This window comes from Pogonomyrmex barbatus, unplaced genomic scaffold (assembly GCF_055798465.1).
Source record: "Pogonomyrmex barbatus isolate J1 unplaced genomic scaffold, ASM5579846v1 scaffold2, whole genome shotgun sequence".
In the NCBI taxonomy this organism is placed as follows: domain Eukaryota; kingdom Metazoa; phylum Arthropoda; class Insecta; order Hymenoptera; family Formicidae; genus Pogonomyrmex; species Pogonomyrmex barbatus.
Window position 1 is genome coordinate 21499595 of NW_028297116.1, and position 107407 is coordinate 21607001.

Consider the following 107407-nt stretch of genomic DNA (forward strand, 5'->3'; position numbering starts at 1 on the left):
TTAATTTTTAAAAAGGAATAGGATAGTGTTTTTTAAATATCCATTCAAGGAAAGATATATTGCTGAAATATTTATAAATTTGGCCAGATACAAATTTTAAAATAATTTCGTTGGGTCATTAAAATATTTTTTTAAGATGTTCAAATTTGTTATTAGATTTTTCAAAATTTTTATAATATTATTATATATAACTTACAGAATAATTTTAATGGCCCAAGAAATTATTTTCAAATTTGAATCTGATTAAATTTTTAGACACTTTAGTAAAAGCGTTCTTTCCATGTTCCAATGTTCGAGATGGTTCCTACCTGGAACTCGTACGATGAGATACGTATGACAGAGGACCGTATCGTCACGGTCCCTTACGTCGCGTCTCACGTAAAGCTCGCGTTCGGAGAGACAAGCGCGAGCCGAGGAACGAATCGCGAGCGAGCGAGCGTACGGCGCTCGCACCGTCCCGTCGCCGGTGCGCCGAAATGCTTAATTAGCACGAGTGGAGCCTCGGAGGCTCTTCGGCGACGCGACCAATTGGCGAGCTGCGAACGAGCGGCGGCTCCGCCCACCATGAGAACCCCGTTGCCCTTTTCCTCGTGACTACCGGCCACAGTCCGTACGCGAACGTTCACGGAGCGTTGTCTCGCTCGCATCGGCTCCGTGCGGTTTTCGTGCGCGTACAACGGCTCGCTTTTGCCTCGCGGTTCTTCGAATGTTCAGCGCGCGAATGTTCCACCGTTAAAATTCCTCGGAGGAAATTTCTCAGATCGCTTCGAGATTGTTCCCCTCGTTCTCGTTCGGGAACCAATCTCCTCGGAGCGGAGAAAACCGATTCATTCGCGGAGAGCTGATCCGCGTGCCGATCGCGTCGCGTCGTTTGCGGCGTTCAAATCGGTCGCCGGAAACATGTAAGACGAGACGAGGAACGATCGAAGTCGGAGAGAACTTTCGTCTGTCTTTCGAGCACGCGTCTCTTTCGGTACCGCGAAAAAAGGGTCGACGCGCGAGGTGTCGATCCGCTTCGGGCGCTGCTCGCTCCGGGATCGCTCGATCCTCAGCTTCGTCCCTCTTTCTCTTTCTCACGCGTGCGCGTGCGCGCGCGCGCGCGATCCGACGCACGTTCGACGGCTGGATCTCAAGTCCGACGTTCGCACGTCAAAATACATATCGCTCGCGTTCGCGGAAAGAAAAAAAACGTGATGCGAAACACGGAACGTCGTCGGCGACGCATGTAAGAATGCGAGGCTGAGAAGGGAAAGAGCCACGAACACGCGCGCCCGCGCCACGTAAATCTCTCCTCTCCTTCGCGACTTCGCTTCCAACGGAGGAGATTCGACTTCGGGGATTCACGGCGGCCGAGTTCAAAGGGAGATAGGCAGCGTCCACACGGAATCGCCGCACGCAACGCACGCTCGTCATGTCAATGAGTTATCTGCTCGTGTCCTTGCTGATCGTCGCGTGGCAAAGCGGCGCGCAAGCCAACTGGTGGTGAGTCAGAATTGTAAAGTATCTTTTCTCTAGTTCAACAAACCGAAATGCGGCGAGTCTTCGAGGCCCATATCTAACCCGGCTTACTCGGACGAAGATATGCGACGTGGTTACTAAGCTGGGCTTATTAAGACCAATCCAAGAGCTTAAGTCGCGATAACGCGAAATTTTCTAGGTATTTCAAGTTAATTCTGAGTCCTTAGATCCAAGTCCAATACCAATAAAATCGACAAAATCATTCTAAACTTTGTTTTATTACAATATATGCTAGACATAAAGAAATTATGGAAATTATACTATTATTATTATAATACTTCTCCCTAATGGCACATGATTAAATTCTGTTTGGCGTCAAACGTCTGACTATCTGAATTTGGTCAATTTTGCGTGAGAATTGCCCTTTATCTCGCGATGAAAACAGCGGTGGATAAGAAATATAATGTAGAAAAGACGGCAATGACATCCAAAAATTGTCTTAATTATTCTGACATTTAAATGTCTTTTAGATTTTTGTCTTGCTTTCAAAAGGATACGTAGAAAAAAAATTAGTCATCAAGGCTATACATTTTTATATATAACAATATTATAATCTTCTTAGAAAAATGTTGATACAAGTATAAATATTCTCTTAACAACAATATTATAATTTTCATATAAAAGATTGTTAATCTTGAGCAAAAATAATACTTGCATCAGTATAAATTCAATCAAATCGAGACTACAATTTTTAAGGTATAATAAAAATTTTGCTTATATGAAGAATATTTTTTTTAATTTAAAACTAATTTTTCCTACACACAGAAAGAACAATTTTGCTGAAATATCTAAAAATTTAACCGGATACAGATCTGAAAATAATTTTGTTCGGTCATCAAACTTATCGTACAGAACGCTTAAACATGAAGAAGATTGATGCAAGAGAAAAATTGATGCAAAAGTTTGATGCCATTGCAAAAGTCTTTTATATTTTAGCAACAGTTTAATAATTCTTTTAATTAGTTTAATTCTTCAAAACGCGTTCTTCTTGTGTAAGTTATGTTTGTGTGCTAGAGTTTAAAATTTATTGATTATTGTTGGAAACACATGTGTTCCCACGTAAATCTTTAATACTTTCACTAGCGAGAACGCCTATTGACGCCTTCAGTTTTTTATAGAAGCAAAAGCCGGGGGCACCCAAAGACTCTTTATTCATGTTACGTTCTAGATAGAGTATGCTCGCAATCTTTGAATAATAATCTATTCTATTGTGAGAATAAAATAATCTATTCTATTGTGAGAACTAAAATAATATAAAAATATTTAAAACATCTGCAAGGAAATGACCATAAAGCCAGACACATCATTCGTAATTTTATTACATTATACTGTTATTATTTTTTTTTATCTTATTTATATCATCTCTTCATATTTGATCATTTTTTTATTTATTATTACTTGCGTTGAATAAAATTATAGTATAGTTTAATAAAATTATATATTTTTTTATTATTAACTTTATTATGAATTATGTTATAATTCATGTCGAAGATTGCATTTTTCTGAAGTCTAATTTAAGATTGAAGATCCTTATATGAAGATCCCTTCTCAGATAGTAGCCTATCACGACGCGTTGAAGAGAAAATTTCAAAAATTGATAGCACCCGTCGAACTCCAGGAAGATATCATTATTACTTATCAAAATTAAGAACAAGTTCATTCAGATTTATAATATCATTAGTCCGCAATTGCGCGAGCACATGATCAGGGAATGCATTCTCCTGCAAGCATCATCTCTATCTACGGTAATTTCCTCCGGGAGACGAAGGCAAACTTGTCTCTTCCCCGCCTCCTCTCCTCTCTCTCTCTCTCTCTCTCTCTCTCCCGCGCTTTGCCGCGACCGACCGACAAATGCGTTCCCCGTTGCAGACAAATGTCCAACGCGAATTCCGGACAGACAATTATTTTTATTGACATGATGATCGCGTTACCCAGTACTCGCGAAAAACCTGGCGCTGCAGATGCATCACGCGAGGAGGAGAATCCGTGTCCGCGGGGAACGCGGCTTTCTTCGCTGATTATTCGAACGAAAGCATATCCTCGAGATGCTTCCCGCGCGCGCGGGGATCCAAAGTGGCACGGATCTAAAGTAGCGAATTATTACACGAGTATTATGTTGAACGCCACTCGACGGCGGCTTCAAGGACACGTATCGGAAACCGCAACTGTACAACTCTCGCAATCACGAAATATTTGCTTTACGTTCGACCGCCGGTCCTTCTGGGAGGAAATACCTCGGCGATTTGTTGGGCCCGTAAATAAAGGAGAGATGATTTCGACGGAAACACGACGTAATCACATAAATCCCCGCGCATTAAATCCCAGATTGACCGCGTGATTATCGATAAATTTCTCCCTTAAATTAATAAAAGAAAATATAAATAAAATTTATAGCTTTCTCATTCCAAAGTTTACTTAAAGATCTCATTCGACATCAGCGTGAGAATGAAAATCAGACGTCGGTATTCTTCTTCAATCGTCACTTACATTTAAACATTTATCTCATTTACCTTCCACCCTTTAATTCGCCAAATTATCAGAATGTTTATTTCCCGCCATTGGCGCCGAAAAGAGGATTCCAAATCGCGAGGCGGAGCGTTTAAACGGAGCGTGCGGTCAAGAGTACGGATGATGGCTGGTGTCGAAAACGGGCATGGTTTCGGCGTAAATTTGAGGAGTGTTCATCGACGCGCCGGCCACAGTCGTCGATAGTCACGAATCCATAATGGACGAATAATCCCCTTCGATCGGCCGAGCCGCCTCAAGCGAGATCGGAGGAAGCCCCGGCGGTAATGGCTATGTGAGCAGCGTGGTATAGGTAGCGACAACGTGCCCCTACAATCTTAAATGAGGAAGAGAGCGGTCGAATCCTTTATGGTCGAGCATGATTTTCTACCCAGATATTTCATTTCCGACAAACCCGTTCCCCCGGGCGATTAATCGCCCGCTATCGGCGCGCGTGGCGAATCCGTCGATTAGGGTCACCGATACGCCGATATTGGAAAGTATCGACCATCTATTTCGCTTTTAACGTCGATTGTACGGCGTAATGATATTTAATACACTCTGGTGAACGATCCCCGATACCGAGCCGCAGATCTTCCTTGTATCTTGAAAATCTGATAAGTGATTCAAGTTTCTTCTCAAATTACTACACTGGGAAGAAACGATTTTTTTTTTTTTTTTCAGAAGCTTTATAACTCTATAATGTTCATCTCTACCGCTGTAGATTAACTTCAATCTTGGTTTTTAACTTAATTTTTATCTCTTTTTAGTTCTACATTGATTGAAATGAACATTTATTATCTGTGAAATCCTGATAGGTAAATTTGAAGATCAAATTGATATTTAACATTAAAAATCCATAATATATGTGTGAAACAAATTTTTCTAATTCAATTGTTATCATTTTTAATTCTTATTCTTAAGATACTACTTAATGATATTGAGAGTTTTTGTTAACACGTGTCGTGGCATTGATATCGCTCTGTCGAGAAACGTGAGTGATAAAAATGTCGAATTTTTCTTAGTCAATTAATTTTAAAAATAAAATTTTAAAGGAAGAGAATAAACGAATCGATATTAATATGTTAATATAATTTAATCGATTTTCTATTTTTATATATTATTTTTCTATTTATGTGTTATTTATTTATTTATGTGTTATTTTTTTATATCTTTTTCTGTTCTACATCTATATAATATATTTTTCATTTTTCATTTCTCCTCGCGATATCGTTATGCTAGTTTTTACTTCATTTAAATCAGAAATACACTCGTGATTACCCGTTTAGTCAGCTATATCGATGACCGCGTCATGTCGATCGTCCTTGTCTAGCCAGAAAATACTATGTCTTACCTATCGGCGATCATTAAAGAGTAGCCTATGTCGACTAAATTGAAGAATATCCCCAGAGAGCGGACTTGACTCTTATCCGATCGTGAAAACTAACGACGCGTACGAGTAACGACGCGCGCGGAATATGCATTGACGAGATCAATCGACTGAAATCATCATTATCGATCGCTCTTTAGATATCACAATTACAGTCATATCCCACAATTATCATCTACCTAATATGACTACTATACAAAATATAACTACTATATATATGTATATACATATACATATATAAAGTATTTTCTGTAATTCAATCATTTAGAATATCTCTGTTGTTTTTAATAATATGAAAAAATATCAAAGGGAAAAAATGGTTCGTGTTGAAGAGACAAATATTATGATAGGCAGCATTTTTTTAATGCCTATTATTTTATCTCATTATCATATGTATATATAAAATATTATATTTAAAAATAAATTTCAGCGCAGGTTAAGAAACTCGCGTTACTTTCCTCTTCGTCGGCGCGGCGTGTATTTATTTTTCTTTTTCTTTCCTAAATAGTCATCAAAGCTTTGATTTCAACGTGGTTGATTTCACGTCATCATTATAGATGTCCATTGTGAACCAGGGGACCGTATCTCGAAGCGAGTCATGAATTTTCGAAGCTTCCGATTCTCGCTACGGGAATGCGAGGCCCCCTCGTCATCGTACGCCGCATTAATTCAAGGGTGCCTCGAGCATGACTATACCGTGGTTTTAATGAGGTTTAACGAGCACCTCCTTTCTTATTTTCAGCTTTTGTTTTGCCATTTCGAGCGGGCGCCCGATTTATCGATCTCTCGCGCGCTTTTGCCTCCGCGTCCATAGAATCTAACGTGCTTCGGAATTAGACGCGCACCCTCGAGTTATTCCTCTCGACTTATCCGACGAAGGGAGAAGTGAGGAGATTTATCGTCCCTTCTCTGTCCTCGCGACTAAATTTGTCGACAAAAATCTAGATATACTAGATAGTGTTTGCGACATTCTTAATTGTATTGTAATAAATCCCATTTTAAATTAACTTTATCGCAATAAACTCTGCGTCGAGTATTTGAAGAAACGAAATTGATTATGTTGTATGAATAAGAAGTAGAAAAAAGCCTCTTATGCTTCTTAAATTTTATGAAAACTTGAAACATGTATAGAAAAACATGTCAGAATTAAGAAGTTTTATTAGTTTTCACATATTAAAATATAAGTATTAGGATTTCAAGCGACGTTCAAATGACAAACATTAGTCTGCCTGAAGATAGTTAACTCGAGAACAGTCACCTGGGGTGTTTTCTACATCCCAGCATCAAAAAAATAAAATTCACAACACAGCTACTTAATGTCCTTCTTCCGTTTGTTTATTATTTTATTGGTTTCTCCTTAATTTTTCAAAAAATGTTGATTAAATCTATATCCGTAATGTCCTTAGATATTAATAAATCCGTAATGTCCTTAGATATTAATTATAGAACAATCAATAATTTACAATAGGTAATGAATAACAATGACTTTTAATTGGGTGTAAAAAACACCCCAGATGACCGTTTACGCAAAAAAAATGAGGTGACTGTTTTCGGGTTAAATAATTCATATAATACTAATCATACATATTAAACATGAAATATAAAGTTTGATAAAATTACACAATATCGAATGGCATTTTCTCGTACGTTGACTGGCCGAAAAATAGAGAAATATCAAGATTCTCGCGGGCAAATACAAATCTAGATACCTAGAATCTATCACTCGGTGATTGACAAAAATGTCTTGGCGAATCAGGACGCTCGCTCTCGACGGACGAAGACGAGTGCCGAAACAAAGACTGCGCCGCTGTCTTTTGAAATGTCACGATCTTCATAAAGAAATAGAAAGAACACGGCCATAAAGGAACACGCGGTGGAGCACGAGGGTGAAGAAGGAACCCGGGTGACGGAAAGCGAGAGACTCGGGCGAGGGAGTGCGCAGCCGCGCCGCCGGGGCAGATTTAATAAAAGCGTCTTTATTGCCAAACGCGAATCTCCGGTCGGGTGCGTTATAGTTGCACACGCGCATCGTCTTTACGACGAGCGATTAAAATTGGTATTAACACTCTAACGTTACTCCGCAATAATCCCGGCCCCGTCGCTGTCGGCAGGCCGCCGGTGCCATTACCGCTCCTCCTCCTAAAACGACCCCCGCACCGACGGTCAGGTCGGACCCGAATGACGATTTTGTGCTTTATTTCTCGGCATTCACCCGCGCTTTTATCGGACGGACATCCGCCGACGGTGGCCGCCATCGAGCGATCGTCGCATAAATTCGCCTATAGCAAGTTTTCTTCTCGTTTTAACGCGCGATCGTGACGTTCCCGTACAATCAATACGAACGAAATGCTCGCAACTTGCAATCGAGGAGAGAAACATGATTTATATTAAAATAATAATAATAATAATAATAATAACAGGTGTAAAATATGAAATAAATGCTTTCTTGCAAATTTATACGTCTTTGATTTTGATCAAATAAAGATAAATAAATTTCCGAATGATGCCTTACATGCAAAATTAGTAAAAAATAATTATTATTTATGACGACAACTAATAAAATTCAAAATTAATAAATAGCATGCACGGTGATGGATCAAATTAGCTGAACAAGCCTTTGTCTCATATCAGCGCTAAAGTCAACGCCGCACCTTTTTAGTTTGCATCGGCATTAGTTTTATCTCAAACAAGATCTAGAATCTTTGTGAAAACACCTGGCTAATAAAAGAGATAATCAGCGAACTCTCGGCACCAATTACTAGTTTGCAGCATAATACACGTGCTTCGCTTTTCGCAAGTCGCTAAAATATGCCGCAAAGTCGCATACGATTACATTTTTCTTACACCTTTCGATTCGATCTCGTCGACAATTTTCTACTCATATACAGCCAAATACATCTCTTGAACATTCCACATACTAAAATCATGCGAATTTTCTTGTATCTTTCCCCCTGGCGAATATTCCGCAGTTCTCGCGAACAAACATATATTATAATAATTTTTAAAAACACGGTAAAACACCATAAAATCGTTCGTCCATTATGTCCCATAAAATACATGTTCGACAAGAATCAAAGGTGTTTCTGGAAAAAAAAGCTATTTGTAGAAGCGATAATTTTTTTTTTTTTTCCAAGGAAAATCCATTCTAAGAATCCATTCTACTTTACGCGGAGACAAAGGGTCACGCCGGTGCGTCGTATCGCGGAGCGTCGGGACGCCGCTCTCGTTGGAGACGCCGAAGTTGCCTGCCGGAGTTCGATGACGAGATTAAGGGCGTACGATCTCGTCGTTATGTGTTTCGCCCGCGATGTAATAGAGGCGCTTTATAGGAACGACGGTCGCGTCGCGGCCAATACGACGCGCGCGTCACGTCGTACTTCAGTTACTGCTACTCCCGGTCCTCGTATCATTCTTTTTTTTTATAAGACCCATATAAAAAGTACCGTAATATATGACCTAGCCGTCTCGTAAAAATAAACGGCATCGCCACCGATAACGTGTTCCCCTTCGGCGCGACGTGTCATCCCCTTCGCGAGAGCCACCCCCCCGAAATCCGGTGGCGGCTACTACGCTACTACGTTACGCCGGGACGGCCGAAGGGATAAATCGGGATTACCGGCGTGTTTCGTTAATTCGATTCGTTCGGGATTCGTGCCTATAAAAATCCGTTCCGCTGGAATCCGTCTTCTCGCATTCGAACGCGCGGCGACCGAACGCTCGCGTTGCGCAAGACGAATTTTTCTGCGATCGAGGGGCACCGCCGAATATCTTTGTGGCGCGTTAATAATAACCTCGCGGTGCGTTGGGAGCCTGAGAGGATCATCGGACGGCACGACACGGCACACCGGAGGCTTCGGTAGCGCCCGGCAAAAACCTAATAGCATCCTGTTTTGTTTAGTATTTTTCGTTTTACGTCGAGAACGTGCGAGCGAGAGCGAGAGAGCGAGAGAGAGAAGGAGAGGGGGAGAGGGGCTGAGAAGAGAAAGAGTGAAGTTGCACCTTGCCTGACCCCTCGTCCTGCCGACCATCATCTCTTCCTCTCGCTCGAAGAATCTCCGACAAAGGAGACCGCCGCGAGCTTTGGTAGCATGCCTTCGGGACTCCTTCGGCAATGTTTCCCTGGAGCCTGAGATATATTGTCATAACGAAGAGGCCTCTGGGTTAGGCTACGAGGATACTTCTCTTTCAACCCTCCGCCTCTTCTCTCTTTTTCCGCGTTCCACTCCGAATTTCTTTCTTTCTCTCTTTTGTATTCGTCCACTTTTCAATTTTCCAGAACAATTTCATTACACAAATTTCTGTTCTTCTCTTTCCCTGGAGAGACGCACGATCAGTTCTGATACGCTAATTATCTACCGTAGCGCCATACCATTCGGTATCAGATTGTTACGAAGATTGACAAATGGTTTTCGGGAGAAAGTATAGAAATAATAATAAATTCAACCTATTTAAAATGTATTTTGGAAAATGCCGGCGCACGTATGAGGTACAAAGGAGAAAGAGCGTGAAAAATGTGCGAAGACCGTACAAGGACGTTATTATGGCGAATTCCTTTATCCCCGCCGTCAAAAGTACTTGCCAGCTAAACAATCAGTGTTTTGTAACTGCAGGAGTACGCCGAGGGGGAGAACATTCGGCGATTTTTGTTTTTACACAATAACGGCCGTTTCTCCCGGCCGGTGTGCAATTTTTTTTTTTTTTTTTCCTTACAGGCTGTACGCGGCCGGTTCGTTATTTGCACTCGCTTTTGCGATCGCGCGCTCATTGTTCCCCGTATGCCGCTAACATTTTTTCGCGGCGCGTAATTAACCGCGCAAATGTTCATATTCATCAAGGAACAATAACCTTGTTAGCTCGCGGTCGACCCGCGGTACCATAGAATGTACAGTGCCCGGAAGGCACGGCGCGATTGACGTATTGGATTGATAAATATCGGAAATGTCGAGCGTTTCAATGGTCGCCACGTACAACCCCTGTTCCTATGCGCGGCCGCGTATTCGGGCGAAATTTCAGGTGGATTTTTTCTCGCCCGCGCGTATCGGCGCGATCGCGACGTTTAATAATCAAAATCGCGGACGGCGTTTCCCGAAATATTGGAAAAGTGTCAGATACGCTCGATACGCGCACCTCGCGCCGTGCTGCAGACTATAGATAGACTATCGGCGACGCACACTTGTTGAACGCGTGGTTTATCTTGGCCTATAGATCACTTAGAGTCTAACGAGTCTTCCCCAGTGAATCTTCCCTTGTTCGCCGCATTCGTCTCCTTGCTCGTAGCGCGCGGAGGCGCGCTCGCGATTAGCGTTTACAACCAAACCGCGTAATACCACGCAACTATTTACGTTTCAATTATTTTTTTTAGAATTTATTTATGAAATATGATATTTATTTCATACTAACATTTTATTTGAAATTAAATAGCAGCTATACGGAATATTTTTTTTTCGCGACACATACTTAAAAAAGTGACAGTTAAGGAAAATTACTAAAATTCGAAGGGTATAATGAAAAGTAATTGTTGAAATATTGATTTGTTTCAAAACAGTGGAATTAAATTTTTATATATATATATATATTGATTTTTTTATCTTCATTTTTTATATTGATAATTTTTAACTTCATTAAAAATTAGATAAAATTATGTTTTTCGATGAAAAGATATACGTTACATGAAAATTTTCTATTGTTTGATTAAATATTTATATTTTTTAGACTTGTAAAAGCGGACTTTCCCGAAGTTGTTCGCAATTGTGCACTATCTACATCGTTTGCTATTGAAACTTACGAAACGAATATTTGTCGATTATCTTCACTTCAGAGAATTTCTCGGATCGATACTCTCACGGGTGCAAACTTTCGAAATTCGCGACACGACTGAAGAATCTGATTTCAAGACTCCTCGCATTTCTTATGCATCTTTAGTCCCCGCAATTTGAAAAGTGCATCACGATAACGTATGTACAAAATTACATACAAATAGAAAGAGCATGGCGGCGACAATGATTTGACTCCGTAGGCAGTAGTCCCGACGAGAGCTACTCTCTCTTTCTCTCTTTCTCTATTTCTCTCTCTCTCTCTCTCTCTCTCTCTCTCTCTGTCTCTCTGTTCCTGTATTATTCAAGTCGCCATTATTGGACCCCTTGGTTCGGCTGTGCGACACGCTCTCTCGCCCCCGCGGGACGACGCAATTGCATCTGCTCGGAATGAGAGTGGGCGAGAGGGGTGGGTCCACTACTCGCCGCAGCCGTGCCGAAGGAGAGTACTGTGGGCGTTTAACCCCTCGATGTGAACTTCGGATCTAGTTACTTAAGTTCGGTGCTCGTGCAAATAAAAGGAGGAGCGTAATTTATGGCCGGCAAGATATCGGGATGTAGGGCCGCAGAAGGGGGGAGAAGAGCAGCAGAGGGGGAGGAAGATTGGGTGGACAAGAGGGAGAGGGGGGAGGGTAGCTGGAGGATGGAATAAAAATGAAACGCGCGCGGAATCATTGATCCGGATAGGACAGGATAAGATGGGATAGGAAAGAAAGAGATGGAAATGAGAGAAGATAACAAAATGGGCCGGCATATTCGGACTATTCTTTTAGGCATGAAATATTATTATAATGATTCTGCCTCGTGAATCTAAGAAGCAGAAGAATGAATTTAGAAAATTCTATTTCTTAAGAGAAAATAGATCTCGCAGATACACGCTTTTAAAATAAATTCAGTAAGTACGAAATTTGATAGGATAAAAATATATATAAATAATGTTGATCTTCGATATTGAGTTTAATGATTCTTCTGTTAAAACATGCAAATTCATATCAAATTCAATATAAAATTACAGTTTCTGTATTTATAATATAAAGGATCTGTTATTTTATTGCAGTAAAGCAAATAAATATTATATAATATTATATAAATATTTTACGAGTTTTAATTAACTTAATTTGTTTCTCCAAATAGAGCAATTAAAATTATTTTAAAATTAATAATCTCAATTTACCTTGTCTTCTCTCTCTCTCTCACTCTCTCTCTCTCTCTCTCTCTCTCTCTCTCTCTCTCTCTCTCTCTCTCTCTCTTTCTCTCTCTCTCGCTGCTTTTGAAGTACATTTACAACATTTTGCTAAATTGGATAAACACACTTTTAATAATAAATCTAAATAATAACCGATAGAGTTAAATACGTTAGTAAATTATGAATAATAAGGTAATTTCTCTTTTTCATAAGTTAATAAGCGATAATTTCAGCGATAAATTAACGGGATCTTATCTGGAAACTTTATGCTGAATACGAAACTCTTTAGAAACACGGTGCAAACTTTTCTTCACGCGATTGCGGGGTCAGTACTCCAGACACGCCGCCTCATATCGCGTCCGAATTAACATTTATCCGATGCGTTCTGTCTTAACGAGAGCACGCAAATCATGTACGTAATTGTGGTAGCTCGCAGGAAGGGCGGGTGGGCGGGAGGGAGCGAGGGCGGAAGGGAGGGAGGGAGGGAGGGAGGGAGAGAAAATCGTTGAGAATCGCAATCCCGTGGCCTGACATAAATTAGTCGTGGCTTAAATCCCGGTCTAATCCATCATAAATAACTCCGTGCAGATGCGTGTACATGCGTGCGCATGGGGATTCCGTCCCCTAAATTATTTCGAAAAGATCGCGGCCCACGTGCTGCATCGTGTCGGACGCGTATATACGCACGCAGTATATATCCGACTAGTGCTTAACCACCTGCCAAATATACGAGACATTTTTTAATCTGCATTGACGATTTATTCCCGCGGATCGAGCGGCTCGATGGTCCGGTGGGGTCCGGTGAGGGAATCTCGCAAAATAAAAAAAAAAAAAGAAATCAAATTATTTTCTCTACGCATTTCTTCTCAGTTCAGATATCTTTAAAGATAAATAATTCGAATTACTCGAGTAAGGCTGGCGCCAATAATGTAAAGTAATTGACGATCGACAGCCGGATGATTAAGCACTTAACTTTCTCGTGTGCGAACTCGACTTCGTGATTAATGTTTTCGACGCATATGTGAAAAAAAATTAAAATTATTAATTAAATTCCATATCGCATCGAGTATTCTCAGAGAGTTAGGAATCTGAAAGTTAAAAAAAAAATTGCGTACTGGATGAACGCACGTACATCTGACATCGTACGAAGTCTAATTGTCAATAATAAATATTAAGTAGCCCTATCCGAACTCCGTCTCGAAGTCATAGTCATGTTGTGCAATACCGTTATGGTATCCCGAACCCTAAATCTTTAATATTAATGGACAAGTTAGTAGACACCCTCTTTCCCCGAGTTGCAATGATGTCGATGATGGGCGCTAGTGCTTGCTAGGAATGGTGCGTACACCCCGTGTGTTCGCGCATGTATACGTGCGTATCGAATGGGAGCAGGTGAACAGAGGCGAATATGTCTCTCTAGGGTATCCATGGTCGTCTCGCGTTTCAACACATTCTTGTGTCAAATTCGGAGACGAGATACCGCCGAGATGCCGCCCGGAGAAATGACGAGAAACGAACAAGCGTTGCATGAGACAAAGAACGAAAATTTAAGAAAAAAACGTGAGAATAAGTGAAAGGTGAACGTTTGTAATACATATATATATATATATATATATATATATATATATATATATAAAAGAAAATTAGCGCAATCCGCGAGTTTCTCTTAATTAACTTTGTTAAACTATCCGCAGCCTGAGTGCGCCGGTGAAAGATTTCTTTCGCTTCGTTTCGCCGTTTCATCGTTTGCAATTGCTTATCGGACGTGCGTAACCAGATCGATAATTACGTGTTACTTAATTACTCCGTTCCTGCCTTTGGTGCATCAAGTCGCGGGGTAGTCGAAATGCGAGATCAATTAATTATACCTGACTTGCGCGCGCTGTCGTGGCATTTCTCCGTTCGGTAATAACATCTCGTAATGCCCGTAGCTATTAAAACTCTTTCTCTCTCTCTCTCTTTCTCTCTCTCTCTCTCTCTCTCTTTCTTTCTTTCCTCGAGCGAGGAGGCAATCGCGCAAACTCCATTAAGGCGTGCGCCGCACGGTCCATCGTGTCCCCTGTTACACGTCACTACCGTGCCGGACTTTAATCGGTCACAAAATTTATATTAAAACATCTGTCGGGTACCGTTCTCTTATAAAAGCTCGTAAACCCCCGCGCGCAAGAAGCAACGATTACTAAAACAAAGTTTTTGCATCTGCCGCGATAGGTAATTATTGTTAGGTAGCCGAGAAGGATCGCCGCGGTATTTCGTAGCGCGTTAATGAGAAGTAATTTGCTGTTTTAGTACTGCGCGAAGTATTTAACGGCAGCCCGATAATCTGAAATTACAAAAAGGAGCTTGAAAAACCCGAAAGGTCCGTTGTCGTCTTTCGGCTGTGCCACAATGTGCAATTAAAAATTAATTTCCTCATTACTTTATTATTTATTAATGGATGAAAAATTATTTGTTTGTTTTACAACAAGTCTAAAAAATCTAATCAAATCTTGTCTTTTAATCGCAGAACAATTTCGATGGTGTAATATAAAATATGAATTTTTTTTATTGGTTTTATTAATCGTTCAAAATGTCGATTATAAGTAATATTAATAAAATTCTCTCCTGCATCATGTAAATTATTTCTATTAGTTTTCAAAAACAAAGGAAAGCTTCCTGATTAAAGAAAAAATATATATCTTTATTATTTTAACAAATTATCCTATTTGCTGTTAGATTTTTTTTACTTTATTAACGCGAATAAATACGATTGTGTTGTTACTCGTTATATATATGAGATACATAAGAGAGACTATTATCTCGTTATTGGAAATCTATTCTAATTTCTAAAAGATCAATCTCCATTCCTTTAGATAAGTAAAGGTGTAATCTGCACCGGGCTCAGGCCCGGCTAGAGCGATCATGCTCTACGGCTGCTTCTAATCTAGCCTCGAACGGATAGAGGAAACGTGAAGAAATGAAAAGAAAAGCACAGAAGGAAGCGGGAACAAAAAACAAACAGCTCCCGTCCGGTTTTCCTGCCGCTCGTACTACGCGATCCTTCCTCTCTGTCGTTGCTGTCGGCATTTTCCGTGGTATCGGTATGAAGAGAAAAAAAATGAGGGGGACGAAGAAAGGGACGAGGACGAATCGTGATAACTGGGGCGTAATGCGCGCCATGGATATAGATGGTGGTGGGGTGGGAGGGGGGAGGGGGGGACGCGAAATGGAGAGCCCTCTCGATTTGCCAGTGGCTCGATCTTCCCGGTCGATCTTTTGTCAGGAGCAAGTTTCTCGTAGAAAAGGGGCACCACGATAGAGGCGGCGGGTATAAGAGGCGGGAGGTACACGGGACGCGTAGAGAGAAGAGAAGAGCAGCAAAGGCAGGGGCAGTCGGCGGGGGTGGGAAAAAATGGCGAATCTCGCTAACAAGCTTTCGAGGAAACTTGTGGGGAAACAAGCTCGAGGCTGGTTTCGTAGCTCAAGTGTACTCGACCGGAGAAAGCTGAGCGTGCACACGCGTGTACTCTCTTCCTTTTTTTTATTTCTCTCATCCTCTCTCTCTCTCTCTCTCTCTCTCTCTCTCTCTCTCTCTCTCTCTCCCCCTCTCTTTCTTTCCTTTTTCTCTCTATTCTCTTTTCCCACTTCTTTTCCGGAATCGTCGTCCCTTGCTCCCTTCGCGAGCTCTCTCGCCTTCTCTCTCTCTCTCTCTCTCTCTCTCTCTCTCTCTCTCTCTCTCTCTCTCTCTCTCTCTCTCTGTTTTGCGTAACACGCACGCTACATCGACGCTCAAGCGTGCTCGAGCGCTCCACCCTTTTGCACACCGCGATATTCTCTCGAAAATCCAACCCTTTTTCAGCTCGGTCGACCAATGGGCGACTCCCGCTCCCGTTACATCCGCCAGTGCCTACATGACCTTTTTCATTATTCGTCATTCGACCGGTTCAAAATTTCGTTCTTCGTTTCCCTTTGCGTGTCCTCTCGCGCGAACAATCTCTTCGGACTACTTTCGGTACGCTCGCGCAGATGTTCTCCAGAACGACAGATCCGCTCTCCGCTCCGTTCGGCTGCCTCTCTTGGCTTCCTAGCCGCCGTTGCTTTTATCCTCCTCCTCGTCTAGCCACAATATTCTCGCTGATATCACGGCGCTCTTTCAATTCCGACCGAATTTGCCGGAGTGCTGCCAGTTCTCGAGCGCCGTTGTCGTATACAATATCACGTTCGCAGTTCTTAAAGGATCCAAATATTCCATAAAATTTCTATATAACGTATCCGTATTTGAATTTTAGATTTATCTCTCTTTTTTTTCATTTAATTCTTCGTTTGCTTTTCTTCCTATTGTTGTCTCTATTTATCGAGTAAAAATACGACGCTCTCGATAAGAATAATAGGGGAGGCATAATAATTAAATTCAAAGGAAAAAAACATATACTGACTGCCTAAATGACGGGTCGGCTTTCAACTCGACGAGAAATGTCCTCGTTACGAAGGGGCACAATGCGCGTGCGAGTAAATACGCGAGCGTAACGCAACGCTTCTCGGTCCTTCGGCCCTTTTCTCTCCGCCCTCCTCGTCGGAGACATTTTCAGTTCCGAGTGTTGACTCGCAACGAATCCCCCGGTGACGCTTTATTACTTATTTGGCCGGAAAGAGTCACGTGAGAAGGCGAGGTTTTTTTCGCCGAAACGAACGCGCGACGGTAACGCGGAACGCGCCACCCCCGCCGGTCGACTTCACACGCGTAACCGAGCGTGGCCGGTAGCGATGCGCGTGCATATAGATGAGACCGGAACTAGGTGTGTAAACAAACAGACAAACAAGCCGCATTCAACGTCCCGCGGATTGTTCCGTGAATTTTGCAGCAGTCATATTCATTTCTGAGATTGGCTTCTTCCAGCTTAGCATGCGCTCGCTCGCTCGCTCGCTCGCCCGCCCGTTCGCTCCGCCAAGAGCGGAGCCGGAAGGAGGGAGGAACGATTCCATCTATCGGAGACGCGGAGGGAAGAGACACCGAAATGAAACCCGGAGCGAGAGGACGCGCGGCGAAACAACGGGGGGGGGGGGGCGGCCGCTGAAAGAGAAGAGATAGAACGAAAGTGAACGTCCGGGGATCGATCGATTCGTCTTGCCAGGAAAAGACCCGCGCGATCTCGCCACGTCGTTGCGAGTTTTGCCTACAATCCCATATGGAAAAACCGCTTGCCGATAACATCTTGCCGCGGCAGTCCGCAAAATTGTATCTGTCGGAAGATCGATCGCGGAACCGCCTCGTCTCACGTTCGAATAGGATAAGAACTTGCGGATTCGCTCGAGACGATACGCGGCGTGACGTTAAGAAGATGCAATATTAATAGAAAGAAGATTGTGTAAAACGACGAGACTTTGTTTGACACACACGTACTTTTGATCTAGCTGTCCGATCTGTCTCGGAAAAACTCGCGATCTCACGAATTCTCCATTGTCCTGCTTGCAAATATCACGGGAGTTGTTTACCGCGGCAAAATTTACGGTCCCCGTTACGGAGAGACGCTCTACAATTTCGTCTCGAAAATTTTAACGCGCTATCGCACAATCGAACGGACAAAGTACGTATTATCTCGTTGTTACGTAAAGACTTGCCGCGAGAAAAATTCAGATAGACGCTTTACGACTTTTCTTGGAATCCCGCTCGTCCATTTATCTCCGATATCTTCCGCTGTGTCCCAAACACTTTTAATGGGGACCCATTTATAAAGCTTTTATCATATCTCTCGTATGCAATCTTAATTTCATTTCTCTTGAAATTGTTTCCCGCGCCTTTGAATATTTTCTTCGGGCGGTTAGGCAATCTCCGCGCGTTATCGCGGACGGTCGGTGAACGACCGCGCGGGGAAGGGGTGCGGGAAGGGGTTAAAAAAATATCGTTAGATAATGTAACAACGCGTTTTACAAGCGCGCTTCGTAATACGGGATATCGTCGAATCTTACGAAAATTAATAAGTGAAGGGGGGCCAATTATCCCGCGGTAACCGGTTGCGTGCCACCTTAATTTGGCGGCGCGGCACCCCGTACCAGAGAGAGAGAGAGAGCGCGGTGCACATTAAGGCAACATTAAATCGCGGCTATTTTCGGAAGGTAAGTCCCTCTCTCTTTCCCTCTCTCTTTCCCTCTCCTGTCCCCTTGAGCGTGATGCGCTCCTCTTGGAACGCCGCGACGTTCCGACGCAGAAAGGGGATCGCGCGGAAAGGCATTTGCGACATTTCATGAACACGAAATCAATTTTAATCCTCGTCGAATGGTCGCGCTCCCGTTTATTTATAAACTCTGTAGGAATATCTTCGAGATTGCGTTGGATTTTGTTTTATCTTTTATCGGAGAGGTATCCATGAAGAGGAATTAGAATCCTCCGATCCTCCGTATTTTATGAGAAAATAAAAAACAAATACAATTTCTTATCGCAAGATAATTTCATGGATATTCTTTCCATGTTCCATGCATTAGTTCTCGCTTCTCTCGCCAGAAATTATTTGAATCCGCCGCGTCTTCGCGATCTCGCATTTCTTTCCCTTTTCTTCCTTCCTTCCACGAAACGCACACGGGCGCCAGTCACTCGCGGCCGGCCGATCGCCTCGACCGGAAAATTTAATTAAACTCACGTGTGGTTGTAAATTATCGCGCTATCGACAGGGATGTCAGGTGGGACCCGTCGCACGGTGAGGGCGCGGGGCGAGGGCGTGGGCTCGAGGGGGAGGAGGATGCGAACGGCCGAAGGAAAGGGAGCGGCAGGGATCGCGCCGGTGTGGTATAGTAATACATTTCGTGTTGTGGTCGCTGTTAGCACCGTTAAACTAGTCTTTACTGTTCCGCCTCGGCCTTTGAACGTCGCCGACTACTCGACCGCGGCAGCAGCCGTGAGCAATAAAACGCGTTCACCATAAAATGCCGCGTCTCCACCGGAGCTGCGTGACCTCGGCTGCTGCCTCCCCCTCCTGCCGCCGCACAAAATACGTTGTTCTTGCTGTACGGCCGAGTCACGCTTGGTCTACGGGTTTCGTGCGACACGTTTAGTCGCGCGTGCGAAACCCACTGATAAAATTATGACTCCGTCAACACAGCCCCAGATTTAGGACGGGACTTGCGACCGCCTGAAATCCGAGTTTCGCCTAGCATCGCGTGAGGAATTCCCGCTATCGAGAGCATTCTGTCCGGAACCAATGTTAAATCTTGAATAACGATAAAGATTTTAGAAAGAGCTAAATGGAGAACTAATACGCTCTCAAAAAGACATTATTAAAGGGCGCACGACTCTTTTCTCGTGAATCGTGATAAGTGATTGAAAACTTGTGTCTGAAGTAAGATGTAGAATTAAATTTCAATGATTTCTATTCTTATTTATATAATATTCCCTCTCACGATTCATATTTTTAAATAATCTCTAACTTAAAATAATATATTTAACAAATGTTTATTTTCAATTTATTTCGATTCACATAAAAAGATTCCTTCATGAGATTTATGTCTTAATTTTTAATGGTATCGATAGCGCTTTAACGGTATTTGGATAAAAGTATTTTTTTTTTTTATTCCTCAGATTTACGTTTCTCACGCTAAGAGTTATTCGAAGCTCTCCGTTACAAACCGATCCTTGGACGAGAGCAATCGAGCTATATACGATCGATCGATACGATAAGTCCTTGAGAAGCATATGAAGGGCCGCGATTGTTCAAAGGATATCGATAGTATTTGCGAAGGAATGCTTTACGTCGTTTTGAGTACATCCATATGTCGCGACACAATGTGTTCGAGTTCAGTTATCCCAAGTCTACGATATTTTTCACGTTTGAATCGTTCGTTTTACTTATTTTTATATCTCGTAGCAAAAGGCGCATGCAGCCAAAAATCTCTCTTTTACTAGATGTGAAAAAAATTACATAAGTCGAAATCGATAACCTAAATCTTTATTGTGTGTCGAAAGAATAACTTGTGCTCATAAAGTAGGCCGTTCGGTAGTGCATAAGCGATTATGAATTACGATATAAAAAATATGGACCACACCCGCGCTTTCGCTGTGCGCACGAAATAACACGATGCAAATTCAAACACGATGCGATTTTGCGTGCGCTTTTCTTTGTATAATAAAAATGAGCTCCCCTTATCGCGCTCACGCTAATTGTCGCTGCATAAAATGCCGCAGTGAAAGCGACGATGTTGCAAAAAATTTGCAGGTAAAACGACGCAATGCAATTCGATTCTCGAGGGATAAAACCTCGTCTTCATGGGCGATACATTTTTTCGGACTATGAGCCACCGAAGAGGAACGAACTCGCCTCTGTACAGCGCCTGCAATTCCGCTTTTAAAAAGAAAGGAAAGGAAAAAGGCGCATGCGGTATATACATCCGGCTGTGTTGCATCCGTTTCTCGCATCCTCCCTGTCTCGTCCGAAGCTGACCGTCTAAGATAACGTACGGCGTGCTTCCGAAAAATCCCGTCTTTGAAGTGACGCGGCCAAAGCGCGAGGGTATTCGCGCTCAGAGACCGCGTGACGCTGCCATACGTTTACGCATCTCGAAGCAAGGATTTTTATTTCGAGAACGTATATCTATTGCGCCTTGCGTTTTAGACTCTGCGCACGACGAAGGAAATATTAGGAACGGGAATGAATATTAAATTTTTTTTGGAAATTCGGAATAAAGATTAAACGTAACGCACAATAAAGACACAACTAAGATATAGCTATATCTTATATTTATTTGTGTCCATTGTGCGTTATGTTTAATCTTTATTCCGCATTTTCATTTCCAAAATTTATTCCCATTTCTAATATTTCCTGCCTAGAGCCTCAGGTAAAATACAAGCAATGACAACGCATGTGACGATCAGAATGTGAGATTATCGCGTTTATGCGTTTTCAATCATAAATTTAAATGGAAATTTGATGAAAGAGATCATCTTTTGTCGCAAATTTTTATATTTATTATAATTTTGTCTCCAACGAAACTTCTGCCAAGTCTGTGCGCGTGATAACTCGAATTATGCTATTTTCTTCTTTTCTCTTTTTTTAAAAATTGCGAATGGAGTACTCTGGATGCTCTGATTATTAAGTTATTACATTAAAAAGATTTTTCTTTTCCATTATTGGAATTAAATACGGTATAACGACATCTTGTTTCATTCTCTCTTTCTCTTTCTCGCTCGCTTGTTCGCGAAACGGAACAAGAAATTACAATGCCTCGATCTCTCGACTCTGCGGGTCCAGATTGGCCAGATTCTCGGGTCATGGAGCACGCGAGACAATGGCTTAATAAGCGGAAAATCCATACGTAAGGGAAGAACGAGGGTGGATGAAGGGAGGAGGCTGGTTTAGAGGGTAAACACCGGGGTAATTGGGAGAAAGCATAAAGAATTTTCTACTAAATTGAGCCGCTTCCGTTGAAATGGAATTTCTCCCGGTGGCTCCTACCTCCCCGACGCGACGACGTAGCCGCAATGAAAGTTTTCCAATAAGAAACGAAAGAGCTAATCAGACTTTCTCATGTTGTACCAGCTCGGGAGGGATTCAATGGACCGTGTATCTGTGTTTACGTCTCGGCCGAAAGTCTCTCCTTCTCTCTCTCTTCTTCTCTCACTGCCGTCTTCCGTTTGTTCCGCACCCACACTTTTCTTCTCTCTGTTTTTTTAGTTCCGGATTTCCTGGTTCGATCTCTGCTGCGCACTTCTTTTTACTATCCTCATTTTATTAATGTATTCCTGTCAGCCGGAAAGCAGGCTGGAAAAATATTTCAATCGTTTGTTTGCAACGCGAAGGGGGACCCGTAGAAAACGTTATTTTTTTCACTCGAAAAGTGCAAATTACGTAATCGTTCAAAGTTTATTCACTTACTGTAAACGTCACAAGATACGAAAATATAAACAGAAAGAAAATAAATAAAAAGGACATTGAAATGCAGAAAATCGAAACTGTGCCGTACGACAAGCCAGAAAAGATCTTTGTTTATCGAAGAAAGATCGATTTCGAATTTGTCGTTGGGATTCGTATCTAGGACATCTTCCAAATGGCATACATCGCTCTTTCATACGATATTTGATCTAACGATGCGTGTTCATCACACGCCTTACGGCAAGATCTCGCGATGCTCCTCTGTACGTGCGATTTCGCCCGCTATTCGTAGGACCATTCAATCTCGAAGTCCTCACCTCGGCCTCAGAACCCCTTTGAACCTCGAGTCGTCGCACGTGTACGTGATTTACGATATTATATTATTCCACTTTACGTTTACATTTTATTCGAGTAATACGACGGGGATTTATCGAGCGCGGCTGTACTCGCAAAAGTTATCCTCACGGTCGTCCCGCGATTATTCTCAGCGTATTTGTGTGTGTTTTCGCTTTGATCCCACTCCGGCGGACGGACGAAAAACTGGCACGTCGAAAGTACGACCTGACCCGCGGTTTCGTGCTTGCGTGGAGATTATCCGCGAGCATCTTTCGGCAATTCGAACAATTCCGAGTTCGAGTGATATAGAATATTCATGAGTGGATCTTCCTCTGTCGCTGAAGCTCCCGTCATTCGGACCTTCGTGCAAAAAGCCAGACTTTATCGGGGTTTGCGAAAGAAACTCTGTTTACTAGCAGTTTTTTTTTTTATTTGTTTGTCATTATTTGTCGATACGCGATATTTTTTTAAGTCAAGTGGCTAAAGTGATCCCCTAAAGTATGTCTTGTCCCTTAAGTCTTGTGTCTACGATGTTGGAAATTAGTCCGAGATTTCGGATGGAAAGAGAATCATTGATCAATCGCGTTGGTTAATTGGTCGAATTTATTCAAATACACAATTGATCAATTCTCTCTTTGTCCGAAATCTCGGGTCGATTTTTAGCAGCTCGAAGAGACCCGGAGTTATTACGATTTCCCACGCGAAAAGGCTTCGATAAGTGAGCTCGGACTCGACGTATCGAACACGCGCGGCCTGTGTAAGTCCCATAAGACAATAATGGGTCCCGGTACCGACGAAATGGTTTCGAAGATTTGAGGACGACGCGCGATGAGAGACCGCGTACCATAAAGCGCGCCGCCACAGGCGAGCCCAGCCTGCGAGATAATTGTCTTCTTAGCGAAGGCATACACGCGCATATACCGCGAGCAAAGAGAGAGAGAAAGAGAGAGAGAGAGAGAGAGAGAGAGAGAAAGAGAGAGAGAGACGTGAGGTATGAATGGTGGTCTCACATACGGCGACTCACGCGGGACAAAATAAATACTGTGTCGGCCGCTGTATACGTTGTGTCTCACGTCGGGGCCGTGTATACACGGCGGATCGAGAGTGCCAAAGCCATCCACTCGATCTTTCACTTCTCGACAGAGCGATCTCGATAAAAATATATTTCGTTTGCAAAAAGAGGAAAAGAATTATATTCCGCTCGCGGAAAAGCGCGTATAACAGCTCCTCCTTCGAGGAACGTCTAAATGATTGTACATTATTTATATGATTTGTGATTTATATGATTTGTGATTTATCACATCTTTCATCACACGCATAAGATGTGTATAATCTCATGAGTTTAATGATTTTAGCTCGATTCAATTTTGGTTAATTCAATTTTCTTAATCGTGATCGTCGGAGCGCGAATAATATCCGAAATGAAGAATTGGAAATGAAGAATCCGCTTGGAATCAAAAGTTACAATTACAAAAATGATGTAATGATGTAGATTCGAGAAGCTTTCGTTATTTTAAATCAATTTCGATAGTTTCAATCATCGATACATCATTCGGAATGAAACATTTTTCCAATAATTGATCCTTTCGTCGTGCATCAATATCGAAATATCCAGCCCTGTCATTTGTTTTCCATCTTCATTTCACTCGACTTTTCTCTTTTTCTCCTCTTCCTTCATCTCTTACTTCTCATCTCTCGCTCCCCGTCTTTCCCCGCGGACGAGTGGGCGGCGAGCGGCAATTAGCGTACTCGCGTGATCAAAGCGGTAGGACGCGCGCGACAAGAATTAACGACCACCAACAAGACGACGACGACGACGACTCTTTTCTCGCGCACGCGATGAATCGCGGCGCCCTCGATGCCTCTCGACACCTACACGGCCGATGATTCGCGCGTGGACGCGCGAATACCGGAGGTTACATACCGCCGTTCGTGATCGCTCCTCTGACGCAACCCGAGATCGACGTGCCGACGTCGTCGCGCGTATCAAAAATAGCCGGCGAGTACGCGCGAGATGAGCGGTGAAATCGCACGTACGGGCGGAAGTGCCCTCGTCGTTCGCAATTACGAAAACACGAAATTAAGAGAAACCCGAGAAAAGACACTTTCGAAGATGACCGGCTGGTCGGAAAAAATTCCTGTACAAAAAACACTTATTCTTATATCAAGAGTATTCTCATATATGTAAGCAAAAATACATTACAATCTTCTTGGAAAAATTTTAACATTGATGCAAGTGTAGATATATCTCATATATTTTAGTAAGTATCGAGAGTAATATTTTTTAAGAGATTATAATATTCTTGCTTATATGAGAATATTTTTCTTAAGTTACGACTAATTTTTTTTCTGTGTACGTACGTTATATATATATATATATATATATATATATATATATATAATAAGAGATGCATAGTAGATTGAGATTGACTGGTAAAATCATCTAGCAGATTACCGTAAATTGTGAAAAATATTATCATTAAAAACTCATCAAACATTACAAACCAGACAGTATAGAAATAGATAATTTATGAAAATCGAAAACATACGGAAAGAACAATTTTATTGAAGTATTTAAAAAATTAGACAGATACATTTCTGAAAATTTGTTGAAAATAATTTTGTTGATCAAAAGACAATTATAAAAGATATTCAAATTGGTCGGTAGAATATAAAAAATTTTTGGAGTATCATTATGTTCAAGCATTTTATATAATTATTTTGATCGCACAAACAAAATTATTTTCAAATTTTTATCCAGCAAAATGTTTAAATATTATTTTTTCTATCTAAAGAATTGTTACTTACAAATGTATGGAGGCATGAGATAAGGATGATACAGTCGGCGTGTAAAAAGCAAGAAAATAGAAAATAGATCGCAATCGAATTGATTGCACGAGTTTATGTCAAATTGATACTTATGATAGATACTTATAGAGGCGTACTCGACTATTTTCGGACACGGTTAGAGAGAGGTACGTAGAGATGGGTTATTTATGGAGGATTGCCAACATTTTCTTCTTCTTTGCTTTGAAATGAAGGCTTCTATGTAAAGCGCTTTACGAGAATGCTTTGATTTATTTTCAGTCGCCTGCAGCGTCTATCATACGGACGCTGCAGATCAAGCGTGCGTGGCGCCTCATCACATGTGACGGTACTCTGGTTTCCCAAGCGTTAATTACTCGCTTACAGCGCTCGTTACAGCGTTTTCCTCGCGTCAACGTTCCTCTTCCTTTTGCGAAACAACGCGTCGCACGTTTTCGCAAAGTCGTACGTCTTCCCGAAAAGAAAGACTTATGACTGAAATCAGAAGAGAGGGAGAGGGAGAGGGGAGAGAGAGAGAGAGAGAGAGAGAGAGAGAGAGAGAGAGAGAGAGAGAGAGAGAGAGAGAGAGAGAGAGAGAGCGTCTCCCAGGGCCCATAATTAAAAGGAAAGACGCAAAATTATTTTTCACTTTTAAATTGTGGCGTGTCAGGCGAGTTGAACGTCCACAAAAGCGACGTTACGCTTCGATCGTTTCTCGAATCGACCGATCGTTGAAAATGTTGGCTCTGCGGTCGCGATTCTTTTCACCGACAAATCCGAATGATTCCGCCATTCACCGGCTCAATTGATCATATAATCGCGTGTCACGTAACATATCCCATTAAGTTTCGACAATAGTTGGATGTACGCGGGTACATCTCCCACTTCCTTTCCGCCCTCCCCTCCCATCTCGCCTGAGCATCCTGAAATGCAAATCGCATGGTGCGGCGCAATATGCTAATGCAACCATCGTGGTATCCGACAACATTTGTCTAACCGAGCGTTAAGATCCTGCCAGGGCACTCGCCGGCTCCTTGTTTCACGCGTGAACGACCCTTAACCCGGCGCAACGAAAGCCTGAACCAACATGGGGGAGGGCTGTTTTCGCACTACGGCTATGACGGTATCCGTATTGAGTCGGAGAACGTAAGCCAGATTGATGTACCGCGTGCAAGAGAGATTTATCGAAACGATATTTATCGGTGATGACGTCTGACGGATTTTTCAATAAATAATGTAGCGAACGGTGATGCAAAACTTGTTTTATTTTCGGAATCCAGGTGCCAGGCGCGCGCTTCTTCTTCTCCCATATTTTCTATATTTTCTGAAAATTAATTCTCAAATGTCTTAAAAGTGATTTTATATTATTTTATAGTAAAATAGAGAAATTTAAAAATATTTTTTTTTATTTTTCGATATATTTTATTTGCGTGGTGTCTCCAAGTGATTGGAGACATCGATTTATATCGCTCGGATATATCTCGGGGATTAATCCCGAAAGCTTAAAAAAAACTACAATAAAGCAGGTATGAAAAAATATGTGACTCATATTTTAAGCTTTTCTACATGTCCGAGGCTCATCAAGAACAGGGACCGTTGCCAACGTTTCCTTGTCACGAACTTCGAAGCAGTTTGCCTGGCGGAAGCAATCTCTTACTGACACACTGCACGCTCGCACATTTGTTTACGCGAATCAAGACGCGAAAGGAGGGCGGATAAATAACGAGCACTTTTGCGAAATGAATGTTCTCGTGTTGCTGTGTATTTCGTGATTGATTAAGAACGATTAGTGTCAGCTAATAGCGAAAATTTTCACTTCTATCGCGAACAGTCACGGTGCCAATTACGACGAACTCGCGGCACATTTGTGTTAATTACATTTTATCATTGACAAAATTAATTGCTATATTTTTATCTAACCGAGCGATAAAAAAGAAATAAATAAAAGTTGTATTCGAATTATCGAATACAAAACTCAATTTGTAACGAAAACGTTAGGGACTGTGGTCTCAAACGCACAGTCGCTACATTTGTTAACCACCCTAATTACTGTCCCCCCCTAGTACGCCCGGGGGTGCCGTAGGCCTGTCTCCTTCCGTCGACCCCCGTCCCAATCAGCTATGACGTACTTTCCCAACGATCCGCGGAGGTCAAGTCAATCCGTTGACGCGATCGAAAAATTACTGCGGGCAAATATCCTCGGGCGAATATATACGTATGCCGCGCCGTGCCGCGCCGCGCCATTTCCCCTCGCCGGTCGCCGTTACGCAACGAAGGGTGAGATCGAGGAGTAAACGTGCGTGCGGGGGTGCAACGAGAGAGACTCTCCTTTCGGTAATCGATACTAATTAGAATGAGGCGAAGTTTCGGACCGTGTGCCGACGTTCGCTTCAACGATACACCCGTTCACCACCTCTTCCCTACCCCCCCCTCCCCTCACCCTCCCGTCCCTCTTCCGGGAGGGGGTTAATATCGACGAGACGTACCTACGACGCATTGTAGGCTTTCGTAGAATTTATCCGGCCATTATATCGGCGGCTGTGAGTGTTCCCGACATAAATGGGCCCTATCACTGTCACACAGACAAAGCGCAGCCCCGACGTGGTTATGACGGCAACGCGATACCCGCTTTCGGGGTAATAATATAATAATCGCAGTTGTTTTGCCGTCGTCGTTGAACCCCGCGGGATCGTCTCTCCTCCTCGTCTCGTTCTTGTCTCTAAGCTCTCTTTCCGCCCCGGGCATGAATAGGAGACGGGAGAAAACCGCACGACGGTTCTCCTCCGCGGCAGGATACATCGGGCGAGCCTGAATATGGATTTCATTCTTTCATATCGGCGCTTTGTGCAATTATTTTGCTCTCCCCCCCTTCCCCTTTCCTATCCCCGTTGCCCTTTTATCGCTCCTTTTATCGTCCTTCTTTGTACGAGCGTTTTTCCTCTCCTCGCCAATATGAGCTTTATTTCTCTCTATTTGGAATAATTTTTTTATATATATTTTGATGCAAATATCAAAATCAAAACAATCATCTTTCGCTTGAGAGAGCGATGATAAAAAAAAACCGTTCGATGAGAGTTTTATTTACTTTTTTTTTTTAAGGTATGTACAATACTCTCAATACTCTGCAGTGATACATGGACTTTCAATCAAAAGAATCTGTGAAAGTTTTCAAATATTTTGACGATTTGAATGATAGAATTTTTGAAAAATTTAACGATAAAATTTTAAAAAATTTAAAAATAAAACGATTTATAGCATAAACTGAACACAAAAATACCATACTGTTATTAAATCTATTAGAATTTTCGAGGATATTCGATGCATTGAAAAAGGTCTTCGATGTTTCGGTCAATATGAGCCAATTCTTGCGGGGACAAAAGATTACAAGTGGAAAGCGATGGTCTCCCCATCGTTTTTTTCCCCGGCTGTTACGTCCTTGACCGCTTTAACCGATCAGCCGATATCGATTGCGCCTACCGCAAAACTGTACCGATTGCTCGAACAATCAACCGCTTCCGCCAACGACGATGTCGGTTATCGTCGCTCGTTTAGATTGTCTCGGAATGGCATCTCCGGAAACTGAAGAGAATAGCGCAATCAAAACGAGATAAAATCGAAGACACATCCTCCGAAGCGTCTGAATTGAAGGAGCAAAGAGTTAAAGCCGATGGTTATCAGAGTATCAACGTATTCGGTCTTCAATTTAAAAGGGCATCAAAGTGGCTTGATTTATTAGCCGCTTATTACATTTATCTAACCCTGCAACATATTTTCGTCTCGAGATATTTTCATTTACCTTTCAATACCCCCTCGCCCTATTTAAGACAGAGACCAATCGACAAGAGGGAGCCTATCAGATATCTTCGATGTCTCCTTTCGCAAAATATAGCGCTCGCTTTATCCTGACGAATCGCAATATCGGACGACTGTTTCGATCGGTAGGTGCTCTAGTCGGGAAAATCTCTCTCGACTGTTTGACGAGAAGCTCATCCTCATCGTAAACACGATTTCTCGCGATGCGGCCGCGGGAGACGCCCCGCGAGAGGCGTCCCGCTGTTGCTTCTGGTTGCCTCGTCGTCGAGATCGAACGCGTCTGTTAGGAATGTTTCGATCTCACCTCGCATAAGCGGCAGTAATCCCTACGACAAGGAGCACCCGGCGACATTTCACGAGTACACAAGATAACACATCGAAACGACGGGGAAGATGGGGAGGGGGGAAGGGGGAGGGGAGTGGACTCGCGACCCGGTTGAGTATCCGTAAAACGCGCTCTCGGAAGGGCCGTAAACCGTACCCAAACAAACTTGAAATAGCTGGCCGACTCCGACGAGCTGCGCCTTGACGAGTCTTGCTGACTGCTGATGCCGGCACCGTCTGTATTCTCGGCCGCAAATAAATAATAAACATTACACGCACGGTCGCCAGCCCCTGCGAGAGCTGCACCCTGGGCGTATCATCGGCTCTTTTACGACTGACGGATGCTTCGGAAAACGGCCGGCGGATGAGAATGAAAGTAACCGGTTGCTGAATAAAGTGATTACAACCGTGTTCCGTGATATTTTTCTGGAAGGCTTATTCCTGTCACGATACTCCGCTATAATCTGCTTTGCAAGGATTATACTAGTTCTTCATCCAAAATTAATAAGTAATCTAATTTAATAAGAAAAAAATATATTTTATTCTAATATTATTATTATTATATAATAAAAAAATTTAATAATATAGCAACTTTATAGTCAATCTCGCGAAACTCATGAAATGGGTGAAGTTATGCTTTTTATCGCGCTCCAAAGGGTTAAAACGGATACGTGTTATGTGAGATTATATATTATGATTATATTCCCAGTTATTGCGAGTATCGATGATGTTAATTATCATTTCAAATAGCGAATGGGCTTTAGCCATTTTTTCAACGACCCTCGCTCCCATCGATATACCATGACCACCGTCTCCTTCCCGCTGATGCCCTAAGGGCAGCTGGGAGCGCTTCCGAGCCCTAAAGCCACACCCTCGATTCTCATTAAGATTTACCGTGTAAACGAGCGTTGCATGTGTCTGAACGGTGCTACTAATCGAACCCCTCGAGTCGAAAGAATTGAAAACAATGCGAAGCCGTCGCGTTTGAGGCTTTTAAGAGAACGAGATCGCCGGCCGTTTAAGAGTATCGAGGCACGAAATCGAGGCAGACAATTTACATTTAACGAAATTACTACAATTATCGGTAAATTAATCTTATGGTCACACGTGGAGAAAAAAATTCACGCTAAGAAACAAAAAACTCGACAATTTTGATAACTCCATTTACGGGAATATCGCAGAAATGTGTTCAAGCGAAAAACTTTGAAATTAATTATAATAAATATAATAAATGTAATTTCATTGCATCTCGTTAAAATTTAATTTGCAAAAAATAATATAATTTTTTAGTCGCTTATAATCCGGAAATTGCAATGATGTTTTTGTAAAAAAAAATATATATTTATCAAAAAAAAAAATAAAAAACTTTGCGATTTCAATGATATAAAATCGAATGAATAGATTATTATCATCTTATTATAGCTTATATCATCTTATTATCATCTTGGTCGAATCAGTAAAGAATTTTCAATTAAATATGAATACCAGTGGGAATTAGAAAACGCAGATTCAGTGTAATTCTGGTTCTGCGATTAATTAGCGAGGACGACCGATGGGAATTTAAGGAGTAAACGGGAGTAAGATCGTTGATTTTAGAGTTTAGACCGAGGAGCCTAACTCACTTGCTTGGCTTTCCTCCTGACTTCGTCCACGACGAGGCTATGGCTTCTCTCATCTTCCCCGTATCCTGTATTTCCCCCGCTCCCTCCCCCGTCCGCATTTCACCCTTCGTGTCTGTCTCTCTCTCTCTCTCTCTCTCTCTCTCTCTCTCTCTCTCTCTCTCTCTCTCTCTCTCTCTCTCTCTCTCTCTTTCTCTCTCTTTCTCTCTCGGGCCCATCGTCCTCTCCCCCTCTATAATTTTCACCCGAATACCTGCTCTAATTATAGGTGTTTCGTCACGGCGGAGACCGTGCCTATCCTCTCGTGGTGTCGGTAGCTCGCGCACAGCTCCTGCCGCTACATATCGTTGCGAGGTATTTCATCGTAAGATGATCCACAGCCGCGTCGGCCACCGCGTTATCTCTCGGCATTCTCTGTGCCGACTCTGGATCCGACGGTGGGCCTCAGAGTTGGTATCAGAGTTGGTAATTAAGACGCCCGCTCGCGCGAGGATGCCTGCGCTCGTTAGAGATGACTCTCAGCGGAAATCGAGCGCAATTGAGTGGATTTTTCCTCTCCCCTTAATCGATAATTAGCTAAACGATAAATCGATAACATATTCCTCTTCGGTCCTGGATGAGATATCATTGCCTCGTAAATCAAAGGAAGAGACGAACGAAGGAAAGGGTAGAAATGGGGAGGGGGGGGGGGGGGTATTCGACGCGCCGTTCACTCGCGACGACCCGTTATTTAGCGGCGCGCCTAACCCGCGCGCAATGAGCCGAGGAAATTAAATTAATCACTCGATATACAACCGTCATTACGTTATTACAAGGCGCGTGTTCTGGTATTTATAGGTACCTGGGGCTGGAGCCGAGGCTGACATCCGGCCCGATCCAAGGGAGCGGTGTCGACTCGCAGACGCAGATCGCCGGCGCGGGTGTGATCGGCCCGGCGAGCGCCGAAAAGAATTGTAAGAACGCGCACCTGACCGCCAAGCAGCAGGCAATATGCTCCCGCTCGCCACCCGTCCTGCAGGTATTTACCTCGTAAGCGGCCCGAAGGGTCCCGGCAGCAGCCTCTCTTTTTCCCTCCTTCTCTCTCTTTCTCTCTCTCTCTTCCTCTCTTCCTCTCGGATTAATGCCCGGGGAAGCACGCGGCTAATTCGATTCGCGGGACCTACGACCGCGTGCCGAACCTCGGCCTTCGCCTCGGCCCGACCGAAATTTCTCGTCGACTCGCTTCTGAGAAAGCTCACGATGGCTCGCGTAATAAATGGATTAATGTGTCGTGATTAGTAGTTTCGGGCATTATCAGAGAAATCACGGAGGAATTATAGGGTTCGTGCGCGCGTCCGCGTAGCGATAATCTCCTCCCCGACAATTCCTGAAATCTGAGTTTAATCTCCCGGGAATTTACGGAGTCGCCACCAGAGATCCGAATTCTCCCGTCTCGATGTTCTACTTGTTGCGATTTTCGCGAGACTTTATACATATATAACACACACACACACACACACACACACACACACACACACACACACACACACACACACACACACACACAATCTAGATGAATTTAGCAACGAATTTTGGTATACTACTTTCTTTGTGTAATTAACGGATGTTCTCTCTGTAAATCTGATTGTAAACCCTCAATCGGGATAGAGAAAGCTCTCGCGGCGGGACGCACATTGTGCGGGATCCAAAGATTTGCCGCTGCGTTCGCGACGATACAATAGGTAGGTACGAACTTTCTAAGCGGAACAAATTTGTTTCGCCGATCGGCATCGCGTGATTTAATCTCGACGTTGCCCATGACAAAACGGGCCGGACGTCGTGCGGTTCACGCCATCCCGAAATCGCGTTTACCTTTCCTTAATGCACAAAACGTGTCAGGGGGGGGGGGAGCGGAGGAGGAGGACCGGTCGTCTAGGAATCTATCGAGGTACCTAGGTAAACCTGGGGAACCTCCGGGCACGATATCTCTTTGAATATCGCCGACAGCGGCAGTGCCGCTTTTCCGAGTGTAAGTCACCGACAAAAGGGGGCCCCGAGCATGAATATTCATATGTCAATCCGGGTATCGAAGTTTAATTTTTTAACGAGCGACCAAACCCATTAAGACACGGAAAGCTAAACGCTTTCCAATGATCTACGGAATGTTTGACATCCACGATTACTCGCCACATTCGAGCTGGCCGCGATTTACGGTTTATTAAAGCGCGCTACACGTTTTCGCTTAAGCTGACGATTTTTCTTATCGCGACTAGATATTAGACGATAATTCCCGGTAGTAGAACGCTTTTAAATGGTGACTCACACTCGTAAAATAAGGAGAGAAAGCTGATCGGTAAATTGTGAGTAAAGAATAGAAAGTTAAGTGGACATTGATATATTAACGCAATAAATTTGCAAATTTCTCACAGTAACGAATCTCGTCCTTAAGAATCTCTCAAAAACTTGGACGTCGGCCGCCGACAAGACCTTTTATCGCGCGTCAATTTTTACACGCGCGCGTCACAAATCAACCTCCCGAATCGGAGAACGTTAAAAAGTGGGGAGTGTTTGTTTGATCGGCTCGCTCGAGGGTATCCAAGAGCGGCGTTTCTTTTTTGATTCTCTTAGCTTTCACCGTCTTAACGCTTGCAGGCAGTCAGAGCGGGCGCTAGGCTCGCCATAGAGGAGTGTCAGCACCAGTTTAGATCAGCGAGATGGAACTGTTCCGTCAGCCCGGAAAATCCCGAGAACGTATTTGGCGGCGTCATGCTAGTCAGTAAGTATTCACGGTTCGATGCCTGACGTGCCGGATGTGTCGCTTTTCTCTCTCTCTCTCTCTCTCTCTCTCTCTTTCTCTTTCTCTTTCTCTCGGCGTGAGTTTATGTTCGCGCCCTGCACTTGTGGTCATCAAGTACTACGAGTGAGACTCGACTTGGGAAAAAAAAATCTCGCGCCGTTTTGCAGATAGCCGAGAGGCCGCGTTTATATACGCCATATCAGCAGCCGGGGTCGTTTACAGTGTCACGAGGGCCTGCTCCAGAGGCGAGCTCACCGATTGCTCCTGCGACAATCGCGTGAGAGCGCGGCGTCCGAACAACTGGCAGTGGGGTGGGTGCAGCGAGGTGAGTATGAAAATTCCTTCACTTAGGGAATAATATCCGCGTAATTTCCACTACAATCTACCTCGCCACGTATAAATATTATAATCGGGAAAAATAGTTCGGTTGATCAGAGTTCTGTTTCAAAATAAGCGAATCAGAAATTCTAATTGAAATTACAAATTTCTGTTTAAATTGATCAGAAATCTCGTTAAACTGATAATTTTATTTTTTATGAATTTTATTTTTTATGAAAATCACGGAAGAATGGTTTTACCTAAAAATTTGGCAAAATACAGATTTGAAAATAATTTTTTTTGGGACATCCAATTATGTAAAACCATTTAAATATGATGACAAATCATTTAAACATGATGACTGCAAAAATCTTTAATATTCTAGCAATCAACTGGAGACTCTACATAATTATTTTGATGGCCCAACAAAATCATTTTCAAATTTATATTCGGCCAAAGGATTTGATTATTGTTTTTCAACTTTGGTTGGTGGTGCCGAATTTTGTCATTAGATCCTAAGAAATACCGATCGATTTTATTTCGTCGCTATCTCAAGGGAGTATCGAGTTGCGCGATAACATTGTCGGCTTGATCTAAGAAAAATTATATACATATATATATATATATATATATATATATATATATATACATAATTATTTATTTATACGTCATGCATTTTCATAATATTTATATTATCTTGAAATCGCGATTCACGAGAAAAACGCCGGACAAATAATTCGATGTTAAATATGACGTCTCTGTCTCGATGCGATCGACGCGTTGCGTATCCCGCTTCGACATCACGCTGAGACACGTGCATCAATAATTATCCGACGTCTCTCCGCCTGCTGTCTCTCAGCCGACTGGTCTTTCCGACGCGAATTTTAATGCTAGCCGAAGACAAAGCTCGGGCACCGTAAACGGATGCGTTTCATGCGAACGGGTGACCCCTTGTAGACATTGTCGGCTTACAAGGGGATTAAGGGAGCTAAGCTTGTTAAGTTGCAACAACCCACCGGTCCTGTCCCCCTCCACCGCTTTTTTCCCCTGCAATCCGGACACGTAACTTACTCGGGCATGACGAACGAGAGCCCGCGTAAATGCGTCTATTAAAATATCTAGGAATCAAATATCCTTGAATCAATGTGTCAATGTGTCTCACATTCATTTTTGTTAATTCTAGTATAATTAATAGTAACAATAATTTGTACGTCAATTATTTTTAATGTAGATAAATTGTGAGATTTAATTTAAATGAGAACACGATGTAAGAAGGTGTCATAAATCACATTAATAAACACTAATTATTTTTTTTTACATCTTGGAAGATCAATCTGTAGAATCATATAAACAAATAGAATCATTTTTAGTGGAAAAATACATAATTTCCTTTTTTTCTCTTTTTGATTATTATTTCTCTTTTATTAAAATGTACGGTTTTACGAGTACCTTTCAATACTTGCTTATTTAATTATTATCTAATTAATTTCAATATTCATCTTTTGTTATCGTGATAGGAAACATCGTGACGATTACGTTAGGAAAGTTCTCATCTAGCGGGAATTAGGCTGTGGGAAAAGATAAAAATCGCGGGGGAAGGTCGGATACATCTAATGAGGGTGAATTCGGTGGACAAATGCCTCAGATAACAGAACTAAGGTAATGATGTTTGCCCGCTCATTTGCCGAGGAAAGGAACCAGCGGGAGGATTCGCTATTAAAGGCCACCGGATTTGAATAAGTTTTTGTTTTACCGTCGTTTACTGTTACTACCAGGAGAGCTTGGCGATTTGGAGAACCTTCACTAAATTTTGGCCACCGCCAGTAACATCATTTCAGATAGATAGAATCTAATATTGAGTAATTATCAATGATAGCCTCTAACATGTAGATTTCGAGAATGTTCAAAGGATATTTATAAATAAAAAAATTTCACATATTTCTCACATATTTAAAATATACAACATGTTATGCTCTTGTTTTAATAATCAAGATCTTTAATAATGCCATCGAAGTTAACAAAATTATTTCCAATTAGACTAATGCTGTTGATTCAACAGCATTTCTTTCTCAGTGCACAGACAGAACAATTTTTGAAATATTTAAAAATTTAGCCGGAGCAGAAAAGAATTTTCTTAAATCATCAAAATAATGTAAGACTGGTTGCTAAAAAATGAAACAATTTTTCTTGACGGTAATCTCTTGTAATAATTGCATATAGAATTATCTATGATATTTGAGAAAAGATACATAGCAATATCGGAAACCCGCGGTTTGACGCATTTGATTATTCGAGAATGAAATATGTTATTTATTTATTTATGGCTATCATCGACGGGATGCTATCAAAGACCTTTGGTAACTTGACTAAGGCAGGCTGTCGTCGATAAGTCGATGTGCATGATGCCACTCGAATGAGGGAGAAGCGATGCTCGAGGGGAAGGATTACGTTTAGACAGCATCTGACAGCAAAAGTAAAGAGGGCACGGTATAATCTCGATTTGTCGACATATATCAGAAAACATCCGGAAACGACGAAGCTTTTAATGTTAAAAATATAAAAATTATTAAATATTAACAAAAAAATTATATAAAACGAAAAATACTACTACAACAAATCTCTGCAATTACTGAAACAGAATGCAAAAGTTACTTCACGGGATATAAAATTTGGATAACACAATAAGATAAGATCTTCGCAGCTTCATAGAAAGAACGATTTTGTTGAAGCATCTAAAAATCTCAGAGTTGAAAATAATTTTTTGTCGAGCCCATCAAAATTATTACCAAGACGTTTAAGCATAATATACACTAATATATTAACACTACAAAAATTTTCTGATACTCTAGCTATCAATTCTCTAGCTATCGAAAGTTCTATATAATTATTTTTATGAATCAAAATATTATTTTCAGATCTCTATCTGGCTAAATTTTGAAATACTTTCAAACTGTTCAAAATTGTTCTTTTCGACGAAATTATATTGCTCGTCTCTGACGATATGCGTTTGCTAGCTGGAAAATATCCAGCGCGAAACTTGTGCCGCGTACTGCGCATTCGTAACCGTGAATCGCGCGTAAAGCTGCCTCGAAAGTTTCAAAGCCAGGGGTCTTTAAGGACCGCGCGAAAATCTCCTCGGCAGACTTAGGACCTGTTCGCTTAATCTCCACGACCATTCTCGGCCGGTTGTCGTCGTAGCGAAACGAAGGGAATTCGGACGATGCAAAAAATCCGGAGGAGAGGCATTCCTAGAGGACATTCCACCCCAGATGTCCGTCTTCTTGACGCGTTTCCAACTTCTCTCAGCTTTAAGTTCTTTACTTTGCTTAGGAAAATATAATGAGAAAATGTGTATTCTCTCACAGGATATACACTTCGGAGAAAAGTTTTCGCGAGAATGGTCCGAGAGCGGGGAGGAACCGGTGAAGGAGGATGCTCTACACGGACCCAAAGGATTGGCTGGCCAACTGATGAGGAAACATGATAACGAGGCCGGTAGACGTGCCATTCGTTCCAGGATGCAGCGTGTTTGCAAGTGTCACGGTGAGCAGCAACGAGAACATCCTTCGATGATCGATTCGCGCATCGTGATCTTCCTGCGCGGAAGAAGGGTTTTGTTGAAATATCCAAAAATTTGCAGTCACAAATCTTGTTGGGTCATCACAATAATTAAGATGCTTAAGTATAATGCTAAAATATTGCAAGAATTTTTAATATTTTTAACAACTGATTTGAACGTCCTTACGTTAATTATTTTAATGATCCAACAAAATTATTTCTATCTAGCCAAACTTTTATAATGCGATCAAGGAATAAATATTATTTCACGATTGGAGTTCTCATTTCGAACTCCGACGAATGAATAATTCTCGCTTTGTTTCTTGTATCGCGACAGGCATGTCCGGTTCATGCAGCGTACGCGTGTGCTGGAGAAGACTACCGTCATTCCGGGTGGCCGGAGTCGCCCTGGCGGCTTTGCACGAGGGTGCCGCTCTGGTGCGGTTGGCGCAACGCGGTGGTAGAAGACCGGCCAGGCTCAGACCGGCGCGTCCCGATCTTAAGCGACCGAATAAGACGGATCTGGTTTATCTGGAGGACAGTCCTGACTATTGCGAAAGGAATCTCACGTGGGTCTAACTTGAATTAATATATTTAATATGCAATGAAAATATATAAGCCGAAAAAAATACATGATTATAGACTATTAAGAAAAATTTTATGAATGACGATTCAGTATATCTCGCGAATTTTACCGGCATGTCAGGAACGCAGGGGAGTCGAAAGGGAATTAATCAGGAAATTCTCGTTTTTCCTTCTGTTATATTATTAACTATGCTTTCGCGACGACGATGTTGTAATTTTCGTTCTCTCCGCAGGCTCGGCATTCCCGGCACGCGAGGAAGAGTGTGCAATCGGACGTCCCTCGGTCTCGACGGGTGCCGGCTGCTGTGCTGCGGCCGGGGCTACCAGACGCGGGTGCGAGACATCACCGAGAAATGCAAGTGTCGATTTGTCTGGTGCTGTCACGTGAAGTGCGAAATGTGCCGGCACACGCGGGAGGAGCACGTGTGCAACTAGATGGCAGATGCATTCCGGGATCCGGCCTATCTGTAGGAACACGTCGTTCTTTACGTTCGGATTAATCATTCGTTGCCACTTCGCGTTATATATCCGCATCAATTAACGCCGCGAGAGGCTATACGACGACATTACGTCGATTTACGTCGATGCGATTTCCTCCTGGCGGTCACCGATAATCGTAAGCACCGTTCTTCAGCAACGTCTTGCGAATAATAAAATACCATACGAGAGCGTGCGCTTGAGGCTTTCGCTTGCGTAAGAGAGCATAGAAAATATATTGCGGAGAATTATAGGAACAATAATTAATTTTTTTTAATTAATTATATATTATATAATTAATAAGAAAATAATTTAATTAAATAAATTATTTAATTAATAATTAATGTAGCATAATTAAATTAATTAAATAATTTAGTTGATATTATTAATTATTAAGTTATTAATTATTTAACTAATTAAAAAATAATTTTAATTCAACACATGTGTTTACTTTGAATAATTTTGATTGTATCTTCTATTAAGTGTTTGTTACATCCTCACTTATACGGTTCGTTAATTTAAATATCTAAGAGATACTTTATGCTACAGAGAAGCTTAAATAAAATTGCTTGCGGTAATCAAGATTCTTAGTATACTATTATAACGTTAACATAACGACACGTCGTCCGCGAGGTTGCTGTTGCATGGCTTATCATACCGGTCTGATCGTCAGGTGCCACCTTATGCGAATGTTAATGTCGAAAGTGAAAATGTGACTTTAATTTACATTTAATCGTTTAATTTTATCTCGACCCGGACGCGGAGGCGAAGCTTATATTCCAGGGACACATTAACGCATGCCCATGCATGCTCGCTTTGCATCATCGGACTTGCGCGATCTGACAATTCGAGTTCTGATAACGCAAACACATCAAGTTCTCCCTCTGACATCTCTTTTCCGACTCTACATATTACACACACACACGCGCGCGCGCGCGCGCGCGCACCACGCATGCACGCACGCACACGCACACATTTATTTATTCGATATAGCTGCATGTATCTTTCATATAATTAGTATATTCTTTTTATAGCAAGAATCGAGCGATAGGAAATTTTGTTGGGACTTTATCTAGATTTCTTCTCGTGACATATTAGTCATCTCGTGACACTCGCGCCTTGATGTGCCAATTTACTATTTCTGCGTACGATAGAGGAAAAGGAAGAGAATGAAAGACAGAGCGAAAGAGGAAGAGAGAATATGAGAGAAAAAGAACAAGCGAGAATACAAAGGAGAGCAAAAACGTAATAGACCATGCGATTTTTTGTCTCTGCTCTCACATACATTCGCGTATGATACGCGTGCAATTATGCATATAGTGTCCTATTTATATCGAAGACCTCCCGCACGGTGTCCCGTAGGTGTCTCACACACTGTCTATCGACGCTCTCTAATGCGTGGAATCTTCTTTTCGTCTAAGTAAAGAGCAAGCGTAGCGAGAAGTCGCGTTACCGCCGGACACGGAAGCGAATTAACGAGGCGATCCACGAGCGAGACGAATCCGCCTCGAGTCTCCGCGCCTCGAGTCTCTGGACTTGCACGAATCGGGAACAATACTGCCAATGAATGTAAATATCTCACTGTTTTTTTTTTTCTAGGCTCTACGTAATCATTGTTGTATATACATAGGCTGTTTCATCGGCTTCGTTTAGGAAAATCTGCGTTGTGTTTGTCACGGTCTACACGAAATATTCGTACCCCATCTGCGATTTTATCTCTTACTGTCACCATTATATACTTAATATGATAATACGGAGTGTGTATGTGTGTATACATACGTACACACACACACACACACACACACACACACACACACACACACACACACACACACACACACACACACACACACACACGACTGTTTTATTGCATGCCGCGCCAATAAAGTCGGCAGTCTAGTCATTTATGAATTTTCTGATCCCATATCAGCCGACACTATGCTCACAACGAATGTACACGCGAGATTTCCGCATTTTCTTCGGCCGAAGCGTAGTAGTGTAACGCATCGCGCAATTATTATTTTGAAAGTAGATTTACACACACACATATACACACACACACACACACACACACACACACACACACACACACAACATATATAAATATAAATAATAAATGCTTTATTATTTTATAGCTAATAGATATTACGCAATGTTTTATAAACACGAATCTGCAACCTCTCGAACAATCTTCTAAAGTGATTTATTCAAATTATATTGAAATTATTCAAATACTTGTAATTATTATATACATGAATATCGATGCACTATTCAATTATTTTAGTAGAATGTACTATTAAATTTTCGTATTTCGCATATATGCATATCCATGAATTAATTTGTGGATGTTCATTTCATGAATTCTATAAGACAAATTATTGTGAATACATAATAAATTATACGAATTTAAATCATTAACAATTATTTCGTGAGGTTGCATACCTATTGTCTCTTGTTTGTTTAGGATACGGCCTTAATCAACGCGTAGTAGATATCGCGATTCGTCCGTATATTTGTAAGAACTTAGCGGTAAACGTAAATCACGAGGGAATACACTCGTGCCAACGACATACAGAACTCAGTATTGACAAACTGTAATTTATTTTCTTCACGATAATATATTACACTTCATCGTAATCGTAATCTCTTCAGTCGAATTATGAGAAAGTGTTCTCGTACCAATAATCAGTAATAGTAAAAAAAACGTCTCTTCGCTAATTATAAAGTAAATCCTAGCTCATAAAATCTTTGTATTCGTATGTACCTGTATTCTACATGCATTTATATAAATATACATATACAGAAACGTCCATGAATGCGTATATCAAATTGCAATGGAACACACTCACTGCGTATACCGTCCTTTTGCTGTTTGCACTTTGTTAGCCGTGACGAGATATCGCGCGACAACTGCGCTGCCCGTGCAGATAATCCCGAGAATCACGCCTACTAAAAGACCAACGAAGAACTGGATGTCCTCCATGAGCGTTCTTGCTTGATTCTTCGGCTTATGGAATTTCTCGGTATCGTCTTTGGTCCTCGCGATGTAACCCAGCCAGTAAACGAGCCTGTCGGAAGGTGGGTTTAGTCTGTCCCGTATCGCCACAGAAACTTTTCGCGCGTTCTCACGATAAGCCACCGTCTCGTAGATCTCGTGCACGATCTGCGCGATCTTCACGGCCGAGGCATAATCGTTCGTAGCCTCCGTGGTGCGTGCGAAACCCAACTCGACCGCGCGAGCCGCATTGCGAGACTCGTGCGTGTCTCTCGGTAAACATATCAAGGGTGTCCCGTGAAAGGCAGCTTCCAGGAATTCTGTATCGGTACAATGACTCAACACCACTCGAGTTCGACTGTAACCTGTGACAATGGAGAAACAGTATTAAGAGAAGAATGCCTCCATAGTATTGTTTCGTATTATCCTCACTCGCGCGATTATTCAATTCATAGCGCTTTGGAGAGCTCGTATTCGCGAGGCACGTATTTCACTTGTGCGCAAATAAATGCTTAGACTCATTGTTTTCATTTACTCTGAAATGCATTGTATCGTGGAAGAGAGATAAAAGTTGTATTTTATAAAATTAAGAATTTAGTATTTGAAAAACTTTCCTCAATATTATAAAATTATGTCATCTATTATTCACGCGCACGTATTGAAATATTTTGTATGTTTTGAATTTAATTCTATAAAGATATTCACATATATATTTATCTATATTTTACCTATGAGATCTTGTCGATCGACAGTATGGTCGATGAAAAGATTTTCCGGCATGGCAATACTCGAATCGTCCTTACTTTTCGATATGACAGCTTGACCTTCTCTGCCTTGAGGCAATTTCTTTGCCAATTCTCGTATCAATGTACCATAATTACCTTCTAGAAGAACAACAACAGTACCCGTTCTATATTCGACTAATGATTTCTGCAGATTCTCAGGTAAGGGATATGCACCTCTGCAATGATGACAGCCAATCTAAAAACAATTTTAGATCGATGATAAACTACATTGGAATAATCTATGAAAAATACTGGAACAATTAGAGATTAAAAAAATAAAAAAAGAATAATTTAATATGTATTTTACGAACCTCCACGAATAACTGTGTCAGAGACGCAAAGTCGGAACGTAAGACTGTATCGCTTCCCCAAAGTACTAATCGAACATCAGAGTAAAGATGCTCCAAGTCGATATTAACGTCTGGTAGATATTTGACTGTTAATCGTAGAGCAGGAATTAAATAATCATTTTTAGCAGCAGAAAATATAGATTTCCCTGCAAAGCTTGTTAAAAGTCTTGACCAAAATCCGCCATTGTGTATTGGCAGAGCAACTCTAGTACATTCAAATGCATAAAGTTCTTCATCCAAAGTTTTTATCCAGATTATCGGAATGGATCCGATATGCTTTACAAATGGAAGCAAACAACCGTCATGTCTAAAAAAGAATATAAGTGCACACAAAATATACAAAAGTATACATAAAAAAATTATTAATATTTGATTAAACAAAGTCTTACAAATATATTACAATTAAATTTTGAAATTGAACTCAAGATTGATATACCTTAATGCTGGAAATATAGTGAATGTAGGCTGAAATTCCTGTATTTTCTTCAGTATTTCCTCATCTCTAAAGAGAATGTCACATGCCTCTAATGCAAGTTTCTCAATATGCATCGATTTATCAACACTAACATCTAGTTGCAATACTTCAACGTCAATTAGCTTATTATAAACATCATTTACAGCATAGGTTGGTATTATCAATGTTGTATCAATTCCCTGATCAGATAAGGTATTAGCCAACAATGATAAATCATATATATTTTCAAATGCAACAATTAAAGCTGACAAAGGGGGTGTTGTCAGAATTGAACTGCTTGCAAACCCAATTAAATAAAAGCACATGTATAAATCGACTAGGGTTAACATTATAACAATAATTGCAGTTAAAAAATGTGTTCAAATATTTTGTTTTGCTCTAATGAGCTGTCTATAAAACTAAAATAATTGATATCCAAAATTCAATTAGACTGTCAATTTTCTGTCTAAGAAATTACAATCATGAAAGTGATGTACTTCTTAGGCAATTAACTATTGAAGAAATCTGTTGGTAAAGCACAAACTAGAAGCTCGATCCAGCGCTTCATAAGACGGAACAAAATCTAAAAGACAAAATGTAAGCAAAATTATCAAACGCGAATATATGAAGACCGTAATGAGGTTTAACTTTCCCAGGAATACAGCGAGCCTCACCTCTTATTACTTTTCGAGATGTATCTCGTATCAACCGATGTATCTTCGTATCAACACATGTATTGTTTAGATACGACGGTCTGCACACAACTACTTCGTGGCACGTCAACTTAAATTTGATTCCGGTTTCTAGACGGAACTGTCACACCGCTATATTAGCAGATATCGTTTCACCGAGCAGAGACTTGCAATTCCCGGATTCCGACTCTGAAATTCTATTCATAACCACTCCCTCGATGACCAACGCGCACGACGGCGCGCGGCGTATGAATATACCCGCGCCCGAACGCAGAACGTTCGTGAAGCGTTAAACGCGCGCGCATGCGCGCATGCTGTAGCTCTGCTTTCGGCATCTTAGGGCTTGCGCACAATGGAGGAAATATTAGGAATAGGAATAAATATTGAATTTTAGATCGGTATTCATAGATTGCGTTCCGATATTCACTGCCAGTACTGAAAATATCACAATATATATATATATATATATATATATATATATATATATAATATTAAGGCACAAATTAAAAAGTTATTGTTTATTTATAAAAATAAAAATAATTTAGCAAAGAAGATAATTAAGTGACAGTTTGAGGCGAAAGGCGTACGAGCATGTTTCTCATAGGATGACGCTCCTGAGGCACAGCCGGTAGGCGGCTCGGCCGCTGAAACTCGAGCGGTGGTGGGGAAACTGTAGGCGTCGCCTTCGAAATCGGACCGAAATGTTCAACTAATTCCGAGCGCTGGTATAATGTATCTCAATTTGCGCATGCGCGTTGCGATTTTGGCTTTATATATTGAAGGGAGTTGCACTACTGTATATTGTGACATAGCACAGCCTTATTCTAGTTTATTCGTAACCGTTAATTTTTGCTGTGAAGTAACGCGGTCGGAAACAAGTTGGAGTGAACTCGGAGGGTACGATGACTACACCTTCGAATACCGGATTGTCCTTCGGCACACCGAAATCCGGTGCAACAGGTACGATAGACATTTTGAACGAAAACGTAAGCTAAAATGTGTTTTTACATTTTCTCCTAACTTAGGAAAAGTTGTACATACTTTAATGTGTTCACTTTTCAAGGACTCACCGGTTTGACTTTTGGTACCCCGACTACTATGGCCACTGGGACCGGTTTCGGCCTTGGCGGTGGCATAACCGCGACGACAACATCTATATCCACCGCATCAAGCCTACCGAGTTTCACGAATCTTGCAAGTAGCACAATGCCCATGTCCACGGCGACGGGGCTTTCATTCGATGCCACAAAAGCGCCGACGACCGCGGCCACAGGATTCTCTCTTGCAACCACTACAACAGGTTTCCCTTTTGGTGTGGTCGGGACATCAAAACCTGCAGCAGGTATATTTTATTTTCTGGAGCAACAAAAAGTTCAAGCAAACGATATAAAAGAATAATATTTTAGTGTTAAGCAAATCATCCGGTCAAATTTGAAATTGTTAATTAGCATTCCAAAACTCTTAATTATGAGTGGACAAAAATCTGCATTGAAATATCCTTATTCATTAGATTTCAAATCTATTACATATATTAAGCCTGAGTATACATTAAATCAACTATAAAAAATAAACCTTTTGTTCTTCTTGTTGACGCGAGGAAGATATTATATAATCTTCATTCCTATTGTACTTTCAAGGATCCACTGGCCTGACCTTTGGTACTCCAAACGTCATGACTACTGGAACTGGATTTGGCCTTGGCAGTACAATAACAACTACAGCATCTGCAACAAGCATTCCAAATTTCAGTCTTCCTACCAGCAGTACAGCTGTGACATCTGCCACATCTGGGCTTTCGTTTGATGCCTCGAAAACAGGTACCACTACGGCAACCACAGGATTTTCCCTTGCGACGACTACAACAGGAGGATTCAGTTTTGGAGTTGGAACATCAACGACTACTTCTACCGGGTTTCCTTTGAGCAAAACAACTTCCGCCGCTATTTCAACAAGTTTAGCAGTACCTTCAACTCACACTTCCTTAGGTACCACTACAACGTAAGTGCAGTTTTCATATTATCAATTATAAAATCTTTTAGTTTATTTTTCGCTACTGAGTTCGTTTAATACTGAGTTTGTTCACTTAACTCAGTGAAAAATATTTTTTATTGCAGCGTTAGTTCTGCAACTGGTATACAACCAGGAGCTATTAACTTCTGTCAACTTGAAGAATCGATTAATAAATGGACTTTGGAATTGGAGGAACAAGAGAAGGTATTTGTGAATCAAGCGACACAAGTTAATGCCTGGGATAAATTGTTGATAACTAATGGAGAGAAAATAGTAACTTTGAATCAAGAGGTTGAGAGAGTGAAAATCGAGCAGCAGCAATTGGAGCATGAACTGGATTATGTTGTAAGTTATGTTGTACATATGTTTATTTGCATTTATAAACATATTTACACAGTTTAAACATAAATAAAATTTAACAAAATTTTAATTAATTTAAAATAATTATATCACTTAGGTTGGACAACAGAAAGAATTGCAAGAATGTTTAGTACCATTAGAAAAGGAGCTAGCATCTCTTTCTGTCTCAGATTCTGATCGAGAATACACTTATCGTCTGTCTGAAAATCTCGACACGCAGTTAAAACGCATGTCAGAGGATTTGAAAGAAATAATAGAACATTTGAATGAAGCAAATCGCGCTCAAGATTCGAGCGATCCCATTGTTCAGATTGGAAAGATTTTGAACGCGCATATGAACAGTTTACAATGGTTAGACCAACAGACAGCTTTGTTAACTCAAAAAATACAACAGATCGATCAAATGCATCAAAGTTTCAGGCAAGAGAGCGAACAGAATTTACATTTAGCTTACAATTAGCTGCCGGCTCATTTTATATAAACTTGTAAGAATATTTTTTGAGTGGCGTATTATTTAATGAAAAGTCTCAAGTGTGAATGAATATGATGTATGAATGTGAAAAATATGAAAAATATACATATATTTTACATTTAACTAATACATTAGAATATCTTCTTTTTTCTGTTCAAGAAGCAATAGCTGGCATAAAATAATGCATCTTAATATGATCTCCTACATCTAGAGTTAGTTTTATCATCTTCTCATGCAATAAGTGACACTTAACGCTATCCGGATGAAGAATGTCCCAACCTAGGAATGTGGCGAGTTTCTTGGTACTGACAGTAGCAGAGATATCTCTATCCTCTTGTTCCTCTGTACTTTCCCAGACTTGCAAATCCTTGAAGTGGCTGGATACAGTAGCGTAATCCACAGTGATTTTTATAATCAATGTACCACATTTATTAGTAATCACTGTTAGCTGAGAACTCATATTTTTCATCCTTTCCACAATGTGTCGTAAGTGCTTGAGTTGTGGCATTTCCAACGAAATCTGGAACAAAATTTTATTCTTATTAGATGATAGAAATACAGTATTCATAATTTATAGAACATTTATTATTAGAGAGAAGAAAATTGTTCTATACATTTCAATAGTTAATTTACATGTCTTTGTCCAATAATTAATTCTGAATTTTTATAAATTTTGAATTTTGTCAATTTTGAACTTTTGTTCCTATTTATAAAGTTATATATTTTTCAAGTTAATCAATGAGTCCAAAATGTTCTATGTTTTTAGATTATGTAATTAAAACATAAATTTTTCTAACAGAAAAGATAATTTTCCAAAATTCTTATATTCCCAGTAAATTATTAAAGTAAAGATTCAAGAGAATATTCTATTTTTAGAAAGTAAATAATTTAAAAGATAAATTATCAAAAATTTCCATTTTTTCTCATTCATTATTATACTTACGTCAAATTCAGAAATATCTGGCATTTTGTGTTCCGGCCACTCCTTGCGAGGTATTAATTTCACCGGAACATCATGCACACATTGTCGCGAATCAATGCTAGCTACAGAGGACAGATCAATCTCAAACGTTAGACAAGGTTGCTGTTTGTTTGTCAATTTAATTTTCATACTTCTCGCCATTGCTTTTAGACTATTTAAGCTTCTAGCAAACATGGAAGCATTGAATTCCAAGTAAATCTCATTTTCCTGCTCAGATACCCCGTTCATAATATATTCTATGAAAAAGTACTGCTGTGAGAGCACTGCCCAAAGAACAGGTATGCGTTCGTCACCAACATTAAAACATAATTCGTCTGGTGTCAATTGTAGCACGCAGTATTTGGCCATTCGAGATATAGTGTTAACAATACCTGAAAAATACAAAAGAACATTCATAGTAGTCAATAAATTAAAGAAATCAAAGACTAAACAGTTGTATATGATAATTAACTTGTGATTAATTCAATCGACAATTTATTTAATAGAAAAGTCAACAAGTCGGTTAAAATCAACAATATTAATTAATTCCTAATCTTTAAGCTTTTAAGCTTTTTTTGAAAAAGATTCCGGATAGTGAGATATTTAAACCTTCAAACAAATTTTTAATTATCACATGATCGAGGCTAGATAACCTCAACAAGGTTAGAAATACGAAATTTTTAAACTTTACTTGTAAAATCTCGCATGGCACCCGCATCCACCATTCTGCATCTAAATTTCATTTTTAATTAAGTCATCCGTTTATCGTTGATACTTATTTTATTTGCGAATGTCGAAGGATAATCTAAAGGCTGCGAAATTGGCGCGAAAAACTTGCCGGTCACACATGTTGCCGAGTGACATAGAATGATACAGGATGATGACATAACATTTGGTGTCCTTTTCATCATCTAAAACATTTTATTTATACACGTTTAAGTATAAACGTGCAGAATGAGATATGCGAGATAGAATTAAAAACCATTATGCAGATTTTATGCAGATTCACACAATCGTCAAAATTTAAATAGTTCATAATTTTATTCTTATTATTATTACTAGAATTAAAAACATAAAAAGTTACACCGAGATTAAAGCTGATCTATACTGATAAAAATAAATGAACATTAATTGATTAACTTATCCGGCATTAATTTAAAGCGAACAATTAATTTTCAATTCTTTCCCTATATCATATACAGCAAAAATTTTTTAATAATTTACGCTAAGAAAATATTACAGTTGTGATAAAAATTATTAACAGCGGAGCCAAGTGTTGTTTAGATCGAATACAGCTATCGAATGAGAGAGATATCTTTCTTGAGATATCTTGAGATGCTTTTCTTGTTACTGACGATAATGTAGGAACTCTATTCTAAGATTTTACCAATCGCGCAGCATGGGGAACCGCGGGCTGGACCACGTGACCGACCGGGGCTGATCTCCGCGTCGGTGTGACACTACGGGAAATTATCCTGCGCGAGATAAGTGTCTCTCGGCGTCGCGGGAAGTAATCTACCCACATCTCGTAACCCCGTCTGTCAAAGATTCGGAAAAACCCGTCGGCGTTACGTGACGTTCGCGAGATCGCGTCGCGCGTAGACGACGCTGCGTACGAGCGATCGGGATCGCCGATATCCGCGTGTCGGGAGTGTTCTACGTGAGGCGCGGGGCAAAGGGGTACTCGAATACCGGCGAAGTTTCTTACCCCGCATCGCACGTCACGATTGTGCCGAGGGTGAGAAACCGGCCATATTGTTTAAATCGCTACGCGTCCACCACTCTCCATCACGCAGGTTATTACGTGATATCTCGGCACGGATGTTCACCCCGAGACTATGCGGCGCTGAGCAATATGTCTTTCGGTAGAAAGAGGTGAGTGATATTATAACGCGCCTTTCACGTAAATAGAGCGCGACTCGCGAAGTTGCGTCTTAAACGCATCTCTCTTTCTCCTTCTCTCTCTGCAAAACCCTCTTTTTTCACGTTTAAAATTAGACAAGTCTATATTCGAATGTTTTCGGAGAAGAGACAGACGGTCGAAATCTCCCGGAGAGGTGACAGATTCACTTTGCGACCACACGCTTCTCTCCGTCGTCCTTTTTTTTAAATATATATTTTTGGCGGGAACGAGCGTGGGAGAGCGCGCGAAGTCGGAGCAACGCGTGGGCACTCGCGCGGCACGCAGCCATCGCCTTTCGCTCGTGAAGCCGCTTTATCGCAAGGGGTACGAGGATGAATTTCCATCTCGAAAGATCTAGTCTCGAATGACAGTCCGGATAACCATGCGTCCAATCTTCTCGCGTGCATCACGCGGGCACACCGAACCGAGAGATTGATGCACGCGTCTCGTTTCCTTGTTGCGTCATTTGTCTCGCTCGCCGTGAGGACTTTGTACGTGAGGAGGGAGGATTTGGAAGAGCGACAATAACATTCCCGCGTCTTGCGTCGAGGTGACTTCGACGACGCTCGTCAATACTTATGAGGGACTTATTATTGTCGCCCAGCGTTTTGTTTCCAGTCACCGAACACGGCCAGCTTCTCGATTATCTCTGTATAAGATAAAATTTCAAGCCTGCAATTTTCCTTTTTTTGTATAATCTGAGCACAAGAACGAGGCTAAATGATTTGATCTTGACAAAAATTATAATAGAATTAACATAGTTTTCAATTTCTTTTAAAGAATTTCTTTTAAAAACTGTTTTAAAGAATAATTTTACGATATAACACATACATTTTTACTTTAATTTTTTTATGTGAAATATGTATTGATTAATCACGCACTTTGATTAATCAAGTATATTTGTTATATAGATGTGTCCAATACAGAAAATTTATATATTTTATTTCGACAATTTTTCTGAATTTGTTATTATATATCGCATTATTTTTTTGTACCATCTCTTTTACAAAGCTGCAACATATAATTTCCGATCTCACTTGTTCGATAATATCCATTTTTTTATGCGTTACTTGTCCATTCTCATCGATCTCGGCTTTCTTATTCTTGTATCCAATAACCGAAAGAAGTATAGAATAACGTACAAGAGAGACATCGATAAAAAAAACGGTCAACTTTCTTCTTCGGGTTACTGCAGAAACGCCTTGGGTAATGAATCATGAATCAGTTGATAAATTCGATTGAAGATTGTTTTAAAACGCCTTTGATCTTCGATGAACTTCGATGTAGATTAACTTTAATCTCAGCTTAATTTTTTCTAATTCTAAAAATTAGAAAAACATGCTTTAATTAATAGAATTATTTAAAGCAAAATTTTCGACTATGTAATTTATCAGACAAATTTATATATATTATTTATAGTTATAAAAACTCGTTAATATATGACAAACATTGAAACATTAGACATTAAACATTGACTCTAATTAGAAAAGAATTTCCCATAAATAAAAAAAAATTTCTCTTAAAATAAAAGACCAAGTTGAAGTTTTGAGAAAATAAATCTAAAAGACTGCCCTTTAAAATAAAGGACATATGGTATCATCGTATCTATATGTCAAACTATAAAGGATAAAGGATGATTATATTCACGTTAACAAATTCTAAGTTAATTAAATTAAGCATGAATTCTCGGGGAGGTTCGGATTTCGTCAATTTCGATGCTTCAGGTCTTTCGCGCGTTTTTATTTTTACCCCGTAAGAATATCCGTCCATCTCTCGGGACATCTCTCGCAAAGCAGGGCGATCCCCCTCGTCCCGGAACATTAGTAGCGCTTCCTACTTATCAATATTAAGTTGCCCGTTGAGAGATTGGTTGACGTCATCCCGCGGGTTCCAGTGTCCCGCATGGCAACTGCCAGACAGGAGACAAACGCAGACGTTTTACGACCACGCGTGTATCGCCGATCTCTCCTCATGGTCGCGAATACGTCGCACACGCCCCTCTATGTTGTGCCCTGCCGCGCTCGGTTCGTGCCCTTTTGCACCTCCCACGTCCCTCTTTTCTCGCCGGTCCGTCCACAGGCTTATTCGCGCGTTTCCCGCCATTATTCGCGCAGGAAGATCGTAGAGGAAGAACTCTTAATCTTGCGATCCTCTGCGCATTTAATATCTCCACTTTGCGTCTGTTTGTTTCAACATGATTTTCCAATTTTTTGAATTTTTTGAATTTTGAATTTTTATATTTGCTTTTATTTACAATATTAATCTAACGATAGGAGATTGATAAAGCTGTGAAATTTATGAATATAAGACAGTCTACGAAATAGTCATAAAATGGGTCAAGTGAACCCAGAGGAATACCGTTAAAAACCGGTTAGGAATGTTGAAGAATTTTAATCGAACTATACGATTGCTTCACAAAAGTCTCATATTAAGTCTTAAAATGATAATAGATAATTCTAAAATAATTAAGTAGATAATAGTTTATATATATAGAAATTAAAAACTACAACAGAATATATACTATCTGGACAAATTTGAAATTCTCGGGGATTTATTTATATCTTATAAAAATCAAGGGATTTTCTCTGAAAATTAGGGAATTTTTTGAAGTTGCTTTTTCTAATATTTTGCCTTTACATTATTAATCGTTTACCGACTGAATTGTTAATAACAATGGACTCATCTATTCTAAACATTAGAACATATCTGATTTTACAACTAACATTCGTTTAAAGACGATTTCGTATTAGATGCAATTTTATTGAAGATATTTATTTTAATAATTTTATAAGAATTTTATAGATTTATAATTTTCTTTTTTCCAAGCAGACATCCTCTAAAAGTTCATAAAAGAAAAAAATCATCTCACGAAACGTATGCTCACTGGTAAAACGCCGCCTAATTGACGAGTCAACGAAATTGTTGCGTAGTAAGATGACACTCCTATCAACGGAGATCCACGTGACGAATGCTCGAGGTTGACCTCTCGATGTCGCCGACAACGTCGGCGCTCATCTCGCGCGCACGCGCGCGCGCGCGCGCGGAAACAAACGAGAGACAGCTGCCCCGTTCATAGGAACAGAGGCGGACGAGAGCGACGACGAACCCTCCTGGTTTGGCCGGCCCCGTCTCTCTTTCACCCGTCGCACGGATGCGCCGCGCTATTCAGGGCACGGCGCGGCGTGTTCGAGAGCGCGCGGGGCGGGGATCGACACCCGGAGGGCGCGGAGCGACGCGTCCCTGCATGTGGCTCTTTAATACGCCGGGCTCATAATATACAAATTCGATGCCGGTCCGGAAGGATGTATGCCATGGCATCCAGGATGTTGCTCACATTGCCCATCATTCTCGGCAAAAGAAAGAGCACCGACGTAACCAAACGTAATTTTTCGAAATCGTTTGAAATCGTCCTCGCGATTCATATTTTTGTATAAATTAAAGGATGTTAAAATTAAAAGTAATTTAATAAAAAATAAGAAGCGAAGTCTTGTCGAGAATGTAGCGTAACGGAGTACTTTGGTCGTATTTCTATCATTATTTGGTATCTATGTTTATGTTCCATACAATACCCTAGTAATGTCATGTAATATTTACATACTTGACACAGTTGGTTTATTCTGATGTTGGAATCGTTCTGTCAGAGTTTTGCCTTCGAGTGCCTTTGTAATTCGGAAAACATTGCACTTGCGACTCCATGCTCGAATGCTGAGCTCTTTCACAGGTGTGATTAGTAGAAGAAGTTCAGCCCTCAAAAAAGGGAAACGTTCCTCTACATGACTAAAATGACTGAACGTTTTCATGTTTCGCACGTAAATCTTTATTTTTTGAAATATTACATGAAATTTCACAGGGAGTCATGATTGTTATAATCTTCCGTGACTTTGTACGGTCGGCAAGGAGTCCCGTTTTAGTGCTTTGGCTACAATAAACTTCGGCAATTTGCAGACACGTTGGACATTAATACCTTCGAAATTACGGGGTTACTACTTACGTGTATGCACGTACCTCGTCCAAGTTGGTCCGAGATAATCAAATTCGGTCACAAACGTTCGAACGCTGTACGAAAGGCGGACCAAGAATTATGATATGACCAAGAGGAAGAGAGAAAGAGAAAAGAGAAAATTATTACTTGCGAAAAGAAGGTAGAATGAAACTTTCAACGAATGAAACTTTTTTTTTTTTTAGAAATGGCATTCAAAGTTAATACCCTCTATGTGCTCGTAAAATTACAATCATTTAACTACTAATTAGACAGCTTATAAAAATTGTAATTATATTTCCTATATATTATAAATATTTTTCATTTTTCTAAATAAGATTGAAGGTATCTGGAGTACCGGTCCGTCCAACAACGGCGCACTACACTGACAATTTTCAAGGAAAACTACAAATTTTTCAAAAATAACAAATGATTCACAAAGCCTACAATACCAGACAATTGTCCATTATATGAAGTTCTCCGGATATATTTTTGCCGACAAGGGTGGCGGCCGCTGGCGGTTCTCAGCTGGATGGACCATCACGATTCGGCACTCTTCTTTTTATCCAAATTGAGAACCCGGAAGGCGAAGGCCCGGGCCTCCGCCATGTTCTCCGGTGAGGAAAACCTGTCCGTGTCGTGAAGCGACCTGCATCCAATCCGCCGACCGTATCAGCATGCCCGTGTACCTGTGCTCGGCGTTGGTTCTTCGTTTCTTCCTTCTACATCGCGACATTCTCTCTCTCTCTCTCTCTCCCTCCCTCTCTTTTCCTCCTGGTAGTTTCTTCTCGGAATCGGCCGGAAGAATGCTGCCCGCCCGGACGCGTTCTTCGTTCTCGCGGTTGCATACATACATCGCGCAGGAAGTCCTTTCTTCCAGATTTTGCATATCCTTTCAACTTCGACATATGCTGTTCTCAATTTCGAAGCTGTGTCTTCTCGGTTTCAGGACGAGTCACGCGACGTATCTCTTCTTCGCGATATCTCTTCTTTTCTTTACCTTTCTCCAGCCTCCAGGTCTTCCCGATAATAGCGCATAATAGCGCATGAATTTTGGATTACTTAATGCGGAGTTAACACGTATTTTGAGATAATGCCTATCTAAACATTTCCTATTCAATCAATTAGAATCCTTTTACGAATCGAAGCTTATTTTTAACGAATGCTATTCTTGTTGACAAATTGTTAGATAAGAAGAAAAATATTTAAAGAAGTATAAAACTTTTGATAGAGTATAAAAATCTTAATTTTTAAGTTTAATTTACTGTTTGCAAGAATTCGGTCTCGCCGAAATTTCGTCGTGTTTTTCATCCTTGGTATTCTTCGAAGCGTGACCCGTAGAACGATTTTGCACCATCGATTCGCAATTTCTTTGCTTCGGTTCGTCAAGGAATCGATCGGTTCTCAGAACACGAACGGCGTGATACTGCCGAGATCTTGCGGCTTATTCCGGAGTCCGCAGCCCTTCCTCTCATTTCCTCGTCTTTCTCACGTTCTTCTTCCTCGTCAGGAATCGCCACAATCTCCTCTTTCTTTTTTTCTTGCCTCTTCTCTTTCTTCCTATTCTCCTCCTCATCTTCACTCCGCCTTTCTCTTATTTTTCTCGCTGTACCTCACCACGTGGGTTAAGCGACCTAAGGTCCTATTTACATCGTGATAAGTTACATAAAATTTAGCAACGCCCGATATTTTAACACATTATTTCAACCGCAGACGTATCATTTCATTTTTTGCTGCCCGAAGATCGACTGGTCACGAGTTCAATCTTAGACAAATATACAATTCGAAGCATCGTAGAAAATAATTGAAGATTACCATAGTTTAACTTTTTATTATACAATTTATAATAATGTTTCGTTAATTTTAATTTGTGTGAAAACGATCTGGAAACAGACTTTTCTGTATAAAATATTATAAAATATATTAATAAATAAGATAGCTTTGTTACTTTTGTTATTTCTCAGAAGAGAAATGTCAATTTCAACGTGATAATTAAGTGCGGATTATATCGTAACTCTGGCATTAAAAATATTAATAACAAACAAATAGAAAACAAGTCACAGTTTGTAAGTCACAGTTTATAAAATTATTTGCTTAGATTATTGATTTCAACTATTCTTTTATTTTCTGTAATTTCTGTAATTTTCTGTTCTGTAATTTTCACTTTCGAAAAACACTCGCGAACAACAGTGTAGGCATAGTCTAAGCATAAGCCGTAACACCGAATCCATGGGTCCCAAGGTATGTACCGTTATTAAAGTACATTCCCACAAACAAAGCGCTCCTTTTATTTTACACGCATCATCAAGGCGTTCAGTTCCCTCGCTTTTTTGCCAAAAGAAAAATACCCCGCGTAAAATAAATTTACAAAATGAAATGAATGCAATATTATTTTGATTTTTTATTATTGACGATTAAAAAAAAAATCACTATAGAAGATCTCTTTAAATTCTCTTTAAATCAGATCTCTTAAAAAGTTGCTATCGATTTTCAAGTTACATAAAACGCAAAGGAGAAATTTTTAACATTGTATTACGATAAATGAATTTAATTAATTATGTGTAACATTTCCGTAATTTTTTTTTTTTCTTTTGAAAGGAAAACTCAACTTTACAATTTACAATTTAACTCTAGAAGAAATTCATTAATATTTGAGACTTTAGTTTCATTATCATGCTTTTCCTTTATAAGATAGGAATAGTTGAAATCAAATTTAGACTCGGAGTCGACGCGGGACGGGACGGGCTTGGATGGATTTTTTATCTTAATACTTTTCTCTCGGGCCCTTTCCTTCCTCTATCGCGTCGATTGTTACTTCACAGAGGCATTAGGTCGCGCGCGTTGCGTCGTATCGCCGCCTCTTCCCGGTCGATCGTTTCTGACCGATTCCTTCGTGTACATTTACTGATGAAGCACGTATGCATGCGCATATGTGTGGAACTTCACAGGGACGACCGGCGCCTTCGTGCCACCTCACCCTTCGAGTCGAGATGGTTCCCTCGTGCGCGTTCTCTCTCTTCCTCTCCCCCTCCCTCCCTCCCTCCCTTCTCTTTCTCTGTCTCTGTTTCTCCTTTCTTCCTGTCTCCCCTCTCTCCGATCGTCCTTTTCTCTCCCTCTGGTCGACCCTTTCCCTCTTACTCGCTGCGGGATCCAGCGTTAGACCTGCCGCTTGCTGTTGCTGCTGCTGCTGCTGAGAGTCTCTCGGCTAGTCATCGCCAGTTCAGACTCGACCGCCGTTCAGGGAGGATCGTTCAGCGCGACACTTTCCGACGAATCCCCGAGTGTTGCCGCGTAGTGTGGTATCATCCCCCCCCCCCCTCCCAAGACGGAAGTGTTTTAGCACGTAACTCTCAGCGAGAAAGGGAGTCCTCTTCTTGTGCATCGAGACGCGAAAGTGTTGAGACGTCATCTCGTCCGCGTGTATATATATATATATATTATCGTTTCGTCATCCGCGCTCTCGAGGATCGACGGGGGAAGTGTGAGGATAAACGCGGAAGAAAAGGCGCGCGTTTTCGAGAGGAAGGCAGAGGTAGAACGCGCGCGAGAGGGGAAGACGCGGAGGTAGAATGCGCGCGGACCTCCGCTCGTAGGGCTCTCCTTTCCCGAGGGACAGAGGAAAAAGCGCGTAAACATGACCGCGTGAGACCGCAGATTTCCCTCTCGACGGCGAAACCCTCCGGTGACGGAGACGCGCGCAATGGATCGCGACGTTACCGCGTGCAGGCGGTAGTACTCGTAAGCCGGGGGTGCTTCGGAGTATCTACGCGGGAGAGAGGATATTGTCGGAGGGTTGCACTTTCTCTTTCTCTCTCTCTCTTTCTCTCTCTCACTCTCACTCTCTTCGGTTCCCCCGCGTTCGCCGTGGAACTACCGTGCGTCGCTTATGATGGATATAATTCCGAATGAATTGCTCGTGCAGAATGGATTGCCGATCAACACCGTGGAGATACCGACCACCTATCACTCGTCCTTCTACTCCCCACCGGTTACAGAAGCGTAAGTAATCTCACGCTCGCGAGGTCCACGTATACGTGTTTATTTATCTCTGCTCATTTCTTGTCGCAAAGGGTACCTACAGATTAAATCGTGGATCGACCTACGGATCGGTCAATAAATAACACTTGTTGTAACTTACAGTACTTCGCGGGTTTGTATTGAGAGGTGGAACGATGGACGGAGTTAACTTATTACATTTATTTTCGGAAATTTATTTCAGCCGAAATTAAATGAGACGAGGAAATGATTGAATTTTCATGTGTGAATGTTTTCATGAAGTTCTGTATTGTCAAAACTCTGTTCTATCCTTCAAAAAAAAAAAAATCTTCCTCATCTGTTGCTTTTATTGCTTTTTCGTATCAAGATAAATTCGTATACCATAAAAATGAAATGTGGAGCGATAATTGTAATTTGTAATCTATATTTTTTTCTATTTTTTCAAGATATCAAAGATAACAAAAATGTCACGAGCAAAATATCACTATATTTTGCTATTCGCGGATGTATTTTTATTATTTTTCAAAAATAGAATAACTCAAAAATCTTCGATCGCTCTCTTTCATCGCTCTCTCGATTCGTCGCTACACAAATATAGCAAGCGATAAGTTTTAGTGTTATCTTTTGAAATTCTCTTATGTGCGTGCGTCTCGTGAAGAAAATCAAGCGCGACAGATATATCACGATAACAAAGTCCCTTGGATCAAATATTCAATCGCGAGGGACTTTGTCGGTGATATCGCATATGAATGTAGGGACTGAGAAAATATGCGTAGCATTCCAACAACGGAAGTATACGCAATGTTGATATCAAAGGATGCAATGTTATCGCAAAAGAGATTGTGTAAGGCTGGTCTCTTAACGCCAATTTATTCTTTCATTAGCTTGATGTGCGTCTTCAAATGCCGCGTTTAACATTTTCTACGAAAAATTTGAAATTTAGATTATAAATATTCGGAATTAATAAATACTAACATTCAGAAATGAATAAATCATTGCGATACTTTATCTCGCATTTTTATCTTTTCGTAGTAGTTGCTCGTTTTCATTTGTTCTTCTATTCCGTTTTGATTTTTCCGATATTCGCTAATTATATTTATGAATTTATATATGAATTTATATAAATTCTGAAAATTTTTTATTCGTGGATTTTTTTAATTTTTTTATTTTTTTATTAAGTAATGAAAGACAATTATGATCTTATGCATTATTTTACAATATTTCTAAATTAATATCACGATCAAAATAACTACATATTATTTTTTGTATCTCATTGATAATTTAACAACGCATGTCCAATAAAATATTCATAAAAATACGATTCTCGTAAAATTTCTATTCATGAAAATTCTATACATCTCTCAAATATCTTAGCTAATACATACAAAAATAATAAATCTCTTATAAATATATAATAATACAATAGAGAATGTAATCGGATGATTCTTTTGAACAGAAAAATTCTTTGATTAATTTGATTTGAATAATTTATCTTTTAGCGAATTCTTTTGAGGCAGGAAAGTCAGAAGAGAGATCATCATTTATAGAGTTTCAATTTCAAATGTACATAATTCTACAAATTATTTTTTAATTTCTTTAACTTTATGTTGTAAAATATGTTTTTGTTATATTTATTTGGTAAAAAAGCTCTTTATAATTAATTTTTTATTTTTGCCGATTGTTTGAAAACTATTATAAAAAATTGTTTCAGAATGTTAGCTTCATAGAACGGATGAGAGTGGAATTTATATTTAAATAATAAACATCATAACACAATAGGATTCTTATGTGTTTTTAGAAATTGTACTTTCTAAAATATACCAAAAGCATTATATTGCAATATTTATTCAAGCGTCATGTGCCTACTATCTTTTTTTCATGAATAGAAGAAGCTTCTACCTGCTATATGCAACCTTTCGATGGATTTCATTCATACTTTCGTACAAAGTAAAATAACTTATTACTATACTAGTCTATATATCAGCTTATAGACTAAATTATTTTGGCTTAGGTTAAGTTTATTTTGCGTAGGGTAAAAGATATTTTTATGGTAAAAATTGAAGAATAAGAAATTTTTTTCAAAAATTTGAGAGAAGTCCATACTACCGTAAACAAATGTCTTTTATTGACCTGTGCACATGTAGTATGTAAAGAAATATTTTAAGTCTATTAGATTTAAAGAGTTACAAAGGTCAACAATATTTTAGTAAAAATTGCAATTATTGAAAGAAAGAGATGGGGAGGGAGAGGGAGAGGAGGAGAGAGAGAGAGAGAGAGAGAGAGAGAGAGAGAGAGAGAGAGAGAGAGAGAGAGAGAAGGTAATTTATAAGGGATATTTCGAGTAGATTCGTTCATCAGAATATTCTGAATATTCCCTATTGCTTAAGAAGAGAACGAGGAGGAGAGGGAGGCTTGACAAGCATAAAGACGGATGGACGGACGTGGACAAGAAGGCTTGGTAACTTCTTCGTAGTTACTCGCAGCATGGTATCTAAAGGTATACGAGTATCATGCATGCTTTTGAACGCTAGTCGCTTAGTTCGAAGCTAAAAGAAACGGTGAGACGACTATTCGTCTTTTTCCGGCCGGTCGTCCTCGCAGGTTTACAGTCTCGGCAAGACAAAAAGGGAGCGAGAGAGATAGGGGGACTAGGTTGACTAAGGAGATTTAAACCCGGTTCCAGGCCAATTCTGTGATGGGAATTTGTGCAGCCTTTATTATGAATTTTTTTTTCTCTCTTTCTCTCTCTTTCTAGGCTCAATTCCCGGCTACATTTTTTCATTCGGAGAAAAGTATGTCTTGAAAAATATTAATTTTTGTTTGAACAGATAAAGTTATTTTTGTACCTGCGATGTTTTTCCATATTGGAAAAATAGTTTTGGAAATATTTGGAAAGAATTGGAGAGCGCTATCAAAATTCTGTTTTAAAATGCATAAATCAGAAATTCCAGTTGAAGTTATTAGAATTCAGTTTAAATTAAGAAAATTTCTGATTAATTCAATAAATTTCTGGTTGATTTAAATGGAAATTTGGTAATTTCAATCAGAATTTCTGATTTGTTCATTTTTAATGAGAATTATTTTTAAAAATAACGTTGTGCTCCGTTCAGCTCTGTGCGTCATTCATATGTCTACTACGATAAGTTTTTTTTTTATATAAATAAAATAAATATATTAATTTATAAATATTATTTGTCTTATAAAATATTTTTTATTTTATCTTGCATTTTTTCCGATATTATTTATTTATTACTTTTAATATTACGTATTTAATATTACGTATATCAATTTTTTAAGAAAAGAAAGTTTTGAAAAATTTCAAATTTAATAGTGAAAGTTTCCTTTCATGCAAATATAGGAAAAATTTCAAAATTTAGATCTAAGCGATCTTTGTGCGGTTTTTATGAACAAAAGAATGAAAGAATATTTTTATCTAGCAACAACGAAATGATCACGAATATGGATTTTAACAATTTTGCGATTTCACACTCAGCCGGGATCTCAGCCCGAGGGATCATTAAGTTTGCAAGTCAACTGCCATTGGGTGGTCATGCATTAGCATAGACTAGGAAACAAACGAGAGGAAAGAAGGATGTTAGCTTTGCAAACAGGCAGAGATATATGAATGATTTGTTCGGGATAGTGGAGAGGAATCGAGACATTTCTAAGATCTTTCATGTTCCGAGTCTTTTTCCACATGGCCGAAGTCGTTGGCCACGAGGCAGAAATGGCCATTGATACCACTATACTTATGATAATGATACGGGTTCTTCCTTCCGAAGTAAACCGCTCAATTTGTGATGGATTTAGCTTGTAATTGTCGAGGCACGAGAATATAAATTTCTTTGAAACTGCTACTTATATTTCTGATTTTTAATTTTTGCGAATTTTTTTTTTTTTTTTTTTTTTATAAAAATATATTTTTATACTTTTCACATTTGTAATTAATCCTCATTAACCATTTATCTTTAATGACTGTTACGAATCGCTGGATATACGATATTTTCACAATAGCAATCATCAAGATAGATAAAACAAAAAGATTTCTTCTTTTACTCTGTTATAAACTTTGCGAATTCTCATCAGTCATACATCACTTGCGCGCCTCAGGGTCTCTATAAATAGATCGTGTATTATTGTATGTTGTACCCGCGTCGTGTGTGGTCTCTCACCGGAGAGCCATCCTTCAGCCGCGTTCTCGGGGGGATTTACGAATGTCGATGGAATCGTTCCTCGCAGTCATTAGAATTGAAGTCAACGTACGAAAGGACGTTTCTTCAATTGTCCGCGCGCGTTGTGATCTCGGGCATGCGATTAAATTTCTCGTGTTCTACAATCGAATTTAAAACTGAATCGCACCGGCGTCTGGACAGCTGCCGGTCGTTACCCTAAAATTTCGTCGAATCGGACCGTGTGGGGCGACCAGAAAAAGCCACCCCAAAACGTCAAATAACAAATTTTGAAGGGGGTTGCCGACGAGATTCGCGACCGGGCCCCTTGAGGAGGCTTCTTTTAAGATGGGACGGACCGCGGCCCTTCGACTCTGCTCTCGCAGCCCGTTCTTCTTTTCATTATGCTTCGATATCGATTTGGCGCACTCCGGGGCCGGCGATGCCAATCGGCAGGCTGCAAGGGCGAACTTGATTTTCAGCATCTGCTTCGAGTAAAAACGCTCCGTTTAATAATCTCATTTAGCGAACACCGTATCAACTTTCGAAGGTAGGCGGAACGTTCCACATTTATTATAATTGACGCGCGAGCAATTTGTCGCAGTACTCAAGATTAGGTGATTATTCAAATTCACTAAGACGCCATGAAACGCCAAGATATAGAAAAAGATTAAGTATCAGATATAGAACAAAATAATATATATCTTTTTTTTTTATACATTACGCTTTCAATCAATCGCAGAATTAGAAAACTTTCCTCGTCGTTCTCCAATATTTATTCTTTGAACACATTCTTTCTGACGAATCGCTTTCTATATTATTATATGTAATATCTCCTATTCACATCTTAACAATCTGTCACACGAGAGATCGAATTTGAGATAATTTCTGCGAGAGATTTTCCTCTCGCTCAACGATCCGTGTAATGATACAAAAGATCGTGTTGTGTATGAACTATAGAAATTGTAATCTAATCGAATCGTAAAACACATACGGCGCGGATCTTTGGCCTATGTAGACTTGATTCCCACGGTGGAATTAAAGATTCACGAGTGAAAATACCCATCGCACTTGTCATGGGAACGAGCACCGGGTGGCTCGTCCGATGTACAATCGCCTCGCAATGGGCACGGGGGTAAAAGGCGTGGTATATGACGACAAGGCGCACCTCGACGAACGAGAGGGATGAAACGCGCGCGCACGTTGCCGAGGGTCTTCCCGCCTTTTTTTCCACGTCACGGAGGGGTGATGGAATTCGTCTCGTAGACGCATTCACCTTATACGTAACACATATTTATTTTATATGTGATGTGAGAGAGAGAGAGAGAAAATGTAATAAAATAAATATAGCAGTGAATGACCGGTTAATATATATTGTTATATATAATAATACGAAGAGGGAAGGAGATTATAAAACAAATCAACCTTTTATAGAATGAAAATATTCTTTTATATAAATTGATTTTTTTATTATGTGATTAGGCTTAAATTTTTCCAAAATTTTTTATTTATGAAAAAATTAAAGCTGTTCGAAATTAATTACAAAAAATTATCAGATGATATGAAATTAGCTTTGTGTATATACATATCAATTACTAATTTATTAAAAGTCTCGTTATATTATGATCGCGAAAATAAATCGAGCCTCAACGATGACGATATTCTGATTTTTATTACAGTGCACAAATTTTGGTCACGACGGATGCGGATGAATATTTAATTTCTAACACACGAATAAAGTCTTCATACGCGCGCGCGCATGTACGTACACAACGATACACCGTAAACCTGTATTTTTGTACAACCCCACGGGAACGAGAGGAGCGCGATCACTCGATTATTATTGCCGGCGCGTAATACGCACATGCTTATGCCCTGCGTCGGTATGAGTCACACGATACACACACACATACACACACACACACACACACACATACACACGAGACGTACCTCCTCACATGTGCACGCGTCATATGAGAGCGGGTGCGCATGCTCGGGGAGCGTTCTATTATGGGGAAGTTTGATGGAGCGAGTGCGAGGGCATCGAGGCAGGTGGTAGCCAGATGTCTTTCGGTAAAGACTTCCACCCTGATGTCGTTGGCTGGCTGGCTGGCTGGCTGACTGGCCGGTCGCGTGTATATAAAGTGCACGTGTAGATAGATATATACGTATGCCTACCTATCCATTTATCCGGTCGTACTCGCGCCGTGCGTGTCTGAAACGGCGTGGCGCGCGAAACTCATCTCGGGGGCCCCGGGTATCTCGCCCCGTGGCCTTCCGCGCCGAGCGATGATCCTTCACGAATATTGCGGCCTCATTAAAAATACGGTACGCGCCGAGCGTACCTGGTCTTGGTTGCCGGGAATCTTCCTTCCAGCGATCTCGAGTCGGCCCCGGACTCGGCAAGAGACTTTTATATCGGGTGCCGTCTTCTCTCATGGGATCTTAATATTCAGGATCTTAATATTCGCCTCATGTACCTGTTACCGCGAATTAAAACGTCGAAAGAACATTCGTCTAGCGAGGAATAATCTCGCGTTTCAATTTCTCTGATGCCAAAATTTTATCTTGACTTTTACACGTCACGAAATTATTAATGGCTGAATTTTTTTTTTTCTTCCTTTTTCTGTAAAATAACTCTGCCTAATATTTTAATCGAAACTGGTTCTGCGATGTCAATAACCTTATGTGTAGTCAACCGTGAGAGCCGCCGGAGCCTTGTCTTTGGTGGCGAAAGAGATTATTGGAATGAAAAGAAAACTTGAGTCCTTGGCCACGGAATTTTTATGACGAGATCGAAAATACAAGGATTTCGATGTCGTCAGATGTTGCGAATGTCATGAACACTTAATTATATATCTTGAAAATGGTTTGCTAATTAGTAAGTTCGTCTTCTTTCTTTTAAAACGACAAACCGCTGTGCCCCCTTCCTTTTTATCCGGTAATATATTATTACGCGATATTCGATATACACCGCGACAATAGTTTTGTATTCCAGTCTGCATTTCTATTAAATTTCATTGTTTTTATTTTTTTTATTCTATTTTTTTTAAATAGAAATATAATCATTTTCTGAGCAAATATAATAAATATTATAATAAATATAACAATCAGCATTTTTATGTTGTTGATTAAGTATAAAAATATTTGAGATATAATTTAAACTACTTTCAAAAAAATATATTGATTTTTTTCTAAATAGTCAAATGCATAAGAAGTCGATATGTGAAAGTATGATATTTCCGAATTAAATTTCTATGTAATAATACCATTTTATCGAAAATGATAGTCTAATAATTATCATTTCACATTGTTATGCATTAGCTTTCATAATTAGGTGAAGACGATTCACCTATACGTCGACCAATACGAAGAACGCGGAAATGCTCACTCGGACGTAATACAGATTCTAATGTTTGCTTTGCTGGACAGCGAGCAATCGCAATGTGTGACAACTCGTGTCATCAGACACGAAATCTTCGACGCCTTGGCGCGGAGGGGGGAGGGAGGGGAAGGCAAGCGTCATCGTAAGCGCCGTATCTTGAGTGATCGCAGACGAGACAGAAGCGAGAGGGTGGGACTCACTGGGGTAGCAGCTGACGCCACAGCCATGAACGAACGCTCCCTGGATTCATACACCTGGTCCCAGACACTAGAAAATTGACGAAAGGATCAATTGTATTGCGGGCGTCGCACGCGACCAACGCGACGGCGGGATCTGTATTTGCGTTGACCCAATATTCCATCCTGTTACGCGTGCCAGGGACATAGCGGCGTACAAACTTGCACATTTCGTTCGATAAGGCTCTTATAAAAGCCGATATCTCGTATTTCGATAAAGAATCTTTTCACAAAACGGCGAAGGCAAAAATTCGAAAAGCGAAGTCAAAGCATCTGAATTTTTTATCGTGGAAAATTTGGAGCAAAATGGCACAATTCTAGATAAGATTTGAATCCGCTTTTCGAGATTCAAATATTGGTAATCTTGAACTCAAGCTACGTGGAAAATTTCTTCTTGATCAGAAATAAATTATTTTCTGTGCAAAGATGAATGTTCTTTCTTGAAAAATTTATCTTACATTATTAAATGGATTTTTATCAACAACCTCCAATTCCGTTATTCTTGAAAGATATGATTATGTTAAAAGACCTATCATGTTAAAAGACCTTATTATATCCTGCTAAAATTTTAAAACTATCAGTTTTATTCTATAATTATTACTTTATCATCTGACAACAAGCAAATATTGATACAATGTTAGAAAAACATTCCTCGAATGTAAAGACACTGGCACGACGATGCGATAATTAACTCGTCAAACTCATCGAATTAATTAACGCCGACTCCATGAGGACTTAGCGCTTTTTTATTCGAGAAAATAGTCGAACTGCAGCTTCGAGCGTAGGTTTGTTTTGCCAAGTCGTAATCGTTGATCTTCATCGGTGAACTTTACGCCGTACGGAGGGACGCCTTGCACGATGACCTTATTGTTGCGTGACGTGCGACAGGCGGAAGCGAGGAAGTAAAAGAGGAAGGAAGGAAAAGGAGCTAAGGGCGCCCGGTGTGTCGCGAAGGCGAAATGAACGTGTGAGCGCTGAACGTGAACGGAAGAAGTGCGCACGAAAAAGAGGGGAAAGTTCGGAACTTTGGCAGATGTCCATAGCTCGGCACGCACGGTACCAGGGCTTTCTTTCCCGTTCTCACGAAAAGTCAGATCGTCCGGTCCCGCGATATCGTTTTATTGTCTCTAAAATTTACCGACGTCCGTCGGTGCCCCCCATAAAAATCGCTTGCCTTTCGCTTTCATTCGGAAAGGTTTGCCTGACTTGTATCCCGGAAAACCCTCTACTCAACTTAATTTTATTATATATTATTTTTCTATCTAGAAATTTATTCGTTGATTAACAAAAAATAAATAATGAGCTCTATGAAGAATTGCCGGATCTTATTCATCGAATAAATGGTTATCTTTATTTTGAATTAAAAGCTAATTTTTGTAGTCTTTGTTATATATATCTTAATGAATATACTTTATGTATATTAAAGTTAATTGTATATTAAAGAAGCTCTTAATGAAAATAATTTTTGCACGGTGACAAAAGATATGCCGTTTATCTTCCTAGACAAGTAAGCAGCTGTTGGCGACACCTGCTTGTCGCCACTCGAGCAAAAGTCACATATAAGTTTACCCGGATATTTTATTTGCTAATTTATTGAAATAATGGAAGGATGAAAGAATTGTCATTATCATTGTCTTGTCATTTAACTTCTCGCTTTTCAAGAATTCTTCTAATATTATTCGAATATTACAGTAATTTTTCAGTAACGTCATCGACGAATAGTAGTGGTAACTTTTGTCACAAAAATTCTTTATGCAATGCGAATACTATAATACAAAAGGAACTTTCAATTATTTAAAGATTTCCAAGATCGTTTCTCTTCGTAGAAGCTACGATGTATCTTCCGATGTATTTTCGCGAATGATGAAGAATGTGGAAGTCTTTTCTAAACATTGCACGTGCCTGAAGGATTGGAATTCAAGGATGGCACGCCCGTTAGAAATTCTGAGAAGACGAGGGTCTTTACGTAACCTGCCGCAAAATTCTTGTGCTAATTGCCTAACAATATTCTCTTAACAAGAATTATTGGATATAGTTTCTTTATAACGAAGATATTGTAAAAATTTCAGATTCTCTTTGACTTTCTGATAAATTATCATTCAAATTATCTGAACGAATTTTCTTCGTTTATCTCTAATTCTATGTCCTCAAAATTAATTTTTATTGTTCTACGAAACATTCTGTAATGAGTTAAGAAGAATATTAAACTTAGAATGTATACAAATACATAACGAGCATTAATATTATTCTGACTGCCTCTATGGTTTGTCGATACATTCCATTGCATTGACACACCCTTTTTACTTTCTTACGACTGTACAAGGTTCTTAAAATATTCTCAAGAAGTTACTTGATATACAAATATACGTGCACCTGTAGAGAAATGATACTCGCAAATTAAGAAAAATTGCCAAGACATGATGCGATCGATATCTATCATATATATATATGAAATTGATTGTATCATTAATCGAAACGAGACATACAATTAATATCTTAACTGATCATTCCGTGTGTTGTGCTGATCATTTTGTAGTGTCGGTTTACAAACTTTGACGACTGATTTTTCCATCGAGATATGTTTGATAAAATGAAATTTTTCATTCCTCAATGTGATTAAGATCTCTCGAAAATTAATAGTCATTTATAGCAGATAGGCGTGCCGTTATGAAAGAGGTTCTTTCACTGGTAATTAAACGGGAGTGATGTTATTTTAGCCTGTTTGCATTCCATGGTGTTTAGGCCGCTCGCGATGACGTAATTTCGTCTCTTGTATCGTCTACGGTGCCCAGCAACCGTGCGACTTTAAATAAATAGGAGTCGAAGTCACGCGTATTCTACACGTAATTAATTATCATGGCAAAAGTTAATTTTGTTTTTAATAAAAATTACCTTTTACATCAAATTTCACCTTGTAAACACAGAAAAAATAATTTGAAATATTTAAAAATTAGGTCAGATTCAGATCTGAAAATAATTTTATTAGGCCATCAAAATAATTATTCGTCCAAATTCGTTTTGGTACGATATGAAAAAATCTTTGTATTAACATTATGCTTAACGTTATCCTTATTTTGATGGTCCAAAAGAATTATTTTTGGGTCTGAATCTGGCCAAATTTTGAGATGGTCCAACAAATCGTTCTTCCTGCATATACATTTTTCTTCCCTCGTATGACATTTGTGATGAACCTGATTGAAATGGGGGTCCATTAGGGGGGGAGGGGGGCGAAGATGTCTCCTCGATCGATGGCGCCCGGTATACACAAAGCAATAGGAGCGATAGGAAACCCCGGGCCATCTGCAGCACACATATGTTTACGATGCACGCATACGTCCGCGAGTACTCCACGTTGCTATCGTTGCATATAAGCTAACTATATCCTCAGTCGCTCACCCCGGACTCTCCCCAGCGTATGCAGCTGTTAGGGGCGAGGGAAAGGGGAAAAGGCGAGGGTGAAGCAGATTGCACGTACAGAGGAGCATTCTATATCGCCTTCTGTTCTCGGATGCATTGTTATTCGGCCGGACACTGCGCAGGTCTACCTCTGCGAAACTCACATCCCAGGGAAAATCAGAAATTTTAATTATTTATAATTGTCAACGTAATAATACGAGATACAGGATATTGAATCCTCCCCAAAAAATCCTAGATATTTTTTGGTAACAGAAAAAAAATGATTTTAATGATTTGAAATATTCAAAAAAATTTGGTCAGATCTGAAGACAATTTTGTTGGACCAATAAAATTATTTTCAGATTTATTATCTAGCTAATTTTTTAGATTACTTCAGCAAAATTATTCTTTCCGTACGTAAAAACAAAGGATAAGGGTAGTTTTTTTAAAACAAAGTTAAATTATTAATCATAATGCGCGTCGTTAATCTTCTATAACTTCTAACGTAGGGAATGAACTTCTGAAATTAATCGGGGAGGGTAGTTGGGGGAGGATGTCCTAATAAGGAAGTGCTCCAATTACCTGCGCACAAAACGTGACAGGAAGTTCCAAAGCGAGGGAAGATCAAGTCGCTCGTGACCGCAAAAACCGGGGTTTTCGCGGTCAGAGTTGCTTCCCGAATCCCGTAGTAGTGGCGAAATTAGGAGAGAACGGCGACGATAAAAGTTGCACGACAAAAAAAAAAAAGAAAGGAAAAAGGGAGGAAGACTCGGGGCAGGAAGGATACTCACTCACCCGTGATTTCCCGTCTCGTCTCAGCCGTTACTTCCCGGCAGATAGAAGATATACATGTTCGTTAAAACTTCCGTATTTGAGTTTTGTCATCGTAGAGTCCTGATTCGCGCGAGTGATTATAAATAACGTTACGGGAAGGAAGCCTCTCGTTTTCCTTGGATCCACCATATTATTAGCGATATACGTTTAGGAAGGAGCTTCGACAAAATCTAGTTTCCTACTTTCTCTTTCTTAACGAACATTCTCAAATTAAAATCTAAATATAATTTTGTAAATTTAATGGCGATATTTTTTTTAATAAAAATATCGAGATTATCGATTGTTATTGTTACAATTATTTACATTTGGCAACAGGAGCAAATCAAATATTACAATTGCGTTTTAAGGCTTTTGCAATTAATCAATATTTAGAGATGTTTGTAATTTGCTGTATATTTGAAGAATTATTCATTAAATATTAATTTTGTCTATAGTATTCATTTGACACAAGTTATCTCACGGCCACGATTGTTACTTGTCATTCCAGCTCTCGATCTGGTTACGATTCTAGCAGCGGCGGAGAATCTGACAACGAGTACAGCACGTTAGTTAGCCAAGCAGTTAATCAAGCACAAAATCAAGCGGAAAATCAAGTTCCCATTACTGTCACAAATTACGGACAAGGGAAACACATAAATAAAGGACGATGGACCAAAGAAGAAGTAAGTTCGTTATTTGTAATTAAATAATTTTAAGTTCAATTTTCTTCATATTGTCCTTTCAGAGAACACAATATTATGATTTATTCACTCATTTAGTATTTTATATCTTTGGCTTATCACAGCGGAATAATATTTTTTTTCTCAAAATATCTTACTTAATGCGAGACCGAAGGACTAAATTCGGATCTTTTGCTTAACAAATGACTGTTTTATCATCAAGCTATTTAATATCCCAGTTGATAAGTATTATTTATCACAGATATTTTTTGTCATGTTAATCTGTAGTGAATTAATCGATCTGTAGAGACAAAATTTTAGATATTTAATATCTATGTATTTTTTTATTACAACAAAATTAAATTTTCTTCCCCTCAGCGGATCTTCTAAATTTGATTTCGGCTTTATGTTTTTATACGCCAAGCGTATAAATATCGGCTACCATATCGCTTCCATATAGCAAGTTGAGGGGCAAGAGGACGAGGGGAAAACAATGAGCGTGTGGATCCCCCCGAAAAAAATGTCCACCCTTCGTACTTTCTACAAGCGAGTTGCGTCGCCGTGCCGAGAGGCAGATGCCTCAGTCACCCCATGAAACATAGGGGTGTACTTACACGGCTACACGTGGGAAAGCCTACCGAGGATCGATCGATCTCTCATGCGCTCGTCCTTCCTCGTTTTATGCCATTAAGGCGCTCGAATAAAATGCCATAGGCAAAACAGAACAAAATATTTTCACGTTTTTATTTGTAGCTTTTCCTCTTGCAGGACGCTTTATTGAAGCAACTAGTAAGCGGCGCGGAACAACTCGGCACTGGTTTGCGATGGGACATTATAGCCAGCCAGTTTCCAGATCGGAGCGACGTGCAGTGCCAACAGAGGTGGGCGAAGGTCGTGAACCCGGAGCTGGTCAAGGGTCCGTGGACGAAGGAGGTGGGCATTTGTTGCTAAAGATCCCCAGCGTCGTGCTTCATAATTTTTCTCAAGTTCCGTCAGTCATCGATAATCTTAGATATAAACGACTATGAATGTATACGCGTTTAGCACAATTTACACATAGATTGGGACTTTTTGACAGATTCGGAATTATTGAATCGTTTACAAAAATCAATATAATAAAAAAAAAATCTAAATTTCGAAGTTCAATCTATTCTGTATTCTCATTAGACGATTAGATAGAGCGATATCAATAACACGAGACGATTGTGTCGTATCACCGTTTCTCGATGCCGAATGCTGGGTATTGTAGCGTCGTTATACGGCACTGCACATACCACCTACACGAGGCGAATCGCATACAGACGCGCGGACTCTCCCAGCACTCTCTGTGCTTGCCGCTCGTCTCGGTGGGGTATGCAATAAGAAGAAGCTCGGGCCACGGTGATGCTGCGTCGCCGTGCCAATGCACTTGGCAACAGCCAAGGGCAAAGTAATGCGGCTCCGGGAATCGAATGCGCGTACGTGTGATTATGGCGTTTCCCACTGGTATTCCTTGAGATACCTGCTTGATATCTACTCACATGTCGTCCTATAACAAAACAGATTATTTATATGTTAGACGATAGAAGGTACGGGATATCCTAGGGCATAACTTTTTTTTTTTGAAACCGCATTTCTTTCCGGAATTCAAAACTGATTAGATTTTTTTTTATTATTAAAATTTATTTATAATTCTATTAAGGTATTTTTTGGGATATATATATTTCACTAATATATGTTGTCAAATTCTATAGGAAGATAACAAAGTGGTTGAACTTGTACAAAAATATGGTCCGAAAAAGTGGACGTTAATAGCGCGGCATCTTAAAGGCCGAATTGGCAAACAGTGCCGAGAACGATGGCACAACCATTTGAATCCGGGGATAAAGAAAAGTGCGTGGACGGAGGCTGAAGATAAAATAATTGTCGAAGCTCATCGTAGAGTCGGTAATCAATGGGCCAAGATCGCCAAACTCTTACCAGGCAGAACTGATAATGCGATCAAGAATCATTGGAACAGCACGATGAGACGGAAATATGAAGGTGATGAAGGCAGAATTACGACTAAAGGTACAATACGTGCAATGATAAAATTTAATATGCAATAATACCGTAATAATATATATATATATATATATAATATACAATATATTTTTTATTAAATTATACTTAACGTTTCCATTCATAATACTTGATAGCCTTGATAGAATACGATAAGAAATGGCCGAAACTTATTATACTTAGGCAGAGGGAAGAGAAAAAGTACACAAAGCATTACCGATACACTTCTTCTGGAAGATGACCAGAATCAGATGAAGGTTGCCTCAACTAGCGGCAATAGTTCGACGATAGCGGCGAATAACTCGCAAACTCTTAACATCCAGCAATTGGATTGGGTCAGAGGCTGGGAACAAACTCTAGGGGGATACCAGGATGCGCTGCAACTAAATAGACATACGCAGGACAGCGAAAAATGCGCGTTTCCGTCCAAGAGATCGTCGCGAGCGAAAATCGAAACAGTTTCGTCGTTACCTAAGTATATCATCTTTGAGATAAATATAAATGGCTAAGTGAAATTTTATCATGAAGAATAGTCTTTAACTATCTTTCTTTTCTTTTTCGTAGATATTTCAATCTGCAACAAATACAAAACGAAACTGGTTCGAAGAGTTCAGATATAAAATTGATACCAATGCCGGACTTGGAGGATATACCTGAGCAGCATGTGGAAAAGAAGAGCAGTCCGCCACCTATATTACGTAGACGCAAAAACGCGCACAGTTTGCTACAGAGGATAGACATTTCCGACAATGCGAATCAGTCGGATTACATCGTAACGGGTCAACAAGTGCAAACGGGAAACATTACTCCTTCGACTCCTATCAAGCAACTTCCATTCAGTCCTTCGCAATTCCTGAATAGTCTCAGTCCGGAGACATCCTGGCCACGCGCGAGTACCCCTAAAGCGAGCAGTCCTGGTCCGCTTACAACACCGCAGCCTACCGGTTTCCGACGAAGTCAAAATGGTATATTTTCTACAAGAACACTCATATACTCTACATTAAATAATTTATAATTTTTTATGGATTATACAATTTCTTAAGATAATGTTCACGTGTAATATTATAAAGTAAATTCATTCTATAAAAAGTTATTAGGTTTTTTAGGATTATTTTTTATTGTTATCATTTTTATAGACGGTAATACACCAAGAACACCGACGCCATTTAAAAACGCTTTGGCCGAGCTCGAGCGACGAACCGGAGCGGCACAGTTGCCTGCTACTCCTAGTCGTCTGGATGCTCTGACCGAGATAATAAAACAGGAGACCGACCGCGAGAGTCTAGTTGGAACGAGTGCGATTCATGAGCAAGACTCAGGTTATAGTAGCATGATACGAAGACGCGGTAAAGAGAACAGTGCACCAGGAGGAAAGCGCGCGCGCAAGGCTCTTTCTCAAGCTTGGGCACAGGACAGCTCCGACATGAGTTTTCTTGTGGAGACGCCAGTATGTTTCAGATAATTACTTGAGATAAATCATATTGCGTTCAATGACAAAAGCTATTAAATATTAGTTTAAACAAAATGTATTTGATGATTTGATAAATTCAGAAATGAACATCAGTTATAATTTCATCGGTAATATACAAGTTCAATATAATGATGTTTCAATTTTTACGTTGAACGCATTAATAAATCTCAAGAAATTTGTGACAGGTAACTATATTCCTGTTTTTTCTTTTGTAGAGTAAAAGTTTGGATGCTTCTACGTTATTTTCGCCTGCATCTATGGCGCTGGAAGATAGTTTCTTGACAGCAGGAACTAGTCCCACAAAGGTAGAACAACAACGTTCTCAAAATCAAAGTCAGATTCATAATCAACCCGCCCTTTCCTGGTTCTATTCTCGTACCAACCGTCCTTAGACACGCTAGCCGGCCTTCTAACTTTTCTCTTAACGCTGTCTTTGTACTTAAATTTTTGCCTGCATCCTCACATCTTATTTATTTAATGCTTCCTATTCGTTGTTTTGAGGACAAAATCCAATCTAGCATAGGTATCGATAGTTTTCTATTTTGTTTTTTCTTCTTTTGCTATTTGTATTCGTTTCGTCGCCCAATCCAAAGATTATCATTTTTGTTAATTTTAGATATAATATCATGTATAATAACTAAGATTAAGATCAATTCGATTTATTTATTGAAACTTATATCGGTGACACATCGACACTTTGGCCGTTAATTATTTATGTTTATTTAATATTCTTATTAATTTTATTTTTTTTATTTTAAAACTTTACTAACTTTATAAGTATTAATTTTTATGTAATGTAACATGAGAAACGTACGTTATTTGATGACGCTATGATCAATAGAGAAAAAAAAACACTTGAATTTATTTATGCGCATTTCTTTATGCGACATAGACATTTGTCGGTTTTATAAATTATGATCATATTTATATCTTTCAGAAAATTAAATTATTAGTTATTACATTTTAATCTTGTACATATATGTAATCGGCAGGTGACCGATTTTGTTTCGTTTTTGTTTTGCTTCAGTCTTATTAACTCTGCTGAAGATGGATTCTAATGAGAGATAAATCGCGAATGACTAATATATTGATAACGTTGCTTGCAAAATACACATTAACGTTGGAAAAAGGATATCGCATGATTTATCCTGAATTAATTTTGTCATTTCGAACATGTTAACATCCATTCCATGTCAATCCTTTATCCTAAAGCGAATCCTAGGTATAAAATTTGTGCACGAGCGTAATGTTTTTTTAAATATTTTTATTAATATAGAAAACATATGTAAATATTTATTATTTATACGTATTTGTTTTTTTTTCTTTTTTTTATAATATATTGAGTTGTCGCATGTTAATTACGTACACTAACTAATAAATTGCGTACACTAACTAAAATTCTTATACAGGCCTGGCCTAGCGTACCAAAGTACCTCAATCTTTTCCCATCCAAAGATATTTATACGGGATATTCAGTCGAAAGCAACTTTTGTATACGGCGCGTATCTAAAATGTGAAAGGCCTAATATTTTTTTTCCTTTTTTATGCGAACATTTCTTATTGAGGTAAAGTGCTACGGTTTCCATCCATTTTTTCTGAAAAATTTGTTTTTCAAAAGAACCGAGAGACTTCTTCCACTTTCCTTGTAATTTCTGAATTACGATTTGATTGTTTGACGAGTGCCTGAGGATATGTTTCGATGAAATTCCTAGCTCTTAAGCAGGGAACAGTATACAAATAAAAATCCTTGCCCAGAATTAGTTCAGTATGAAAATATTTATGTCCTTACCTAAGAGCCTAGTCATTCCACAAATTGTGGGTAGTCTTTTTCTCTTTCTCTTATTTTCTCTTTTTAAAGTACATTGAAGATGAGAGGAGAACATACACATGCAAGAATGTTGTAATTCCTTGATTCCTCAGAAAATGTAAACTTGGATCTCTGTCTTATCCGATCAATTACTCATAATCTCTAATTGCTCCTTCTTCTCCTCTCTCGTCTCCTTCGATTTACTTTTCGAAATATGAAACTATTTTTCTAAGAATGTCTCTTATTCGCCGGCTGTAGCTAGTGTGTCTATCCTTTCCAGACTCCCCACGACTTTATGTCCGTACAACGGAAGCCGAATGCCAAGAGAGCGATCACATTCGACGCATTCGACTGTATCGTCAGCCCTCTGCCTCTCAGGCCGGTGAAACGTATCAAGGTAAGTTTTACACTCTGTTACTTTCGCACTTGTCTCACAGAGACAATTAATTATTTAATCGCAGCTAACCATAAATTGTGTCTATTTAATATTGCTGCATATAGTAATATTGATAGAATATTTTATTTTATTAAGTTAAATAAATATATTACGATACGATCGATTACTACACAGACATAAACTTTGGAATTAATATACTTAGAAGATTTTAAGATTTTTTTCCACGTTTTTCACAGGCACAATTGGAAGCGCAATGGGTAACGGTGGCATGCGGTCGTACTCGCGATCAACTTGAGATGACTCGTGCCGCCCGACGTTTTCTGAGTAGTCACGGATACCTGCCGTTGCGCCCGCGTTCTCTGAATTTCTGAGAAAAAAGGAAAAACAGAAAAAAAGAGTGTAAAAAAAGCGAAAAACCGGCGCTCGGTCGCACTTTGTGGTACAAAAGAAGGAATGTTATTAAACTAGTCGTATAGATGAAGATATAGCACTTCCGTTTCAGGAACGCGCAATCAGTATCGGTTATTTTACGCGTCATGAATTCGAGAGGTGAATTAAACAACGAATTCGATGATTGACCTCGATGTGCATGGATTAATTTTGCATTACGCAGAAAAAGAATAAATCTTGAAATAGAAACAGAAATGGAAATAAAAATGGCAGTAATATTACTCTTTCAAGGATTCTGAATCGTGATCGAATCAGCTCACAGATTTAATATAAAAACTTCTCTCTTCATCTTTTTTGGAGAAATTCATGTTTTCAACTAAACTTCTTATTTTTAGAGAAAAGATTTTTGTCGAACGATTTGATTGATTTACTTTCCTAAAAATCATTATGAGATACTCAATAAATTACTTTTTTCTCTTTTATAAAACTGTGTGATTAAAATTAAATATAATAAATTATATACAACAAATGAAAAAACAGATCTAAATGAAGCAAAGAAATAGTTTTCGCGATTTGTTAAATTAAATATCTTTTTTTTATAGAATTATCCTGTTTTGTGATTGCATTTTTGGAAACTTTTATAAGTACAACTCATATAAAAAGTTAAATATATAATTATATATGTGTATATATATATATATATATATATAATTATTATATAATTATTATATATATTATGTTAATATAATATATACTAAATATATGTAAACTTATTTTTTATATATACAATATTAACATAGATCCACCTCTGAATTAACAAACGAAAGAGTAATAAATAAATTAGGCTTGTATAAGAAATAAATGAGAATATACTAGATTTCACAGATTCAACCCGTATGTGCATTGCAGAGTTAAAAGTTTCTCGTATTGTATGAAGTTATGCGTTATAGATATCGGTAGTTTTGAGCGCGTCGAGTGCAATTAATTGAATTCACTTATGTGACATACGAAAGCCATTGAATTCGCTTATGTGACATACGAAAGCCACAGTGCAACTAAACTTTCATCGAAGATTGGGGTTTTTGCACTTAATCGACTTTATTTTGTCGCGCTGTTTTTACCGATATATTTATATAAGAAACGCTAATACAAAAATAGATCTTTCATTCACGTACTAGATAACGAGAAGTAGGATACTATATATAATTTTATTTACAATTTTGCCTGTGAATTCTGTCCTGTGAGAAAATGATCTCAATCTTCATATTTAAAATACGGTAGATGATAATCAAGTTATTACTATTTATCATGTTGACATTGTATTTACTGTCTTAGATGATTTCAAAAAGATATCTGGCAAGTGGAGATTATTTTATCATAGGATAATTTTTATACCGAAATGGCATCCTACTTCCGTTTCTTTTCATTGTGAGATTTCTGCACGTATTTGAAAGATTGATTAAATGTAAATCAATAAATTAGTACTCGTTACATCAACACACAAAAGATACGCGCATTTTCTCGTATGCAAGTATCCTTTCTTGTCATCCTCTTTGTATGTGGGAAAGATTAAAAAAAATAAAATTGTAGCTGATTTATTTGATACAGTAGTATATTATACGTAATATAAAACAAAATCATTATTGCAACCATTATGTACAAAGAGCCTTTGTAATTCATATTTAATTTACAAGTGAATAATAAAATCGTGAATAATAATCACAATGGAGTCTACGTATGTCGTTCTGTGTCACAGTTTTTCTAATGATAGATTGGACGCGTAATATATAAGATGCTTTTAAGCTGTAGACACATCTAAACAGGTAAAAACATTTAATATTATTAAAGTTATTTCAATGGTACTAGTAAATGTAGTATACAATTAAATGCAATCATCATAGCACTCATTAGTACTATTCCTGAAAGCATACATATTTGTATGAAGAAGGAATATTAACGAATGTGACGATTAAAAATTGCACGAGATTGCTCGTTAATGTATAGAATTATATAGTAACAGTATAACATAATATGTAACAATATAATATTTAGCAGCCTTAAAAATGTTCGATAAATTTTTATTTACGTATGTTTTATTTTTATAACATACATATAAAAAAGAAACCTACAGATTTTTAGGACTGCCCAATATTTATGATCTATTAAAAATATCACTTATTAACGACATCATTAAAATCACTAAAAATATCATAAAATATCACTAATATTTGCAAAAAGAAAAAATGAATGCTAAATGGAATGATAAAGTTGAGGATCACTAGTATTGATTTGTTTTTCAATTAGAAACAAGATCTTGAAAAATTATATTTTCAATGTAGGATTTTTAATAATCCCATGGAACTATCAAGTTTGCACTTTAAATAAAGGTACTATGTTTATTAAATGTTAGACCGTTTATCGTAAAGTAAATATACATAAAGACTACTATTCACGGTAATTAGAAATTATTCTTTATCGTGATAAGATAGCAATTCGTGATTAATGCCGTGGCTATCCGAATATTTCATCTAGATATATCTGTGTGTACAATTACACTAAAATATTATGTAGCCTTGTGTATCAATAGGTGAATATATTAGCTTTTACATAGAAGAGAATGCATTCTCCTTCGGGAGAAATGCGAATTCAATATACGCTCATTAAAATGCACTGGTACATAGGTAACATCTTAGCATTATTCAACGAAAAGTATTTTCCCCTAATTATTCACTATATTGATATATTTCATTATTGTATTACTGTGTGCCACCCGTGTAAATTCATCTGCGTTTCGTATAAAACATTCATATTTACGAGAAAAATTCGTGAGTGAGCGGTAATACGCGCTCGATCTTCCGCGACTAGATTATGACTAAATGAGATCTTTTTTTAAACAAAAGAATGTATTCATGAATAAAGCTGGAAGCTGATAAGGAATTTACGAAAATTTAACAGATTCAACCTTTGTTTCGCTGTTGGTTGATTCATGTGGAATGTAATTTAATATACGATTCATTAGGCCACCAGTTTATGCATGTACGTCAATATAGATGCTACGCATATATTTTTCATTGCCAATAATATAATTTTTTCGGCATTTACGTGATTATAAAAGCATATATGTGCAGCATAGATAGAATTTTACTCAAAACAGGGTGACACCGTACTACATTGCCTAGTATATGAAAAATTTTGACATGAGACATCTCATATTATTTTCATCTTTTCTAAAACACACGTACACACACATACGCACACGCACGTACCATTTTACCATTGCTAATTATTTTCTTAGGCATAATTAGTAATCAGCGATTAATGCAATTGCCAGTTTAAAAATAAATCTAGCTTTGTAGGGAAATTCACAGAAATACAAAATATTCAAAGATTTATCGCGCAGAATTGTTATCTATATAGATCTATATAGATTTTCTTATGATTTTTGGAATTTCAATCTTTTTTATTAAAATTGTAACTACAATTTTTAAGCTGCAAAAGGAAACGTGAACGCTTTAATTATTACACTTATCGTTGAAAATTGATAGTATAAAAATAAAAGAACAAAGTAAAATATATCAATGTATTTTTCTTGAGAAAAACTCTATTTAAATATAATCTAAATATATTTTTAGAGATTGCGCGATAAGCCTGGAATATCCTGCACAAAGTAAAAACATCGAAAAACGATATCTTCATAAACGTGATATGCGTAAAGAAAATACGCGGATCTACAAAATATTTTCACATTGATTTAACTTCAACTATTGCTTTCATTATAAATTAATAAATATAGATTTATAGAAATATTTTTGCTAATACGCTACATGTTAACGATCTACTCAATCTGTGTCCATAGATTAACCATTGAAAACAACATATTCGTTTTAATAACAGCAATAGTTATTTAACAGATACTTCATGTTTATGTATTTCGAACAATCGAAAAGTACTAAAGACAACAAAAGTGCAATTTGCTACAAAAAAAATGAAATAAAGATAAAATTCTAAAATACAAATACTCTCCTATTATCTACTATGGTATATTCTTTCCGCTCGATAAACAATATCGAACAGTCCAAACTTTGGCTTTACGATCCCTCTTTCTCTTCTGTAATACCAGCTGCTTCGTTCAGAGCATCGGGATCTGTAAACGAATTCACGTAATCGTCCATGAATGTAAAGCAATTCGATTAGCGATTGATCGTTACCTGAGCAAGGAGAGCCTTTTATCCTGCAGGTATTATAGCTACCACAGTTTAAGCACTTCAATCCGACGATGTGAAACTTTACCGTAGATTCCTGAAATAGGTATCTTGCCATTAATATCTCTTAATCATTTTCCACGCTTTTCAGCATTTGGGATATATGTATGTAGAAGTAGATTTGACCTCATGGCAGTCTTTACATAAGATATCGGTTTTACAGTCGTTATACTCCTCCGGCATTGGCGTCAACGACACTTCCGCATCCAGATACTTCCACAAGTCCGTCATGTCCAAGAGCGATACCTGGCAGGACGGGCAAGCGTAATGTCCCGAGTTCAACAGTTCCTCGAAACACATACGGTGAAGCAAGTGTCCGCAATCGGGAATGTGACATGGTATGCGACTCGTGTGAATGTCTTCCAGACACACGGGACAATTGGAATGTGAGACATTCTCTATGCACTACAAAGAAAAATTCATTTGAGATTTTACATATATAGCAATAATTACAAACTGTGTAAACAAGTAAAACACAGAAATGTATTTAAAAAAAACAAGTTATTCAATTATTGTTCTGAATATATTTTGAATATATTTTTATCGCAAAGATGCGTGTATTTTATATTGTATTGTTTCTTTACCGTATGCCCATTTTGTAATTGAATTGGCAAGCACATATTGCACTTGGCGCAGTGAAAGAATTTGTCACGACCACCGACTCTACAAATTCCACATCCATCGCAATGGTATTGATTTTTATCTTCGTCATCAAAGAGGTTGCATTCCAGGCATGTATATTTGCCAAATTGGCAATGGCAATTCTGACAAGTGGCTTGAACAGGTTGACGAGTATCGCAGAGGACACATATCAATTCTGTGACTTCTTTCCTATTCACTGTGTGCGTCTCCTGCTCATCATGACAAAACCGACAGGTGTACACTTTGTTACAGCATGGAGTCTGTAAAAACAAGAATATATAACAAGATTAAAATAGAAAAGAAAATAATTCATTCAGAAACAAAATATATCTCTTGCAGTTATTTTTTTATTTATACATAAGAATGTTCCACAACATATAACTTATATACAAAATTAAAATGTATAAAATTCTTAAAATTTGATATTGATTTAAGAGTTGCAAATATAAAAACAGATATTCAACATATAAACTATAACAATATTCCTTTCTAAAAATATAACAATTTTAATTTCAATAAAAACAATCTTTACTAACATTGCTTATTGTATTAAATCAATGTTATTTTCTATATTACAAAATATAACATCTTTCTCTGTACTTTTTTTACTTGCAGATACTAATTTAATTTAATAAATCGTAATAAAAAGTTTTTAAAAATTAGAATGGGCTGAAAATATTTATTGAATATGCATCTTCTACTTGACCTATTCTCTTAAACTCTATATTGCTTTATACTCAACTGCAAACTTTCTTTCTCACTTTTATCAAATTTAAAACATATGTATCTCATTTTATATAAGCATAATGAGTGTATCTTAATTTAGATTTATAGATTTATTATCAACACTAAGCATGATTACAACCTTTTTTATATACATAAAGCATTTCAAAAGCAAAGATTAATAACTCATGAGGCAATTAGAGAAAAAAAAGTTGGTACAAACATAGAAATGCATTATTTTCAAGTTATCATCATTTTTATATTGAAATTTTAAATCGCCTTGCTTTCAAATTTTTTTATCAAAATTGAAAGAAAGAATGGTTTTTATGAATTTTATAACATAATTAAAGTTAAGTAAAAGTTGCTTTAGTACTATATACTATACAGGACTGCACCATGTAGAGAGACAGCCTGCTTAGCATCTCTTGGCAGAGATTAGAACTAGGAAAAAGATTTCAAATTTTAATAGCAATAACTCGAAAATGACATTTTTGGACTCCTGTTTATGCTAACTATACTTCCTTGTTTTTATATCCTTATTCATTTCTTAAGTGATTGATCTCAACTTACAGAACATCCTGTATATAATTTATAATTATAGCAAGCATAATATATCTTCAGAAAGAAACATTGTTGAAATGCATTTCCTCCATTCTCGAGCTCTTACCACAAACTTAGACTTTCGTTTGTAGTGCTCGCAGCCATAATTATTCTTCGAGATGGCAAGTGTCTCCTTTCCCGAGGTGGACGGTAGATACATAGTCCAGACACAGTCTCCCTTCTTCACGGATTTCCGTGCTTCCTTACGTGCTTCCCTGTTCTCCTGGTCTGCGCCAGCCTCGGCCGCGACAGCCTCCTCGGCATCGTCCTCGTGCTCCGCGTCGGTGCTACGACTCGGATCGCCGTCTTCGCAATCCGCGGCGCGCTCATCGGCACCGTCGTGAGCGGACACCTCGCCGTCGCGATCCCCGGCGGCCTCCTCGGCGCCGCCGTTACTCGGCATCTCGTCGTCGCGACCCGCGGAGGCGCATGTCTCCTCGCTGTCGCTGTCGTTCTGCATACCGACGTATCTGATTCCGATGCTCTTACCCGTCGGCCTCATCGACCCAAAACACGATTTTCCTTAACGCCGTTGCATCTCGCGCCCTTCGAACGGCGCGTCGTCGTCGTCGTCCTCGTTGTTGTTGTCCTTGTCCCCGCTGAACAAGATCACCGTCGTGTCCTCGGACGACACGCGACTAGTACTCTCTGCGCGCGACAAAAACGCTCGGGACGACGCTTCGAACTGATCGCGATCGAACACGAGGGCAGTTCACGGCCAGCCAGGTACTGTGCGAAAAGTACGCGCGGTCGGTGAAATTCCGGGAAAGCGGAATCGATTCACGACGACTCCGTCACAAATAGGAGAGATCCGCGATTTCACGATCGTCACGGACATGAACGCTGCAGAGTTTGCAGTCGGTCGGTCGTTGCAACATTTCGCAAAAGACGTTAGTCACGAGTAAGTCCCTAGGGCGGGAAGGGAGGGGAGCCAATCCTGGACAATTTTCACGAATATCAGCGATATGCGGGACGATATGCGAGAGGGGAGAGAAGAGAGTAATCGGTATGAAGTTTGATGAAGTATATTTATTGGTTAGATTTGGTTAGACTGCGAATATATGGAATTTTTATAATAGAATATAATTTGAGATACAATATTTTATTTAGAAATTTATTTTTTTTAGAAAGGGAGAAAATTAAAGGATATTAAAAACAAAAACATTAAAAATACAGAATGCAGGAGAGATCTCATATATATATATATTTCCATATAAATCGTGGAACATAACCTATTATCGAGAGGAAATTTGAAAAATAATTATTTATCACTTTTCTGATGTTCTTTTTATCAACACTCTTGATGCAAAATAAGATTATAATATTAAAATAGTCGAATCATGTATTGCCTTCATGAATCAATTTATAAATTAATACTTATTTTAACACTTTAATACTTATTTTGTTTTGCTTACGAACACAAAATCATTTTTTAGTTATGTAATACTAATAATGTTTATATAAATATTAAAAAATACATTAAATAAAATATCCGAGAATTATATAAATAGAATAAACTTTATTTATACTTCAGCCTTTCAGCTAAAAAGGAGAATATCAAAATACAAGTGTCTATTTTATAAAGACTATCGGAGCAATTGGATTTTTAATACTTTTGAAGAGTATTAAAATGACAGTGATACTAGGAGGTGGCATATCAGGACTATCAGCGGCATATTATGCTGCTAATGATGCCAGAATTTCATCCATCATTTTATATGAGGCTTCTAATCGTCTGGGTGGATGGATTCGCAGTAGAAGTTCACCAAGTGGAGCGATTTTTGAACAAGGGCCTAGAACCATAAGATTGTTTGGCCGAGAAGGAGAAAACACCCTTAATTTAGTGAACGATTTACAATTGAAAGACAAGATAATTCATATCGGGCCAAGCCATCCCGCAACGCAACACAGATTTATCTACATGAATGAAGCGCTGCATCTTTTACCAAATTCCTTAAAAGGTATTTTTAAAACAATTTCGCTACTGGATCGTCCCTTAATAAATCGCCTATGGACAGATTTGAGAGCTCCCAAGATATCCAAGGAGGATGAGAGCATTCATAGTTTTATCCAGAGGAGATTGGGTCAAGATATTGCGGATAACATCATCGGTCCTTTAATTTGTGGGATCTGTGCAGGAGATGCACGCGAGATAAGTGTCAATTTTCTGTTCCCAAAGCTGTTCGAAGCGGAACAAAAATATGGTTCAATAGTAAAAGGCTTGCTAGCGGAACGATTGAAACGGATCTTCTCAAAGTCGAAAAATGATTCAACGAAAAGGGATGAACATGATTTAGTACCTGCGATTGGATCCGATTTGGTAGAAAGAGGACGAAGGGAACAATGGATGATGTGGAGCTTGCAGGGAGGGCTCGAGCAGCTACCTCTGGCACTAGTCGATGATTTGAAAAAACGAAATGTGGATATACAGACCAGTAAGAAATGTGAGAAACTTACGTTCAAGTCAGATCATGTAGAGCTGTCGATCAATGGCAATATTCGGAAATGCTCACGCGTTATTTCAAGTTTACCCGCAAAGGTTCTGGCCGAACTTTTGCGGGAGCAACATCCTAAACTGTCGGCAGAATTGAGGGCGATCCCCACCGTGACGGTAGGAGTAGTCAATCTTGAATTTCAGAGTGTGCTGCCTGTGCAGGCATTCGGCTTTCTCATACCTCCGAAGGAGAATCTACCTTTATTAGGAGTGACCTTCGACTCCTGTGTATTCTCTCAAGGGTCTTCCACGGTACGTATGGCTCAACAGTTTTATTGCCTGTTTCTTAGTCGAATCACAATTTAATCTTCATTTCTAACGTATTTTTTTATTTATATATATACAAAACTGCGAGAATTATAAACACAAGTAAAAAAATATATATAATTTTCTGATTATAAATTATGTATAAATTATGTAAAATGACTTAGGTATTGACAGTAATGATGGGAGGTGCATGGTTTGAGAAACACTTCGGATCAAATCCCTCGGAGAAGCAATTATTAACGACGGCGATCGAACACACCAAGAATATCTTACGAATTGAAGAGGAACCAATCGCACATAACGTTGCCATCCTGAAGGATTGTATTCCGCAGCACGTCGTGGGTCATAAAGCACGTGTGAAACGCATCCACGATTATATTTCTGCGCATCATATTCCTCTGGCATTGTGCGGTTCTTCTTACCAAGGTGTAGGAATCAATGACGTTATTCTGTCAGCAAAACAAGCCATTCGTGATGTTGTAAGATAATCACGAGATTGTTCACTACATGTAAAACCGCAGGAGACTAGTAGGCAATATACAAGACAAACGAAATCACATGCAAACTCTGTACATGCTGAATCAAAAGAATCAAATCATGCAAAAAAAAAATATTACATCGTGTTTTAAAGTTAAAATAAAAACGCAAGAACACTAGATGATAAACATTAGATGATTAATAGTTCTTAATTAGTAACTTAAATGGTAAATAATTATTCTGCTGAGCGAATGCATACGCATACGAAAATGAAACAGCGAGATGTATTTTATGTAAATTTGCATTTATATTAAATGTACAATATATAATTTGTTATGAAATATAACATTACTTTTATTTTATACATGCATATGTGTGTGTGTGTGTGTGTGGGGGGGGTGCGCGCGTGTGGTGACACACACACACACACACACACACACACACACACACACACACACACACACACACACACACACTATATTAAAAGTTACATATATGTATATATATATATATATATATATATTAAAAATATAAATGTATAAAATAAAATATATATGTAAAAATCTTCCTAAAATCTAGTCAAAAAAACTCGTTTTTTTTTCATATTTGTGTAACAGAAAGAAAAATATATTTTTCTGGAAAGCAGTGTTTTTCAGTTTTTATCTTGCAATAGTGCAATCGTTTAATTCGATACTTTACTGTTTATGTATCGAAAATAAATTTACACTGCTTAATGCTTCTCTATACATGTAGCTTTACAGATTATATAAGAACGTCAAAAAATTTTGTTATACGTTATCTGTAATAAAAGACAGCAATTAAATCTTGCAGACAGTCATATAATGTTATTGCAAAATAAAGCAATGTTACCCCAGCGATAAACACAATTAACACTAGAACTAAACTGTCAAAATAAAACTGAAATCTTTAAATTGAAAGCTATTTCTGTTGATTAAATTAAATATTTAAAAAATAAAATGATTTTTTAAATATCCTTCAAATTGATGGATGTGAAGTAAAATTAGATACTATTCTAATGTTAATGAAAAAATAATTTTTTGTTCAAGGACCATATGCAAATCAATTATGTAACAAAATAGATTGCATTAATACTATTTGCAAAATTAATCATGCTAATCTGAATCACTCAGATAAACAAACGTTTCAAGTAGATTAACACAAATTTGTACATATTCAGTTTTACACTTGTTGAGAGATACATTACAATTATGTGTCTAATCTTTGACAGTACCTGCATATTTAACCTCATCGAAAGCCTTTCTTGCTTTCTTAAGTTCTTCATTCATTGTTAAAAGATCTTTCACTCTGGCATATTTTCTGGGATCTTTCCTCACTGCAAATATAAATTAACAAAATACAAAATAATAAGGAGTGACAGTATCGACAGTAACTTTTTATATAAAAAATAGAAAGCTTCAAATAATCATCTTAAAAATTTATATATATATATATATATAAATGTTTACCTAAAAATACAATATCTTCTACTTGAACTCGTCCTGTACGTCCAATTTCCATAGCTCGATGTGTCATCTCTGTTATAAATTCGATAACCAAATCCTCCAAGAAATCAACGCTCTCTGTATAAGGATTCTGATCATCGCCGAAGCCATACATCATGCAGCGTAGTTCTTTGGAGAAGAGACGTTTTCTACCACCAGGTAGAGTCCCACCAATAGGAATTTCTGCTTCTTCATCTTCAAACTAACAAAATAATTAAGCATAATTAGTAAAAAAATGGTTACAATAAATAATTATTTATAAATCTTATTGTTTATATATTGTATACATACTATAAATAATCTATTATATAAAATTGAAGTTATTTGAACATTTCTTTTGAGAGAGAAATATATTTTTTAACTTTTTTAATATTTTCGTTCATATACAAATTATAGACGGCAGAAATATGCATATCAAAATAGACAGTTTTAAAGACAATTTCGTGTGTTCAGGTTTATATTTACTTATGAATAAAGCGAATCCAACCTGTTCGAAATTTTCTTCAGCAGACATCGTTTTGTAGACTAGATTAAATCTTGATAATTCTTTAGCTGTTCTTCGTGATTTTTCTTAAAACAATTGATTGCTTAATCATGCAAATGTTTTAATAATTTTTATAATATAATTTTCTAAGCAAATACACATACAACGTTGGATGCGACAGGAGATTGAGGAAGGTTAACTTGCTAACTCTGAATTGATCTCGGAGACCTCATGTGAAGGAAATTCAAAACTCTAGATCGTGTGAATATATATTGCCAATGTCAAACGGGATTGAAAGGAAGTGCTTTCTATTCCTTCAATCCACAATGTATTAAAATGAATTAAAATTGATTAGAAAATTTTGGGTTTATTTTAATCTATTTCCAGATGCTGGGATACTAATTAATCATCACAGACAACATAGATCTAATCGTCTTTCAGATCTGTCATTTCTTTCTGGAAATGATTTGTTTTAAAATTTTAGCACTTTTTATTTTTACGAATGTTATCTTTTTAAATTATTTTAGAATAAGTTATGGTATTACATTTTGTAATATTCAACTTTTCAATAGCGCATCTCTACTATTCAGTATAATTCATTCTATCAAACATATTTGTAATAAATATATTTGCCTGCCGACTAAATAAGATTGAATCTCAATAAAAAAATTAAACGATTATAATAAAAACGAATTTATTTCATCAAAAATTGTGTCAACATTAATTCAATCATTAATAGAATTTATTTAAAGAGAATCTGTTGAAAGAAACTTGTCACAGTTTTTTATATATATATATAAAATGTTAAGAAAATGTGCGTATACGTTGTCGTTTCATTAGTTTTTAAGTATACTAGTCTTCTTAATTACTATGTTATTACTATGTATATTATTCATATAACACATAATATAATAGCAATCACAACAATATTATTTCTTCATAGAATCATATTATAATAGCGTGAATTTGCTAAAATATTGCAAAGATATTACACGAATATTAAAATGCCTGCCCAAATAAGTTATAATAACATAATAATGCCATATCACAATTGTATTATTGTAATATTGCGAAAAATTAAATTAATTTACATATTTTCATTTATAATTTACATATTTATTATAAATATACAGTAGTAGTTGCATTATTTAACTCCTCAAAGAATTGTCGTCAAATACAATGTATTACGATATTGTATTAATAACATTTTATTATTGTCATAATCATCATAATACAATGTATCTGCAATATATTTGTAATAGAATAATATAATTGTAATAAAATATCTGCAATATAACAATATCAATGAAAGTAATATCATAAAAAAATAATTTTTATTAAGTTAATATAATCTTTTAAGTAATAAGAACTGGAAGATTTATGCAATAAAATGAAATCAATAAAGCAATATATTATAAACATTTTTATAATATTTCACAAAATTACAAAATAAATAATACTTCCAATATATTATGATATTATGGGCAAAATTTTCATAATATTATGTGCTATGTGAATAAAAACAAAATATTCATTACTATTTTATCTCTTTCGAAATAATCGTCATTGTTGATATCAAATTGTAATACAACTTAAAATTCATATAGATTCAAGTGAAAGAATAGAAACATACATAACTGACTAGTACAAAATGTAAAATTACTTTAAATTATATACATCACTTGATAAAGATAACGTTTGCAACCATTTTATCATTGAATTATTTCTACAACTTGCAAATGCGCACCAGCTTGATAAAAGCACGTACTTGAATTATCTTTTTTATGTGCTGAAACATGTATCAATATATTCGTTGGATTTTTTCTAATCCTTTCCTGAGATCCTGAATACTCATACATATTATGAAATGTGAAGATATCCAGTTATAATTTGATGTGTTACTAATTAATTGATGTGTTATCACCTATTTTGAAGACATCAGCATGAATGTTTCCAAGTTTTTTATTGCTTTATAATATAACCTGCAATTAAATGCAAATTTATAGAATAAATGTAATGAATTAATGTAATGAATATTAAAAATAAAATTACATTTCAGTTTTAGGCAAAATTTGATTTTATTGAAATTTGTATATATTCTTTAAATACTGAAAATTTGAATGTATAGTTTACACTTACCATTGACTTCTTTCACTTCCTATGACTGGCAAATGCGAAACCTCCTGATAAGAACCTGTGTTATTCCTCCGATTAACCGAGAATTGCATCATCATATTGGCAGTTCTTCGAGTTTCTTCATCAGATTTTGAATACCTATTTGTAGAATATGCTAAATAGTCCATAGGACAAACTTCAACATTTGTTGCATTATGAGTTTGCAATATCTGCTGAGGAACATTTGTCATTACCGTTCGCTGATTCTGAACCGCTCCATAATGTAACCTTTAATTATATATAAATGAATGAAAAAAGTAAAACAGTACATTCTAGAGTTGTGTTTCTATTACTATTGGAAACAATTAAGATACATATTAACTATGTGAACTACTGGATAATTTGTTTGAAATTAAATTCTATTATTTATAAATTGATCGTTTACTTTAATGTTGTTAGAATTTGAGAATATTTGAAATACCATTCAAATATAACAACTTCCGCTAATATCAAAACGTTTAGCTATAGAATAGATAATTGCAAATTAAGAAAATTTATTATATCCTTTTTTAAATAATCATTTCTAGCGATAAGATTAATAATTATAATATCCTTAGCGTTTGTATAAATAAAACGCGCACATAAAATACCTAACTAACGTATTTACAAAAATATGAGAACAAATGAATAACGAATATACAACTTTTAATTTACACACACATTATATTAATTTATTATATAAGAATTATATATGAAAGATAAAACAATGACATATAGAATTTTTACCATTGATCTCCTTCACTGGCTGTGTCTGGCAGGTATGCCTCTCGATAAACTCTTGAACTTGTAATACTCGATTCATTTGTCATATGTTGCATTCTACGTAAATCTACGATATTTCTTCCAATTTCTTCATCAAGCTTTAAACATTTACTTACATTTTGAGATGTTAAAACATCTGGAGCTAAACTGTCATTATTTGATGTTTCAGATCGCAATATTTGTTTCAAAGTATTCGTCTGCATTATTGGTTGATCTTGAATTGATTCATAACAAGATCTGCAATATAGGATAATTAATAATAACATATAATACATTTTAAAATGAAATTATTAACTCATTTCAACAGTGTGAATTGGTTAACAGGTATCATTTTTAAATCAATCTATTACGATATCTAGATATTAATTAAATAATTGCAAATCTTAATTAACAAGTTTCTGTAATAATTTGATTTAATGCAGATACTTTTTAACATTATACATTTATAAAACACGCATGTTGAATTACTGACTAAGATTTATATAAATATTATGGTAAACAAATAAAAAGTCAAGTCAGTATCAAACTTTTAAAATACATTGCATATCAATTGTACGTTTGTAAGTCATTTTTAAAATATAAATTTATACTGTTGATAACATTTACCGTTGTCTTTTCTTATTTTCCATAGCGCAATCATTCTTTGCGCTTTTGTCGTTTAATTGCTGCATCATTATGTCTGCATTATTATCTTCATTTTCTCTTTCAGTTCGCGTACTGTCACTTATACCATGGAACACTAAGTGATTCGCTAAGCCATTTATTCCCAGAAATATCGTCAATTTGCGATCGCAGTGAATGCATTTTATCATATGACTGTCATTGCTGATAGCAAAATGTCGTACTAACCAGGCACGTTTAATCATTTCTTTTATATTTATTACTTCCTGTTTATGTTTTCTTGTCAAATGGAATGTCAAACATACCACATCGTATGCATTCTTTATCAGCTGATTGCAAATAGTACATTTTGCGTTATATCCTTCTTCTTTAGTGAAATATTGCCATAACAAGTTGTAAGTACTTTCGAAATTTTTCCACTCGTTGTCGTTTGATAAATTATGAAAATTATATAAATGTTGTTTCATTCCTCTTGTAATGCCTGAAGCTTTATAAATTTTATCACAATGATTACATTTTATTTCATTTTTGTTTATTGATGTATAATATTGCCATGCCCACGAATATTTCAACGATAGTAATATATCCACGTTACTTTTTACATTTTGATTATTATTTCTTGGATTTTCATTTATATGACGACAGATTTGTAAGTGATGCGTTAAGGTATATACTATACTATTTAATATATTCAATTTGCTATTGCAATGAATGCATCTCGCCATACAATCTTTTATGTCTGCGAAATGCGATGATAACCAACTGTTTAAAATTGGTTTTTGTATTTTTATTACCTCTTCTTGATGTTTTTTCAAAAAATGTCTTGTTAAAGTTTGTGTGCTATAAGCATGTCTTAACAATGCTTTACAAATCTTACATATTGCAGTTGCATAATTTTCTCCTTTTATGTAATATTGCCATATTAAGTTAGACTTATTTTTCTTATTTTTCCACACTAAATCATCGTAAATATTTATGTCATGCTTACGTAAATGTATTTTTATTGTCGGTTTGGAATGTATGTTTTTATTTCCGGTATTTTTATAAATTTTATTACAATAATTACACTTTATATCATTATCACTTATTTTGGTATAATGTTCCCACAGTTGGTTCCGTATTTCTTCCATTGCTTCTGCACAATATCTCTGAGCGTATATTACTGAATATGTTAGGATGACTGTCATACGACAATATTCCAAAAGACTGTTTGAGAGGTCGAGAAAAATGTTTGAAACTTACCTAAGATATAAATATTAGTATGTAGTTTAATGCTAAGTTGAGATATTTATTTAATAGATATTTTGTGCATTTAAATTTTTCAATATTTAATTATAAAACATATATGTAATACGAAAAATAATATCTTTTCGATATAATTCTATATATGAAATATATATAGCATTTTTCATTTCATAAGTTTTAAATATTTTGATATAAAACAGAATATTGAATGTTTTCAGTTTCTAATTTAAAGTTGTAACATTTAAATTTTGAGAAAGTTTTATATTATATCTATGAAGTTTGAAAGCGGTAAAAATATTTAAATGTGCAAAAACATGGTATATTAGTGTAAGCATAAAAATAAATAAAATAAAATAAAATAAATATGTTATTTATATTATATGTTACTTATAAATCTTTATTTAAAAAGTTATAAAACATTAACGTATGAAATTGCTACGGTCTAACTTATTACGTAATATAAATTACACAGAGCTGCAGTTTTGCAAAAATTGTTAAATTAATTATCAAAATTTATTAAATCTAAACAAATATTTCTTTCTGTATAGAAACATAAATGAGGAGAAAAATTATATTAAATAATATGTATTGTATTATTAATATAAATTATATATGCATGTATATTACAATATTAGTTACAGATATAAATAATAATATATAAATCTTGAATGTTTAAATTTAATATATATCATATTATATAAAAAAATAACTGTTATTAATATAATGTATAATTTATCTAATCTTTTATCTTTACTATCAATACTGACGATATGATTGCGTATACCCGTTTTAATTTTGTTTTTAATTTTGTTGTATAATTATATTAAATAGAAACAGATTTAATTATAAAAGAAATATTTATATCGATAATATCGAAGCTCATTTTTTATTTGAGCTATACTTCAGATTTTATTTCTAATTATCTTTTTTCTTCTATTCTCAAGACCGTATGTTATGAGGCAATATTGCAATTCACTTATCAATATATTTGAAGTTTTTATATTATTTTAGAACAATACAATAATAAAAATTTATTTCATATTATGTTACATAGCAAAATATGTTACATATGCATATACAAAAGCTATGATTAAATTAACATAAAAATATGAATAAGGAAATTATGTGCGACTGTACATTAATAGTTTAAATCAATAACATCTTTATCTCAATAAAATTGAAATAGATAACATAAACAAACAATTAAAAAGTAAAAATACATTATTATGTATTTTAATTATAGATAATATATTTTTAATTCTATTTAACAAATTAATGCAGTACAACTCAACTTTTGTTTCTCATCAAAGATTTTTATAGCACATAAATAAATATTTTTCTAGATAAATATATTATTTTAAAGAGAAAATGTAAATATAAATAAAATAAGATTTAGTATGCGCAAGATTTACAATAAGAAATTAGCATTATATTATTTTAACCATTAATAATGATGATTCGATTTTCATTTTTCAAAATTGCACATTTCATTCTATAAATTCTTGTAAATAAGAGCGATAATTACAATGAAACCTCATTACATTCGACAGATAAAATTTTAATATACTTGAGATTAAAATACTTAATGCAAGTATGCAAGATTGATTTGAGTTCTTAATATAAGACTTAATATTTTGTTTTCTTAAATACAAAATCATTCTAAATGTGAAACAGGTATAAATCATGAGCAAATGCTTCATTTTTTAATCAAATTCTTCATTGTTGCATAAATCGTGAGCAAATGCTTCATTTTTTAATCAAATTCTTTATTGTTGCACTTAAAAGCCATCAAAAAGTTATGTAATCCCAATTTCGCTACCGCGATGGCTGGACACTTTCGATTTTCTATCAGAATCCATCGCGATAGAAATAAAAACCTCGGAAATTCTCTTATCCAAGCCTGTATATGTCTGCTAAATCAACTTGATCTTCATTAGTCGATAATATCTTTGGAGACTCGTTTTTAATTTCAGTATATCTTCTTGTTTCCTCCTGATCTGCGTACTGCTGACGTTTGTGCTTTGGTCGAAACTATATAAATACACACATTAAACAAGAATTATTTTAATAAATTAATAAACAAACTAATTTGCATATAAATTGAAATACAAAAAGTCTATGTCAAAAAGTCTGAATATTTATAATATCTTTTATTATATTGCATTAATTTCGTTATTTGTTATTTAAACAGCTTTTCTATCATTTATTAAAATCAAATTATATAATTCAAAAGTTCATTTGAGATTGAAGACATCCAGAGTATATGGGAGACATATGGGACAACATGGGCACAGCATCATATGGCATCGGCGTCAAAATCGCAAGGGATCTAGATACAAATCCTCCGGGTGCCGATGGCATGCCGTATGGTGGCTATAATAAATGTTTTCTCTATTAATTCCATATAGTTGTATCTCTTTAGACACATGCACAGATACCATTTTAATTGTTTGCTTCAATTATAATTGAATATTGAATTATTATTTCTTTGGAAAAATTAAATGGTATCAGAGAGAATATTAAAAAGATGGAATCTTGAATTAGAAGTTGAGGCCGTGAGAAAAGAAATTGAGAACGCTTACCTGAATCATTGGATGCATCGGCACTGGGTGCACGACGTAAATAAGTGTTGGTTTTTAGTCGGCATGGTATAATTCTGCGTGATGACCCATTGATGAACGATATTACGCGTTTTCAGACTCAGATCGCTCATTATTTCGTCAGTAGTGTTTGATTATAGGCAGCTACATAACTTTGGTGTCAAGGTCAAATAGCTGGATGCTAATAGTTCTGCTGCTAGCTACCAATAAACCGATACTCGCTAGTAAGCCTGCCAAACCATTAGCTACTCCCATCACATTGCTATCATCACCCTGAAACATACGTTGGAATTTCTAATTCACAACGCAATAATATTTACACTTATATCAATTTAGTTCAATAATAAACATTAAAAATAAAAGGTAGTATAAAAAGAAATTATTTTTTCTTATTTTTTATTTTTTAAAAAATTTTGCCCTATTTTGAGACTAATGAAAAGGCTCGATTTGGAGTAAAAAGTTAAATTAGAAACTATTAGAACTATCCTTTTCAAAATATCACATATTTGAATATTAAATAGTTGAGAGTACAAACTAGACGCGAGATGAGCAGAAGAGAAAGCAGAATTTGTTTTGATGGAGGACGCCGCTAATGTCACGACCACTCCAAGTGCATCGGCAACCAAGGCAGCCGCACCTGCCCAGAGCATCTTGCACCAGATCCACCTAAGGAAGCTCCGTGGACGAGCACCAGGATACAAAGACAACCAATACAATACCTGAGTGCAACATCAAACGTACAAATTATATTACGTTCTTAACTTTTACAACTTTATTTTTTCAAAATATGATTATCAAAATAACTTGAAAGAAGTCATTTCGATATATTCCACATTATATTTATCCAACAAAAATGTCTTTAATTATACAAAAAATAATATCAATAATATCAGCGTGATAATCAGTAGAATTAATAAAAAGCTCTCTTGACTTACCGAGAAGTAATTGTCCGCAAGATGTGAACATCAATAAATTCGAATCTCCCTTATTTTCGGCAGCCGTTCGGCAGATCCTGATGACCCTCGCATTTTGGTAGCTGCTGCTGCAGCTGTTGCTTTTCCGATATAAGGACATGCTTCGAGTGTTTTGATTCTAGATAACTCTCTGGCTTCAATTCCGAGTTCACCGAATCTTTCGATTCCCTCGAGTGACTCGAATTTTGACTTCTTATCGTAGAGTCAAGCGCGATCGTTGCTGTCTCTTCCATGATTTTCTTCGATCAAATCAATCATACTTACTTTTATGAGAATTTTATAGAATTATCACTTTCGCTCAAGATAATTTTCTGTCGGCAATTACTGTTCACTTGCGATTTAAAATTATTATTTAAAACTCAAAGTAGAGCTGGAAATACCTTAATTGACGACAGTCATTTCGACTTGTAAAATTTCCAAAATGATTAGAAATTTTGAATTCATTTTAATCTATTATCTGGGATGCTAATTACTCATAGACAACATAGATCTGATCGTCTTTCCGATCTGTCATTTCTTTCTGGAAATTATTTGTTTAAAAATTTAATAAACATTTTTTATTTACGAATGTAAATATTATCGGTTTTATTTACGAATCTTTTTAAATTAGTTTGGAATAAGTTATGATATTACATCTTTGTAATGTTCGACTTTTCAATAGCGGATCTTTACTACCACTATTCAATATAATTCATTCTATCAGACCAAATGTAATACAATTATTACAAATAATACAGTAATACAGTTATTACCCAACATATTTGTATATATTTGCTTGCCGACTAAGTGAGATTGAATTTCAATAAAAAAATTAAGCGGTTATAACAAAAATGAATTTATTTTATCAAAAATTGTGTTAATATTAATACAATCATTAATAGAAATTATTTAGAGAAGACTTGAAAAAAGCTTGTCACAGCTCTTGTTTTTTAACATTTTACATATGTATATATATATATATATATATATATAAAATATCATTTCTTCATAGAATCATATTATAATAGAGTGAATTTGCTAAAATACAAAGATATTACAGGAATATTAAAATGCCTGCCCAAATAAGTTATAATAATATAATAATGCCATATCAAAATTTTATTACTGTAATATTGCGAGAAATTAAATCAATTTACATATTTTCATATTATAAATATACAGCAGTTGCATTATTTGTAATTCCTCAATGAATTGTTGTCACATCAAATGCAATGTATTATGTGATATTGTATTAATAACTTTTTATTACTGTAATAATTATTATTTAATAATATAATCATCATAATACAATGTATCTGCAATATATTTGTAATAGAATAATATAATTGTAATAAACATCTGCAATATAACAGTGTTAATAAAAGTGATAATATATAAAAAAATAATTTTTATTACGTTAATATAATCTTTAAGTAATGAGAACTGGAAGATTTATGCAATAAAACGATATCAATAATGCAATATATTATAAACATTTTTATAATATTTTGCAAAATTACAAAATAGATAATACATTATACTTCCAGTACATTGTGACATTATGGGTAAAATTTTCATAATATTATGTGCTATGTGGATAAAAATTCTAAAACAAAAAATTCATTACTATTAGTATTTTATATCTCTTTCGAAATAATCGTCATTGTTGATATCGAATTGTAATACAATTTAATCGAATTGTAATACTTAAAATTCATATAAATTCAAATAAAAGAATAGAAACTAGAATAGAATACATAAGTGAATAGTACAAAATCACTTTAAAATAGTATAAAATTACTTTAAATTACATACAGCATTTGATGAAAGATAACGTTTGCAACTTTTATCATTGAATTTTTTTATTTACTGCGACTTGCCAGTACTTGCACTAGCTTGATAAAAGCATATATTTGAATTATCTTTTTTATATGCTAAAATATGTATCAATATATTCGCTGAATTTTTTCTAATATTTTCCTGAGATCCTGGACACTCACATATATTATGAAATGTAAAGGTATCCGTTGCAAAATGATAATGGTTTGATGTGTTACTAATTAATTGATGTGTTATCATTTGAAGACTTCAGCATAGATGTTTGCAAATCTTTAATTGCTTTATAATATAACCTGCAATTAAATGCAAATTTATAGAATAAATGTATTAATGTAATGAATATTAAAAATAAAATTATATTTCAGTTTTAGGCAAAATTTGATTTTATTGAAATTTGTATATATTATTCTTTAAATACTGAAAATTTGAATGTATAGTTTACATTTACCATTGACTTCTTTCACTTCCTATGACTGGCAAATGCGAATCCTCCTGATAAGAACTTGTGTTATTGCTCCAATTAACCGAGAATTGCATATTGGCAGTTCTTCGAGTTTCTTCATCAGATTTTGAATACCTATTTGTACCGGAATATGCTAAATAGTCCATAGGACAAACTTCAACATTTGTTGCATTATGAGTTTGCAATATCTGCTGAGGAACATTTGTCATTACCGTTCGCTGATTCTGAACCGCTCCATAATGTAACCTTTAATTATATATAAATGAATGAAAAACGTAAAAGACTACATTCTAGAATTGAGCTTCCATTACTATTGGAAACAAATACTATTGGAAACAATTAAGATACATATTAACTATGTGAACTACTGGATAATTTGTTTGAAATTAAATTCTATTATTTATAGATTTGATAAATTGATCGTCTACTTTAATGTTGTTAGAATTTGAGAATATTTGAATATTTGAAATACCATTCAAATATAACAACTTCCGCTGATATCAAAACGTTTAGTTATAGAATAGATAATTGCAAGAGAAAGAGAGAATTAAGAAAATTTATTATATCCTTTTTTAAATAACCATGTTTAGCGATAAGATTAATAATTATAATATTCTTAGCATTTGTATAAATAAAACGCGCACATAAAATATCTAACTAAAGTATTTACAAAAATATGAGAACAAACGAATAACGAATATACAACTTTTAATTTACACACACATTATATTAATTTGTTATATAAGAATTATTTTATGAAAGATAAAACAATGACATATAGAATTTTTACCATCGATCTCCTTCACTGGCTGTGTCTGGCAGATATGCCTCTCGATAAACTCTTGAACTTGCAATATTCGATTCATTTGTCATATGTTGCATTCTACGTAAATCTACGATATTTCTTCCAATTTCTTCATCAAGCTTTAAACATTTACTTACATTTTGAGATGCTAAAACATCTGGAGCTATACTGTCATTATGTGATGTTTCAGATCGTAATATTTGTTTCAAAATATTCGTCTGCATTATTGGTTGATCTTGAATTGATTCATAACAAGATCTGCAATATAGGATAATTAATAATAACATATAATACATTTTAAAATGAAATTATTAACTCATTTCAACAGTGTGAATTGGTTAACAGGTATCATTTTTAAATCAATCTATTACGATATCTAGATATTAATTAAATAATTGCAAATCTTAATTAACAAGTTTCTGTAATAATTTGATTTAATGCAGATACTTTTTAACATTATACATTTATAAAACACGCATGTTGAATTACTGACTAAGATTTATATAAATATTATGGTAAACAAATCACAAAAAGTCAAGTCAGTATCAAACTTTTAAAATACATTGCATATCAATTGTACGTTTGTAAGTCATTTTTAAAATATAAATTTATATTGTTGATAACATTTACCGTTGTCTTTTCTTATTTTCCATAGCAGCGCAATCATTCTTTGCGCTGCTTTTGTCATTTAATTGCTGCATCATTACGTGTGCATTATTTTCTTCATTTTCTCTTTCAGTTCGCGTACTGTCACTTATACCATGGAACGCTAATAAGTGATTCGCTAAGCCATTTATTCCCAGAAATATCGTCAATTTGCAATCGCAGTGAATGCACTTTATCATATGACTGTCATTGCTGATAGCAAAATGTCGTACTAACCAGGCACGTTTAATCGTTTCTTTTATATTTATTACTTTCTGTTTATGTTTTCTTGTCAAATGAGATGTCAAACGTATCACATCGGATGCATTTTTTATCAGCTGATTGCAAATAGTACATTTTACGGTATATCCTTCTTCTTTAGTGAAATATTGCCATAACAAATTGTAAGTCGTTTCGAAATTTTTCCACTCGTTGCCGTTTGATAAATTATGAAAATTATATAAATGTTGTTTAATTGCTCTTGTAATGCTTGAACCTTTATAAATTTTATCACAATGGTTACATTTTATTTCATTTTTGTTTATTGATGTACAATGTTGCCACGCCCATGAATATTTCAATGATAGTAATATATCCACGTTATTCTCTACATTTTGGTTATCATTTCTTGGATTTTCATTTATATGACGACAGATTTGTAAGTGATTCGCTAAGGCATCTATACTATTTAATATATTCAATTTGCTATTGCAATGAATGCATCTCGCTATACAATCTTTTATGTCTGCGAAATGCGATGATAACCAACTGTTTAAAATTGGTTTTTGTATTTTTGTTACCTCTTCTTGATGTTTTTTCACAAAATGTTTTGTTAAAGTTTGTATCTTATAAGCATGTCTTATCAATGTTTTACAAATCTTACATATTGCAGTTGCATAATTTTCTCCTTTTATGTAATATTGCCATATTAAGTTAGACTTACTTTTCGTATTTTTCCACACTAAATCATCGTAAATATTTACGTTATGCTTATTTAAATGTATTTTTATTGCCGGTTTAAAATGTATGTTTCCGGTATGTTTATAAATTTTATTACAATAATTACACTTTATATCATTATCACTTATTTTGGTATAATGTTCCCACAGTTGGTTCCGTATTTCTTCCATTGCTTCTGCACAATATCTCTGAGTGTATATCACTGAATATGTTAGGATGACAAAATCATACGACAAAAGACTGTTTGAGAGGTCGAGAAAAATTTGAAACTTAAGATATAAATATTAGTATGTAGTTTAATGCTAAGTTGAGATATTTATTTAATTTTTGTAAACATTGTCATGATGTAGATTGCTATTAATTTATCATGTTAATTTTTATATAAAAGATGCACGTTAAATACTTGAGCTTTTTTGTATCTTGCTTTATTAATTAATTTGGAATTTATCTTGTTTTGTTTTGTTTTAAATAGCTATCTTTTTGAGTTAAATGACAAAAATAATAAAAATTGACTGTTATGTCTTTCTTCCTTTCTTCAATTCACCGACTTTCGAAATATATAAAATATTAGACAATAATAAAGTTAATAAGATTCAAATCGCTGATAACAGTGCATGATTAGTTATTCTAATTGATTCATTTTATATCATTATAAAATTCTATACTTTAAATGTTTCGATTCAGTTTCATCAACAGTAAACAATCTATGGCTATGTTCAGCAGAAAAAGCAGTTTTGCAATTGTTATAAAATTTTTTAATATGATTGTTCTATACATTTAGATCCATGAGGAACTTTGGGCAAAAATCAATTATATCAAAGATTTATACAACAGTTGCAAAGCTGCTTTTTCTGCTGAGCCATTAGTCAGTTATACAGATAAACGATAATAAAACAATACACAAATCAATAAACCGCTAAATCATTTTAAATTTAAATTAACGCAAATGACAAATTTTTGCTGATGATAAATTTTTAATTTGCCATATTTAAACCACCATTTTGAATTTTGAATAATCTGACTTCAAATTCTGATTTAGTGGCCTCAAAAACCTTTTTATTAAAATTATTATACAGTTTTTAAAACTTTTTCTTCAAAAATATTAACGGTACAAAATGTTTTTCATGGCTACTTAATGACGCAACTGGATGAAAAAAAAACGTACGGCATTAAAAAAAATCTATTTTAAAGATCTATTTTAATGATAAATGTCACTTTAAAATGACGTAAACAAAAGTAGAAAAAAAATTTACTTTGCCAACAAAAAAATTACAAATATATCAAGAAACGTCAATTTTTACATTTTTAACAAACTTTTTTCAAAAATCTGACGTAAGCAATTTAATTATCGGATTCGTGTTCAGCGCGCAAAATATACAGAAAAATGTATCTTTTATTCAAACAACAGAAACGTCGGCCAGTGTTATTATTTAATTTATATCTAATTTATATCTCTTTCGAAATAATCGTCATTGTGATATTAAATGGCATTGTAATATAATTTAAATTCAAATGAAAGAATAGAAACAATATATAGGAAATAGTACAAAATATAAAATTGCTTTTAAAATTATGTACAATGCTTGATTAAATAAAAATGTAATGTGTCGTACGTAGGATAGGTGTGCCTTGACTCTCTCACTATTCGAATACCTGAAAATTTAAATTTAGTCAAATAATGTTGGAAATACGAATCTAATTATTCTAATATAAAAACTACCAAGAATTTCAATTCACAATATTTTAATATTAAATAGATGAAAATAAATAATAAATGATAACGGATGTTTACTTAATGAATTAACTATAAACATTTTATTATAATATTAATAGCACTAATTATCCACTTTAAATATGTTAAATATCTACTAAAACTTTTAAATTAATCTAATGTAATACTAAAGATCAAATTTTTTTGTATGCTGTGCATTATACATTTTAAATTAATTTATTACATATAATATTATTATATGATATAATTATACATATATTTACTCAACTACATGTATTTACATAAAAGATAAAGGACTATTTGTAATACCATTATAGTTTTTCATCTTCTATGATTCTGCGAATGGCATCCGTTTGATGAATGCAGTGGCATTATTCTTCATCTGGTTGTCGTTTCAATGTATTTGTGATGTATTTTTTTCGATATCTTTGTCAGATTTTATGTACTTATTCATATTATAAAATATGAAGATGTCCAAAGCTGAATAAAAATAATTACCATTTACCATATTATTTGTTTGCAATATATGTTTCCGAATTATTCATCATTTCTGTCTGCTTTGAATTGTTTTAATATACAATCTGCAACAGTAAGCAACATAAAAGATGGATACTGAATTAAAATAATTAATACAGATGTAAAGTTACTTTCAAATCTGATACTTTGTTTGATTATATTGAAATTGAGAGTACTATTATTTGCACATTGAAATTTTAAATGTCGAAATAAATATTTACAGAATGCGAGAATACTCGCAAAATAAAATCAAATGTAATAATTTCTGTCAATTACTAAATATGTGATATTTAATTACATAAGAGTAATTTTATATTAGCAAAATTTCATATTGATTGAAACAAGGAAACATAACTATAATATTCATAATGCTCATTTAGTTTTTTTAATAATATATAATAATACTATTTTAATAATACTATGTTACGCCTCGAAACAAACACATTTTATGTATATACATTTTATGTATGTGATTAAATTTTTATGTATATTATTAAATATTATATTTATGTATATAATTAAATCTAATATTAAATAATATGTTTTCAATTTGTATATTAACATTTATCTTATATCAACTAGAGGAAGATATTACAAACTATGTTTGCAACTTTTTACCATTGAGGTCTTCCATTTTCTGCGACTTGCAAATGTGTGCCAATTTGACAAAAGCATGTATTTGAATTATCTTTTCTACGTGCTGAAGCATGTATCAATATATTCGTTGAATTTTCTCTAGTCCTTTCCTGAGATCCTGAATACTTATACATATTATGAAATGTGAAGGTATCCGGTGATAATGGTTTGATGTGTTACTAATTAATTGATGTGTTATCATCTATATTGAAGACGTCAGCATGAATGTTTCCAAGTCTTTTATTGCTTTATAATATAACCTGCAATTAAATGCAAATTCATAGAATAAATGTATTAATGTAATGAATATTAAAAATAAAATTACATTTCAGCTTTAGGCAATATTTAATTTTATTGAAATTTGTATATATTATTCTTTAAATACTGAAAATTTGAAAGTATAATCTACATTTACCATTGATTTATTTCACTTTTTATGACTGGCAAATGCGAATCCTCCTGATAAGAACATGTGTTATTCCTCCGATTAACCGAGAATTGCATCGTTATCTTGGCAGTTCTTCGAGTTTCTTCATCAGATTTTGAATACCTATTTGTACCGGAATATGCTAAATAGTCCATAGGACAAACTTCAACATTTGTTGCATTATGAGTTTGCAATATCTGCTGAGGAGCACTTGTCATTACCGTTCGCTGATTCTGAATCGTTCCATAATGCAATCTTTAATTATATATAAATGAATGAAAAACGTAAAACACTACATTCTAGAGTTGCGTTTCTATTACTATTGGAAACAATTAAGATACATATTAACTATGTGAACTACTGGATAATTTGTTTGAAATTAAATTCTATTATTTATAGGTTTGATAAATTGATCGTCTATTTTAATGTTGGTAGAATTTGAGAATATTTGAAATATCCTTCAAATATAACAAATATATCCGCTGAAATCAAAACGTTTAGCTATAGAATAGATAATTGCAAATTAAGAAAATTTATTATATCCTTTTTTAAATAATCATTTTGAGCGATAAAATTGATAATTATAATATCCTTAGCGTTTGTATAAATAAAACGCGCACATAAAATATCTAACTAAAATATTTACTAAAATATGAGAACAAACGAATAACGAATATACAATTTTTAATTTATACACATTACACATTATATTAATTTATTGTATAAGAATTAAATATGAAAGATAAAACAATAAAGATATAGAATTTTTACCATCGATCCTCTTCACTGGCTGTGTCTCGCAGATATGTCTCTCGATAAACTCTTGAACTTGCAATATTCGATTCATTTGTCATATGTTGTATTCGTAAATCTATGATATTTCTTCCAATTTCATCATCAAGCTTTAAACATTTATTTATATTTACTTATATTTTGAGATGTTAGAGCATCTGGAGTTAAATTGTCATTATTTGATGTTTTAGATCGCAACATTTGTTTCAAAGTACTCGTCTGGATTATTGGCTGATCTTGAATTGATTCATGATAATATCTGCAATTATCTATAGGATAATTAATAACAATATATAATATATTTTAACTGAAATAATTAACTCATTTCGACAGTGTGAATTAGTTGACAGGTATCATTTTTAAATCAATCTATTACGATATCTAGATATTAATTAAATAATTGCAAATCTTAATTAACAAGTTTCTGTAATAATTTGATTTAATGCAGATACTTTTTAACATTATACATTTATAAAACACGCATGTTGAATTACTGACTAAGATTTATATAAATATTATAGTAAACAAATGGTAAACAAAAAAGTCAAGTCAGTATCAAACTTTTAAAATACATTGCATATCAATTGTACGTTTGTAAGTCATTTTTAAAATATAAATTTATACTGTTGATAACATTTACTGTTGTCTTTTCTTATTTTCCATAGCACAATCATTCTTTGCGTTGCTTTTGTCGTTTAATTGCTGCATCATTATGTCTGCATTATTTTCTTCATTTTCTCTTTGAGTTCGCGTACTGTCACTTATACCATGGAACACTAGTAAGTGATTCGCTAAGCCATTTATTCCCAGAAATATCGTCAATTTGCAATCGCAGTGAATGCATTTTATCATATGACTGTCATTGCTGGTAGCAAAATGTCGTACTAACCAGGCACGTTTAATCGTTTCTTTTATATTTATTACTTCCTGTTTATGTTTTCTTGTCAAATGGAATGTCAAACATACCACATATGCATTCTTTATTAGCTGATTGCAAATAGTACATTTTGCGGTATATCCTTCTTCTTTAGTGAAATATTGCCATAACAAGTTGTAAGTCGTTTCGGAATTTTTCCACTCGTTGCCATTTGATAAATTATGAAAATTATATAAATGTTGTTTAATTCCTCTTGTAATGCTTGAACTTTTATAAATTTTATCACAATGGTTACATTTTATTTCATTTTTGTTTATTGATGTACAATGTTGCCACGCCCATGAATATTTCAATGATATTAATATATTCACGTTATTTTCTACATTTTGATTATCATTTCTTGGATTTTTATTTATATGACGACAGATTTGTAAGTGATTCGTTAAGACATCTATACTATTTAATATATTCAATTTGCTATTGCAATGAATGCATCTCGCCATACAATCTTTTATGTCTGCGAAATGCGATGATAACCAACTGTTTAAAATTGGTTTTTGTATTTTTGTTACTTCTTCTTGATGTCTTCTCAAAAAATGTTTTATTAAATTTTGTATCACATGAGCATGTTTAATCAATGTTTTACAAATCTTGCATATTGCAGTTGCATAATTTTCTCCTTTTATGTAATATTGCCATATTAAGTTAGACTTATTTTTCGTATTTTTCCACACTAAATCATCGTAAATATTTATGTTATGCTTATTTAAATGTATTTTTATTGCCGGTTTAAAATGTATGTTTCCAGTATGTTTATAAATTTTATTACAATAATTACACTTTATATCATTATCACTTATTTTGGTATAATGTTCCCACAGTTGGTTCCGTATTTCTTCCATTGCTTCTGCACAATATCTCTGAGCGTATATTACTGAATATGTTAGGATGACTGTCATACGACAATATTCCAAAAGACTGTTTGAAAGGTCGAGAAAAATGTTTGAAACCTACCTAAGATATAAGTATTAGTATGTAGTTTAATGTTAAGAGATATTTATTTATTTATTTTTGTGGACATAATGTAGATTGTTGTTATTAATTTGTCATAATGTAAAGTGTTGTTGTTAATTTTTATTAATATAAATTTAGATGTACATTAAATGTTAAAACTTTTTGCTTTATTAATTCTTGCTTTATTAATTAATTTGGAAATTATCTTGCTTCATTTTTTTTGAATAGTTTTTTTTTAGTTAAACGGCAAAAATGAAACTTTATTGTTACGTC

General features: G+C 36.7%; 11 protein-coding genes, 1 long non-coding RNA gene and 1 pseudogene across 24 annotated transcripts; 4 read left to right on the forward strand and 9 right to left on the reverse strand.

Annotated features, from left to right (window-relative positions):
* The first annotated feature begins 263 nt into the window (after positions 1 to 263).
* Positions 264 to 41669, forward strand: LOC105430252 (protein Wnt-4). Its single transcript, XM_011643722.2, has 7 exons — positions 264 to 1482; positions 31983 to 32163; positions 33777 to 33900; positions 34089 to 34246; positions 37605 to 37782; positions 38135 to 38366; positions 38616 to 41669. Exons 1-7 carry the CDS (start codon positions 1412 to 1414, stop codon positions 38815 to 38817), a joined length of 1146 nt encoding a protein of 381 aa, XP_011642024.1. The 5' UTR covers positions 264 to 1411; the 3' UTR covers positions 38818 to 41669.
* LOC105430251 (UDP-glycosyltransferase 3A1) lies at positions 41442 to 44516 on the reverse strand. The gene is made up of 5 exons (XM_011643721.3): positions 44118 to 44516; positions 43426 to 44026; positions 42951 to 43296; positions 42583 to 42835; positions 41442 to 42219 (listed from the first exon to the last, which is right to left on the reverse strand). The coding sequence occupies exons 2-5, from the start codon at positions 43791 to 43793 to the stop codon at positions 41705 to 41707; spliced, it is 1482 nt and encodes a 493-aa protein (XP_011642023.2). The 5' UTR covers positions 43794 to 44026; positions 44118 to 44516; the 3' UTR covers positions 41442 to 41704.
* Positions 44517 to 44850: 334 nt separating this feature from the next.
* Positions 44851 to 47104, forward strand: Nup62 (nucleoporin 62). Of its 2 annotated transcripts, none has more exons than XM_089077174.1 (5): positions 44851 to 45121; positions 45199 to 45477; positions 45773 to 46133; positions 46250 to 46490; positions 46603 to 47104. In XM_089077174.1, the coding sequence occupies exons 1-5, from the start codon at positions 44866 to 44868 to the stop codon at positions 46963 to 46965; spliced, it is 1500 nt and encodes a 499-aa protein (XP_088933300.1). In that variant the 5' UTR covers positions 44851 to 44865; the 3' UTR covers positions 46966 to 47104. The 2 variants fall into 2 exon arrangements, with proteins under 2 accessions (XP_088933300.1, XP_011642019.3); XM_011643717.3 differs by having other exon boundaries at positions 44902 to 45095.
* Positions 46496 to 49466, reverse strand: Hus1-like (Hus1-like checkpoint clamp component). Its single transcript, XM_011643719.2, has 4 exons — positions 49326 to 49466; positions 48630 to 48849; positions 47921 to 48330; positions 46496 to 47497 (listed from the first exon to the last, which is right to left on the reverse strand). Exons 2-4 carry the CDS (start codon positions 48679 to 48681, stop codon positions 47132 to 47134), a joined length of 828 nt encoding a protein of 275 aa, XP_011642021.2. The 5' UTR covers positions 48682 to 48849; positions 49326 to 49466; the 3' UTR covers positions 46496 to 47131.
* Positions 49467 to 49678: 212 nt separating this feature from the next.
* On the forward strand, positions 49679 to 78325 carry Myb (proto-oncogene like protein Myb). 2 transcript variants are annotated; one of them, XM_011643716.3, is made up of 10 exons: positions 49679 to 49813; positions 70324 to 70498; positions 71264 to 71428; positions 72229 to 72544; positions 72719 to 73010; positions 73100 to 73500; positions 73672 to 73982; positions 74222 to 74311; positions 76094 to 76210; positions 76447 to 78325. In XM_011643716.3, the coding sequence occupies exons 1-10, from the start codon at positions 49794 to 49796 to the stop codon at positions 76579 to 76581; spliced, it is 2022 nt and encodes a 673-aa protein (XP_011642018.2). In that variant the 5' UTR covers positions 49679 to 49793; the 3' UTR covers positions 76582 to 78325. The 2 variants fall into 2 exon arrangements, with proteins under 2 accessions (XP_011642018.2, XP_011642017.2); XM_011643715.2 differs by lacking the exon at positions 49679 to 49813 and adding an exon at positions 57031 to 57819.
* Positions 78195 to 83655, reverse strand: Rchy1 (Ring finger and CHY zinc finger domain containing 1). Its single transcript, XM_011643714.3, has 5 exons — positions 82895 to 83655; positions 81447 to 81764; positions 80989 to 81267; positions 80809 to 80899; positions 78195 to 80744 (listed from the first exon to the last, which is right to left on the reverse strand). Exons 1-5 carry the CDS (start codon positions 83327 to 83329, stop codon positions 80689 to 80691), a joined length of 1179 nt encoding a protein of 392 aa, XP_011642016.2. The 5' UTR covers positions 83330 to 83655; the 3' UTR covers positions 78195 to 80688.
* A 46-nt stretch (positions 83656 to 83701) lies between these two features.
* Positions 83702 to 86411, forward strand: Ppox (protoporphyrinogen oxidase). 5 transcript variants are annotated; one of them, XM_011643706.2, is made up of 3 exons: positions 83702 to 83833; positions 84362 to 85573; positions 85753 to 86411. In XM_011643706.2, exons 2-3 carry the CDS (start codon positions 84458 to 84460, stop codon positions 86074 to 86076), a joined length of 1440 nt encoding a protein of 479 aa, XP_011642008.2. In that variant the 5' UTR covers positions 83702 to 83833; positions 84362 to 84457; the 3' UTR covers positions 86077 to 86411. The 5 variants fall into 5 exon arrangements, with proteins under 5 accessions (XP_011642008.2, XP_011642009.2, XP_088933302.1 ...); XM_011643707.3 differs by having other exon boundaries at positions 83832 to 83862; XM_089077176.1 differs by lacking the exon at positions 83702 to 83833 and adding an exon at positions 83839 to 83872.
* On the reverse strand, positions 85630 to 88311 carry Taf13 (TATA-box binding protein associated factor 13). Of its 3 annotated transcripts, none has more exons than XM_011643709.3 (4): positions 88076 to 88296; positions 87553 to 87790; positions 87318 to 87419; positions 85630 to 86864 (listed from the first exon to the last, which is right to left on the reverse strand). In XM_011643709.3, exons 1-4 carry the CDS (start codon positions 88100 to 88102, stop codon positions 86854 to 86856), a joined length of 378 nt encoding a protein of 125 aa, XP_011642011.1. In that variant the 5' UTR covers positions 88103 to 88296; the 3' UTR covers positions 85630 to 86853. The 3 variants fall into 3 exon arrangements, with proteins under 3 accessions (XP_011642011.1, XP_011642015.1, XP_025074856.1); XM_011643713.3 differs by having other exon boundaries at positions 85630 to 86037; positions 88076 to 88295; XM_025219071.2 differs by lacking the exon at positions 85630 to 86864 and having other exon boundaries at positions 87109 to 87419; positions 88076 to 88158; positions 88237 to 88311.
* A 588-nt stretch (positions 88312 to 88899) lies between these two features.
* LOC105430301 (uncharacterized) lies at positions 88900 to 93204 on the reverse strand. The gene is made up of 4 exons (XM_089076416.1): positions 91616 to 93204; positions 90974 to 91246; positions 90212 to 90475; positions 88900 to 90054 (listed from the first exon to the last, which is right to left on the reverse strand). The coding sequence occupies exons 1-4, from the start codon at positions 92815 to 92817 to the stop codon at positions 89997 to 89999; spliced, it is 1797 nt and encodes a 598-aa protein (XP_088932542.1). The 5' UTR covers positions 92818 to 93204; the 3' UTR covers positions 88900 to 89996.
* A 375-nt stretch (positions 93205 to 93579) lies between these two features.
* LOC148936752 (uncharacterized) lies at positions 93580 to 95668 on the reverse strand. The gene is made up of 2 exons (XR_016139022.1): positions 95458 to 95668; positions 93580 to 95248 (listed from the first exon to the last, which is right to left on the reverse strand). It is a non-coding gene; the product is annotated as an uncharacterized LOC148936752 (long non-coding RNA).
* A 61-nt stretch (positions 95669 to 95729) lies between these two features.
* On the reverse strand, positions 95730 to 96700 carry LOC105430300 (uncharacterized; annotated as a pseudogene). Its single transcript, XR_016139070.1, has 3 exons — positions 96411 to 96700; positions 95893 to 96194; positions 95730 to 95748 (listed from the first exon to the last, which is right to left on the reverse strand). The product of XR_016139070.1 is annotated as an uncharacterized LOC105430300 (transcript).
* Positions 96701 to 97462: 762 nt separating this feature from the next.
* Positions 97463 to 99783, reverse strand: LOC105430242 (uncharacterized). Its single transcript, XM_011643704.2, has 3 exons — positions 99521 to 99783; positions 98716 to 98976; positions 97463 to 98560 (listed from the first exon to the last, which is right to left on the reverse strand). The coding sequence occupies exons 1-3, from the start codon at positions 99757 to 99759 to the stop codon at positions 98485 to 98487; spliced, it is 576 nt and encodes a 191-aa protein (XP_011642006.2). The 5' UTR covers positions 99760 to 99783; the 3' UTR covers positions 97463 to 98484.
* A 2391-nt stretch (positions 99784 to 102174) lies between these two features.
* LOC112552850 (uncharacterized) lies at positions 102175 to 107140 on the reverse strand. 4 transcript variants are annotated; one of them, XM_089075966.1, is made up of 6 exons: positions 105884 to 107140; positions 105223 to 105502; positions 104440 to 104706; positions 104007 to 104284; positions 103182 to 103453; positions 102175 to 102793 (listed from the first exon to the last, which is right to left on the reverse strand). In XM_089075966.1, exons 1-2 carry the CDS (start codon positions 107077 to 107079, stop codon positions 105364 to 105366), a joined length of 1335 nt encoding a protein of 444 aa, XP_088932092.1. In that variant the 5' UTR covers positions 107080 to 107140; the 3' UTR covers positions 102175 to 102793; positions 103182 to 103453; positions 104007 to 104284; positions 104440 to 104706; positions 105223 to 105363. The 4 variants fall into 4 exon arrangements, with proteins under 4 accessions (XP_088932092.1, XP_025074879.2, XP_088932094.1 ...); XM_025219094.2 differs by having other exon boundaries at positions 104440 to 104933; XM_089075968.1 differs by lacking the exon at positions 105884 to 107140 and having other exon boundaries at positions 105223 to 105361.
* Between the last annotated feature and the right edge of the window lie 267 nt (positions 107141 to 107407).

Bases quoted from the DNA above. Each gene is read 5' to 3' on its own strand.
- LOC112552850 (XM_089075966.1), bottom strand. From the start codon at position 107,079: ATGACAGTCATCCTAACATATTCAGTAATATACGCTCAGAGATATTGT. The intron at 105,503-105,883 runs GTAAATGTTATC...AGATAATTGCAG, and splicing joins GAAAATAAGAAAAGACAACA to ATATTATCATGAATCAATTC.
- Taf13 (XM_025219071.2), bottom strand. From the start codon at position 88,102: ATGTCTGCTGAAGAAAATTTCGAACAG. The intron at 87,791-88,075 runs GTTGGATTCGCT...TTATTTTGTTAG, and splicing joins CTGAAGAAAATTTCGAACAG to TTTGAAGATGAAGAAGCAGA. The intron at 87,420-87,552 runs GTAAACATTTAT...TTATATTTGCAG, and splicing joins AGAAGATATTGTATTTTTAG to TGAGGAAAGATCCCAGAAAA.
- LOC105430242 (XM_011643704.2), bottom strand. From the start codon at position 99,759: ATGCAGACGAATATTTTGAAACAAATATTACGATCTGAAACATCACAT. The intron at 98,977-99,520 runs GTAAAAATTCTA...ATATAATTAAAG, and splicing joins GCCAGTGAAGGAGATCGATG to GTTACATTATGGAGCGGTTC. The intron at 98,561-98,715 runs GTAAATGTAAAC...ATTTAATTGCAG, and splicing joins GGAAGTGAAAGAAGTCAATG to GTTATATTATAAAGCAATTA.
- Myb (XM_011643715.2), top strand. From the start codon at position 57,707: ATGATGGATATAATTCCGAATGAATTGCTCGTGCAGAATGGATTGCCG. The intron at 70,499-71,263 runs GTAAGTTCGTTA...TTCCTCTTGCAG, and splicing joins GACGATGGACCAAAGAAGAA to GACGCTTTATTGAAGCAACT. The intron at 72,545-72,718 runs GTACAATACGTG...TATTATACTTAG, and splicing joins AGGCAGAATTACGACTAAAG to GCAGAGGGAAGAGAAAAAGT.
- LOC105430301 (XM_089076416.1), bottom strand. From the start codon at position 92,817: ATGACAGTCATCCTAACATATTCAGTAATATACGCTCAGAGATATTGT. The intron at 91,247-91,615 runs GTAAATGTTATC...CCTATATTGCAG, and splicing joins GAAAATAAGAAAAGACAACG to ATCTTGTTATGAATCAATTC. The intron at 90,055-90,211 runs GTAAGTGTAAAC...ATTTAATTGCAG, and splicing joins GGAAGTGAAAGAAGTCAATG to GTTATATTATAAAGCAATAA.
- Ppox (XM_011643706.2), top strand. From the start codon at position 84,458: ATGACAGTGATACTAGGAGGTGGCATATCAGGACTATCAGCGGCATAT. The intron at 85,574-85,752 runs GTACGTATGGCT...AAAATGACTTAG, and splicing joins TCTCTCAAGGGTCTTCCACG to GTATTGACAGTAATGATGGG.
- Rchy1 (XM_011643714.3), bottom strand. From the start codon at position 83,329: ATGAGGCCGACGGGTAAGAGCATCGGAATCAGATACGTCGGTATGCAG. The intron at 81,765-82,894 runs GTAAGAGCTCGA...TTGTTTTTACAG, and splicing joins AACGAAAGTCTAAGTTTGTG to ACTCCATGCTGTAACAAAGT. The intron at 81,268-81,446 runs GTAAAGAAACAA...TTTTCTTTGTAG, and splicing joins AATTACAAAATGGGCATACG to TGCATAGAGAATGTCTCACA.
- LOC105430252 (XM_011643722.2), top strand. From the start codon at position 1,412: ATGTCAATGAGTTATCTGCTCGTGTCCTTGCTGATCGTCGCGTGGCAA. The intron at 33,901-34,088 runs GTAAGTATTCAC...GCCGTTTTGCAG, and splicing joins TGGCGGCGTCATGCTAGTCA to ATAGCCGAGAGGCCGCGTTT. The intron at 34,247-37,604 runs GTGAGTATGAAA...ATTCTCTCACAG, and splicing joins AGTGGGGTGGGTGCAGCGAG to GATATACACTTCGGAGAAAA.
- LOC105430251 (XM_011643721.3), bottom strand. From the start codon at position 43,793: ATGTTAACCCTAGTCGATTTATACATGTGCTTTTATTTAATTGGGTTT. The intron at 42,836-42,950 runs GTTCGTAAAATA...AATTGTTTTTAG, and splicing joins TGACACAGTTATTCGTGGAG to ATTGGCTGTCATCATTGCAG. The intron at 42,220-42,582 runs GTAAAATATAGA...CCATTGTCACAG, and splicing joins CGATCGACAAGATCTCATAG to GTTACAGTCGAACTCGAGTG.
- Nup62 (XM_089077174.1), top strand. From the start codon at position 44,866: ATGTATCTCAATTTGCGCATGCGCGTTGCGATTTTGGCTTTATATATT. The intron at 46,134-46,249 runs GTAAGTGCAGTT...TTTTTATTGCAG, and splicing joins TCCTTAGGTACCACTACAAC to CGTTAGTTCTGCAACTGGTA. The intron at 46,491-46,602 runs GTAAGTTATGTT...TATATCACTTAG, and splicing joins AGCATGAACTGGATTATGTT to GTTGGACAACAGAAAGAATT.
- Hus1-like (XM_011643719.2), bottom strand. From the start codon at position 48,681: ATGAAATTTAGATGCAGAATGGTGGATGCGGGTGCCATGCGAGATTTT. The intron at 48,331-48,629 runs GTAAAGTTTAAA...TGTATTTTTCAG, and splicing joins TGCCATGCGAGATTTTACAA to GTATTGTTAACACTATATCT. The intron at 47,498-47,920 runs GTAAGTATAATA...ATTTTGTTCCAG, and splicing joins CAGATATTTCTGAATTTGAC to ATTTCGTTGGAAATGCCACA.